Source organism: Mesoplodon bidens (assembly GCF_964165515.1).
Source record: "Mesoplodon bidens genome assembly, chromosome: 2".
Classification (NCBI taxonomy): domain Eukaryota; kingdom Metazoa; phylum Chordata; class Mammalia; order Artiodactyla; family Ziphiidae; genus Mesoplodon; species Mesoplodon bidens.
This window is the reverse complement of record NC_138177.1, coordinates 82,671,497-82,815,675: the sequence shown is the minus strand read 5'-3', so window position 1 is coordinate 82,815,675 and position 144,179 is coordinate 82,671,497. Positions and strand designations below refer to the sequence as shown.

The window sequence follows — 144,179 nt, the reverse complement described above, 5'->3', positions numbered from 1 at the left end:
ATTTTAAATATTATTAAAGCCAATAAACATCTGTCAAGCACCTATGAAGAAGTACAGCAAACAGTCCTTTTTCTATAATGCATGAATTGTGTAATTTCAGGAAAGTGTCATATTCAAACCTTTGCAGGCACCATCTCTTCACCTGTACTTCTCTGTAAGAATCATTGGGTGGATGTCTTCACAGTCATCCAAGTATCAGATCAGGGGAAAAGTTGAGACTCTATTCAGCTGGCTAGGAGTTGTCATTATTCTCCAGTTGTATTGTCTGAGTGATACAATTTTAAATAGTTTTTAAAGTGAAAATGCCAATGGTTTGGAAGGATGTGAACTGAAAAGTAAAGTCCATCTCCATACAACATCCCCAGTCTCGCTTCCCAGAGTTTACCCTGATAACAGATTTTTGCATACACTTCTAGAGAATTTTTACACATATGCAAGTACATATGTGACCCAGATGTTGGCTGTCTACCTCATCTGTATGGCTTGACTCTCTTTTGGTCCCATGTCATGCTTGACACAAAACTCAGCCCCTGGTCAAGGGGTATTTACAAGAAACCCAATTATACCAAATATATTTGATGTATAAAGTATTATTAAAGATTGATGGGGGGTTTCCCTGGTGGTGCAGTGGTTGAGAATCTGCCTGCCATTGCAGGGGACATGGGTTTGATCCCTGGTCCAGATGATCCCACATGCCATGGAGCAACTAAGCCTGTGAGCCACAACTACTGAGCCCGCACGCCTAGAGCCCGTGCTCCACAACAAGAGAAGCCACTGCAACGAGAAGCCACGTTGCGCACCGCAACGAAGAGCAACCCCTGCTCGCCGCAACTAGAGGAAGATCTCGCGCAGCAAGACCCAACGCAGTCAAAAATAAATAAGTAAACTTAAAAAAAAAAAAAGATTGATGGGGTTGGGGAGAAGGGTCACATTGCCTGGGATCAGCCTCTGCCTCTTGAACAAAACAAAACTATGTTCAGCATGCCTCTCCTCCATGGTATTGCCAGCCCATACTGGGCATTCTCCTCTTTGGTCCATTCACTGTATCCTGCCAACACACACACACATACACACACAGACACACACACACAGTCTCAGTAATTCCAGTCATGCCTGTTCCAAGGCCTCTGCACCCTATCCCAACCCTTACCTTCTCCCAGCCACCCCAGCTGAGTTGTAAGGATGACTACATTTTATTTAACCAGTCCCTTTTTGATGGACATTTAGGTTGCTTCTAGTTTTCTTTTGCTGTGTTCAACAACGTGATAGTTAATATCCTTAAAGATACATCTTTGGATACTTATGAGTTTGTTGTAAACTCTTAGAAGTACAGTGTCTGGGTCAAGAACACGTGCCTTCACAATTTGGATATATTTTGACAAACTGCTCTTTAAAATATGACATGAATGTACATTCCCATAATGCCTGGAGCACCTGTTTCCCACACCTTGGCCAACACTGGATGTTACTAAACTTTATCATCTTTACCAATCTAATAGCAAAAAATAGTACCTTATTATCTTTTTAATCTGTACTTCTATAATGATGAGTGGGATTAAGCATCTTTTCATATATTTATTTGCCATTGTATTTTTTTTTTCCTGTAGATGTCCTCTAGGTATTGACACCAACAAATCCATCTCTTCTTGAAATGATCTTTTTCCTTTGCTTCCAGGACACTTCTGTCTTTTGATTCCCTGGCACCTCTTTCTTGTTCCTTTGCTGGCTTCTGCTTGTTTACCTACCTCTGGAATGTTGCTGTCCTCCAGGGTTCCAGCCTCATCCTGCTTCCTTTTCATTGTACATGCTCTCCGCTTGTGATTTCATCTACTCATCCAGTAATAGTTACCTTTTATTGACCATTTATTATGTTCTAGACATGCTACTAGGTATTCTAAATGCTTATTATAACTCTATGAGGTCGGCATTATCATCCCCAAGTTTACAGATGAGGAAACTGAGGTCACAGATTAACTTGCTTAAGATCACACGTACCACCAGTAAATAATGGAGTTGGGATTTAATTCCAGAGCTGTTCCTTTCTAGTGCACAAGCTCTTTCTATCACTCACTTGCCGTGTCATTTATCATCTATAGGTAGAGCATTCCAAATCTATATTCCCACTCCAAGCCTCTCTCCTGGTCTCCAAATCCAATTCCTCAGTGGAAATCTCTACCTCGACATCTGCAGGAACCTTAGAGACAATATGCTTCCCCATGAACCTGCCCCTCCAGTGATTCCTTTCATGGTTAGTGGGGCCTTCCAGCCTCCCAGACTCAGCTGATCAATCACCACGTCCCATAGAAAGAGCTCAGACATCTGAACTTTTCTCTCCTTCCCTCTGCTGCCCCTTAGCTCAGGGCCTTGCCATTTCTTGCCTGGAATGTTGCATACTTCCTAAAATATTCTCCCTGCTACCAGGCTCTATGCATTCTAGTTTAGCCCCTACTCTGCTACTAGAGGTAGCTTTTTTCAATAAGCACAACAATCCATAAATGTTGATAATATTCTTTATCTCATAAGCCTCTTATAAGGAATAAGTGAAGCAATCTATGTAAGATATGTAGCTCATGCTAATTCCTCAATAAATATTATCAGAATTTACTTTTTCCTCCCAAAAAGTAAACTCTGGTAACACAAATTCTTTTGGCCTGCATTATAAGGTCTAAAGGCCCATTGGATTCCAAGGGCCTGACCTACCACCCTCTCCTCTGGCCTCACACTTCTGCTCTAGTCAACAAAATTTCTCACATTTCATGTCTCTGTGCCTTTGCATAGACTGTTCCCTCTGCATGGAATTCTCTTCACTGCACTTACTCCATTAGTGAGCTTCTTTGATTCTTTAAGATCTAGCTCAAAGGGCACTTTCCTCATGATGCCAGCCCTGAATTCCTTTGATCAGTTTCCTGGGCCCCCCCTTTTTTAAAAAAATATTTATTTATTTATTTGGCTGTGTCGGGTCTTCATTGTGGCACATGGGATCTTTTGCTGCAGCGCCCGGGCTTCTCTCTAGTTGTGGCATGCGGGTTTTCTCTTCTCCAGCTGTGGCGCGGGTTCCAGAGCTCGTGGGCTCTGTAGTGTGCGGCACACGGGCTCTCTAGTTGAGGTATGTGAGCTCAGTAGTTGTGGTGTGCAGCCTTAGTGGCCCCGTGGCATGTGGGATCTTAGTTCCCCGACCAGGGATCGAACCCATGTCTCCTGCATTGGAAGGCGAATTCTTTACTACTAAGCCACCAGGGAAGTCCCCCTGGGCCCCTTCTTTGCACCCCTTTATTTACTTTCAACATTGCATTGCAGGTATGGCCTGTCTCCATGACAAGGCTGAAAACAAGGGCCGTTTCTTATCCATCATCATGTCCTCAGCATGTGGGACACAGGAAGTGCTTTCAAACTGTGTGTGGAATTAACATGCTTCTTTTTTTTTTTTTTTTTTGGGGGGGTTGGTACGCGAGCCTCTCACTGTTGTGGCCTCTCCCGTTGCGGAGCATAGGCTCCGGATGCTCAGGCTCCGGACACGCAGGCTCAGCGGCCATGGCTCACGGGCCCAGCCGCTCCGCGGCATGTGGGATCTTCCCAGACCGGGGCACGAACCTGTGTCCCCTGCATCAGCAGCCGGACTCCCAACCACTGCGCCACCAGGGAAGCCCTAACATGCTTCTTAACATGTGTTACGAAGCACCAGTCATACCCTCCCATCTGGTAGAGCTAGTGCTCTGCAGGCAAGAGGTCCAGGCCCAGCCTCTTCAGTCCGGACCCTGGGCGTGAGGCTAGATGAGTCACTTAAAGCCTCTGAAACCTCATGTTTGGACTTGTATAGCCAACCTCAGCAGTCCCTCAGACAAGAAGGTCAAAGGTCATACATGAGAAAAGCCAGAATGCAGTCAAGATGCAAGATGTTAGAACTGTCAGCCAAAGCCAGGGGAGGAATGATTGTTTTAGGAAATGGAACGATACCTGGAAAGAATGCAGGCATTGGAGGCAGATAAATGTAAAGCATTATGTTATCCTGTGCTCACACATTAGCCCTGAAATATCACTAGCTTCATACAACAAAGGGCTAGTCCCATTCAGTACAAGTCCACGATGGGGACAGGCATCTGCTCTGTTCAGTCCTGGACCCATACTGATGACGTGTGGCAGGTTGGGGTCCCCGAAAAGCAGGCTCGGGAAGGAAATTAACGTGCAGGAGGTTGTTAGGGACTGCCCCTGGGATCAACGCCTACGTAAAAGTGCAGAAGGAGGGCTTCCCTGGTGGCACAGTGGTTGAGAGTCCGCCTGCCGATGCAGGGGACACGGGTTCATACCCCGGTCCGGGAAGATCCCACATGCCGCGGAGCAGCTGGGCCCGTGAGCCATGGCCGCTGAGCCTGCGCATCCGGAGCCTGTGCTCCGCAACGGGAGAGGCCACAACAGTGAGAGGCCCGCGTACCGCAAAAAAAAAAAAAAAAAAAAAGTGCAGAAGGAGACAGGATTGTGCAGAGGGAGGAGGTGAGCTGCAGTGCAGGCCTGGCAACAGCCTTGGCCTAACCACCGGGGTCTCTGCAGCTTGAACAGCCCTGTAGCACTGTCTGGGGTTGGACCAAGATTGCTGGATCCTTATACCTCCGTGTCAGTCCCAGGGTAGACCACAGGCAAGGTGGCTCTCTGCAGCTGAGGCGATCCCTGCAGGGACTGACTGTGGAAAGCTGTCTGCAGACAGCTACTCCAGCCCCTGGGGCGACAAGTCTTTCCTGGAAGGGGACGTGAACAGTGCACGAGAGAGCCATCATGTAGAGGATCCACATCACAGAGTAGCTGCATCCTCGGAACACACACCGAGGTACTCAACTTGGATTTTCTTCCAGAGGCTGATCCTCAGCCCAGGATGTGAGCGCAAGTAGCTTATTTGGGCACATGGAAGTGAGATGGGGAAAGAAAGGAAATCAATGTAGAGTGCTTTGTGGAACAGGATGCTGCTGGATGACCCTGTGAGACAGAATAGAACATGTCTGGAGTTATCCCACTCCGGGGGCAAAGAAGGGGTGGCACTTATCCACCGAATCCTGCGTGTCATTATGCAAAGCCACTTCCGGAGGCAGTCACTTCCTGGCAATTCCCACCTGCCTGGCCCACTTGAGCGGAGTTACGGTGTGAAGCACTGGCAGGAATGGAGCTGTGAGCACCAGGGGGATGTGGGTCGAGCACTAACAGAACCTGCCACGCCGGGCAGGAGAGAGCCTGGGTGATCTCCCAGGAATATTATGTTGCCTCAGCCCAGAGTGACACATTCACAAGCCCAAGGGCAGAGTGAGTGGCCTGGCACATCTGTGATCGGGCCTGGAGGAGTCTGCCTTTCCCCCAGAGAGGGAGGGCGAAGTGGGTATTGCTGTACCCTGATAATGTTTACCTCCACCACTCCTACCTATCAGCTGTGTGTGATTGAGAAGTTGCTTTATCTTTCTGAGCCTCAATTTACTAATCTGTAAAGTGGAGAGAATGACACCTATGTCGTAAAAGTGTGATAGATGGAACTAATGCACATAGAGAATCTACCACAATGTAGCAGTACTGGTGATGTTCTGGGTCCCCATCTTGAGTCACATGGTAGGTTCATTTTTATTCATTTTATCGTTATACGTAATAACACACATATACTACCTATACTCTTTTTATTTATCAAATGTAACATTAAAATAATAAAGGACACTCTCTTGACATTATGTATTGTTGAAATTCTCAGATGAATTTCAAATATGTAAATATTTGACTATATAAATATTTTAAATATGCATTTATATATTTCTAAATAGTCTACCACAGTTTCTAGTAGATAAGGCGCACTTAGTCAATGGTATCTATTATTACTTGGGAAGTCCTGACAATCAATCTCATTAATCACAGGCAGACAATGGATCTGGAATGTGAGTCACCCAGATAAAGAATCAGCTCAAGGGTCTGCTTAGAGAGAAGAGCTGACCTAGGCCTGTTGACTCACCATGTAAACACAAGTCATGGTAATTTACTAACAGCAAGACCTATTTCCTGCTGAGAATTCCAGCCCAGGCTCCAGAACTAGACCCAGAGGTCAAATATACTTGCATGGAACCTGTTTCCCTTTCCACTAACTTCTGAGTGATGAGACGCTTGCTTGTTGCAAAGTCATCAAAAACGAGACATGGAAATTTCTCACCTGCCATAAGCTAGACAGAGCTTTTGAGATGCAAACCATATCCATTCTCAGAGGAGAGCAGTGGAATGGAAGAAAGTCACTTTCAAAGAACCATCCCCCTGCCTTCCCCCTCTATACACATGCTAAGCACACAGCTTTTGCAATCTGCCACGAAAACAGAATTTTAAAATAAACCCTTGTCTGTCTGCTCTCTCAAATCAGAATTTAGAGGAAAATGGATTTTTGTAGGGCGAATTTGTTCTCCCAAATTAGTTTCATTCACACACACACACATACACACACACACATACACACACACACACACACACGTCCACAAAATGAGGCATTCATTAATAGGCCAAATAATGGAATGAGTGAGTTCATCCTCAGCAAGACATTCGATGATTATGAGGACAGGCTTGAAGCTGCATAAAAAGTAAAACTCACAGAAGCCAGCAGATGGCACTTAATCATAATTTTTCCTGTGATTTCTATTAATTGTTCAATATTCTTCATTCTGTCTTCCCAGTAAGACGAATGATATGCTAATATGGCATAGTAAGTAATGTTTTCCCTTTAAGATATTCAATAGGCTTGTTACATAAAATTCCCCCACCCACATAACTAGCCCAAGACCCATTTTTCTCATGCATATATTTATCATATCACAGTATGCATATGCATGCCCACGTATCTGTGTGCTTCCAAGTATGCAGCTCATTTGATAAATGTCTGAGGTAAAAGCTAACACCTTCACTTATCTCCAGAAGCAAATCCAAATCAAGGAACTGTTGTTCCTGAAACAGTCACACAAAATCATCTAAACTACACTGTCTGCCAGAAATAGAAATGTAGAAATACCTCCGGGAGGCTGCTTGGCAATTTCCTTCAAGTCTCCGATTACAGGCATTAGCAAGGTGAATGACCCCTTCTAGGCTGTTCCGCCTCACCTGCCAATTCCTTTACTTTCTCTACCCCCCATTTTCCCCTCCTCTGTGACTTTCCTCCCCTTCCTTCTCCCGACATTCATTTGCACAATGGCCTCAGCCTTTTCTGCTGCCTAACTCCCTTTCTTTATTCTGATTCTCCTGCTTTCTTTGATCTCTCCTTTTCCCCCTTCAGTGCTGGCATCAGTCTCCTAAGTCTTGAAGGGGGACAGATGCTGTACCAGTCAGTGTTCTTGGTTTCTGACACCAGAAATTGACTCCGTTAAGCAGAAGAAAAAAAAAAAATTATTGGAAAGCCATCAGGTAGTTAACAGAATCGACAGGAAGCCTGGAGAATCTGGCTGGCCAACAAGCAAGAACCGAAGGAAACTAGCACCAGAGAGGACAGCCAAGGTCACACCACTGAAAACCACTCAGCTGGGACAGTGCCATCAGCACCACGGCCTCCAGCCACTAACGGTCACTACTGCCACTTGACTCTGCTGAAAAAGCGTGCACTCACTCCAAGAGCTCGTTTTCATTTCCTCCAGATTCCCAGTCTAGCCTGGAAGACCCAGTGCCAAGGCTGTGAGGACAGGTCTCATGAGCTGCTTTCCAAGGGCAGAGCTGTAGTTCTGGCTCAAGTTAGAGTGAGGTGGGGTGGTGCAGAGTCCAGGTGCTGCTAGCCTATTGAGAAAGCAGATCTCAAGAAACACTTGAGATTAGGAGATACCAGCTGTGACATCACTCATTTAAAATCCTCCCTGCTCCTGGTTTGCAGAAGGGAAGGTCTGTACTTGCAAGCTGAGTGGCAATAAGTGGGGGAAAAGGAAAGCTATTGAGCTGTTTAGAAATCAATTACACCAATTCTGGAAAAACAAAGTGAAGTTCATCTGATGCTGTAGCCCTGCACAGTCAACTCAATTATTTCACACATGCTTTATCCTAGACAAATCGAGGAGCTGTAGTTGCTAGTCTGAGCACCCTTTGCTTTCAGGGTCTATTTAGACAACTAAAGTCCCAGCTCCTAAGCACTATTCTTTTGACCTCCCACATCTTAACCCTTAATGGAACAAGACGAGCTCCTTTCTAGGGATGAAATTTGTAACATGATTCCTGGCTTGGTTCAGGGGCCTCATCTCTCATCCTGCCAGCTGGTCCCAATTATGAGCTGGTTTGGGTAATTTGAGAGTTTGGAGGGTGTCTGTGCAGTAGCAGGAGGGTTTCCTAAGCACTTAGTTTCCCTTAGGATATTGAGCCCAGCTAGAAATAATGGATCCTTAATATTCTGAATTATGAGGTGATTTTTGCTGGTTTTCCAAAAAAGGGAAATAAAATATATAAATAAAACCACCTGGTGGCGTGTCTGATAACCACTGCCAATGCAGAGTAAAAAATGAAGGCAGCTGTCTATATCATTCAGGCAAAGCTCCAACTTCGCCTACAGATCTTGGGTGATTGCCTCAATTTTTCCTCAGTGTTTTAACAAAGTGGGCCTGTGTTGCCTCAAGTTTCTTTTGTGATAGGTGACACCCAGGCAAGTCTTTGGGGGACTCCAGCCCAGTTTTAAAGGGCCACACAAATATCTAAGTTTAAGGTGACTTTTTTTTTTTAGTGTAATATTTATTGAGCATCTATTCTACTGAGGCGCCACAAATTCTGGGAAATCAAAACTGGATAAAGATTACTATCGAGTAAGATGCATCTCATCCAGCCAGTGGCATTCCAAGGTGGTGGAGGGTAAAAGAGTCAGCCCTTGGCTGGGAGGAGCATTTTGTCAGTGACATTATTTAGAACTGCCATGGTGCATGGTGATAATACAAACCAGATGGTTTTTACTTGGTCTTATTATTACTTTTAAACTCTCTACCGACTAATACACGCCTTATTGCCTGCACCTGGACTAACTTTTCCTGCTGGGCCCCTCACCATAATCTTCTGCTTTTAACCACTCCCTCAATTTAGACCATCATAGGCACTCTAAGTATGGGCAGGAGAAAAAACTCACATTTGAAGATGTGAATGTGGCTGGAAAACTAGCTCCCATAGCTGCATGGTCATGAGCTTTACTGGCAGGTCAATGCTAATGTTAGTTGCTTAAACTTGATCTTTGTGGGGTCTTTTGGGCACGTCCCTCACCCCCACTCCTTGAGTCACATTATCAGCATTTGTAAGCCAGCTCTTTTTTCTCACTAAGTTATTATTACATGTGTTGGGGCCCAAGTGTCCTCATGTGGAGAGTATGGATGAAAATAGTCTTTCCTGGAAGGATTGTTGTCAGGATTAAATGGGAGAACACATGTGAAACAAATGTTAGCTGTTATTTTATCATTATTCTATTAGAAGGTATTACAACACGGTCCTTAATTCCAAGGAACAATTTTTAAAATCTTTCCATAAAATTTAGTTCAAGCTTATGAATTAGAAAGGTCATAAGCGATAAGGAAAGAAACAAAGCCCAGGAGATAGAGAGGTGTGCAACCGGGCCAGTTATGCAGGTGCAATTCTGAGGGACCCTTGCCTGAGCACTGCCACCCACACTGATCTAGGAATGCCCAGGAGATGCGGGGTGCACCCTGGGCCCTTTCCTCACCCCAATGTTACCAATATTCACCACCACGCATCGACGTTTCTTGCCTAAATTATTACACTGATGATTGCCAAATGGTGACTTTCTAATATGATTATTTCTTCTGCATTTATTGGTTGACTTTCTACTGTAAGATATAATTTCTTCACATTTATTTGTTCATTTCTATGACTATCTATAGGGACTCATAGGCTTCTATTTTATTCAATGAGTTATCATTATTCATTTTGATCCTCAAATTATCCCAGATTTGGTCAATAGAAGCCCCTTCAAGATTTTTTCTGTGTCCTTTTGACATGTGCTCATCATTCTTGGAGAAACTCCTTACATTCTGGTACAAGATGTTTCAGGGCCATCTTGTTCTTTCCCAGCCCCAGCCCTGGAATCAGCCATTTGTCTAAGGAAACCAAGGTTCCTTGTGTGGGGAGTGGTGTTGAGAACCAAGATCTGAGCACTAAGTATACTTGTTGCTACTTGGGGTGTCAGTCATCTTAGGTTCTTTCACTGGACAGAGCTAGAAAATATATATGTGTATGTATATACACATACATTTACATCTCTTTTCATCTATCTATCGATCTATGTATCTAAACCATAATTTACACTGATAGCTCCAGTTTCAATCCAACAGCATGAGGTTTAATTTTGCTTCCCCCTTGCCATATTTGTGCCTTCCTCTCCAACAGCGGTAACCCTGTTCCCACCATCTCAATATACCTCTATGTAGCCAATTTCTTACCCCACTGGATCATGCCCCCTGCCTCATCTCTTCTCCATCTTGCATCCTCCAAACTGGCTACCTACCTCGTTCAGACTTTTTGATAAAGAAAGAAAGGAAGGAAGCCAATAAATATTTTCCAAAGACAGGAAGAGAAAAGAAGAGAAGGGAATACAAATGAGAAGGAAAAGAGCTGGGTTACCTTTTGATTTGCTTTTTTTTTTTTTTTTTGCGGTACGCGGACCTCTCCCGTTGCGGAGCACAGGCTCCGGACGCGCAGGCTCAGCGGCCATGGCGCACGGGCCCAGCTGCTCCGCGGCATGTGGAAACTTCCCCGGTGATCTTCCCGGACCGGGCGGGGCACGAACCGCGGACTCTCAACCACTGCGCCACCAGGGAGGCCCTTGATTTGCATTTTTAAAAGAGCAATTGGGCAGATTTGTAGAGAAAGAATTGAAAGGGGAACAAGAATGGATTCTCCTCTTACTCCTCTTGGCATTCCTAGTATCTGGTAGCATGCGTTGAGAAAGGCATTAAGTAAATGTTTAGAGAAGGAAGGAAGTTGTGGAGGGGAGAAGACAAAAAGAGGGAGGGAGGGAGGGAGAGGCTTCCCCAGAGGGATACACCATAGATTAAACTTGTGCTTTTCTTTTTCTGCAGTAGGAGCTGCTTCTCTCTATAGTCAAGGACAGAAAATTGCACTGGTGTGTGTCTTCCCTGTTCTGTGAAGAACCTCTAAGTGGCTTCCTGCATTTGCTTCCATAAATGTAGGAGTGTTGGACCCATTGTCTTCTAGAAGAATTGTCCTGAAGCAGATACTCCTTGCTCAGTGACAAGTCACTCACAATCTCCCTTAGTTGTATAAATGTAGGACAAACTTTGTCCTGGGAGAAGTTTTAGTAGGTTGTTTTCTTCCCCCCTCCCTTCTCTTACCTCCTTCCTGGTAAAAACCTTCCCCATTCTTTCATATGCAGATTTGGACCTTCTGGAAGTAGAGGACCTGTTTACCTGAGAGTTCAATGCCTCCTGGGAGGGGAAGGATTAAAGTTTAAGTCCCTTATCCCTGAGTTTCAAAGTCAGGAGTGTATCACATGGTGGCATGACTCAGAGGCTGGGCAATAAAGTTCCCAGGAGGCAAGAGAGCAATTGGCATTCCTAGCACTTGGTAGAAAGCTTTACCAGATGTCCAGATCCTCATGAAGTCAGATGGGTCCACCAGGTGACAAAGGCTGGCACCAGTCCTAAATATACCTGGTGCCAGCTTGACACCAGGGAAGTGGCTCTGTGTGTGTGTGTGTGTGTATACAAAAGAGTTGGCTGGCAAGAGCTGGAAACCAGTGGTGTTCTGGAACTGACAGAATTGATGGTTAATTTTTCAGGAATTTTCCAACTAGTTGTTAAATACAGCCATTATTAAATACTAAATTATGTAAACTTTTAATTAAATAATTATATTAAAAACAAAGATAATAAATTCTCAAAACTCATCACTTACTAATTATTTTCTCACATTTTACTATTATCTATTCTCTGGAGGTTAGTTACATCCATTGTAGCTGTATGGAGGGAATTTTGTACATAACGGTGAGCTACTGTGCATTCCCAGCTCTGCGTTCAGTGATGTCACACTGGTAGCTTGAAATCAGTCATGGTGAGAGTATTTATACCATGCGAATTGGCAAACTCTATTAATCAGTGCTTCTTCCCACACCCCACCCCCTGAGGGAGCCATTGTTAAACATTTAGCAGCACACCCCTGACTGTAACCCTTGAGACTTATTCATTCATTCTGTCTTTACTGGCTGAAGCACATGAGGTCCTCATGACTGAGCACACTCAGAGAGCACACACTGGAGGATCCAGAGCAGCAGGCTCAGGCACTACAACTATTCTCCAGGCTTGAATGATTCTGGAATTGCTTCAAATTTCTGAAATTCTTACCTTCCATTAAAGAGACTCAACCACTGATCCAACTTTTCTTCTACCAAGTTGCTAAGTCACCATGTGGAAAAATCGCTCCTTAGCCCAAATCTCTGCTGTTGTGCATCCATGAGATGCCTACTACCTCTTGGGGAAGCAACAGAATGAGGGACCCCAGGATCTCTCTTCTGATGCAGTCCTGGCAGTTTGGTTGAAAGTATCCATCACTGAGCATAACTTTGGTGAGTGGGTTAGCCCTTGGAAATATGATTTTGCAAGACAAGCCAGGCCATCCTAGAACCAGTGGCTGATACGAGAGGAAAGGACTTTGCACACCTTCCATGTTTTGAATATGACTCATGTTGGCCAAGCTCTACTCAGCTGCCAGCATCTCTCTGCCCAGAGAGCATACTAAGAGAGGCCCAGACTGGACTGGACACTTGTTTGCACTCTGAGATCCCTAGACATAAAGTGGTGGCTACAGATTTGTAGGGGGAAAGACTGGTTTCTCCCATTGGACTTCCTGCTATTGCCAGTATATGGAGTGAGGTGCTCTGGGAACTGACTGGGCACATTATTTGCATCTCAAACTAGGTAGAGAGACATCCCACTTCAACAGGAAGGAATAAAGGAAGGAGGGAAGGAAGGGGGAAAGGAAGGGAGGGAGGGAGGGCAAAAATTAGGACATTAATAAAGGCACCAAATATTCTCCCTCAGACAGCTCCTTCCATAGTATCCTCCATCTCAATTCATAGTATCTTCATTTTCCAGTGGCTCAGACCTTGGTATCGTGCTTGATTCCTCTCTTTCTCTCCCAACTCAAATTCAGTCCATCATCACATATACTTTCAAAATAACCCAGAATTCAACCTCTTCCTCACCATTTACCGTAGCCACCACCCAGAGCCAAGCCGCCATCATGTTTCTCCTGCATGGTTGTGTACCACCCACCCTCTTTAACCTCATCACCAGCCACTTTTCCCTGGTTCACTCTGTCCCAGCTACTCTTGCCTCTATGGTTCTTGACTTTCCCAGACATGCTCCCACTTCAGGGCCTTTGCAGTGATGTTGGCTCCAGGGACACTCTTCCCCAGGAAGCCACATAGATACTCCCCCCTGCTCTTACTTCATGACTCAGAAATCATTTTCTCAGTGAGCCTTCCCTGGCAACCCAAATCAAACCTTCCTATCCCCCCATACTTCATACTCTCCTTTACTACATTATTTTCTCTTATTGGATTTTATTATTATTTGTATATTGATCATTTTCATTGCCTATCTCTCCCAGTAGCCTGTGGGTTCATGAGGGAACAGATTTTTATTTGTTTTGTTCGCCTCCATATTCTAGAACAGTACCTGGCTTATGGTAAATCTCATTTCAATGATCTATTGATGCATCATAAACCATCCTAAAATGTAGTGACTTAAAACAACAGTTCATTATAATCTCACTATCCCATGGGCTGACTGGGCTCAGCTGGGTGGTTCTTCAGTGGGAATCTTTCACGTTTGCAGTCAAATGACATCTGGGGCTGGTGTCATCTGAAAGACATGACTGACACGTGATGCTGGCTGCTGGTTAGGAGTTCAGCTGTGTCTGTGGTCCTGAATGCCTACACATGAGCTCTCCGAGTACATCAACAGCTCTGAAGATTAGCTGCCACAGGATTCAATAAGTATTTGTGGGAGGAAGGAAGGCATGAAGGGATGGGAGATGGTGGGAGGGAAGAAATTAGAAGCTTTAGAAAGAAGGAAATGAGGAAGGGAAGGAGGGGGAAGGAAAGGAGAGAGAGGGGGAAAAATGGAACTCAGCTTCTATTTCTGCACAATAGAATAAAACCCGTCCTTCTCCTGCCTAACTCTCCTTTCCCCTCTCTCTCAAGTTGCACAGTAACCTGGCTTGGAAGCAGAAATTCATCTAACACTGCATATCAGAACTGGAGTACTCTTGGCAGAATCTTTTACAATTTATACCCCAAGTTCAAATTTGAGCCCAGGCATATTTCCAAGGGAAGAACAACACAGCACTTTATCTTGATGTAGCTCTTTCCCCTTAGCAATTTCAAAGCAGTTTTATAAAGAAGCACTATTTTTGTATGAGAGGAAATGGAAGGGAACTAGTAGTATTTAGGTAACCAGTAGCAAAATCATTGAATCAATGTTATACTGAAGTGATTAAATAATGATGTGACATCAGAGGAGTTTGCAACTGCATCAAATTAATAAAATATAATTTGGAAGAAATCAAATATTAAAATTTCCACGCAAAAACTGAAGTCAATGGAGATATTAGGAGTTAAGAAGTAAAAATAGATTTATACCAAACTAGATGGAACAAAATTTAAACAGTTGGGATATTAAGAATGGATTTACTTTTTAAACAGTTTGGAATCGTTGAGTCATTTTCCATAGCCACAGATATTCTTTGCCATTTCGGCAATTTTTCCTAAACCAACCTGGCAGACAGTTGTCTAAAAAGGGGGTTTTGCAGACAAGCTCTCTGGCTAAAACCCAGAGAAGTAAATGAATCTGGTTTCCAAAGCTCCAGTGTCTCAATACAGAGAGATAGGTACAGTTCTCCCCTACTATCTGAAAATAGAGAGTTTCTAGAAGTCTTCCTAAGTCAAAATGGTGTGAAGCAAAAATTATTTTACGACACATCTTGCTAATGGATGCACAAAATGAGTTGAGATACAGCACAGATGCTCACACAGTTCACATCCATGGTGGCTTGATGCTGAGATGCTGAGCATAATTCCCAGGGAAGGAGCTTGGTGGCACCACTCTTGCTGCTATAGGTGCACACTGCCTCTAAAATAGCTCACCACAAAATAACTTTTCATAAAAGCAAAAAGCCTCTTCAGATTTCTTTTGGTTAGTGAAAACAGATACTAATGTAGGTCTTTCTTAAAAGTAAAGTGGTGTAAAGAGAATTTTTGAGACCAAGGGATACCTGTATTACTGTCTCCTGGAGATACTGATGATGTTGTAAATTGTGGTATAACAGAATATGAACACCCTGAGCATGGGATCCTCCTCTAACTTATGTATCATAGTACAAGGTGGCATTATATTTACTTCAATTCATGGCCTCTCTGAACCATTTTTGGTCTTCAGCCTCCAAAATATGCTCATTTCAGGGAAATTGGGATAACCAAGAAAGCAACTTCTCATGTATTAGTTAAGTTTCAGAGCAGCAGATTGAACTACTCTTACCCTTCTCCCCTGCCCCCAAACAAACAAACATCAAAAAAAAAAAAAAAAAAACCAAAAACAAAACCAGTGGCTTAGACAACATAGAAGTTTATTTCTCTTTCATATAAAGTTGGGTAGGTAGTTCACAGATTGTAAAGTGCTCCACAGTATCAGGGACTCAGATTTTTCTTCCTTATCTTCTGCCTTACATAATCTCCAGTTCTCAAATCATCTCATGATCCAAAGTGGCTGCTTTAGCTCCAGCCCTCACATCCCCATTCCAGCCAGGAGAAAGAAGACAAAGACAAAGAAAAGAGAACATCTCCTCCCCTGGCTAAATAAGGGTTCTAATGCTATAAAGTTGAAGAAAACTAATGCTTTGGGACAATTAAGCAGTCTCTACCATAGTTTACCCCTTTGACCTCCTAAAAGTATATGTGCACCCTTCTTTCCCCTCATAGGACACACTTTGTCCCCAAAAGAAGGAACACCCAAATCTTATCTTGGGACTGTCTCCAGCTCAAAATCAAGATCTTTGGGTGATATGTAATCACCCTGTTTGAGTCCAGATGTGATGTTATAGGATCTTGCAAACCACAAACTAAAAGACGACTTATCTGCCCCCTACCACACTACATATAAAGCGTTGGAGAGTAGGAGAACCGAAATTTAAACCACCATTCAGAAAATGGGAAACCCTCAGAAATCACAGTCTAAAACAATGATCAAATCCTGCTGAGCAAGAATAGAGGAGACTGTCTTCTGAAACAGAAGAGGTCAGCCAACTGTCCTCTGGGAGGTTCTTTTGTGTCCATTACCCTCCATGGCCACAGCTGGGGCAGGAAGCAGTGAGTGTGCCCTTTGAGGGCTGCATGGCTTTCAGAGCCTATTTCCTGCTGATGAAGATTTGGAAGCACAAGAGCTGCTTTAAATATTGAATAGTCACAGGCTTTTGCAGGTTAGGCTGATGGTGTCTTTGGCAATGCAATTCCCTTAAAAACTCAGTCGGCATCTCGTCCATGTGCCTTTTATTAGTTCCATGTACAAGTAACAACAGCCAAAGATCTTGTCTAAAAATAGTTTTCAAACCTGAAGACTAAGGTCTTTGAATTGTAGACCTTTGTCCTCTGCCCACTCCTCCCTGAGTTTAATGGCAGTTAGTTGAGGCTATCTGAAACCGTAAATTTTGGACGAAAGCAACACTTTTCATTGGATATTAACAGCTAAGCTATCACCAGTGTCTGGCAGAGAACTTTTACCGGCACTTACCTGAATGGAACTTACTGCAGCTTTAGAACCACTGCCTATAAATGTGTCTTTGGGAGGCATCAGATGAGTTGCCTTTTTCGCTTTTAAGTTCCCAAACCACTGGACTGCTAGTCAATTTAGATGGCAGGCCAAAGGCAGAAAACACGCTGGGAGCTACTATGAGCTTTGCACAAACCTGGGTTCAAATATCCCCTACTCCCGTTATTTACTACCTCTATGACTTTGGGAAAATCACTTCACATTTCTGAACCCCAGTTTTCTTAACTGTAGAATACAAATTAAAAAACAAAACTACCTGTTGTACAGATATGACTATATACACAAACATACATATATGTATATAAATATATATGTATATAATGTGCATAATAATTTTATAATGTGTATATATATATATATATATATATATATATATATATATATATATATATACACACACCCATAAAATGTTTGGCATTTAATAAGTGTTTACTAAATGGTAGCTGTACTTATTTAGGAGCATGCGCTTAGGATGTTAAAACTTAGGTCTTAATTTGGACAGATCTGGGTTTGGATCCTCACTTGGCGCCTTGCAAGTTGTGTCACCAGGGGCAAACTCTCTCCTTGTCAGTTTCCTCTTCAGTTAAATGAGGATCATAATACCTATCTCAGAGTGTGGTGTGCGAATTATACACAAAAGAACAATTAGCACATAGCATAGTAATTAGCATATGTCATTTAATAGGAGGTTATCATTTAAAAAATATTTTTCTTTATTTTTATCAAAGTTATACATGCAGATACACTAAAGAGTCTCATGGTTTTACAAAGGATGTTGTGAAAACCAGCAGTTTCTTATCATCCCCTCCCACCCCGCAAAGAAACCAGTTTAGTCTATTACATTGGCACTACCTTCCTGTCTCTAAATAATATTCATTATATTACATTTTGTAATAATACTGTTACATCGTTTTCCCCCAGGGGCACAACATAGTGATTTGATGTTTCTATACATCACAAAATGATCACCATAATAAGTCTAGTTATTATCTGTCCCCATACAAAGTTATTATAATATTATTGACTATATTCCCCATGCTGTACAATTCATTCCCATAACATTTATTTTGTAACTGGAAGTTGGTACTTCTAAATCTTGCTCACTGATTTCACTCATCCCTCCAACCCTCTCCCCTCTGGCAGCCACCTGTTTGTTCTCTGTATCTATGAGTCTGTTTCTGTTTTGTTATGGTATGTTTGTTCATTAGTTTTGTTTTTTTTAGATTCCACATATAAGTGAAACCTTATGGTACTTGTCTTTTTCTGACTTATTTCACTTAGCATAATACCCTCTAGGTCCACCCACATTGTTACAAATGGCAAGATTTCATTCCTTTTTATGGCTGAGTAATATTTCATTGTATTTATATATACCACATCTTCTTTACCCATTCATCTATCAATGGACACATATGTTGCTTTTATATTGGCTATAGTAAATAATGCTGCAATGAACATAGGGGTGCATATATCTTTTCAAATTAGTGGGTGTCTTCCCTTTGGAAAAATACCCAGAATTGGGATTGCTGGATCATGTGGTAGTTCTATTTTTAATTTTTTGAGGAACTTCCCTATTGTTCTCCATTGTGGCTGTACCAATTTACATTCCCACCAGCAATGCATGTGCACGAGGGTTTCCTTTTCTCCATATCCTCGCCAACACTTGCTATTTGTTGTCCTTTTGATGATAGCTATTATGACAGGTGTGAGGTGATATCTCACTGTGGGTTTGATTTGCATTTCCCTGATGATTAATGATGTTGAGTATCTTATATGCCTGTCGGCTATCTGTATATCTTCTTTGGAAAAATGACTTTTCTGTTGCTCTGCTCATTTTTAATCAAGTTCTTTTTCTTTCTTTCTTTCTTTTTTTGATGTTGAGTTTTATGAGTTTTTGTACATTTTGGATATAAAACCTTTAATAGATATACCATTGACAAATGTCTTTTCCTTTTAGGAGGCTGCCTTTTTGTTTTGTTGATAATTTCCCATGCTGCTCAAAAGCTTTTTAGTTTGATGTACTTTCATTTGCTTATTTTTGCTTTTGTTGCCCTTGCCTAAGGAGACAGATTCAAAAAAAATATTGCTAAGACTAATGTCAAAGAGTGTACTGCCTATGTTTCTTTCTGAGTTTTGTGGTTTCAGGCCTCATATTTAAGTCTGTAATCCATTTTGAGTTAATTTTTTATGTGGGGTGAGAAGGTAGTTCAGCCTGATTCTTTTGCATGTAGCTGTCCAGTTTTCCCAACACCATCTATTGAAGAGGTTGTCTTTTCCCCATTGTCTATTCTTGACTTCTTTGTTGTAGACTAATTAGTCCACATGTAAGTGTGGGTTCATTTCTGGGCTCTCCATTCTCTTCCACTGAACTATGTATCTCTGTGCCAGTACCATACTTTTTTTTTTTTTTTTTTGGCGGTACACGGGCCTCTCACTGTTGTGGCCTCTCCTGTTGTGGAGCACAGGCTCCGGATGCGCAGGCTCAGCGGCCATGGCTCAGGGGCCCAGCCGCTCCGCGGCATGTGGGATCTTCCCGCACCGGGGCATGAGCCCGTGTCCCCTGCATCGGCAGGCGGACTCTCAACCACTGTGCCACCAGGGAAGCCCCCATACACTTTTGATTATTGTAGCTCTGTGGTATTGTTTGAAATCAGGGAGTGTGATACCTCCTGCCTTGTTCTTTCTCAAGTTTGTTTTGGCTAGTCAGGATCTTTTCTGTTTCCATAAAAATTTTAGAGTTATTTGTTCTAGTTCTGTGTTAGGATGCCATCGATATTTTGATAGGGATTGCACTGAATCTATAGATTGCCTTGGGTAGTACGGTCATTTTAACAATATTAATTCTTCCAAACCATTAGCATGGTTTATCTTTCCATTTGTTTGTGTCATCTTTAATTTCTTTCATCAATGTCTTATAGCTTTCCGAGTTCAGGGCTTTTACCTCCTTAATTAGATATATTCCTAGGTATTTTATTATTTTTGATGCAACTGTAAACGGGATTGTTTTCTTAATTTCTTTTCTGATAGTTCATTGTTAGTGTATAAAACATAACAGATTTCTGTATATTGATTTTGTATCCAGAAATTTTACTGAATTCATTTATTAGTTCTAATAGTTTTTTAGTAGCGTCTTTAGTTTTTTATATATGATATAATGTCATCTGCAAACAGTGACACTTTTACAACTTCTTTTCCAATTTGGATTCCTTTTATTTCATTTTCTTGTCTGAGTGCTGTGGCTAGGGCTTTCGACACTATGTTGAATAAAAATTGTGAGAGTGGGCATCCTTGTCTTGTTCCTGATCTTTGAGGGAATGCTTTCAGCTTTTCATTGTTGAATATGATGTTAGCTACAGGCTTGTCATATATGGTCTTTATTATGTTGAGGTATGTTCCCTGTATATCTACTTTGTTGAGAGTTTTTATCATAAGTGGATACTGACTTTTGTCAAAACGTTTTCCTGCATTTGTTGAGATAATCATGATTTTTATTCTTCAATTTGTTAATGTGGTGCACCACAGTGATTAATTTGCAAATATTAAACTATCCTTGCATCCCTGGGACAAATCCCACTTGGTCATGGCATAGGATCCTTTTAATGTGTTGTTGAATTCAGTTTACCAATATTTTGTTGAGGAATTTTGCATATATGTTCATCAGTAATATTGGCCTGTAATTTTCTTTTTTTGTGGTATCTTTGTCTGGTTTTGGTATCAGGGTGATGCTGGCCTCATAGGATAAGTGTGGAAGTGTTCCTTCCTCTTCAACTTTTTGGAACAGTTTGAGAAGGATAGGTGTTAACTCTTCTTTAAATGTTTGGTGGAATTCATATAGGTATTCATATATTCATATGATCTAATGTGTCATCAAAGGAGAGTGTTTCCTTATTGATATTCTCGATGATGTGTTCATTGATGTAAGTGGAGTGTTAAAGTCCCCTACTATTATTGCATTACTGTCAAATTATCTCTTTAATGTCTGTTAATATTTGCTTTATGTCTTTAGGTACTCCTATGCTGTGCACATATATATTCTCAATTGTTATATCTTCTTGCTGGATTGATCCTCTTATTATGTAAGTGCTTCTTTGTCTCTTTTTTTCTTTTTCTTAGATTTGAATTTCATTTTATTTATTTTTTTATACACCAGGTTCTTATTAGTCATCAATTTTATACACATCAGTGTATACATGTCAATCCCAATAACCCAATTCATCATACCACCACCCCCACCACCCCACTGCTTTCCCCACTTGGTGTCCATACGTTTGTTCTCTATATCTGTGTCTCAATTTCTGCTCTGCAAACCGGTTCATCTGAACAATTTTTCTAGGTTCCACATATATGCGTTAATATACAATATTTGTTTTTCTCTTTCTGACTTACTTCACTCTGTATGACAGACTCTACATCCATCCATGTCTCAATGAAAGACCCAATTCCATCCCTTTTTATGGCTGAGTAATATTCCATTGTATATATGTACCACATCTTCTTTATCCATTCCTCTGTTGATGGGCATTTAGGCTGCTTCCATGACCTGGCTATTGTAAATAGTGCTGCAATGAACATTGGGGTGCATGTGTCTTTTTGAATTATGGGTTTCTCTGGGTATATATCCAGTAGTCGGATTGCTGGATCATATGGTAATTTGTTTTAGTTTTTTAAGGAACCTCCATACTGTTCTCCATAGTGGCTGTATCAATTTACATTCCCACCAACAGGGCAAGAGGGTTCCCTTTTCTCCACACCCTCTCCAGCATTTGTTGTTTGCAGATTTTCTGATGATGCCCATTGTAACTGGTGTGAGGTGATACCTCATTGTAGTTTTAATTTGCATTTCTCTAATAGTTAGTGATGAGAAGCTTTTCATGTGCTTCTTGGCCATCTGTATGTCTTTGGAGAAATGTCTATTTAGGTCTTCTGCCCATTTTTGGATTGGGTTGTTTTTTTTTTTTTAATATTGAGCTGCATGAGCTGTTTATATATTTTGGAGATTAACCCTTTGTCCGTTGATTCATTTAAAAATATTTTCTCCCATTCTAAGTGTTGTCTTTTCGTCTTGTTTATGGTTTCCTTTGCTGTGCAAAAGCTTTGAAATTTCCTTAGGTACCATTTGTTTATTTTTTTTCTATTTCCATTACTCTAGGACGTGGATCAAAAAAGATCTTACTGTGATTTATGTCAAAGAGTGTTCTTTCTATGTTTTCCTCTAAGAGTTTTATAGTGTCCGGTCTTAGATTTAGGTCTCGAATCCACTTTGAGTTTATTTTTGTGTATGGTGTTAGCGAGTGTTCTAATTTCATTCTTTTACATGTAGCTGTCCAGTTTTCCCAGCACCACTTACTGAAGAGACTGTCTTTTCTCCATTGTATATCCTTGCCCCCTTTGTCATAGATTAGTTGACCATAGGTGTGTGGGTTTATCTCTCGGCTTTCTATCTTCTCCCTTTGACCTATGTTTCTGTTTTTGTGCCAGTACCATATTGTCTTGATTACTGTAGATTTATAGTATAGTCTGAAGTCAGGGAGTCTGATTCCTCCAGCTCCGTTTTTTTCCCTCAAGACTGCTTTGGCTATTCGGGGTCTTTTTTGTCTCCATACAAATTTTAAGATTTTTTGTTCTAGTTCCGTAAAAAATGCCATTGGTAATTTGATAGGGATTGCATTGAATCTGTAGATTGCTTTGGGTAGTATAGTCATTTTCACAATATTGATTCTTCCAATCCAAGAACATGGTATATCTCTCCATTTGTTGGTATCACCTTTAATTTCTTCCATCAGTGTCTTATAGTTTTCTGCATACAGGTCTTTTGTCTCCCTAGGTAGGTTTATTCCTAGGTATTTTATTCTTTTTGTTGCAATGGTAAATGGGAGTGTTTCCTTAATTTCTCTTACAGATTTTTCATCATTAGTGTATAGAAATGCAAGAGATTTCTGTGCATTAATTTTGTATCCTGAAACTTTACCACATTCATTGATTAGCTCTAGTAGTTTTCTGGTGGCATCTTTAGGATTCTCTATGTATAGTATCATGTCATCTGCAAACAGTGACAGTTTTACTTCTTCTTTTCCAATTTGTATTCCTTTTATTTCTTTTTCTTCTCTGATTGCCGTGGCTAGGACTTCCAAATCTATGCTGAATAATAGTGGTGAGAGTGGACATCCTTTTCTTGTTCCTGATCTTAGAGGAAATGCTTTCAGTTTTTCACCATTGAGAATGATGTTGGCTGTGGATTTGTCATAAATGGTCTTTATTATGTTGAGGTAGGTTCCCTGTATGCCCACTTTCTGGAGAGTTTTTTTTTATCATAAATCAGTGTTGAATTTTTTCAAAAGCTTTTTCTGCATCTATTGAGATGATCATATGGTTTTTATTCTTCAATTTGTTAGTATGGTGTATCACATTGGTTGATTTGCATATATTGAAGAATCCTTGCATCCCTTGGATAAACCTCACTTGATCATGGTGTATGATCCTTTTAATGTGTTGTTGGATTCTGTTTGCTAGTATTTTGTTGAGGATTTTTGCACCTGTATTCATCAGTGATATTGGTCTGTAATTTTCTTTTTTTGTAGTATCTTTGTCTGGTTTTGGTATCAGCCTGATGGTGGCCTCATAGAATGAGTTTGGGAGTATTCCTTCCTCTGCAATTTTTTGGAAGAGTTTGAGAAGGGTGGTTGTTAGCTCTTCTCTAAATGTTTGATAGAATGTGTCTGTGAAGCCATCTGGCCCTGGACTTTTGTTTGTTGGAAGATTTTTAATCACAGTTTCAATTTCATTACTTGTGTTTTGTCTGTTCATGTTTTCTATTTCTTCCTGGTTCAGTGTTGGAAGGTTATACCTTTCTATGAATTTGTCCATTTCTTCCAGGTTGTCCATTTTATTGGCATAGTGTTGCTTGTAGTAGTCTCTTAGGATGCTTTGTATATCTGTGGTGTCTGTTGTAACTTCTCCTTTTTCATTTCTAATTTTATTGATTTGAGTCTTCTCCCTCTTTTTCTTGATGAGTCTGGCTAATGGTTTATCAATTTTGTTTATCTTCTCGAAGAACTAGCTTTTAGTTTTATTGATCTTTCTATTGTTTTCCTTGTTTCTATTTCATTTATTTCTCCTCTGATCTTTGCTATTTCTTTCCTTCTGCTAACTTTGGGTTTTGTTTATTCTTCTTTCTCTAGTTCCTTTAGGTGTAAGTTTAGATTGTTTATTTGAGATATTTCTTATTTCTTGAGGTAGGCTTGTATAGCTATAAACTTCCCTCTTAGAATTGCTTTTGCTGCATCCCATAGGTTTTGGATCATCGTGTTTTCATTGTCATTTTTCTCCAAGTATTTTTTGATTTCCTCTTTGATTTCTTCAATGATCTCTTACTTATTGAGTAAAGTATTGTTTAGCCTCCATGTGTTTGTGTTTTTTACGTTTTTTTTCCTGTAATTAATTTCTAATCTCATAGTGTTGTGGTCTGAAAAGATGCTTAATATGATTTCAATTTTCTTAAATTTACTGAGGATTGATTTGTGACCCAAGATGTGATCTATCCTGGAGAATGTTCCATGCACACTGGAGAACAAAGTGTAATCTGCAGTTTTTGGATGGAATGTCCTATAAATATCAATTAAATCTATCTGGTCTATTGTGTCATTTAAAGCTTCTGTTTCCTTATTTATTTTCATTTTGGATGATCTGTCCATTGGTGTAAGTGAGGTGTTAAAGTCCCCCGCTATTATTGTGTTACTGTTGATTTCCTCATTTATAGCTGTTTGCAGTTGCCTTATGTATTTAGGTGCTCCTATGTTGGGAGCGTATATATTTATAATTGTTATATCTTCTTCTTTGATTGATCCCTTGATCATTATGTAGTGTCCTTCCTTGTATCTTGTAACATTCTTTATTTTAAAGTCTATTTTATCTGATATCAGTATTGCTACTCCAGCTTTCTTTTGATTTCCATTTGCATGAAATATCTTTTTCCATCCCCTCACTTTCAGTCTGAATGTTTACCTAGGTCTGGAGTAGGTTTCTTGTAGACAGCATTTATATGGGTCTTGTTTCTGTATCCATTCAGCAAACCTGTGTCTTTTGGTTGGAACATTTAATCCATTTAAGTTTAAGGTAATTATCGATATGTATGTTCCTATTACCATTTTCTTAATTGTTATGGGCTTGTTTTTGTAGGTCTTTTTCTTCTCTTGTGTTTCCCACTTAGAGAAGTTCCTTTAGCATTTGTTGTAGAGCTGGTTTGGTGGTACTGAATTCCCTTAGCTTTTGCTTCTCTGTAAAGCTTTTGATTTCTCCATCGAATCTGAATGAGATGCTTGCTGGGTAGAGTAATCTGGTTGTAGGTTCTTCCCTTTCACCACTTTAAGTATATCATGCCCCTCCCTTCTGACTTGTAGAGTTTCTGCTGAGAAATCAGCTGTTAACCTTATGGGAGTTCCCTTGTATATTATTTGTCATTTTTCCCTTGTTGCTTTCAATAGTTTTTCTTTGTCTTTAGTTTTTGCTAATTTGATTACTATGTGCCTCGGCCTATTTCTCCTTGGGTTTATCCTGTATGGGACTCTCTGTGATTCCTGGACTTGGGTGGCTATTTCCTTTCCCATGTTAGGGAAGTTTTTGACTATAATCTCTTCAAATATTTTCTCGGGTCCTTTCTCTCCATCTTCTCCTTCTGGGACCCCTATAATGTGAATGTTGTTGCATTTAATGTTGTCCCAGAGGTCTGTTAGGCTGTCTTCATTTCTTTTCATTCTTTTTTCTTTATTCTGTTCCACAGCAGTGAATTCCACCATTCTGTCTTCCAGTTCACTTATCTGTTCTTCTGCCTCAGTTATTCTGCTATTGATTCCTTCTAGTATAGTTTTCATTTCAGTTTTTGTATTGTTCATCTCTGTTTGTTTGTTCTTTAATTCTTCTAGGTCTTTGTTAAACATTTCTTGCATCTTCTCGATCTTTGCCTCCATTCTTTTCCCGCGGTCCTGGATCATCGTCACTATCATTATTCTGAATTCTTTTTCTGGAAAGTTGCCTGTCTCCACTTCATTTAGTTGTTTTTCTGGGGTTTTATCTTTTTCCTTCATCTGGAACATAGCCCTCTGTCTTTTCCTCTTGTCTCTGTTTCTCTGAATGTGGTTTTTGTTCCACAGGCTGCAGGATTGTAGTTCTTCTTGCTTCTGCTCCCGTCTTTGTCCTTTGTTACAGTCTTTGTTTTAAAATCCAAAGCTTGGGTGATTTCCAGTACTCTGTCTTCCAGTTTGCTGATCCTTTCCTGTGTCTCATCTAATCTATTGTTTATTCCTTCTAGTGTATTTTTTATTTCAGTTTTTATATTCTTCAGCTTTATTTGGGTCTTCTTTATATTTTCTCTTTGCTAAACTTCTCACTGTTTTCATCCATTCTTCTCCCCAGCTTATTTAGCATCTTTATGATCATTGCCTTGAACTCTTTATCAGGTGGATTGCTTATTTCCACTTCACTTAGTTCTGTTTCTGCAATTTTATCTTGTTCCTTCATTTGGAACATATTCCCTCATCACCTCATTTTGCCTAATGCTCTGTGTTTATTTGTGTGTATTATGTAGGTTGGTTACATTTTTTGATCTTGGAGAAATGGTCTTATGTTGATGTTCTGTGGGATCCAGCAGAACACTACCCTCTTGTCACCAGAGCTATATGCTCTAGGGGTCCCCCCTATGTGTGGTGTGTGCGCCCTTCTGTTGTGGAAGGTCTGACTACTGTGTGTATGCTGGTAAGTGGGGCTGGCCCTGGCCCTGTTGGCTGCCAGGCCTTGCCTGGTACAAGAGCTGTTGGCCCACTGGTGGCAGGACTGGGTCTTGGCATAGCTGGCTGCACAGCCTGGGGTTTCTGGGGCCAGTGTCTGCCTGCGTTTATCATTTTTGTTTTTATTTTTTTATTACTTTCTGATTAATAAGGCAATGTATGCTCAACTACGTTTAGAAAATACAAAAAGTTAGGAAGGAGAAAATTAGTCAGCTGAACTCCCACTACTTAGGATAACACTGTCAGTATTCTATCTTGATGATTTCATTTCTTTTTCTATCAGACTATTATTTTTAAGGCTGTGGACCACAGGTTACCTTTGATTCTACACACAGGCCTTTTCCCACTCCATGCTATGAAAGGGAAGTCAGAAGTCTCTACCAGTGTAAAAATAACTCCCCCATTAGATACAAAGGACTCACTTAATATATAACGTGTTTCAAGGGAGGAGAGGGTAATCCTTCCTAAATTACTCTGGATTTGTTGCCACCTCAGAAAGAACCAAACCTAGGGAGCAGGAGGTCCTGGGATGATCCATGGGAGTGGGTGAGTCTAGGGCTTCTGGAAATTATGGGCCAATTCACAATCTTGCCTCAGGCTAATTCTGCTGGGGAAGGTCCAGTGCTCATTCTAGTCAATAGGATATTTCAGTCACAGAGGGGTTGTAAAATTTGGAGACGAGCACAAAGCAAGAAATGTAGACAGAAACACTTAAAAATTACAATTTGGCATGGGGTAGAAATAAAACCCCAAACTCTGTATTCACATATTCTGACATACCCGGTCAAACTGGAACAAAGATCCTAGGTTTAAACTGGACAGCTACCAGTCAGGACTTATTTCTTCCCCAATGGGCTATGTAGAATTCCCACTAGAGGACTACTTTTTATGCTAATCAGTGATAATCTGATAACAGAATAACAGACCAGTTTGTCATTTTTAATTTCTATACCTCCCCTTACCATTATCACTGCCCAGACATTTTGCATTAGCCTTTAAAATGTAAATTTACCTACAGCTATTCATTCTGCCTATTCTAATGCCTGTCAAACAGAGATGAAAGAAAACTGTACCAAGGCAAGTCTGAGATCTTCGTCTCAATCAGTAAAATCTTCTGTGGAACCTTGCACTACTCAAGCAAGACAGATCTGAGCTCTTGATATGTTTAGAAAATGTGACCTACTTTAAAACCCAGCAGTGTGTGTGTGATGAAACGAAAGTGAATTGTTTTCCTGAAATCTGACACTAAAAATAGGGCACCGGATCCTTTCCCTGCTGGAAAAAAAAAAAAAAAAAAAGACATTTAAATGAGTGTGTGTCTGTATGTCTGGGAATATGTCTCCATAGCAACCATTGTCCCACCTCCCTATCAACAGCATTACCCCTCTCTACAGAAAGAGGTCATATGAATGCCTTTCCCAGCACCCCTCCCAATCCCTTACTCCATGAAATCTAATTAAAGAGTGAAATGAATTTTAGTGATGGTTCTAGAGGCTGGGAGAAGTCCAAGGTTGGGGGGCGGGGTGGTGAGGTAGGATCGCTGAGGGGAGGGACAGCGAGACCGGCCCTTCCACACTGAAGCAGCAGCTCGCAACTCTGTTCTCATTTTTAAAAAAAGCCACAGCTCCTATGCTGAGGAGCTGCAAGGGAGTGATAAACCTGCCATGCAATGATGTTATTACTTTAATGGATACAGGACTGGCTGAGCACTTTATTTCCACCAGGGCTTTTTACGTTGTCTCTTTTTCCCTTTTCACAACATCCAGGTTTCCTCAGACACACCCCCTCTCCTTTATTAAGGAAACTTGTCCCCGTTTCTAATCCCACTCTGGTGAAAGGGAAAGGAAGCATTACTTAAGATAATAGGTCTGTCTCCAGAGCAAGATATGTTAGACAATCACACGTGTGAACAGCCCCTCCCGCCAACCTCCAACACTCTTTTTTGTAAAGATTAGAAGCCAGAAAAGAATAGGGGGTGTGGAGTGGTAAGGGTTGAGGGAGATCCTCTGGGGAGATTGAAGCTGATTTTTGCAAATGAGCTTGAGGGTTTTCTTAGCATCTGCTAGGGACCTCCCTTCTTCCTTTCCAGCAGCTGCCTTCCCTGTCCTTCCTTCTCCCTCCAGCCTCGGTGTCCAGTCAGCAGCAGCCTCAGGCACCTGCCCACCACACTCCAGCCATCCCTGCCCTTGGCTGTCTGGGCATCTATTCCTCATTCCTGAAACCAAATGTTTTCTCCAGGTTGGATGTCTGTCTGGCTTTGCGTTGCATGGGGTCCCAGCTGGAGCAGAATCATCCTCACGTGAGGATACAGTCAAATCTGGGCTTATCCCGCTGGCAAGTGGGAGGCGGGTGGCAAGAAGGCAGCTGGGGCCTCCTGGGAAAGAGGGGCGAGTCAGCCAGCCACACACAGTCTTCAGCTCGGGCCCTGACTCAGTGGTGGAAGGAGGGGCTGTGTGAAGAGCAGCACAGTGTTGTCACTCAGACTTGTTCCTGTCCCCATGGACTGAGGGTGAGTGGTCTGTATACATGTGAAAAGGGAGAGCCATGCTCTCCCCAGGACAGGTGGCAGGGCACAGAGGAGATTGACATGGGGCAGCTGGCGTGTGACTCTGGGCATCCACAGGAATCGGCACCAGCTGCAGCATCTGCAGTAGTTGCCACCTTGACCGCCAGCCCTGCACCTTCAGCAGCGGGTGCCCCTCCGTCTTTGGGAGGGATAACCAACCCCTCCATGGAGGCAGTGGGCCTCCAGCTAGCGCGGTTGCCTTTTTGCCAGCCAGCTGAGGCAGCGAGGACCCCTCACTTGCCAGATACCCTTGAAGCACCCAGGAAAAAATCAGAGAAGACCTATGAGTGTGGGTCATGGTCAAGCCAGAGGAATTCCTCTGACTTCAGCTTTCTGCCCAGGTTGATGTGGCTTAGATCCACAATATAATCATGAGAGCTAATATTTACTGAGTGCTCGTTCTGGGCCAGGAATTTTTTTTCTAAGCACTATACATACACTAACTCATGGAGACTTGCAATCGCCTGTGAAATAGACGCAATTCTTAATTCCACTTGACAGGTGAGATAAGAATATGCTCAAGGTCACATAGCTAGAAAGTGGCAAAGTCGGGTCTCAACCCAGACAGTTAGAAGCCAGAGCCCACACTCCAGCCTGTCAGAAGGGGGTCTACACATTCACTGAATGACACAAATCTCCAACCTTCATCAGATCATCTTCATTTTTTTTCAAAGTGTTTAGGAATTTTTTGAATGTCAATATCATTATATAAACAACATCATAAAAAGCATGTTTAAATGAGAAAAAAAGTCACCCATAAACTCACCACCCCCGTGCAACCAGTTTTACGTCTGCATGTTTCTTCTGTCCATTCCATGCACTCACATATTTCACATAGTGAACATACAATTTTGTATTCTGCTTTTTTAAAGTGTAACACTATATTACAAAGATACTTCCAAGGGTTATTTTCTTATTTTAATTGCTGTATAGCATTCCTTCAGGTTGCTGTACCGTAACTGACTTAGCCAGTCCCTTGTTTGGGATATTTAGATTGTTTCCAGCTTGTCACCATTTCAAAAGGAAGAAACAAAACAAAACAATCTTTGCTTCCAGTTTTTCCCTTTATTGAATACTTCAGCTGCGTTCAGACAGACAGAGAGCTGCTTAATCTGTGCATTTGGAGCCATTTTGATACCCTTTGACCTACCCTCAAGGTTGACTCAAAGGTTAGAAGTGTGTGAGCTGGAAGAATTTCATGAGGTGCTATTCTTTACTGAAGGACCTGGAAGGAATGAAAGAGCGAATGGAATTACACTCAAACTGTTGCTGCCAACGGGCTAGAAGCTGAGCAGGCAGGCAGAGCAGCCAATTTGTAGGAGGAACATTTTTAACTCGGTAACAGATGGCCCACTGGTCAGAGGTCAAAAGACTAAGGCTCCTTAAACCAACAGGATGCAGGCATATGACTCAAATGCTCCCACAAGCAGAGGAACTGCCACTGTCCACTTACCAAGGGCCATGATGATGTGTGCAAATGCAAGAGACATGAATTATTTCTCCTCCCCCAGTCTCTGCTATTTCATTTTCCTAGCCTAGAGACTTTCAAAACTCTGAATCACCATGGGCTACATTCCCAACTCCATCTGGGCTCAGCCCTTCTGGACTAATGGGAAAACCTCAGAATCTGGTATACACTTAGACCAGATGGGATTCAGCTTAATCCCTGGTAAAAGTGATCCATCTCCCTATATCTCAAAAGCTCAATCCTGGGCACTAAGTCAGTCTAGAGAGGAAAGGGGGCCCCTAGAGCAAGGCAAAATTTGAGGAGACATCCCTCTCAGGTGCTGGCCCTGCACGTGGGTGATGCTGAGACTGATACCTCCTCAAGCTTTGTGCCCTGGGTATCTCACTTGTCTCACCCTAGTCTGGCCCTAGAGTCACAGCAAGGCTCTGGCTTGATCATTGCCACCCATCTCAAGCCCACTTCCCCATTAGACTGAAAAGCTAGTTAAACCTGGGTTCCCAACCTCAGCCAGTAAAAATAAATAAATAAAAAGGCCACATCCACTGAAAGGTAGCAGTAATGGAAGGGGATATGTTGACAGACTTTCCATGACCAGTTGGAAAGTGCAAGCCCATGGACTCCAACCAACTGCCAGCCCAGGGTTACTGACAAACAAGAGGACCAGACAGCCCAAAGCATGACCTCAGGGTGGACTGGTACTTTTTTTTATTTTTTAAGATTTAATTTAATTTATTTTTGGCTGCATTCAGTCTTCATTGCTGCGAGGGCTTTCTCTAGTTGTGAAAAGTGGGGGCTACCCTTCGCGGCGGTGCGCGGGCTTCTCATTGTGTGGCTTCTCCTGTTGCGGAGCACCATCTCTAGACATGCGGGCTTCAGTAGTTGCAGCTCGCGGGCTCTAGAGCTCAGGCTCTGTAGTTGTGGCACATGGGCTAGGTTGCTCTGCAGCATGCAGGATCTTCTCAAGCCAGGGATTGAACCCATGTACCCTGCATTGGCAGGCAGATTCTTATCCACTGCGCCACCAGGGAAGTCCCTGGTACTTGTTTTAAAGCCTGCCAAGAGAATTAACATTCGATAGCTGTGCGTATTCACACTGCTGAATGTGTATTACACAATATTATCCGATATTCTCCTACGCAGAGCAGCAGTATTGGCCCACCGGGTGATTCACAAAGTTCCAACACAAACCGCCAAAGAAAGGGAGCTATCAAGATTTTGGTGATGAGAGAAATTGTATCACATGGTAACAGAGCAAGGCAGACCGGATATCTTTTCAGGCTGGGTCAAGAAAAAGCTTTGACAGAATGAGACATGATTTTCCTCTATTTGAAATGTTGCAGGTCTACAGATCTCTGTGCAATTTGTTCAGTGGCTGGAACAATGCAATGAGTATTCCAACCCTGAACAGCTGGGAAAGGAGAGAGATGGGAAAAGTGAGGAGGGAACCTGGTGAGTCCCCTCATGAATAATAAATAGATTCTCTTGGTAACAAAACCACGGAGAGGGTTAGGGCCTGCCCAGGTCTAGAGATAACAAGCACCTCTTGCTTGAGTCTCCACCAGCTTAGACTTCCTCCTGTGCTACCTTGACCATGCCTCTGCCGGGGGCAAGAAGACCCTTCAAAGCTTTCTCGTTGTCTGAGCCAGTGGCCTCCAACATGAGATGTGTGTGCTGATCTGTCAGGGTACAGAAAAAAATATTAGAGGTATCTTTAATAATTATCTGGCTTCTGCCTTAATTCTATCCTTGAAAAGGTTGTATAATGTACATCATATATTAGTGCAGACATGATGAGTATTCATTGCAAGGAGTGTTCAAAAAAAAAAAGTCCTACTAATGTATTGCATGATTAAAAATGTTCGAAAAAAAAATGTTCGGAAGCGACTAGTCTAAATAAGAAGATGAAACCCCTTAGCCTGATGTTCAAGGTCCTCTGCAATTTACCTATCTGAGCTCTCGTCCCACTATTTCACTTCTCTGGCCATCTGCTGCAATAAAATGGATTTGGTCATCCAGAGAGTCCTAGGATTATTTTGGTGTTTTTTTGTTTGTTTGGTTTTGCTTTTTAACACTTTCTGGCTTCTTTGTCTCAGCTGGTAGAAAACCAGCAAATGATGTCATGTATACCTGGATACACTGAGCCTCCAACCACTTTACTAAGAGAAATTCCAGTCCTTTCCAGGATACTCCTTCCTAAACAGGCTCTCCAAGGGTAACTATTTCCTATGTTCGTAGTTCTCAATGAAACACGGCCTACTGGGGAGAGGTAGCGACTCCAGTGGAATCAAGTCTCATGGACAAACACTATAACTACTGCCCCCCTCATAGCTTTCCCCACGTGCAGCTTCCCACAATGCTTGGTCGACTGGAGACCATCACATCGCTGGAATTATTACTAACTGTGCACCCAGCTGTGCACACAGGCCTTGGTGATAAGACCTTAGCAATGCAAGGTAAAAATTATTCCAGGTGGTTCAGTATGGAGATCCAGAAAACACTCCTTCCCTTTGTAACTCACTCAGTCAGGGGCCCCCCAAAGCAAAACTGATGGGGCCGAGGTTGCTGCAGGTGTTTCTGCAGTTGGTGCACTGCACGATGGGCCCAGCCATGCAGTGGGTAAAGCCTTCAATCTGTGGACCTTTTCCCAAGGTACCCCCAGGCAGATGGCCTTTTCCAAACATGGCAGCCACAATACCTCCCACCCCTCATGCTCTTCTGACATTATACTCTCCTCCCATCCACTGGTGAGGTCAAGTTCCCCTCCCTTTACTTGGAGATCTTTGGGACTGCTTTGATCTATAGAGTAGGGCAGAAATGATGGTAGAGGTCATTTTAAAATGCCATGCACTTCTGCAAAAATCTCCCTAGATATTTCTTCGTGATCTGTGGAACCTGCCATGGTATGGGCCAGATGAACTGTGTGGTTGTGGACAAGCTGACTAAGTTCTTGGAACCTCAATTTCCTCGTCCATAGAATGAGAGTAATATTAATGCCTATTTCATGAGGATTAAAAAAGGCAACCTCTAAAGTGCTTACTGATATGCCTGGTATATAGTAAGCACTCATGGTTAGCCATTATTATTATCAACACCTGGCATTTAGTAGGTGGCCGATTAACATTTGCCCACCAATTAATCAAATTGCGTTGTGCACAGACTGAAAAGATGAAGATGCGATTCCTATCCAAAGGCATAGAAAGCTCCTGGTGCGTGTCCTGGTTCTGTTAATGTCTCTAGACTCAAGGCTTCTTTGCATCAGGTGCCCTGTGGGCTTCAGCACCACGTCACATCCCCTCCCCTACTATTCCCTCCCACAACCCACCCCCACCTTCTCTGCATTTTGCCTCAAGCCTCCATAGCATGTCTTGACATATGCTTTTGCAATTCTCTCTTCTTTAAAGATGGCTTTCAATTTCTCATTCCTGTTTCAACTAATTTTTGCTGGTAATTCTGTTCTCAACTACAAGAGCGCCCCTTTGGAAGCCTTTCCTGACCTCAAGATTAGATAAAGTCCTCCTCTCCCCCTACCCTATCATGGTGGTAGCTCACTGTAAAACACCTGCCTGCTAGTTTCTCTGTCTCCCCATCACCTGGAAGCACTTGGAGGACAGGATTTATGTACTGCTCACTGTTATATTCCCAGGGGTTAGGAGTGTCTAACCAATACTAGTTACATACAAAACACTTGTTGAACAAATGGCTGCAAATGAATAGTAACTTAAAGAAAGGCTACATAATGTTCAGTACCATCATTTTAAGAAAACAGCTGTATAATACATTTTGAAAAGGTTTCCATCAAAACAGATTCAAATAAATCCTTGGCACTTATGGAGTAAGTAAGCTTCAATTATCTGGAAAAATAATTTGCTTGCAATGCTTTAACAGAAGATGTTAAATAAATGTGAACAGTTTTATTCACCTGTTTTTTAAATAGATAAGCTCTTGGGAGGATGGGGGATGGGAAGAAGAGACCATGTAACGTCCACAGTGCCAGGAATAGAGCCTTGAATACTTACTTGCGCAATGGGTATTTGATTACAGACTCATAGAAATTTAGAGCAGAAAGGGATCTTGATGACCGACTGAAAGTTGTTTGATTGACAGCTGAACCATTTAGACCTTGAGGAGTGGACCGCAAGACAGCTATCACTGCCCAGGAGAAGAAGGGAATACCTCTTTTGCTCCAAGGATCTGGCCCCAGGTGTCTGCACCGAATGGCTTTCCAGGAACCCCAGCAGTCCCTGCCAAGATTGCATTTTCTGGTTTCACTGCTGAGGCTTTCTGTGTGGAACACGGAAATATCTGCAAGGTTTTTTGTCCAAATGTGATTAGCACAGCACTCTGTAGGATTCCTTCCCAAGGAAAGCACACCCTACCTAACCTGGAAAACCACCCAAATTTTCCACTGTGATAGGATCCACCCGGGTGAGGCTAACGGTGATTTCTAACATAATCGAGGCCACTTTAATTTCTTACGGAAGGCTTTCTACCATTCAAGTCACCAGCTTGGTTTGTGTGGCCAGAACCTGTTGGAGCACTGCATGCTATAACCTGTGCTTCTCTGTATGTTGCCTGTCTATTATCAACGAACCCAAGACCATGACATAATGGCAATAACTACAGAATGCTGAGTGAGCCTCCTCCCTGCCTGGGAAAGCCCTCTTTTAGACAGGATATGACATGCTGGTCTGGGAAATCTTGTGTTGATTTTTTTTCTGCCACCACCCAGGATAATATGGAGATAGGCATGTCCGCTCAGAGACTATGCCCGTTGCTTCTAACTCTTACTTAGTTTCTTTCCCCCCAGAAGATACCAGCACTGACAGTCCTGTCCAATCAAGTCTAGTACAGGTGATTCAAACACACAGTCAAGTTTTAGTACAACACGAAGAGACATGGTGGGGGGGGCCCAAAGAACCTGAGCTCTCTGTCACACAATTCCAAGGAGCACCATTCACACTCAGCTTCTCCGCCAACAAGCTGGAGTTGGCTATCTCATAGCATTTCTTTGTTCTCTTGGCACAAATGTAAAATCTCTCACTTTGGGTTCCTAGGTGCCTCTCTCATCCTAGTCTACAGCCCTTTCTCTTAGGCTGTGACCTTGGGGGTTGACTCTCTTCTGGTTAATACCTTACTTCGTTTATAGCTAACAAAACATTTTCAAGTACTTTATATCACACGAAACTCAATACTCTTGGGAAGGGGTTAGGCAGTTATTATAGTCCTGTTTTACAAATGAGGAAACTGAGGATCAGAGAGGTCACTGAATGCCAGTGGTCACCTGAGTAGGAAAAAGCAAAGGTCCTGACTCCTAGTTTATTGTTTATTTCATCAGAACAAATGAGCATAGGATATAAATAGACTTACCCTAATAGTGTTATTGCTGGCTCTCTGATCTTATTTTGGGGACCCCAGGAAGGCTCACTTGTGCTCATGGACAAGCCCTTCCAACTGCCATGTGACATCCTCCATCCTCCTCTCTCCTTCTCTGGTCCCCATTGGTCCCCTGATGCTCTGCTGCTGGTGCCTGCAGTGAGGAACACTGAGCTTGCTACTCCTCAGTGCCAGAGCCACATTCTGGATCAGGTCCACCCTTACATAGTGAGAAGAGGAAGGGGGAGAAACCAGGAAACATTCCAAAGGCCCCTGCTGTTGTCCTAGGGCAAATGGAGCTGCCACGAGAGAATGGGAAGTGCTGAGACAAGTTTGTGGGGCTGAGGCTTTAGGATGCCTCTTTTCCCCAATAGTCCCTTCTTCCCTGACACTCCTTGACCCTTCATGCAAATAGTCTCCTGGCAGCTTGTCCCTTTAATCCTCAAGATATGCCTAGATGTATGTAGGTTTCAGTCAGAGCTGGATTAATAAGATACAGCCAAGCAACTGCCCAGGGTAAGAGAACACCACTATTATAAATGGGAACAATTGTCACTTAACTTAGATTTCCCCTAAAGTCATGAGCATAGGACATGCTTTGGTCTGTCTCCACAAAACACACAGCACCCTTGAGTAGTAAATTTAAAAACACTGTCAAAATAAATATACAACAAGGTCCTACTGTATAGCACAGAGAACTATATTCACTATCCTGTAATAAACTGTAGTGGAAAATAATATGAAAAAGAATATACGTATATAAATATATATAACTGAATCACTTTGCTGTACACCGGAAACTAATACAACATTGTAAATCAACTATACTTCAATTAAAAAACCAAAACAAAACACTCTGCCAAATTGACCTATCTCTGTGGATTGTATGCAGAAGTGCCACATACAGGTGCTTGATGCAACCATACCTGAAGCTAGAAGTCACAATTAGATGAATTCTGAACCTAAATAAGGGCAACATAGTGCTTAATTAAATTGTAAACCCTTTCATATTCCCATCATGAAGTTGTCTTGTTTAGAAAATTGTAAAAGAAAATGGAAGTGAGAATAAGAACAACAGAAAAAGGAAAATATTTTTCCAGGTTTTCTTGGTACCCAGACTCTGTTTTGGCCAGTAGGAATAAATTAACAATAGGATCTGTTTCTATATGCAATTTTTATTAACAGAAGACCAGTTAATTCTTGGAATCCTATATAAGTGTTGAACAAATATTTAAAAAAATAACAATTTGAAGGGTTACCAACTCATTAATCTGCCAGGTGCTCACAGTTTCTGTCTAGCCTTGATCCTAGGGGCCAAATCAGCTCAAACTTCTCCAATCTCACTCGGCATTTGGTTTACTCTCCTGTGAGATGAAGGAATTAATGCAGAAGCTTAACAAACGTTCGTTAACTGAATACCTTTAAAATCATAGTGCGAGAGTAGCATTGACATATATACACTACCAAATGTAAAACAGATAGCTAGTGGGAAGCAGCTGCATAGCACAGGGAGATCAGCTTGGTGCTTTGTGACCACCTAGAGGAGTGGGATAGGGAGGGTGGGAGGGAGACACAAGAGGGAGAGGATAAGGGGATATATGTATACATATAGCTGATTCACTTTGTTATACAGCAGAAACTAACACAACACTGTAAAGCAACTATACTCCAATAAAGATGTTAAAAAAAAATACTATGAATCTTTGAAGTTCTTCCTTGAAAGAAGTAGAGAATCAGCTGGAAAGCAGAAATCTTTACTATGCAAGGGATTTTACCATGTCAGTTTTGCTGTGGTAATAAGATTTGACATGAAGAAGTAGTAACTGTTCCATTGTGCTGAATGGAACCTTAACCAGGCTGGCTGGAATCCTCTCTATTACAGCTCATTTTCTTCTACTTCTTATTTAAATCCAGTTCAGCCACCGTTTAGGAGGAAAGTTGTGGGTGAGACTAGAGACAGATTGAATAATCAGAGGGGACGCTTCCAGAGGCTACCAATTAGGGTCTCCTTAGGGGGTGGTCAGACCCCATAAAAAGTGTGTGTGAACACACACACCCAAATACATGCTCACCTTCCACATATATTAACCTCTAACCCCAGGTTTCTCAAATTGGAATGTGCACCCAGATCAACTGGGGGTCCTATAAAAATGCAGATTCTGATTAAATAAGTCTGGGATGGGGTCTGAGAGTCTACATTGCTAATAAGCTTCCAAGTGATGCTGACGCAGCTGGTCCTCAGACCACACTTTGAGTAGCAAGGCTCTTATCCCACATTCTCTGTCTGACACATGAATACAGCATTTCTGATGCTAGGGTCTAGGTACAGGGTGAATCAGGGAGATCAGTCTAGAAGATGAGACAGATATACAGGCCAGTGATTACATTATGATGTTATAAGGTATGTATAAGTACAGGGGAGAAAGGGACTGAGTAGAGGGGGCTAAGACTTGAAAAAAGAAAAGTTCTGGCAGAAATAGATGGATTTCTATCTATGGATTCCCTTAACAGTGTCTAGGAAGGAAATGAGTCAAGTTTGGCAAGACTGTATTTGGCACTTTGGATGGTGACCTCCCTGGGAGCAGTAATATTTTTTACTCTCTTTTTGTATTCTGTCTAGTACAACACTGGCATATAAGTTCCTCATAAATGCTCGTTGACTAAACGAATTACTAAATTACTTAATACATTTAATTTAATTTTTTTTTTAAATTTTTGGCTGTGTTGGGTACGAGGGCTTTCTCTAGTTGTGGCAAGCAGGGGCCACTCTTAATCGCGGTGCGCGGGCCTCTCACAATCGTGGCCTCTCTTGTTGCGGAGCACAGGCTCCAGACGCGCAGGCTCAGTAGTTGTGGCTCATGGGCTTAGTCGCTCCGCGGCATGTGGGATCCTCCCAGACCAGGGCTCGAACCCATGTCCCCCGCATTAGCAGGCAGACTCTCAACCACTGTGCCACCAGGGAAGCCCCATTTAATTTCTGTTGTAGTAAAATAGACATAAGTTTACCATCTCAACCATTTTAGATGGACAATTCAGTGGCATTAAGCACATTCACATTGTTGTGCAATCAGCACCAATATCCATCTCCAGAACATTTTCATCTTCGCAGCTGACACTGTGTATTTATTAACTCTCCATTCCCCACTTCCCCTGGCAACCACCATTCTTCTCTCTGTCTCTATCACTTTGACTACTCTAGGTACCTCATATAAGTAGGATCATAAGATACTGGGTGGGCCAAAAAGTACCTTCAGTTTTTTAAGTAAAAATAAAAGATACATTTTTCATTTTCACCAAGAACTTTATTGAACAACGTATTCACCCTTTTGTTCTACTACCTTCTGCCACTTTTCAGGCAACTTCATAATTCCATCTTCCCAAAACTTTTTATCTTTTTGAGCAAAGAACTGTTCCAGGTGCCTTTTACAGTCTTCCAGGGAATTGAAATTTTTTCCATTAAAAGAGTTTTGTAAAGACCGAAATAAATGGGAATCTAAAGTTGCAATGTCTGGTGAATACGGCGGATGAATCAGGACTTCCCAGCCAAGTTGTAACAGTTTTTGCCTGGTCATCAAAGAAACATGCGGTCTTGGGTTATCATGATGGAAGATTATGCGTTTTCTTTTTCTTTCTTTTTTTTTTTCTTGCAGTACGCCAGCCTCTCACTACTGTGGCCTCTCCCATTGTGGAGCCCAGGCTCCGGACGCGCAGGTTCAGCGGCCATGGCTCATGGGCCCAGCCGCTCTGCGACATGTGGGATCTTCCCGGACCGGGGCACGAACCCATGTCCCCTGCATCGGCAGGCGGACTCTCAACCACTGCACCACAAGGGAAGCCCCAATTATGCGTTTTCTGTTGACTAATTCCGGATGCCTTTCATCAAGTGCTGCTTTCAGTTGGTCTAACTGGGAGCAGTACTTGTTGGAATTAATCATTTGGTTTTCCGGAAGGAGCTCATAATAGAGGACTCTCTTCCAATCCCACCATATACACAACATCACCTTCTTTGGATGAAGACTGACCTTTGGTGTGGTTGGTGGTGGTTCATTTCACTTGCCCCACAATCTCTTCCATTCCACATTGTTGTATAGTATCCACTTTTCATCACCCATCACAATTTGTTTTAAAAACGAAATGTTTTCATTACGTATCAGTAGAGAATCACATGTGGAAATATGGTCAAGAAGGTTTCTTTCGCGTAACTTATGTGGAACCCAAACATCAAAGTGATGAACATAACCAAGCTGGTGCAAATGATTTTCAGCGCTTGATTTGTATATTTTGAGTATGTTGACTATCTCCCACGTGGTATAGCGTTGATTGTTCTCAATTGTTGTTTTGATTTGATCGCTATCAACTTCAATTCGTCCACCCAACCGTGGAACATCGTCCACTGAGAAATCTCCAGCACGAAACTTCGCAAACCACTTTTGACACGTTCGATCAGTCTCAGCACCTTCTCCACACACTGCACAAATCTTTTTGTGCGTTTCAGTTGCGTTTTTACCTTTCTTGAAATAATAAAGCATAATATGCCGAAAACGTTGCTTTTTTCTTCCATCTTCAGTATTAAGAGGGCTACACAAAAATTCACCAATTTTGATGTCTTTTTTTAAATGCAGGCTGATAAGAAAGCTGTCACATACAATCTAACAAAATTGTTTCAAATGAAGTTAAAGACAACTAAGTGCTACTAGGGCCATCTTACAGAAAAAAACCGAATGAACACTTTGGCCCACCCAATATTTGTCCTTTTGAGTTGTCTTCTTTCACTGAGCATGATATCGTCAAGGTCCATCCATGTTGAAGCATATGTCAGGATTTCTTTCCTTTTTAAGGCTAAATAATATTCCATTGTTTGTATATATCACATTTTTTTATCCATCCGTCAATGGACGTGTGGGTTGTTTCCACCATTTGGCTATTGTGAATAATGTTGCTGTGAATGCAGGTACACAAACATCTGTAAGAGTACTTGCTTTCAATTTTGGGGGGTAAATACCCAGAAGTGGAATTGCTGGGTGGTATGGTAATTTTTTGAGAAAACTCCAAGTCATTTCATTTAATTTAAAAGTTAAAAAATTTAATTAATACAGGAGATAAGCAATTTAAACATCTAAATTGCTGGGAGAAAGGGGGTGGGACCTTCAAATCTGGTGATTTGTAAAATGTGTTAGCTTGCTGAACCTCCCCTATGAGATGCCGTGAAGGTGGAGCTGGACCACAGGCTACATGCCACATCGTTTTACCTGGGCTGGATGGACCACTTGGCATGGGGACTGTCAGGCCTTTGTACTCCTTGATCGACCAGCCCAGGCCTTCCAGCAAGTCTCCCTGCCCACCCTGCAGCTGCAGAGAAGAGAGGCCCACTACCTCCCTGTGGGAGAGCCCGGGAAGGTGAAGCCAGCAAGGGTCCTCATGCCAAAGGCAAGATGTCGGCTGCAACTGGTGACACTGGCAGTAACATTTTCCAGGGAGCCGATCTAACTCCGTCAGAGACAGCCAAACTTCAGGGAGCACAGACTGCCCAAAAGCAGAGCGTTCTGAGGGTGTGGCCAAGGCTAAGGCCTGGGTGGGGCTGGTCTGGCAGCTGGAGGCCATTAAAAATGTGGCAAAGGCTCCCTTCTTTGTTCTCAGGATCAATTTAAAGTGCTACCAGCCCCTCCGGCAGGGAGTCAATTCCAAGACAGGGACTCCAGACCAAATCCTGACTCAAACAGAGGATTGCCATTTTTAAAAAGTTATTTATTGAAATAACAGACTTTAAAAAAAATCATCCATAATCCTACCCTCTCCCACCAGCAAATTCACTGCTTTCATTTTTCCATGTTCTCCTGCATAGCTAATGCAATCTTTTTTTTTTTTTTGGCCGTACGCGGACCTCTCACTGTTGTGGCCTCTCCCACTGCGGAACACAGGCTCCGGACGTGCAGGCTCAGCGGCCATGGCTCACGGGCCCAGCTGCTCCACGGCATGTGGGATCCTCCCGGACCAGGGCACGAACCCGTGTCCCCTGCACCAGCAGGCAGACTCTCAACCACTGAGCCACCAGGGAAGCCCAACTAATGCAATTTTTATTGCTCTTTTTACTCAGTCTGTCATGCCTAGATGTCTCTTGTTTCCTCCCCACTTCTGAAGGCAGTTCTACCCAAATTATTGTCACTTTCAGGTTTCTTGGGACTGGGGAGAAGGGTGAGTCTCCGTCCTTCTCTCTGTCTTGTGGCTCACTCCCCTCAACACACACACTCACACACTCCCTCCAACCCTCCAAGTGCCCTCTTTTCTATTGGTGACTCCATGACTCACTCCAGTTTATTGCCCAACTCTTTTGGAAAAGGCACTAGTTAAGAAGAGAAATGTGCTTTTTCAGCCTCATGCCCGTTCTTTTTTTTTAATATTTATTTATGTATTTACGTATTTTGGCTGTGCCGAGTCTTAGTTGCGACACATGGGATCTTCACTGCATCATGTTTAGCTGTGGCATGCACATCGCGGGCTTCTTAGTTGCGGCATGTGGGATCTAGTTCCCCGACCAGCGCTCGAACCTGGGCCCACTGCATTGGGAGTGCGAGCCTTACCCACTGCACCATCAGGGAAGTTCTTGTCTTTTTTTTTTTTTTTAGTTTATTCATTTATTTTTGGCTGTGTGGGTCTTTGTTGTCGCATGCAGGCTTTCTCTGGTTGCGGCGAGCGGGGGCTACTCTTCGTTGCGGTGCTTAGGCTTCTCCTTGCAGTGGCTTCTCTTGTCGTGGAGCACAGGTTCTAGGCACGCAGACTTCAGTAGTTGTGGCACGTGGGCTCTAGAACGCAGGCTCAGTAGTTGTGGTGCAGGGGCTTAGTTGCTCCACGGTATGTGGAATCTTCCCGAACCAGGGATCAAACCTGTGTCCCCTGCATTGGCAGGAGGATGCTTAAGCACTGCACCACCAGGGAAGTCCCCCACCCCCTGTTCTTGTCTTGAGTCTGCCTAGAGTCGATCACTGCAGAAGGATCGACTGGATCCAGTGCAGTTGACCCACTGGAGACCAGCTCTAGGCTTGCTTCCCTGCTTCAGTATTGTCCATCTTCTTGCCCTCCTCTTGAGTTTTTCTCTCTCTGTCTCTCTCTTTCTTCCTCTCTGCTGATAGCAGCTCTCAGAAACTTGATTTACACTAAGTGACTTAGGAAAGAGTTTCCTAAAGGATTTACTCTATTTGTATACCACCAGAATGCAGTCCATTTTTTTACATCCCTCAAAGTTTTAAAACTATGACTTTGGCATTCCTAGCACAGACAGAGTAAGCTTTAAGGATTGTGGCTCTTTCCAGCATCTCTAAATTAGCACCATTCAGGTTCCTGATAGCAGGGCCATGACATGGGACTTGGCTTTTCCCAGTAACTTCTGTTTCCTACCTGCTGTGTCCCTGCCTCTGACTTGAAAACTTCCCTCAACTCAGGTGGCCCTGATGATACTCCCTGGCTGCTGTTTCAGCCTTGCTGTACATCTGGATCTCTAGCTGCTGGGGACCGAACTCTAATTCCCAGGTGCTCGCTTGCTTCAGGTGGTCTTTATTTTGATTAAGCCAGCTGTGCTGACTTAGCAGAAAGCAGCCAAAACTTTATCCTCAGAAATGGGCAGGCAGGGGAAGTTAGGACCCAGGACTAGATTAGAACTTTCTCTCCCCCAGCTGAGCTAACATTTGGGTGTCCTGGATTCCCCTCTTGAAAGGTACTTTTATCATTGATTGGTTTTCTCCTTTTTAATGAAAAGAACTATGGTCTAGATTAAGTTCAGGGACTTGAAAACCAATATTAGAAAGACTAACAGTGTAACTTTGAAGTCAGAGAGGCCTGTGATTAGATCCTGGCAGTGCCACAGATTAAATCTGTAAGCTTGAAAAATGTGCTTTTCTCTCAGCCTCAAGTTCTGCATCTGTAAAATGGGGTTTGTACTAACTACCTGCTAGGTTGACCATGATATTAAGTGAGATAATATACATAAATCTCTCAGCACGTGAGCTAGGTAGCACACAGTGCTTTACAACTGTATTTTTAAAATTACTTACTAACAATTACTGAACATTAGCTATTTTATTAGTACATTAATTTGTATTAATTAGGATACTTTTGACATCAAATAACAAAAATTTCAAACCGACTGGCTTAAAAATTAAGAAAAAAAGTTTTTTTCACATAGCAATGTGTCTCCAAGGGGGCGGGGAGGTGTTTCCAGGGTTGATTAGTTCAGTGGATCAACGATGTCACCAAGGACCCAGGTAATTTCCCTCTTTGTCCCTACCATTCTCATCATATTGGCTTTGTCTGCAAGCCAGCTTTTCTCACACCTATAACTTGGCTAACACAACCATCATCACAACCAAGCACAACAGCATCCAAGAAAGAAGACACCACGTGTGTATGTGTTTTGCTTTGTTTTTTTAATAAGAAAAAAGAGACTTTTCCATTTCTGGCCATCAAGCTGTAGCCGATACTGGAATTGCCTTCTGTCATAAACAGCTATCAAACTGGATAAAATATATGAAAAAACTGTTTTCCATCATTGTTCACAAGCAGTGCAGGGTGAGCCCCAAGATAAGGGAAAAAAATTAGATGAGCCCCACCATTGCTTTGCCTTTCTTCCTGCAGACATTTCTGGATTACAGAGCAGGAAGGGGACCCATACAGAGCAGGCAGCCACTCTGAGCTCGGGAGACACAATCAGAATTTGGGGATGTGGAGTTTGGAATGGGGGGGCAGAGTGCTAGAGAGACTAAAGCTACAGAGAGAAAGAACCCCTCGTGATCTTTTTAAGCGGAAAGTTTGGTCTTTGGTCAAATACTAAGCTGTATAAACTCAAGAGTAAAACTGTACAAGGCCGGACAATAAAACAACTCATGAAGCTGCACAACTCCCAGTGTTCACACAGGAATGACAGCTGTTTGTATTCAAGCCAGCTAGAATGGAGGGTCTTCTCTGTATACCTGAGTAGAGATTCCAGAAGGGTCATGCCTTAGTAGTAAGGCCAGTAGTAAGGCTAAACTAACCCTAAAGGCTACCTGCCTTAGCAAAGGTTAAAATATCCTCAAAAGAATCAATCTGTTTTGTAAAAATATATATGTGTGTGTGTGTATATATATATATATATACACTCATGCCTCATGCAATATTTAGGACATACTTGTTCTAAAAAATTGCTCACTGTTTGTCTGAGATTCAAGATTAACTAGGTGTTCTGTGTTTTTATTTGCTAAATCGGGCTGGCAACTCAAGATAAAATGTACATGCATACATCAGAGATATTTCAGGTTAAGTTGCAGACCACTGAAATAAGGCGACTATCACAATAAAGCAAGTCACATGAAATTTTTGTTTCTCAGCCCATATAAAAGTTATGTTTATGCTATTCTGTAGTCTGTTAAGTGTGCAATAATGTCATGTCTAAAAAATATATATATACATAACTTAATTTAAAATGCTTTATTGCTAAAAAATGCTAACTATTATCTGAGTCTTTTGCAAGTTGCAATCTTTTTGCAGTAGTAACATCAAAGACTCCTGACCACAGATCACTGTAACAAATATAATAATAATGAAAACATTTGAAATGTTGTGAGAATTACCAGAATGTGACACAGAGACACGAAGTGAGACAATGCTGTTGGAAAAATGGCACCAATACACTTGCTCAATGCGGGGTTGCCACAAACCCTCAGTATGTAAAAAAATGCAATATCTGTGAAGTGCAGTAAATTGAAGTGCAATAAAGTGAGGTATGCCTGTATTGTGGTTATGGAAGGTGTTAATATCAAGGGAAGCTGGAAGAAGGAGACACAGGAACTCTGTGCTACCTTTGCAACTCTTCTGGAAATCTGAAATTATTTCAAAATAAAAGGCTAAAAAAGTTTATAAAAGACTTTTAATAACATGAGAAAATGTAATGTAAAAAATGCAGGAAACAGAGCTGTGTATTCATTATAATATTGTTTATGTACTTTTTTTAATGAAATTTATCCTTAAGGGGTAAAAAACATTGAAAGAAAATATATAAATATTAACAGTGGTTATTACTGGATAATTATATTCTGTGTTGTTTTATTTCCTTTTTTTATACTTTTTAGACTTCCAACTTTTGTATAATAAGCATATATTACTTCTAAGAATAAAAAAAAGTTTTTAATAGTTAAAAAAGAAAAGAACCAAGCTTATCTGAAGGTAACTTAACTGCCTGCCCATATAAAGCCTATCAGTCCTTAAAGGAAGATGACAAAATCCAGATACTCAACAATATAATGCTCACAATGTGTAGCGTCCAAGTGCTACTGAACATTCAAAGAAGCAGAGAAATGTGCCTCTTAAACAGAAGAAAAAACAGTCTGTAGAAACAGATTAAGAATGACATCAAGGTGGAATTTTCAAAAAAGGAATTTCGGGGAATTCCCTGGCAGTCCAGTGGTTAGGACTCCATACTTTCACTGCTGGGGACCGGGTTCAGTCCCTGGTCAAGGAACTAAGATCCTGCAAGCCATGTGGTGTGGCCAAAAGGGAAAACAAACAAACAAAAATTTAAACAGCTATTATAAATATGTCGAAGAATTCAAGGTAGAACATGAAGATAATGAAGCAATAAATGGAAACTGCAAAAATAATGAAAAGAAACCTCTAGAGCTGAAAATACAATATCTGAAATGAAAAATTTGCTGGATGGGCTTACCAGCATAATCAATGCTGCAAAAGAAATGATCAATGAACTTGAAGACATAGCAATAAAAGCTATCCGAATTGAAGCACAGACAGAACAATGTTTTTCAAACCATGGGCAGAGCCAGTGACCTATGGGGTAACATCATGACTAACATACATATAATTGGAGTTCAGAAAGACAAAAAGGGTAGCAGGGGCAAAAAATACATTTGAAAAAATAGTGGCCAAATTTTTTTCAAAATCTGATGAAAACTATAAGCCATGGATCTTAAAAATTTTAATAAACCCAAGAGAGGATAAATACAAAGAAAATCTCAGCAAAACACATCTTAATAAGATTTTTGAAAACCAGTGATAATAAGGAAATCTTTAAAGTAGCCACAGAAAGAGATACATAGTATACAGGAAAACAAAAATAAGGCTGACAAGGCTGACTTCTTGTCAAGGAAGCCAGGAAACAATGAGTGACACCTTTAAAGTGCTGAAAGAAAATGAAAACTTACAATCTAGAATTCTACATCCAGGGGAAATTGTTCCTTCAAAAAATGAAGACAAAATAAAGACATTTTCAAGCAAACAAAAGCTAGAGAATTTATCACCTGCAGTAGTACACTTACAAAAGATATTAAGGAAGTTTCTCAAGTGGAAGGAAAACAATACCAGATAGAAATTGGAAACCACACAAGGAAATGAAGAGCTCTGGAAATGTAAGCATGTGGATTAATTTAAGATATTTTTAAATTACTTTAAAAGGTAATTGATTGTGTAACCCAAAAATAACAATAATATAGTCTGAGATTTATAACAAATGTAGAAGAAAATTAATGAAAACAATAGCACAAGGGAGGAGAAAGGGAAATGGAAGTAGTGTTGTAACCTCTTCTATTTATATGAGGTAGGCTGTGACAAGTTAAAGATGCAGACTGTAAACAGAGAAACCACTTTTAAAAAGAATAGCAAAGAGGTATACCTAAAAGCCAAAAGAAGAGATAAAATGGAATACTTAAAAACAAAATAAAACTCAATCCAAATAAAGACAGGAAAAGAAAAGATCAGTTGAGATGAATAGAAAACATAGAAAACATAGGATCATAGAATTAAACTCAACCATATTGAAGTTGCATTAAATGTAAATGTTTCAAACAATCCAATTACAAGGCAGAGATTGTCAGGACAGATTAAAAAGCACAACCCAACTAGATACAATCTACTAAACTTGCACTTTAAGTAAAAAGTCACAGATAGGTAAAGGTAAGAGGTGAAAAAGATATACCATGTAAACATGAATCTGAAAAAAATATCTGCAAAACATGTATCTGGTAAAGGACTTGTTTTCAAAATATATATTGAACTTCTATAAGCTATTCATAAGAAGAGAAACAACCCAATTAAAAATGGGCAAACCACTTGAATAGACACTTCACCAAAGAAGATATTCAGATGGCAAATAAACACGTGAAAAGACACTCCACATGATTAGTCACTAGAGATATGCAGATTAAAACCCCATTAAAATTATACTACAGACCCACTAGGATAGCTTAAGTTAAAAATGTCTGACAATACCAAGTGTTGACAAGGGTGTAGAAGAAGAAACTCTCATATGTTTCTGGTAAGAATGCCAAATAATATATTCCAAAATGTTATCTGGAAAACAGTTTGGCAGTGCTTTATAAATTTAAACATAAACCTAACATATGATCCAATAATACCACTCCTAGGCATTTTCCCAAGAGAAAAAAATGTATGTCCACATAAATACTTGCTTGCCAATGTTCATAGTACCTATATTCATAGTAGAAAAAAACTGAAAAGAACACAAGTATGCATCAACTGATGGATAACAAATTGTGTTATATCTATAATGGAATACTGCTCAGCAATAAAAATGGATGAACTGCTGATACATATAATAACATGGACGAATCTCAAAAGCATTATGCTATGTGAAAGAATCCAGACATACAAGACTATATCTGTATGATTCAATTTATATGACATTTTAGAGAAGGCAAAACTATAGTGATAGAAACCAGATCAGTGGTTGCCAGGGACAGGGTATAGAGGGAGGAGATTGACCTCAAAGGAGCATGGGAAACTTTTGGGGAGATAGAAATATTTTTTATTATGATTGTGGTGGTTGTGATTATGTGACTGTCTAGATTAGTAAAAACTCATCAAACTGTATATTTAAATTGGTGAATTTTATTATATGTAAATAACACCTCAATAAAGCTTAAAAATAATAATAAAAAGAAAATCAAAACAAAACAAAAACCCAGTAATGGTAAGAAAGCTAGAGTAGCTATATTTATACAAGAAAAAGACCTTTCCAAGAACCCCTCCCAGAAGACCTCCTTTAACCTCTCATTGGCCAGTATTTGCTCACGTGTTCATGCTTAAACTAATCACTGACAAGGGAATAGAATTTATGAAGCTTAGCCTTGGAGCTTTAGAGAGCTCATGTTGTAGAGCGATCTGGAATTACCCGCTGGGCCAGGGGATGGAGGCAGTCTCCCTTGAGCTATATGGTTCAATAGAAGTGGGTGGGCTTCTCAGCAACAATGAAGTTCTGTTAGAAAAGAGGAAGGGAGGTATATTAATTAGAGTAACTGTAGCAGCTGTAACAAGTAAGCCCTCACATTTCAGTGACTGAACACCTTCCTAGCTAATTTCTCCCTAGCATGACAGGACAAGGCAGGTGTTCCTGGTTGCGGGCAGCTTTCCTTCATGTAGAGATTTGGGGACTCATGTTTCTTCCCTATCTCGTGGCTCTGTCACCTTAGGTGTCCGCTTCCACCTAGCAGATGGGGGAAAGAGACTATAAAGAAGCCACAGAACTACTTCTTAACCTGCTTCCCTCAAAGTTACACATGGAATTTCTGCTCATACTCACTCACATCTAGATGGAAAGGGAGTGGAAATACAGTCCCCAGCAGGAGAGTTGATTCTCAGTGATAACTTCACACTGTGGAATGGGACACACATTCTGGTGGCAGCTAGGTGTCTGTCATGGTGGAGGTAGAGGTGGGGGCACTCACCGTTGAGTGACAAACCAACAGCTTCTACCACAGAAATGTGTAATTTACCATTGCTCAGTTATCCCGCAAACAATAGTATTTTTGTCCCCACTTTACAGATGTGGAAAAAGACCCAGAGAGTTTAAATAACTTGGGTCAGGCCAGAGAGCTTTTGTCAGTGGCAGAGCCTGAATGTTTACCTATGTTGTGTGACTCCAGTTCAGGTCTCTTAACTTTTATCGTACATCGCCTGAAGAAAAACAGCACCATTGCTTTCTTCATCATTTGATTTTTGGTGCTTCTGGCTTAGATGAGTGTCTAAAGGAAAGCTTTTAAGAATGGGCCACACAGATGAGGAGCAGGTGTCTGCCTTACACTCACCAAGTTCTTTTTTGTTTCTGTCACAGTGTCCTGGACCATGGAAATGCTACACCAGCCCCTCTTTTCTAGAGTAATGTTGACCCATGTCTGGGCAAATAAAAGTTTAGTACGAGTAGGTCTGTTCACATAAATCCTAACTCTCTTATTTGGCAGGAATGACTAGTTCTCACGACTCACATGACAACCCCGCTCCCCACAAAATAATGGGTTTCAGGTTTTTTTCTTTTGTTTTGTTTTGTTTTTAATACTAGCATGCAGTGAGAAGTGGTCAAATCTTATTTTTCTTGTTTTCATCATAATCTTTGACCACCCCTGGCATTCTGTATATCAAACATGTGCCCAAGACAGCAATAGAAGGATGGTCTAGAGGTAGGAAGGGAGCATGGGCAAAGGCAAGGGCTAGCAGAAGGCTTTTCCAATTTACTAACATAGTAGCACCATTCACACCTCATTTTTTATTAAAAACAAACACAACATTCTTCCTATAGCTGCCACTGTCAGATGAACAGCCTGGTGGAAGGAAATGCTAAATGAGTTCCTTCTGATTCAAAGTCCTTGGTATGTTACCTGAAAATGTGTTTCCAGAGGATGAATTTCTTCTCCTAGAAGAGAGAGCCTCACTCGAGCCATTCACCTCTTTAATCAGATCCCAAGAACGTTTCAAGCAATTTTATTTTAAGCAATTTCCTCCTGGAAACCCAGAACAGAGGTGGTCATACCCTCCATTTGAAGTGCTAATAATTCACACTGTAACTCCAGTTGGCTCCCTTGTCTGCATTTGGCATACTTGGTGAAATCATTTTAATACTCCGTAATCACTTTAATATACTGTGATATCGTGGACAAGTTACTTGGGCTCTCTGGGCCTCAGATGCCTCATCTGTAAAATGAGGGGGTTAGAGTAGATAGTGGTTTGGGATTATTTTTTCCTCAAATAAAATTTTATGTGGCACTGCAATAGATAAGGGAAAAAATTACACTAACATTAGTTGGAGCGGAAGCATTTACTAAGCAGGTCTGCTATGTGTCGAACACTGTGCTGGGTGCTGGGTGAGTGGAACACAGCTTCTACTCTCATTCTGGTGGGGGAGACAGATGTAAATACAGGACAGTTGTGCAACTATAAGACACATGCATTAAATACAGAGCTAGAGATATGCACAAGGCATGGTGGGGACAGCAGCCTGGGGAAACAGGGAGGGCTGTAGCCATAGTAGATGCCCCGAGGCACAGCCCTGGTTCCCTCCCATGGTTTCCACGCAGCCAAAGGGGACAGTTCAGTGCATGCTGCCAGTGGCCCAGCCCAAGCACACCCATGTCTCTCCACCTGCCTGCATCAGGACTCTGGGCCCAGAAGCTGTGGACAGAGGCGTGGAGGAGTTAATGTCACTGGGGGCCAACCTCAGCTGTTGAGACATGACAATCAGAGGGCCAATGCCTGAGCCTTCTGTTCCTGGGGGACAGTTCTGAGGCACATGGGACACAGATGGCCCCCTGGAGAACACACTCTTTATTCTCTCTCTTTCCTTCCCCGACTTGCCCCCCTGCTCCCTCAGGACTGCTTTCTGAGATCACTTGCCAAATCAGCCACTCACACCCAAGTCAGGGTCTCAGGTTTTGCTTTCAAGGGAACCTAACCTAAGGGGTGGCTACATGTAACAGTGTGAGGGGCACTGCAGAGGGAGGACAGGATGGCAGCAGACGCTAAGAAGTGAGAAGCAGCAGAGCAGTTCAGGGCTGGCAGGACCGTCACACTGAGCTTGAGCTGTTGCCTGCATAGACTCTGGGGTCAGTTACCATCCATCTGCTCGGGACACTCTCAGACCACTCCAACCCTCCAACCCCTGTGTGCTTGGAGAGAGCGAGCTCTTTCTCATATTTGCTAATCAGTGAAGACGAAGGAACAGCACACTTTTCAAGAGTTAGCGGAGGAGAGGCCGCTGCCTGCTGCTCTTGGAAACGATGTGCTTTCTCAGAAGCTCCGAAGACTCTGATGGGTTTCAGTGCCCGCTTCATCCCACCAGTACTCGAGGTCAAGGGTGGCTGACACAGGCGAATCACCTTCCAGCCTTTCCCTGGAAGCAGAGTTCGTTTCTTGTGATTATGAGCTCATTGTATTTAATCTGCAAATGAGGAGTTAGAATTTAAATGTCTCTTGAAGGGCTGGAGGTATAGAATAGAATTTTATAGTAGGGAGGATAGGAAACTGCTTCCTACGTGGTGTCACTGCCTGAACATAATAAAAGAAATGCTAATGAAAAAAGATAAAATGAGGGAAAGGGAAAATTATAGTGGCAAGGGAAGGAGGAGCTGGAAGTGAGGTAATTCAAAATTATGCTGGGGCTTCCCTGGTGGCACAGTGGTTGAGAGTTCGCCTGCCGATGCAGGGAACACGGGTTCGTGCCCTGGTCTGGGAAGATCCCACATGCCGCGGAGTGGCTAGGCCTGTGAGCCATGGCCGCTGAGCCGGCGCGTCCGGAGCCTGTGCTCTGCAACAGGAGAGGTCACAGCAGTGAGAGGCCCGTGTACTGCAAAAAAAAAAATAATAATAATAAAAAAAAAAAATTTATGCTGGAAGTCCTATTCCTTTCTGCTAGAGGAAGGCCACAGATTTGACCATAAGCTTTCTAACCACTACCATGAAAAGAAAAACTGCCAGTTATAATATTTACAAACTCCATAAGGTAAAAAGAAACCAGTCGCTAAGGAAAAGCACAACTCTTTGTAGTACTGAGACCAGAGTAAAATTTCTCCCTGGGTCCTAAGTAGAGAGGCTGTTGCCTAATGTGATGAAGAGGGTCTGTAAACCTGTCCTTAGGACTGTTCCTTAGGACATCCCTCAGTTCAGACTGATGGCACATCATGACAAAATGCAATTCCATGAAAGCAACTTTATGGGGGTGCCGATAGGATATAGCCAGATATCAAGCTCACTGATGGTCTACTTAATTCATAATTCAGGGGTAGATCTCAGGGTACCTAAAGAAATGTACCGACTGCACTGAAGCCCGTAATCTTCCATAAATACTGCTCTAGCCATCAATCAGCCCACCTGGAGCAGCTCTGACATCCTCCTGTGAGAGGCTGGGGCCACAGGAGCACACCCACCATGGCTGGGAAGCAGACCGCCAGGGTTTTCGTGGGCAGGCCGCCAAGATTCTCCTCAGAAAGTAACTTTGCATTCTGTCTAACTTAGAGGCAAATGGGTGATCCAGGCCAGCCGCAGAGGCTTTATGTCATAAAGCATGGATACAACAATTTTAGGCCAGAAAGAATTACTGAAGCAGGGGCTACAAACCGGCCTTTGCCCCAGGGAAAGGAAAGCCATTCAGCAAAGTATCCCTGAAGTGGCTGGCTTGCAAAATGCCACGCGCCAGGTACCTTCCAGGAGAGACAAAGTTGCAAAAATGTATCGTACCTTCCAGGAGAGACAAAGTTGCAAAAATGTATCTCTCTGCTCAGTGACTTGCTGAGGGCTATTATGAGCTACAAAATGGATAAAAACGGGGAGATATCTACCAAAAATGGTAGCTTGGTTTTGCAATCATTAATCTGAGTCCCCAGCGGTAGAGTAGGTAGGTAGCAGGGGTATTATCCTAGTTTTCCATACAGCTATGACATCTGACCGTGCCCTGTTCTCTAATGCTGCAAGGGCACTCACCAGCCCAGCCCGAAGGGGTGGAAGTTCAAGAAAAGGAAACAGCAGGGACAAAGACTTAACTTTGGAAGAGGAACTAGAAATGAGAGTTGCCTGGATTTAGATAAATCACAGTCTTTTTTTCTTTTTGCCGTACGCGGGCCTCTCACTGCTGAGACCTCTCCCGTTGCGGAGCACAGCCTCCGGATGCGCAGGCTCAGCGGCCATGGCTCACGGGCCCAGCCGCTGCGCGGTATGTGGGATCCTCCCGGACCGGGGCACAAACCCGTGTCCCCTGCATCGGCAGGCGGACTCTCAACCACTGCGCCACCAGGGAAGCCCAATCACACAGTCTTGAGGTTGGAAAGGACTTTCTTTGAAGGCAGCTAGTCTAGCGCCCCACTCAATACAGTAATTCCCCCATGGCCCCCCTTACAGGTAGGCATGTAACCTTTCACTGAATGCTTTTTAGAGAGGAGAGGATAACACCAAATAACATAGCTCCTGTCATCACTGATGACTAACTGGTAATGACAAATGAGGCCAATTCAGTCTCTTAGCAACTTTTACCCAGTGACTCAACATAACACCCAAGCAAGTCTATTCCTCCTTTTAAACGCAAAACTTCACCATAATCTGAAGATAACTATTCAGAGCTCCCTGTTGTCTTCTCCAAGTCTTCCAGAAGAACCTATTTCCATATAAGGTAACTCCTCTCTGGATGAGGGTTGCCAGACTTAGCAAATAAAAATGTAGAATGTCCAGCTGAATTTGTGTTTCAGATAAACAAGGAATACTTTTTCAGTTTAAGTATGTTTCATGTGATATTTGGGACATATTTATACTGAAAAAGTATCCTTTGTTTATCTGAAACTCAGATTCAACTGGGCATCTTGTATTTTAGCTATAGCAGCTCTACTCTGGATGCATTTTAGTTTGCAAGTGTTTTTAAAATGTAGTGCCTAGAACTTAAGGCATTGTTCCATTTGAACCCTCAAGTAGAGCTCAAGGTGGGTGAGAAGGGCTGGTGGAGGAATGGTCAGGGGAAGGAAGGGGGACACTCCCACCCCCACCCATGCTTCTGTGTGAAGACCAGGGTAAAGTATCTTCCAGGGAAGGCAGAAAGCCCCCTCTCTGGCACACCAGCTCGGGGCCAGGGCGCAAGTTCAGGCCAGGTGGGCACCTTTGGGTACATCCCATTCGGCAGCCCTAGCTTTTGGTAAATCATCTCCCCCAACATCCCGAGCTCCCTCTATTTGCAGCTTCTGTGATGTGGCTGAACTTCCTTCTTGTAATGGACTCTGCTGTCTCTATTCATTGTCGGAGGTATTTTCAGCCCGGATGATAGTATGTTGGCACAATACTGCACACAATAACCGGTGCCTCTCTAATCTACTTACCTCCCTTTCAATTTCCTTTGCTCTTCTGGCATCAATCTTCTCCCCTTCCTTTACAGCATTCCAGGTCTTTTGATACATTAAACTAGATTATAAACTCCTCTAGGGCAAGGGCTATGCATACGCTTAATGTAGCCATAATGCCTCACTTATGTAGAACGCTTTTATTGCAAAAGACTTGTCTCATTCCATTTTCTTAGTTTTCTTCTCACATTTTCACCCCAGTGTCCCTGCAGGAGTAAATGCTTGGAAGTCACTTCTGGCCAGGAATCAGGGGCAGTTCCAGGCATCTCAGGACACTTTCCTCACTATCTCCCATTTTGGTCTTTGAGGCCAGAGGTCACAGAGCACAGCCCTCGCAGGACCATGCTTAACCCATTTCAAACAGATAAGGCCCCTTACTGTTTTTGAAGCTTGTCAGATGGGCATTCCACAACTTCCCTCACAGCCTCACCAGCACCAAATGACTCTCACTCATCAGGAAATGAAGGCTTCCTCTCACCACCCCTCCCTTTTTAACTCTTAATTCCATTCTCTAATTCCATGATTAAATCTTAAATTTCTTTTTGAAATTTAGTAATTACTTAGTAATTACTTTTAGTAATCCCCTGTTTAACTTCAATAAGGGAAATAGACACCTGGAAACAATTCAAGGACAATTTAATGAAATTGATTAGTGTCATGAAATGTCACCATTGAACACACGCCTTTGCTGGCCATTCTGCTAAAGTAGCATCCAGGTCATCTGGAGAGACAGAGAGAGAGACAGAAAGAGAGAGAGAGAGAGAGGGATTATGGGCCGGTGGAGGTGGCAAAGCTAACACACAAGGTCTGGGTGAATCTTAGGACAATCGGCAAAATCGGCAAATTCATTCCATGGGACCTTTTAACATTTCCATGTTCAACTTTAAACAATGTGATTTTACTGATCTCAGCAGGAAAACCTGTTAGGAGTGAGTCTGTGGGACCCTCATGGAGTTTTCAGGGGTAATGTCTGCAGACAGATCCGTGTAATCAAGAGACAGTAAGGCTGGCTGCTGTGACCAGAGCCTCTGAGGGTCTCTGTGATCTGGCAGGAAACTCATGGAGGCGGGACTCACCTCCTTGGGGATGGGTGTGGGTCAGAGTTGCTGGAGAGTGAGCCTTCCTGCCCCAGGCAAGCTTACAGACTAAGCAAACTGAGAATAGTTCATTGGGGCAGAAGCCTTACCTGTATAGGGGGTTACTTACTCTGGCAAATAAATATCTTTCATAATAAAGGCATCATCAGATTCCAGAGTCATGACTTAACAAACTGTGCTGGTCTGCTTCAGGTGCTATGTTCCTTTAGTTCGAAACATATTTTATCCTTTGGTAGTCAGGGCTATGCAAAGGGTGTGGTGTTATGACCAAGCATCTGGAGTTATTAATTTAGCCTCATTTTCTGCTACAACACACAGCTGTCTTGGGCTGACTTTCATGACACAGTTAACTGCCCACCACCAACAGGCCACCCATTTTTAGTCCTCAGTCTACTGGCCCTGCCTGGACAGTCTTATTTCTTCTTTCCATTTCAACTAACCACTGTTGTTTCCATGATTGTAAGATGCACCATTAATTTAACAATATCTAGGTGTGGGGAAGGGAGGGGAGAAGAATCACTATCATATTAAATATACAACACCTATTGTAAGATCACCCCTCCACCTCACAGCTAAAGACCTGCTGATCATTCAAGACTTGGTTCACAGTCATCCCCTCTGAGCTTTTTTGGACAAGCTTCCCCAGGACTGACCACTCCCTTGTGTCACAGCTGCAAATGCTGTCACACCTACTAAGTCAGGATGCACAGACTGTAAGCACCTCAAGGGCAGGAACTGTTATATTTACCCCTGTATTCCCAGGCTCTAGCCCAGTGCCTAGCATTAATTCATTCTACAAATATTTACTAAAGACCTACCATATGCCAGGCACACGCCCAGACTTGCACTTTGTTAAACAAAAGAGTTTTTAGCAAACATCAACTCTGCAGTGATGTGAGAGACATAAAATGAGCATGTGACAGTCTCTTCAGCCCTTCCATTATTAGACAGAGATGGGAGCAATATGTATGTTGTTAGCTTGGGCTGATATAACAAATATCATAAACTGGGTGGCTTAAAACAACAGACATTTATGTCTCACAGTTCTGGAGGCTGTGAAGGCCAAGATCAAGGTGCTGGTCCATTTAGTACCTGGTGAGGGCCTCTCTTCCTAGTTTGCAGACAGATGCCCTCTTGCTATATCATCACATGGCATAGATATAATCTCTCTTGTGTCTCTTCTTATAAGGGCACTAATCCCATGCATGAGGGCTCCATCCTCAGGACCTAATTACTCCCCAAAGTCCCCACTTCCAAACACCATTGGGGATTAGGGCTTCAATATATGAATTTGGGGGGGGGCACAGACATTCGGTCCATAGCATGTGCTAAACCAATCGCGACCAAGTGCCAGAATGTGTGCTTCAGACATTAAGTACTGTGTGTAGTTAAGAAAGGGAAAGATATGAGCTTCTGGAGAAGCCAGGCCTTACTCTTCTCTGTAGTTCCAGCATCTCCCAAGGCCTAATATTAGGCTTGCATTTAAGGTTGATTGAATTAAATTGAAAAATTTGCCCGAGAAATTCTATGAGATGGGAAATGGAAAGGAATTGTAAATGGAATGAAGAAAGGCTTGGTGACAAAAATGAATTGAAAAGAATTTTTTTTGGTTTTCCCTGGTGGCGCAGCGGTTAAGAATCCGCCTGCCAATGCAGGGGACATGGGTTCGATCCCTGGTCTGGGACGATCCCACATGCCACGGAGCAACTAAGGCCGTGTGCCACAACTACTGAGCCTGCACTCTAGAGCCCGAGAGCCACAACTACTGAGCCTGCACGCCACAACTACTGAAGCCTGCGTGCCTAGAGCCGGTGCTCTGCAAAAGAAGCCACCGCAATGAGAAGCCCGCGCACCGCAACGAAGAGTAGGCCCTGCTCACTGCAACTAGAGAAAGCCTGCGCGCATCAGTGAAGACCCAATGCAGCCTCCCCAACAAAAATAAAATAAAATAATAAATTTTTTTTATCGTGTTAAAATACATATAACATAGAATCTACCATTCTGACTGTTTTAAAAGTGTACAGTTCAATGGCGTTAAGTACATTCACATTATTGTCCCACCAGGTATGAATTTTTAAGTCTCTTGCAGAAGGGTTCATACCTGGCTAAATTTAGGCACTTTTGTTAGTGGAAATAAGAAACACTTGTTAGTGGAAATAATGATTATCAGAGTAAAAGCAATGTTCCTCTCCCCATTTGGGGCAGTTTTCTATTAACATCTGTGATTTGTTTTGGATATATTAATGAAAGGCTGTGGTATTGGGGGGGGGCGCACCAGTTCTGCTCCCTGTATGTTTGAATTATCCTTGTGAAGTTTTAAACAATGAACACTAATTTTTTTCCCCCAATACTGGGTCTTTTGTATTCAAATCAAAGGCACAAAGCCCCATTATGGGGGGAAGAAAGAATCTTTATTGGCAAACAGTTGTGTCCACTTAAAGCAATAAATAAAAAGTCTAAAGAGTACATTCCATATGAAGTACTGTAGCTATTAATAATACACTTCGGTTCCCAGGGTCTGCCCCCCTCCCCCCATGGGTCTATTTTTGGGGAGTGTTGATCAGTATCATAGGCACCCCTGAGAAGGAAGGAGGTGGGTGAGGAGAGGCGAGGCAGGCCCACCCAGCCTCAGGGCAGTGATTAGAGCCTGTGAGATCTGGGTTCTGGTCTTGACACTTCGATGTGAATCCCAGGGCAAGGCACCAAACACTTAATAAGGCCTCTGCACCTTGGAGGCTAGAATCCCCAGCCTTTAAAGTCCTTTCCTCTCAGGGCTTGCCTGGTGGCACAGGGGTTAAGACTCCGCACTCCTGATGCAGGGGACCCAGGTTCAGTCCCTGGTGAGGGAACTAGATCCCACATGCATGCCTCAACTAAGGAGCCTGCCTGCAGCAACTAAGACCTGGTGCAACCAAATAAATAACTGAAAGAAATATTTAAAAACAAAGAAAGTCCTTACATCTCTTTCAGTCATATCTGAATAATATTTAGCCAGGTCCAAGCGGCTGGTGGGGTGCTCAGTTCAGGACAAGTGGGTGAAGGTGCGGGGAGTTAGCTGAGGGAATTGGAGCCCCGCGTGGGTGACTCCAGAGTGGTGGAACGCGGGGTGGCTCGGAATGGAGCTCAAGCGATGGGATTTCCAGACGCGTCTTTGCAAGGCCAACTTTTAAAGGTCGGAGGAAAGTTCGTCGCGGGGCGGGGGCCCCGAGGGGGGAGCTGGGTGGGCTTCGACGCCTCCTCCCCTTTAAGCGGGTGGCCCCGGCCCTGCCTCTGTTACCTGGAGCGGGGCGGGGCTTGGGAAAGTTTGTGTTTGTTGCTGGCAAAGAGCCGGATGGGAGGCGCGGGCGGGCGAGCGCTGCGGTTCCTCCCTCCTGCTTTCGGGAAGCGGTCGGGGCTACACACTCGGTTCAGCGGGGCGGCCCTGGCGCCCGGCTCCCGGTGCCCGGCCGGCTGGAGGAGGAGGGCGGAGGCGGGCGGGCGGGCGGGAGCGGAGCGAGGGGCGCACGTCCGCCCCAGCACTGGGATTTCTCGGCTTGCGAGGAGAGCGGAGCAGGCGCGCGGCCCAGGCGGAGGAGCGCTGACTCTGGAGCAGCCGGAGCTGGAGGAGGAGGAGGAGGAGAGGCGGCGGGAAAGGAGGAGGAGGGGGAGAGTCGCTCCCGCCCGGCGAGCATGGGGCGCCTGGCGCCGAGGCCTCTGCTGCTGGCGCTCCTGTCGCTGGGTGAGTGCGCGCGGGGCCCGGCGGGGCGCGGGGCGACCGGTGGGGCGCGGCTTCCGCGCGCGGCCTGGGGCGCCGACGGTGCCGGGGCCACTCCCGGGAGACAGGGCCGGGGTCCGCGGGCGGCGGGGCCCGGCGGGGAGCGGGCGCGAATCGCGCGGGGTGCGAGTCGCCGTGCTCCAGGCCGAGCCTCGCCCGCACATGTGCGGGGGGGAGTGGCCCCAGGCCGGCTTCCCCGGGCCCTCCCTACCTGTTAGCCGCCTGCGGCCGGCTCACCTTGAACTCCCGGCCCGGAAGGTGCCTGCGGTCCCGGCCCGCGTCCCCGGCTCGGGAGCGGAAATCCGTGGCTTTGATCTGCCCCGCCATGGCCGAGACCGGCCGAACCGCGCTCCACACACATTCCCCCGCGCCGGGCTGCCTTTCCAGGGAAACGAGAGGATCCGCCAACTTCCTTCTGCGAAGGTCACCCGGGTGGCCCCGAGCGCTACAGTAAAAATCGGTGTGCGGGTCCCTCTGTCATGTTAGTTGTGGCTAGCTCTTCTGCCTCAGTCTTCTCCTTCAGCTCCTCTGAAGCTGCCTCGCTGCATATTTGCACACAAAGACCTGGGAGCCTTGGCTTCTTCAACTTTTCTTACCTGTTACTTTTTCTCCCTTACTGTCCCCTGTTTTCCACCCTCTCTCAACCTTGGTGCCTCTTGCTTATTTGGCCCAGCGCCCTCCCCCAACCCAAGGACTCTTTGGTGTGATTTTTTTTTCCCCCTTTCCATCTTCCATTCACCCATACACACAGACACCATCTTCACATCGTATAATATGGTTATATTAATATAACCAAGTAGTTATCAGCCACAGAAATAATCTGCTGATTAAGTGCCCACCATGGATCAGGAAGGCTGACTCTTAAAAGCTTTGCTATTCCTGAAACCCTTGAGTCAGTGTCAACCAGAACAGAAGGATTCTGTGACCTGACCAGGGGTTCTCTTCCACACCCCTAGAGAAGGCAGAGCTGAATCTTTTATAAAGCACATGGTGTGTGGTGTCTGTCCCAGCTGCATCCAGGGAAAATGACTACTCTGCACTTACGGTCAGAGGGTCCCAGTGGAGACCTTCCACAGCCACTCCCGTCCAGCTGGCACCAGGCTCCACACTGTCCCAACTCCCATGACTCCTGCTGCTGCGGGGCGGGGGGGGCAGGCTTTCTAGCTGCTACTGTGTTTTTTTCCTTCATGTCTGAGGGGTTTTCTGGAACTCCCTCCGTAAAAGAGCTCACCCAGCGACATTGCTTTAGCTGCAACCAGGTGCAGAAAGCTTCCAGATCTTTCACCTAATTTTGTAGCATCTCTTCTGTGGTCTGGGGTCCTAGTGCTTTTACTCTCTTCCTTTCACTCTGGGACCCTTGTAAGTTTTCCGTTTGTTGTACACTGCTGGTGATAGTCCACACCCATTACATAATTGGCTGATGTGTCTCGGTCAAGCAGGGCCACGGCCACTGGTTGCACAGATCGTGCACTGCATGCACAACTCTAGGAGCTGCTGTTCACCTCGTCCTCTGTGTGAATGACCCTCCCAAAAGTTGTGCAATTCACAACCCCTGTACTAGTTAAGAGGGTGAGGCCAGGTAGAAATTTGAAAAGAATGTCCGTGAGTAACTATGGTGAGGGAGAAAAAGGGAGAGGGGGCAAAGAGAGACCAGCAAAAGCAAAAATAGAAGTGGGGAAAGTACAGCTTGGGGAAGTCTTGGAGGTATTCCAGTATATCCTGCCCTGGCTGGACATCTCATGTCAACTACACACAGGCAGTGTGTGTGGTGTCACCAGCCAATGCCTCGTCCCCTAACAGCCCCTGAACTTCATGTTCATCTGATAACTTGCTGTACCGAATCTCACTTGGCGTGGCTTCCGTGTGACCTCCGGGAGGCCCTCCCTGTGGTACTACTACTCTAGCACTGTACTGATTCCTGAAACCCAATATGTGGATATGCTAGATCATCTTTGCTCTTGTATTGCAACCTGGGCATAATCTTGCTGTCACTCTCTTTGACCTCTACGTTCACACTGTCGCCCAACTCTGTTCCTGTCGCCCAACTCTGTTCCTTTTCCCATAGTGTAGACTCGAGCGTCTTCCTTGTCCTTCCTGTATCTAAAGTTACTGTCCTAGCTCGGGTTCTGACAGCTCCTCACACAGATCTGACATCTACCTGTTTGACTTTTTCCTCCAGCCTCCCTTCTAAGTTCATCATTTTCCTGAAGGATCGTTTCTGGAGGTCCCACCTTAGCTCATTAATCCCTTATGATTTTCTTCTGAGGATGTTCTGCCCCTTGTATTCTCTCCCATCCAATCTTCTGTCTGATTCAGATGCTTCATTCTAAGGAACCTGTTTGCTATCCTTTATATAGAATGTATGTGAACCTTCTGGCCTTTCCATTTCCCATGACCTGGGAATGCCTCTCCTGCTTCTCTTCTCTTACCTGTGTGTATTTCCTTTTCCCCCTAAAACTACTTCCTCCATAAAGCTTCCCTAAATGAGTGTACCTATCACAATCACAACAGAACTCACTCAGCTTCATAAAGCAGGTTTTCACTTCCATTGCCTATGTCTGACTCGTCTCACCCATCCATTTAATATAGCATTTCTTGAATGCCCAGTGTGTCCATAAGAGTGTCCCAGACAAATGATCAAGACACAGTGTCTCACTGAGTGGTCAGTGGGGGTGGGCAGACAGTTAATAAAACAGCCAGCTACAAGCCAGAATGAAATACCTGACATAGAAACCAAGTGCTGGTAGGAAGCAAGGAAGAGCATGATTAATTTTGACTTGGGGTCAGGGTTGACTTTGCTGAAGAGATGACATTTGAGCTGAGCCTTGAGGATAATTAGTATTTTGAAAGAAAGGATGGAAGAGCCTTCCAGGCCCTGGGGAAAGGCATCCAGTGTGGATGAGTGAAAATGCATGATTCATTCAGAAAGGGCATGTAAGTTCCATGTAACTGAAGGTGGAAGGAGGAATACTAGGAAGGGTAAACTGGAAAAGTGGGTCTGGGATGGATTCTGAAGGCTATTCTTGCAGTGCTGAAGTCTTCACTATGTGGGTGGGCTTGTTGGCCTTGTGGGTGCTGCCACACAGCCTGTGCTTTTCCCATCAGAGCACTTATTTATCTCACTGTATATGATTATCTGTTCCTGGTCTAAATCCTCACCCTGATTATATCCCATGGGGCAGGGACCGGGTTGGTATTGTTCACTATAGTATTCCTCTTACTAATCGAGTGTCTGGAACAGAGTAGGTGTTTGATAAATGTTGGCTGACTGAATGAATGCATGTGTATATCATTTTTCTATGGGTCATGGGTTGCCATTGAAAATTTGCAGTGTGAGATTGATACAACATGGTGATGTGTTTGAGGAGGCCAATCCTAGCATGCAGCATGAATTAGAGAGGAAGGTATGAAGATTGTGGAGGGGGATTAAGATACTCTCTCTCTCTTTTTAAAAAAAAAAAATTATTTATTTATTTGGCTGTGCCAGGTCTTAGTTGCAGCATGTGGGATCTTTGTTGCAGCATGCAGGATCTTTAGTTGCGGCACGTGGGATCTAGTTCCCTGACCAGGGATCGAACCCAGGCCCCCTGCATTGGGAGCATGGAGTCTTAACCACTGGACCACCAAGGAGGTCACTAAGATACTCTCTTAATGTGTGTCTTTTAAAAAAATACTTGCAAATCCATCGAAGTAGTTTTTAAACAAGAAAAACATCACATCTATATTTTAAAATCCAAACAACATAGAAGGGTAATGTATTATTGTATTGGGTAGGCTAAATTGCTCTAACAAATGCAATCAAAGCACAGTGGTTCAAACAATGGAAGTGTCTTTCCTAACTCTTCTTGGGGATGTTTCGGATGAAATGGTTGGGTCTGATCGCCGTTCCACGCAGGCATTCTGGCTCCCAGGCTGATGGGCAGTTCTGCTGTCTTCAGCCCCTAGTTTCTAAGATCACTTGGGTTGTCACCATCGCCCTTCCAGCCCTGTAAAGGGGAAAGAGCATGTAGTCTTCCTGGGCTAAGCCTGGCAGTGGCCCCCATCACTTCTGCATACATTCCATGGCAGAGGATTTAGTCCAGGCCACACTAACTGTAAGGGAAGCCGGGAAATGCAGAGGAATGTGGGAGCCATGTGCTGGCTACTGTGGAAGAAGAGAAGAACAGATTTGGGGGACAGCTTGCAGTCTCGGTGTCACTTATAAAGGATATAAGGTAAAAGGATGAATGTGTCCACCCTCCCACTGCCCAGGCATAGCCACTCATATATAAGGTACATGTGTCCGTATACTGAATATTTTGTTTGGTCTTTTCTCATAGCTTCTACACAGGGCTCTGCACCTAACAGGCACAGAGTAATAATAGCTGCTATTTATAGCGTGCATACCAAGCGTCAGGCTCTTACGGACATTTTCTTATTGAATTCTCATGGCAACATTTTGAGAAAGGTGCTGCTGTTTTCTCCATATTACAGGTGAGGAAACCGACACCCAGAAAAGTTAAGTAACTTGTCCAGATCACACAGCTACTCCATGGCTGAGCCGGAATTTGATCACAGGACCCAAATTTGGTCTCAACTAAGGAAAGATTGACCGATGTTCACCATGATCTTATTTTGTGTCTCACTCAAGATGAATTTAGATGAAAAAGTATAATACTGGTTTGAAAGCAAAAGTGTGGTTAAAAAGAGGAAGGTCTGGGGTGAGTGCAGCCCAGGCATGATTCTGGAAGGGGGAGGCAGTGCCAGGATGCACCTCATAGACGGGACAGCTCCGCAACCCCTAAGGCGTCACCACCCCTGCTCTGAGGAAAGGGACCAAATTGCAGCTTCCTCCAGAAAGCGCTGGAGGAGAAAGGCTGGCAGGAGGAACCCTAGTCAGTCCATCCAGCTCAGCGGTCTTTGAAGTGCTGTGGACTTCAGAGAGTGCTCGGCTCTCATTTTAGCCTTGTTAACAGAATTCCTGTATCTGCCAAGCTGATTAATGCCTGCCCCGGCTATAATTATTCTTATTAGCCTGCTGAATAGGAACTCTAGTTGTCAGTGATCATTCCTTACAAGGTAGTCGTGCTAGTCGGCATTTATATGTCTATTTTGTTTCTGTGCCGAGCTGCTGATCTGATTTCTACCCCGTAGATTGAATGTACATTTTCATACTAGTGCTGTGTCTGGCAGCTAAATAAGGTGTGTGCCTATCTGTCAGTGTGTCTGCGTCTCACTTTATCTAATGAAGTTGGGGGGAGCTGTCAGGGCAGTTCATAGCTATTCTGTTTAATTGCCTTGGTTTCTTAAAGGCAGGGTAGCAAGGCCCTTGGACTCTTCGCTTTGGGAAAATAACTTGAACCGGCAAAAATTCTTCGTAATTTATCTTCTGGAAAAGGCAAAGTGCTGCTGTTGGCACAGTCAGTGCTTTTGAGATCTTGGAATATTTTCCTCCACACCAACTGTAGTCTTTGCGAAGCAACAGAATTAGACCGGGTAGTTAACACTGTCGTGGACCAGCAATGCTATTTCCAGGAGACTAGAGATTCTGGCGCTGTGGGCACATTTGTGTTCTTCAAAGACTGATTTCTCCACAACACTCCCTATGTGTTTGTGCAGGATTATGCAGTCACTAAGCAGCCTGATTCAAGTTTAAGTATGATGTTTGGGGACCTTAATTGCATCCTGCTTTGCACCTTTACAAGTGGCCTAATGTGAAAGCATTTGCATCCCTCAGGATATTTCAGGGGAATGGGGAAACAGTGTTTGGCTAGTGTTGCTCTGTCTAGGATAAATTTGGCTTAGAACCGTGGAGAATAGAATTGAGTGTAAGGGTTCAAGGCACATTTCAGAATGGGTGCTACCTTGGAATCCTACTGAAATAGAGGCAGTAATGCAGACAGATGGGTCACTTCTCAGACCTTAAAAGTGACACCAAGCCAAGAACGTACTAATAATCTTGTTACTTCCTTGTTCTTACTTAGGGCTAGACTGGGCTAGAACCTCCCAGCTTGTGGGCCATGGTAAGGGACCCACATGGGGTTCAGGTTGGTTGTAGGTGTGTCAGAGTTAATTACTGGGTCTAATTCTGTTGCTTCACAAAGACTACAGTTGGTGTGGAGGAAAATATTCCAAGATCTAAAAAGCACTGACTGTGACAACTGACACCCTCAGCCCCTGGAGCCCACAGATCAGAGCGGCCTTGAAACCTGAAGCCCTGTCTATCCTGAGAGCCATACAGCTAGTCCCATTTCCTATGTGTGCTGTGATTGGATGGAAATCGACAGTTCTGTCTCTTACTTGGGGAACCACAGCCCCTGAGCCCCAGCCTGGCCTTAGGATGGGCAGTTTGAAGGTGGAAGATGAGAAGCTCAGTGACATGGCGAGTAGCTCATCTATTTATTCAGCAAATATTGAGAGAGTGCCTACAGCTCCAGGCCAAGCATTGTTCTGAGTGCTGGGGATTCTGCATCGAACAGAGCCAACTCAGATCTGCCCTCCAACGGTGGGACAGGATGCACTAGATGTGTGGTGGATGGTATCCCCGGAAGGTGCAGCACCACCTGGATGATGGAGACGAGGGTCAAGAGCAAGTTCATGGGAATGCCTGTAGTTGGGGGACAGGGAATGGGAGAGTTCTAGAAGCAGTAGTCACAGGGATGGCAGAAGAACCAGGAGATCACTCTATCAGAAGCCAAGCAGAGATGGATGTAGGTAGATTTGTTAAAGAGGGAATAGTCAAATGCTGTGCGAAAACCAGAGAGAGAAAGAGAAGCCTTGGATTTGCAGGCTGTGGAGAGGACGGAAGGGAGAGGTGGAGGGGGATAGGGCAGGAGCTGTGTGGTGTAGGACACATGGTTTCTGCAGTGCTCTCAGCCTTTTTAGCCCTGAGAGTGGCCACAGAATCCCCAGACATATCAGCTAGAGGTCATCTATATGTTCCCTTTCATTCTCCGTATACATTTTTGAAAGTTTCCCCCATGTTCCTCTGGGTGTCCTCGTCCACGTTGATTGGTGGAATTAACCTTCTTTCTGACAGCTGCATTGAGACCTTCAGCTGTCAGTTGGAATCTCCAGCACGGGGACTCCGGGGTAGTTTTATAACCCATCTTTCTCCCATCTTCATCAGCTAAGATTTCAGTAGTTTATATTACAAATAAACCATTACATGCATGTTTCTAAACTGTTTCTGCTCTTCAAGATCACATAGGGAGAGAAAAAATAGGGCTCAGGCTTTGGAATCAGCCCTCCATTTGAATCCTACCCTTCAGCACTGTGAAACTGGACAGGTTTCTTAACCTCTTGGTTAAGAGGTTTTCTACAAATGTAAAAAGGGACTATTACCTCTGTTGCAGGTTTGTCATGAAGATTAAAAATAATGTGTCTAGGAAAATGCACACAGTAAACTTCATGTACGTAAATCCCTCGAACTTTGCTACTCAAAGTGGGGTCTGGGGACTAACAGCATCTGTAGCACCTGGGAAAAATCTCAGGGTCCAGTCCAGTCTGCTGAATCAGAGCCTGTGGTTTAACCGTATCCCCAGGGGATTCGCATGCTAAATTTTGAGAAACCCTCGTCTGGAAGAGTGCTTCACACATGGGTTATTTGGTGGCCTGGGCTTCCTTGGTGAATTCTGAGGCAAAGGCCGTGTTCAGAGTGTCAGAGCTAGAGGAGAGTGGGACGGGCTGGGCTCTGGGAATGCGGTAGGCGGTCAGTTAGCCATGAAGGGTGGGGCTAGCTTAGGTCTGTAGTGGAGGCACTCAGCCTGGTTTCATGACTTTCTTCCACCAGGTTCAGCATCCGGGGAGCAAGGCAGGGACATGGTGTGATCTTGCCGTGAGAGGAGGGGTCCAGGAATCTGTAAAAAACTCTGACAGCATCATGGAGACAGTTGGCCAAGGAGTCCAGGTGGGACAGGCAGCTGAGAGGCTGGAAGGCCTGGTGAGTCGCAGAAGGTTTGAGGGCCTGGAGGACAGGATGAGGGTAAAAAAGCAGATTCAGAGGCACAAGGGAGTGGGTGGGCCAGAGAGGTAGGAGGTGAGGGTCAAAAGAGGTAACTTCTGAGTCCAGGGTCTTGGAAGTGCCTATCCGAGGGGTTGGGTGAGTAGTAGCCAAAGTTTTCACCTCTCACGTCATTTTGGCCAATTTACCTCTAACATCTGACTGGGTCTGGCCGAAGGGATTAGGAGACAAAGCTGTGACGTTTTAGAAGCATTAGTCCCAGGTGTCGTAGGGAAAAGGTCTTAACCTGTGACTAGGATGAATGGGGGTTGGGAGCAGGTAGGCCGGGGAGGAACCAACATGAGGATTATTTCCTCCTTAAGAAATTCCTTCCTGGGACTTTCTGGTGGCACAGTGGTTAAGAACCCGCCTGCCAATGCAGGGGACACAGATTTGATCCCTGGTCCGGGAAGATCCCATGTGCCGCGGAGCAACTAAGCCCGTGCACCACAACTGCTGAGCCTGAGCTCTAGAGCCCACGAGCCACAACTACTCAGCCCGCGTGCCACAACTGCTGAAGCCCTCTCACCTAGAGCCCGTGCTTCGCAACAAGAGAAGCCACGGCAATGAGAAGCCTGGGCACCACAATGAAGGGTAGACCCCACTCGCTGCAGCTAGAGAGAGCCTGCACACAGCAATGAAGACCCAACGACGAAGACCCAACGCAGCCAAAAATAAATAGATCAATAAATTAAAAGAAAAATTCCTTCCTATCTTTTATATAACACGTATTTTATGCCAGGCCCTGCATTTTCTATATATTAACTCATTTAGTAGGCTTCATAACCCCATGAGGTAGGTACTGTTAGGACCTCCATTTGATAGAAGAGAAGACTGAGTCACAGAGAGGTGAAGTAACTTGTTCAAAGTCACACAAGTGGTCCAGCTGCTTGGGTTCAAGCCCAGATGGCCTGGTTGCAGATTCTGGGCTCATAACCACAACACACTGTACTGCTCTCTGTCTTAGTACAGATATTCAAACACATGTTGGAAAACATAGAAAGGGATTGGTACAGTTAAGATGTGATAACATTTGTGTCCTTGTCATTTAAAACAGGAGGCTGGGATTCTGGCCCTTGATCTTCCACTCACTAGTTTTGTGACCTTGAACAAGTTGCTGAATAGCTCTTAACCTCTGTAAAGTAAGGGGCTGGGCTAGCTGATCCCAAGGCCCCCTTCCATCTCCAGAATTCTTTGAGTTCATGCTGATCCCTGCTGTGGTCCAGATGGGCTGCTTGGTCCAGCCCTGGCTCCTTGCCCATCTTCCCCAGCACTCCTGTGTGCAGCCTGTGCCTTTTATCTCTCATCTGCCTGGCATCTCTCTGCAGCGGGGCTTTGGTGCCTCTGAGGGCTCTGGGAACTGTTTGCTGTTCTGTCACTGCAGCAGCAACTACTTCCTCCTAGCCCATCCCGTGTGATGAAACTGGCATCTTTCCTCATGGTGCTCTAGGTTACCGAGGTATCCCCACCACTAACTGCATTTTTTACTTTTTTTCTTTTTTTTTTTTTTTTTTTGCGGTACGCGGGCCTCTCACTGTTGTGGTCTCTCCCGCTGCAGAGCACAGGCTCCGGACGCGCAGGCTCAGCGGCCATGGCTCACGGGCCCAGCCGCTCCGTGGCATGTGGGATCTTCCCGGACCGGGACACGAACCTGTGTCCCCTGCATCGGCAGGTGGACTCTCAACCACTGCACCACCAGGGAAGCCCACTAACTGCATTTTTTGATGGACCTCTGAGAAAAATCACAAAAACAGTAAAACCAATAAAGCGTTTCTAGATGGCAGACTGTTCCTTAGTACTGATTTTTTTCTTTTAAGTAAGTTTCGTTGAGGATATCAGCCACAAGTAAGTTGCGGTTGAGTAATCAAGTTTCAGCCCTCAGCAATGTCATTTGTATTTTCTTCCCCATTTAGCTCTCACATCGAACCAGTAGATGGTTATGCACCACGGTTCTCCTTTTCCTGACACCCCAAACCACAGCAAGAAGAGACACGGACACCTTTAGCTGGGTCCAAACATTGACACCACTTTAGATTTTCCACCTTCCTATAGAGTAGGAGAGTTGAAATTCCGACATTGCCAATCAGTAGCCTTAATTGGCTAAGCAATGTCTTCTAGCATTTGGGGACTTTCTTCCTTTTCATTCTCTTACCCTGAAAGGGGAGGGTGCAAGTGATGTTGGATACATTAACAGTGAAAAGGAAACATTCTGGAAAACCTCCATGCTGTTGGTTATGTGTTATGACCTCAGTCCTTACTGCATGCCGGCTGCTGCCCAGCCCTCCTGGCTACTTTGAGGTGCACCTGTGGATGCTGGTCTTGACCCACGTCTTGGACTTGGGTCTTTTGGGGGCTCATCAAGAACACTCTGGGAGTGAACTCACTGCATTTGAAGTGGCTTGCTGTCATATGCTATTCTGGAGGCAAAGGGGTGGATAGTGCTTTATAAATGTACTGCCCCTCTAGGATGTCCTCAGAACAGAACGTTAGCTGATTTGGTGTCTGTCCAGTGTGCTGCTACTTGGCTTATGCTGCAGTGAGGAGTTTAAAAAAAAAGCAAAACCAAACCACTTTTGGCGCAGCTGTTCATTTTTTCCATTTTCTGAAGGCTGGCACATCCAAATATTTTCTTATTTATTAGAAGGCATTATAGTCCATCATCTTTGATTGGGAAATCCATACAGTATGTTCCAAGTTAAGACCATAGTACCGTGGCAGGCACTTGGTCACGTTGGTCGAAGTGAACACAGTTGCTAATAAATACATTGTGCCCAACCATTGATACATGACATTCCTGCTTTTCCTTGTGGCCTTATTTTTTAGTACTTCAGCAGCATTCAGAGACTCTTTACCATGTTTCTGACACTGTGAAAGATGACAAAGGAATTAGGAAATGGAGTCCAAAATGGAAACCGAACCAGTTACAACTGAACAGCAGGATGGATTGTTGGTGCTTTTTAAACATCTAAGTGGATGCATTATGGGATAGCTGTGCGTGTGGAGCTGTCAGAATTATAAGGATAAAACAGGTCGGGAGCTGTTTCATCGTAAGGCTCCTTGGAGCACATGGGTCTGGAAGGCGGTTTGAGCCAAGAGCAGGAAAAGCGTTTCAGGTAGGAAAATGACCGGCACCGCTTCTCAGAGGCGGGCGTAAATCAGCGTGTGCAGGATGGTGTTCCATTTGGGGATTAGCTGACTTAAGCTGGAATAGTAAGAGAGACTTCAGGGAGTGTGGATATTAAACTCTGGGTCAGGGAGGTTGGAAGAACGGGATCAGAGTCACCCTGAAAGTTGTCAGCAGCATTGTCGGCGCCCACAGAGAAGCTAAGAACCCACATGCGTGAGGCTGGTGAGGTCTGCTGGGGCCCACAGGAAGCTAGCCTGCTAAATTAAGGTGATAAGTCAGGCCATAATCCTATTCTTGGTTGTGTCTTAAGAGGAAAATGGCTCACAAAACCATTGCTGATGTTCCCCTTAGGTAGTTTATCAGAGCATCTCTTCAAAAGACTGTCACCAAATAAGAGATGCATAATGGGGATGGGGAATTTCTTCCATGGAAACAAGGTTTATGCAATCATGTGGTCTATTCATCAGAGTCCCACCTTAATAACAGTTTATCCCGCAAACAAGTTTTTTCCGAACATCAATATGAATCCCAGAAAGCTTAGTGTTGAACCCGGCTTGTAAGTAAAAGTAACTGGGGACAGTGCTTCTGTTACCACAGCTCTGGGGTGTCACAGAGGCAGCGAGGTGGTATATACTGCCCAGTTGTACCCCCCTGTGCAGGCCTAACAGGAGTTATCCCACAGCAAGGTGTGTTTGGTCCTAAGAAAATGGCAATGGTAAAGCAAGCTCTGTGTTCTCTCCAGTGTGTTCATTGACAGCATTAGGACCTCAGAGTAAAGAAGCCCATAATTAAGTTTTTTTTTTTTTTCGGTACGCAGGCCTCTCACTGTTGTGGCCTCTCCTGTTGCGGAGCACAGGCTCCGGATGCGCAGGCTCACGGGCCCAGCCGCTCCGTGGCATGTGGGATCCTCCCGGACCGGGGCACGAACCCGTGTCCCCTGCATCGGCAGGCGGACTCTCAACCACTGCGCCACCAGGGAAGCCCCCATAATTAAGTTTTGATGACTCCTCTTGAAGTCTTTCCAAGCATCCCTCACTCCATGCCCTTAGAAACAACTATGTAATCTGCATATACATTGCCCCTCTTGTGTTTATATATTGTCTTGGAGTTACTTCTATTTGTTTGATTCTTTGGAGCCCAGTTCAAGCCTCACTTCCTGGGAGAGGTGAGCACGCCTGCTGACCCAGGGGGAGGGTGCCTGTAAAGTAAGCACACAGCTGTGTCCGTTCCTTTGTCCTGGGCTCTCGCTGGGCCTATTCTTTCAGAGCATGGCCATCGATTTATAATGCTCTGTTTACTAGATTGAGTGTCTGTCTCACCCCAGACCGTAATCACCATGAAAGCAGAGCCAGGTCTGTTTTTGTTTACCCCAGTGTCTTAGGACTTTGAGTTATTGAATGATTAAATGATGTGTTTAGGGCTTCCCTGGTGGTGCGGTGGTTGGGAGTCCGCCTGCCGATGCAGGAGACATGGGTTCGTGCCCCGGTCCGGGAAGATCCCGCATGCGCGGAGCGGCTGGGCCCGTGAGCCATGGCCGCTGAGCCTGCGCGTCCGGACCCTGTGCTCTGCAACAGGAGAGGCTACAACAGTGAGAGGCCCGCATACCGCAAAAAAAAAAAAAAAAATTGATGTGTTTAGAAAACACCTATATATCTCATGTGTACATGTATAATGTATATGACATACAACGCATGTATGAAAGACATATATAAAGTCTGTATTGTGGGCCTTAAGTCATAAAGGGGACAGAGGCTATCTGTGTGTCCTCACTATCTTTCGTTTGTGTGCTTACTGTCTTTTTCTGTTAGTACCATAGTATTTCCGAAGTAACTGCAGGTGCCTTCATTTCTAAGACAGGTTGGTGGGATGGGGTGGGGGAGGAGAAGATGGAGTCCACACATGAAAAGGCAGGGATGAGAAAGTCCTCATCCTTCCTCATGTGATTTTCTCCGTTTTCTCCTTGGCAGCTCGTGTGGAAGACAAGCGACTCATGGCTCTCACTGTTCTCTCCCTACCCCCTCCACCCCTTCCTCCCTTTGTGGGGTTGTCACAGCCTCTCCCGTCCCCGACTGGCCTCTGCTCCTTCCTGGGCTCCGTGTCAGTTGCCCACAGCATGGGTAAGCATACTTCTTCGGTTCCAGTGCAGGCTTCGCGTGCCTGGTGGCTGGGTTGGTCCAAACCGCAGACTGCCTTCTTGCCATCGCTGTTCTCATAAGTGGCCAGCTCTGGCCACGCCTGCGGGGAGGGGCAGGGGGCTGCTGCCTGCAGCATGTGCCTTGTCTCGCTGTTGGCCTGGGTCGTAACTACTCCTTATTATCTACCCTGTGCCAGGCTTTAGTCTCGAGCTCCGGGCATATGAGGACATAGTCACAGACCCGACTCCTGTAGCTGCCAGTCTCTATGTGGAGGCATGACATATACCCAGGAAAAGAGGTGGCCTCGAAGAAGTGTCTAAGGGGAATCCCCTGGCGGTCCAGCTTCCACTGCACGGGGCACAGGTGCGATCGCTGGTGGGGGAGCTAAGATACTGCAAGCTGCGCAGCACAGCCAAAAAAACAAACAAACCCAGAAGTGTCTAAGGATTGTTAGAAAAAAAAAATGCTGAAAGTTTAATGAAAAGGGAGAGCATTCTGGGCTACTTTAGACAGAGGTGCTCTTGCAGAAAAGGTGGGACAGCTAACACAATTCTCCATACCTGTTTGTATCACTACTTGTATCCTCTCTACCTGTATATGCATTTTTTTTAGGCTTTAGTGCTATGTCTGGATTGGGAACCTTTTGTAAGGATCCAAAGCACCCAAGTTGTTGGCTTCTCTAGCCCCAAAGAGTAATAATAAAACGGATGTGGCAAAATTTGGGGTTTGGAATATTGAGATGATATCACTTCCTGGGGTGCTGAGAACTGGTCTCTTGGTTGATGATGCTGTGCGTTATGGTTGCTCAAACCGTATGCTTTTCACTTTCTGTGATGAGCTTATCGAAGAGCTTTTTTGAAAATTCATCGATGAGGGGCAATTTCTGATACAAATGAGATTAAGTAACTCCTGTTAACCCACTTAGATGATGGTCCAAAGATTAGTTCTGGTTCTAAAATTCCAGTTTGCAGAAGTTCATTGAGGTAGGCGTGATCCCAGCCATTGCATCAGCAAGCATGTTGCTGGGCTAGGAATGTGGTGACGAGCAGCGAGCCCTCTTCCCTGCCATGGAGCTCACAGTCCAGCGAGGGCGGCGGACAAGCAAATGAGCCTGGGATGATCATGGTGTCCATGCCGAGTCGACCCTCAGTAGGCACATTCTGAACTCTGCTTGGGGCTGGGGGCTGGGGCTGGGGGCTGGGGCTGTGGGCGGATCAGGAAAGGTTTCCACAGGATGGCCTTCATTAAGTCTGAGCTATCAGTAGGCTTTGTCTGGCAGAGAAAGCACGGGTTATTTGTTTCAGGCAGAGGGAAGAGCATGAGTAAAGAAATACACCTGTTTACAAAAGCTTGCTGGTCTTGTGTAAAGAAAACTTTTTGGTGGCTGGAATGGAGGGTTAAGTCGTAGGGGCTTCAGAGGGAAAAAGGGTTGAGGCTGGAGAGAGAGTCGTAAGATTGTGAAGAGCCTGGAATGTCACCTAAAGGAGTTTAAGCCTGATGTCCTGAGTGAATGTCTATTTTTTCTGGTTCTGCCTTCCCTAAGTCCCTCATGTCCTTTATTAACTTAATATTTTAAAAGATTCTCATTGTTGGAGGACTCATCTCCCAGCTTTTTTTTTTTTTTTTTTTTTTTTTTTTTTTTGCGGCACGCGGGCCTCTCACTGTTGTGGCCTCTCCTGTTGCGGAGCACAGGCTCCGGACGCGCAGGCTCAGCGGCCATGGCTCACGGGCCCAGCCGCTCCGCGGCATGTGGGATCTTCCTGGACCGGGATACGAACCTGCGTCCCCTGCATCGGCAGGCGGACTCTCAACCACTGCGCCACCAGGGAAGCCCTCTTTTTTCTTTTTTTATTGGAGTAGAGTTAATTTACAATGTTGCGTTAGTTTCTGGTGTACAGAAAAGTGATTCAGTTATACATATATAACTTTTTCACATTCTTTATTATAAGTTATTACAAGATATTGACTATAGTTCCCTGTGCTATACAGTAGGACTCGGTTGTTTATCTGTTTTATATATAGTAGTTTGTATCTGCTAAGCCCAGACTCCTAATTTATCCCTCCCCCCACTTTTCTGTGAGGCTGCCACTCTGTTCCATCATCCTTGACTTTGACACTTGGCTAGGTGTTGGCTCATCGACTCACCTGATGATGTGGTTCTGCACCCAGTAGGTGTGCTGTAAAGAGCCGCTGAGTGAAGGAATGAAATATTGGATCAATGGAGTCAAGGTCTGTTCCTTAAAGGGCATGTGAACTCAGAGTCTTTTTTTGTTCAAGGCAAACTACCAAACTGTACTCTTCACTGGGCCTCACTGGGGAAGCTGGCATAGACCTCTGTACCACCCATGGCATCTGGCAGTGTGTCTGTAAATATCAAAGGCCGACTTAAGCCCTTGATGGGGAGAAGGGATGGACAAGGCAAAGGAAGAGCAGAAAATGGACATAGGAAACAGTAAAATTGGGGGAAAGAGGGCAAAGCTCCTCAAGGGAAGGAGTCGGGGAGAATTTTACTAACAGCTCAGGTGAGTTCATGCCCAGATGCAAGTTTAAACTCATGTGAATCTCCCATTCTCCTTAAACGAGACTGAAAGGAGGACCAGGTGTTCACACAGAACTTGGCAGACTCTGCTGGCCTGTTCAAACATGGGGAGGATTGAAAATGGCTGAGTAGTGAGGGGTGCTAGGCAGTGCTGGGGCCTCTAGCAGCTGTTAATTTTATAGAACACTCTAAACTAATCCTTGTGGCTAGATCTTGCCTCAGCTTTTTCTGTCTCTGATCTTTGAACAGATAATTGTTTGAATCATTTCATGTTTTGTTGAGTTATTTTGGTTACCCACCAGTACAGATTGCCTCGAAGTGGCTTTTGCGTCTTTGTGTTGTTCTTTGGTCACCTAACTTCTCGGAACCTCAGTTTCCTTATTTAATCCTCTCAAGGTTGAGTATTAAACCATGTGAACAGGATTTGAAAACTCTAAAGCCATGCTATCAATGTAAGGTGGTTTTTGTCAGTTACTGAGTCCTTGAGGGCGAAGCTTTCTGCTCAGTACTTGGCTTATGTATCAGTCTTCCATCAGAGGAGCAAGCGACTGTGAATATTATGGAGTAAGCCATTTAGTAGAGGAATTAGACTACACAATTTTGGGAGGAGCTGGGGAAATGAAGGTCTGAAAAGGGATCAAGGAAAAGCCACTAGTCATCCCCCCGAAGCACTAGGGGGGGTGGACAGGCTGTTGCTGGCAGAGGAATCGAGAAGCCAGGCAGAGTGGGACTGCGAGTGGCGCACACGGGGCTGGGGGGGGGGCGTCTGGCATAAGAGTCTGTGTAAGGGTAGTTGCCTATGTATAGCTACCACCTATGAGTTTGCAGCCAAGCATCTGATGGTCTTGGAGCCGAGTTGGTCAGTAAAGATAGCATTTGGGAAGAAACCCAGAGCAGAAAGAAGAGCTAGAACAAACTGGAGCCCACCAACACCTGTGCATCTGTCTCTTGCTGCCTTGAACCCTGACGACCACCAGAGCATAATGGCTGTTGCTTCCTTTCCACCTCCCAAATCTCACACACACTTACGTCTCTTTTGTCCAACTCTAACCCAGAACTGCGCAGGGAGAAGGTTTCCAGGAAGTGTAGTTCCAACTTAGCCATGTTGACTCAATACAGACCTGCACAGTTTCATAATGTGGAATTAAGGATTTGGCATGACTGGCCTCCTGGGATCTCTCAAAGGCCATGGAGCTGGAGCGACATCATGGTTAGGTGATCTAGTGCTTCGGTGGTAAGAAGAAGTTCACTTAATCATCCAGTCTTTAAGAAGTGACTTGCAGCTGTGTTCCTCAGTTGCATCTCCTGTCTTCCTTGCCTTTCCTGTCTATAGTGCCAGAGGGAATGGTTATCTCAGCAGCAAAAGCTAAGGAAAGTTGCATTGACTGAAGAGCCTGTCAGTTCCCATGGAGTGCGACGTCTTCTATCACCAAGGTCCTGTTTGACCTGGGGAAACAGATGCTTACTCTCCCTCCTCTCCTGGTATGAAAGCTAAAAGAAGATTTGCAGATATGAATGACTGCAGACCAGAGCCCGAAACTGTCGTGTAAATGTTAAGTGAAAGCAAGGTTTAGATCTCTGTACCTCCCTTCTTCACCTCTATGGTCTGTTAGTCATATTGTCCCTTCCTTGTGTTTCTGCAGCCAGCTCAGGTCAGCAAGGACTCAGGAAGTGCCTTCTACGGTCATCTTAGCTCCTGAGAAAATAACACACTTCATGAGATTTAATGGCCACACCTGGACCTTGTCATCACTGAATTCTTTCACCTTTTTTTTTTTTTTTTTTTTTTTTTTTTTTTTGCGGTGCGCGGGCCTCTCACTGCTGTGGCCTCTCCCGTTGCGGAGCACAGCCTCCGGACACGCAGGCCCAGCAGCCATGGCTCACGGGCCCAGCCGCCCCGCGGCATGTGGGATCTTCCCGGACCAGGGCACGAACCCGTGTCCCCTGCATTGGCAGGCTGACTCTCAACCACTGCGCCACCTGGGAAGCCCTCTTTCACCTTTTGATTGTCAACTCTGATATTTCCCTGTGTGACCACAAGTGCTTTGCCTTCCTCCTTTCAGATTCCCTCGTATGTGTTGAACCTATTCTTCATCCTCACCGTGATCCCCCTGATCTTGAAAGTTCCTTTTTTCCCAAGCCACTTTCACTTCCTGGGCTCTCATCCTGGTGGTCGGCATGCCAGCAGTGAGCTTGTTAACATCCTAAGGACCCTCTGCCACATTTCTTTGCCAGTCCTCATATTGTAGTTGAGTAACCCACACCAACCGTAGTCTCTAAGTTTGAGCTTTATCATCTTGCTGGGGAAAATCCTACAACCTGCCCACCTGAGTTTCCTACCAGTTAGGGTGTCTTTACTGCCTCAGTGAACCTTGTGTTAGTTTTGTGATGCTTTTCCACTATATTCCTTCTAATTCTTATTCTAAACCTTGTCCACAATCTCCAGGATCTAAACCCGTCTCTGCTACTTCACTGAGACACTGGAGACCAACCTAAGGTTCCTCAAGCTTTTTGCCTCAAAACCTTGCTATATTTTTACCCATCCTTTTCTCCTAAATTCTAAAAAAGTAAGGGCTCCACCTTTGGCTCCTTTTTCCTTTGTATGTATACACTCTGTCCCTATGTGATCCCATGCCACTTGTGGCTTTGAATACCATTTATGTGCTGATGACTCTCCAATGAATGTCTCTGCTTGGACCTCCCCCCTGAGCTCCAGACACATAAATTCACTGCCTACTCCACTGTACCCCCCACTCACATGTCCAGCAGGCATCTCAGACTTCAAAGGGCTGGAAGAAAACTCTAGCCTTTCCTGATAAAAATTTCTTCCTGTCAGTTACGTTCCCCTCTCAGTTAGTGGCTTCACTATGCACCCAGGTGCTCAAGCCAGAGCCTGTGTCATACCAGTTCCTGTCTTCCTCACTTTCCACATTCAAAATGGCAGTGTGTCTTTTCATTTTATATCCAAAATATATCCTGGATCTGACTACTCCTGAGAATCACCGCCACCACAAGCTGAGGCCAAATGTCCATCGTTTTTTGCTTGGTTGACCGTAACTTCTTCCATTCTGGTGTCCTTGCTTCCAGATTGGTCCCACAGTAATCCGTCTTTCACACAGCAACCAGTGGGCTTTCTACAATAAAGCAAGCTCTATCATTCCCTAGTTTTATGTGCTTCCCTTTTCAACCAGAGTCCAAGGCCCCTGCCCCCTCGTTCATTATAATCCAGCCACACTGATCTTTTTTTCTATCCCTTGAACACCAGGCTTGCTCCATCTTAGTGCTTTTATATTTGCGGGTCTCTGCCTGGAGCAGTCTTTCTTACCCCAGAGTCCTACCCCTGCCTCCTTCTCATTCTGGTCTGAACTCATAGGTGACCTGCTCAGAGGGGCCTTTCCTGACCACACTGGCTAAAAGCAGCCCTCCCCCATGCCCAGTCACCAGCACGTTGGCCTATTTTATCTTGATAGCATTTATCAGCACTCTGGGCTTGTTTCCCCACTCTCCCCTTAACTGGAACACAAGGTTCTTTTGAGCAGGGACTCTTGGCCGAATGTCCGCAGTGCCTAGAAGGTGCTGAGAGGACCAACTGGCTGACTTTCCAGGATAAACTGCCCACTTGTGCCCTTCATCTCCTCTTGCCTGCTTTGGGGTCTTTTCATGGTTGTACGCTCTCTTACTTAGATCTTGATTATTCCTTTCTCCTGGCTGTTACCCTCCAAGTCCCATACCACATTACTGCAAATGCACTTCTGTGGAGGTTACCAGTGGTTATGTGGTCATCAGTGCAGAAGTCTTTTCACAGCACCTATCTACCTTGACTTTCCTGCAGGTTTGACATTGTTGCTCATTTTTTCCAAACTGAAGCATAATAGGATTCTACTCTAGATATTGTGCAGGATGCAGATAGTATAGGAACCAGGTCTTACCTTAGGAACTCGCAGCCTCCCAGGAGCAAGTAGATGGGTATGTCCTTAAGTAAAACAGTAGGTATCACTCCAGCCTTTCCTTCTTGGAATTCTTGCATCCCTTGGCTGCTAGGATGTAAGCCTTTTCTGGTTTTCTTCCTAACTGGCTACTATTCCTTTTTGCCTTTTTTCTTTTGGCTCCTTTTCTTCTGCTTGTGTCTTAAATAATAGGAGCTCACTATGATTTTGTCCCTTTCCCTCTTCTCTGTACTCTGTCCCCCGGTGACCCCATGGACCTCCACATGTCCCATATCGTCACCAGATCTCCTCTCCAAGCATGTGACTCCACATTCATCTGGGGCTCAGATATCTTTGGACTAGGGGGTTTCCATGCCGAGTGGACCTTTCAACTTGTCTGAATCTCAATGACTACTTTTTTCCTCTGTGTTTCCTTAGCAGCTCTCAGCTTCCCTAGGGCATGTCTCTCATCTCGGGTCTATCAATGGATTCTTCTTCCAGCATGGCTCTTAGAGCTGCTGCCTTTCCGCTCCTGCCCTTGCTCTTCTTTTTTTTTTTTTTTTTTGCGGTATGCAGGCCTCTCACTGTTGTGGCCTCTCCCGTTGCGGAGCACAGGCTCTGGATGCTCAGGCTCAGCGGCCATGGCTCACGGGCCCAGCCACTCCGCGGCATGTGGGATCTTCCCGGACTGGGGCACGAACCCGCGTCCCCTGCATCGTCAGGCGGACTCTCAACCACTGCGCCATCAGGGGAGCCCCAAGGTATCATTTATTAATTAAATGAGTCCTTATTAAATAGCTTTTTGTGTGCCCAATGTGGACCATGTGCTTGAGAAATATACAATTCATTTATTCATACACAAAGTTTAAGATGACTATTCTTTTTTTTTTTTTTTTTTTGGCGGTCCACGGGCCTCTCACTGTTGTGGCCTCTCCCATTGCGGAGCACAGGCTCTGGACACGCAGGCTTAGTGGCCATGGCTCACGGGCCCAGCCGCTCCGCGGCATGTGGGATCCTCCCGGACCAGGGTACGAACCCGTGTCCCCTGCATTGGCACGCGGATTCTCAACCACTGCGCCACCAGGGAAGCCCTGCCCTTGCTCTTCTTTTGATTCTTGTACCAACCTTTCCCCCACCCCCCACCCCCACCCCCAGCCCCATCATCTTATAGAGGGCTCCTGACTGACCACCTGCGTGTGTGTCCACTCCAGCCTGCTCTTACTGCACTGCTCCGCTCGCCCTACTCTTCACCACTCCCACATGTCCCTGCCTAGGCCTTTGCTTATGCTCCTCCCTTTAACTCTGATCATCTTCCTCCTCAGTGTCCCCTGCCCAACCCCTACTTCCCAGCCATTTTTCAAAGGCCCAATTTAAATGTTGACACTGCATGAAGCTTTTCACTAATCCCTTTGGAGGGACGCACCCTCACTTTCTGAGGAACCCCACAGCACTTGCTAGTACCTCTCTTTGGCTACTATCTCTTTCCTCATGTTAGAGTTTTCACATGCCCCTTATGACTCAACATACCATAAGTCCCTTAAAAGAAGGTCCAAGGCTGATTTACCTTCCTCTCTCACATATCATCCAGCACTGAGGGCTTCTTACTCAGTAGTTGTTTGTTAAATGAGTCATACTGCATTTGTCTAGTTTACCTCTCTGAGGTCTTAGCTGAACCTTTTTTAAAAAAATCATTCTAAGTCCTGCTCTAGTAGAACCTTATTTGTGTTTGGATGGGATTTTGAAGTACTGCCATATGTGACTTCATTACACATTCTCTGCTGGCTGTAACTTGTTTAATGTGTACATTGCTGCATTTTCACCACTTAGGGACTGTCTAGATGAAAGCCGGCATGATCCCTTCTTGCCAGACCTCTCAGTGGCAGTCCTGCAGAGACAAAGGTTTTGCATTCGTTAAGTCAGATACTGCAATAAAGGCTCTGTGAGAGTTTACAGGTTTAACCTTCTGTGTATTCACTTCTAAATCACATGTGGACTGGGAACTTCGTATAGAAATCCATAGGCCCCTGGTCTCTCATAAAGGCCTTGTAAGGACTGGAGAAGGGGGACTTAGCTGTCATTTTACAAGGCAAAGTGAAATACCACAAGCTCTTCGGTTTGGGTATTTCCCTTCTACTGGATTCAGTAAATTATAATACTTATCTTACAAATGGCTCCGATTGTAAAATCAGATTGTTTGCTTCTAGGCAGCTCAGTGAGGTGATAAAATTTGAGCAATAATAGGAACAATTGCAAAAATCCTTTGCAGATCTGCTGTACTCTATAGGCCTTGATTTAGAATAATATTGATGATAACCCAGGAAATAAAATCTATTTCCCATGGATATCGTAAGGGGGTGTAAGAGGGTGGATAAATACAGTTTCATCTTCATTAGCTTGTCTCTCTTAATGATTCCTCATGGTTGCCAATAGTGCTTATTGAAATAAACATTGCAGGAGTAATTGCACTGAAAAACTTGCCCGACTTTTCTTGCCGATCTCCATCCATTCTACATGATGGAAGAAGGTTGAAGGCATTTAATTATTTTCTTGAGTACTTCAGAGGTAGGCAAATAGCAATCTGGAAACAATTACCTCTTGCATGTTAATTATCTGCACTGCTGAAAAGTCAGAGAGGTGGGCTTCCAAAAGTCCTTCCCATATGTTTTTAGAATGAAGTTCTCTTCACCTTTTTTGAACATGAAAGTGTGAGATGTAGAGTTAGTATCACTTAAAATAATGAAAGCAGTCTATCAGAAAAAATTTTTTGAAGAAACTGGAAGTTATTTTTAATAATCCCATTTAGAGAAACGGGATTCCTCTCCTCTATTTCATGTCAAGAATATATATTTCTTCCCTTAGTAACTCATTTTGGTTACTTTGTTACCTATCTGGTTCACATTGCCCGTGGAGAATTTGAAATATTTTATAGGGAATTTCAAGCCGTTTCTTCTTCCTACTTAGAGCAAAGACAAAATCAACAGAATATGGTAGTATCAACAACGCAGTTGAAGACAAAACCAACCCAGCCCATCTGTGCCTTGACAGTGCAGTGCATGGGCCAGATAAACCTGGGTTGAGTCCCTCACTTCATAGCTTTTATGACCTTCAGCAAGTTATTTAACTTCTCTGAGTCTGTTTCCTTGGTTCTGTGATAGGGGTGGTCTGGCATATAAGAGAGATGCAGTATGTTATTATTCCTCCTCTTACTCTATCCTAGCGTTGTGGAGAGAAATTTGATGATGAATCAAAGTGAACACATTACAAAGTAAATACTTGAGAAAAGCTTATATGATTTTTGCTGAAATTATAGATTATTTGATTAATCAAGTATTTTTTATTATCCCCCTCTCATTAGTTTTTTATCCACTCTTTCATTTTTATGGTTATTCTAGAGCTTAGAACATACACTGTTGACTTATTAGTGTCTACTGATGATCCTTTTATCAAATGCAAGACCTTAGAAAACATTTAGGCTCCATGTATTTCACTTTTTCCCTTGCTTTTTGTGCTGTTGTTGTCATATGTTTTAATTATGCATATATTTTAAATTCCAGAAGACATTACTAAGATTGTATTACATAGTCACCATTCAGTAGATTGACCCACATAGTTACCCTTTCTGTTGCTCTTTATGCCTTCCTACATTTCCATGATTCCATCTGGGGTCATCTTCCTCCTATTTGAAGAACTCCCTTTAGTATATCTTTTTGGTATTTTGTTAGCATTTCTTTTTATTAATTCTCTTTCCCTGGTTGAGAGTTGATTGAAAGCATATTGATTTTGCCTTCCTTTGTTAACGATATCTTTTCTGTGTAGAATTCTCTGTTGGTAGTTACTTTCTTTCATCACTTTAAAGATGTCATTCCAGGGGCTTCCCTGGTGGTGCAGTGGTTAAGACTCCCCGCTCCCAGTGCAGGGGGCCCGGGTTTGATCCCTGGTCAGGGAACTAGATCCCACGTGCATGCCGCAACTAAGAGTTTGCATGCCACAACTAAGGAGCCCGCATGCCTCAACTGAGGAGCCCACCTGCTGCAACTAAGACCCGGCACAACTAAGTAAATAAATAAATAAAATAAATATTTTTTTAAAAAGATGTCATTCCATTGTCTTATGAGCATTGTTTCTATTGAAAGTCAGGTATCATTGAATTGTTGCTCCCTTCTGTGCCTTTCAGCAGTTTTACAATGATGCACCTAGGTGTGGTTTTCTTTGTATTTGTGCTGCTTTAGATATATAGTACTTCTTGAATCTGTGTCATGATGTCTTTCGTCGGTTTAAGAAATACCTTAACCATTATTCTTCAGAAATTAATTCTAATTCTATCACATTCTTTCTCATCCTGGGGACTCTGTTACACGTGTTTGACCTTTTTACTGTCTCTCATGTGTCTCTTAGACTCTTTTCTGCATTTTTCATCTTTTTTACACCCTGTGCTTCAGTTTGGATATCTTATACTGACTTCTGTTGCATCTAATCTGATATCAAACCCATTTATTGAGTTCTTAATTTTAGTTTTTTTTTTTTAGTTCTAGGATTTTAATCTGATTATTTTAATAAAGTTAAGTGAAATCCTGTTGTCTATTTCTTAAATAAATTAATCGTAGTTATTTTAAAGTCCATGTCTGATAACACCAATATCTAGATCTCTGTGCATCTGTTTCTATTGTCTGGTTTGTTGTCTTTTGTTTTCAGTCATTTGGTGCTGTTGTACGGAATGTCTGTTAGGTTTTGATTGAATATTGAAAAATTGTAGAGGCTCTGTATGATGTTACCTTCTTCATAAGAAGATTTACTTTTTTTTTTTTTTTTTTCTTTCTAGCAGGCTAATACAGTAAGAGAAGCTCACTATAATCCAGTTAGGAATTGAGATGTTTTGAGACAAGATTTCAGTATTCTTGAGAGCTGGTTGTTTCTTCAGCTTTGCTCTTACTCCAAAGGCATAGCCCTTTCCAGGGCTATAATTCAGTTTGGGGTGTTTACTATAGTCCACCTTCCTTTGTGAACTCGGAATTCCAATTTTTGTTTCCCCAGTACTGTGAGATGGTCGAAAAATTTGCTTAACCTTTTAGCCTCTTAATATTTATTTTCTGTTTAACTTCTCGGACACTTACCAATCTTCCCCCACCAACTCCCCCCACCTCAGACTATGACTTTCATTTTGTGTTTGTTTGCTTGTTTTAGACTATGACTTTCTTAATGGCCCTGAACTTCAGTTGCTGTCTTCTTGGCCCCATGAGGCATTGGCAGTTCTGAACTACTACCTTTTACTACACAACTTAAAATTGGCAAATATTTCAAGAGAAAAAGCAGTGCATGTTGTCAGGCTCACCTTGGAGTGTTTCTGTGATCTTGGTCCCTTAGTCCCAGATACCTGGATTGATCACCAGTGCATTCAATGATCTGTTTCTTGTGTTTTGTCCATCTTTTGTAGTTGTTCTGGGGTGGGGGCAGGGGGTGGGGAGTTGATCTGATACAAGCTAGTCCATCATAGCAGAACGTATCTCATCTCCATTATTAGTCTTTTGAAATTTATACCTCACTTATCTCCCCTCCTCCCAAAAAACATATTTGAGGCAATTTACAGTGAAATACACACATACATGCAATTAACCTTAAAATAAGGGTAAAGAAATCAAAAGTACAAGGGTGGCAGAGAAGGCACAGGAAGGTGTAGAGTAGAGGAAAGAGATAATTATTAGAAATTTAGATTGTGAGTGGTTTCCATATTTCACTGTCATATTTCGTACTAGACTTCCTTGAAGCTAAGGTACAAAAGGACACATGAATTTTATATATGTTGGGGAAAACAGGACTTGGAAGTTGGAATACAGGTAAAAGAGATGATGAAGCAGTAACAGTTGTCTTCAGGGTTGTTTGTGTGTTGTTTGTTTTGTTTTATTTTGTTTGAGTAGGTTTAGGCAGAAATTTTAAAAACAGGAATTAGGAAGCAGTGCAGGGTTCTGAGACCTATCTGAGAGGGTCTGGGCATCACCACGGAATGGTGATGTGGTGCTGGGCCACTTAGTAATTGGGATTATGAGAGAGAGGTTTAGCATCAGAGCCTTAATATACTGCACAAAATGTGCTATTAAGGTACCCTAATTTGTGTTGAGTATCAAAGGTACTTGGGTTGTGGTTACTGACCTGAGTGGTGAGAGACGCCTATATAGTTCTTGTTTTCTGGGGAAAGAGCACACAGTGGTCCATCAACTGGTATTTTTTTTCTGGTACTAAATTTTAAGAGACTTTTATCATATGGATTCTTGCATCATTGAACAACACAATAGTGGCCTCAATAGTCCTTTTAAAACTAATAAAGAAATGCTTTTCATATAAAGGTTTCTTATATTGACCCCTGAAAACAAATTTAAATTGTTTCTTAGTAAAGACATTTTTATAGAAATCTAACCTAATACAGTTCAGGTGCCAAAGTGTTTGGGACTCTTCATTTGAAATACTGGTAGAATTTGGAAAACCAGAGGAAAATTTTGGTTTTTTCCCCTTAGTCAACTGTTACAAGAGGTTTCAACTAAAATTGGTAATGTGTGGCTTTGCAGATATTCTTTTTGATTTGGAAAGAGCCATATGCTCTATGTTTTACAAGTTGTGTTTATTTTTTAAATATTATTAGCTGTTATTTAACAATATTAAAGGAAATATGTGCTAAATAGCAGACTGCTGGTAGCAAATTGAAATTCTGTTAACTAAACTTCAAAATCTTGCTTTCCACAGATGAGGGCATATCCCAGTTGTGCATGTACGACACTGCTCGGGTTTATATCTTTTTTAGATTAGAATTTGATCTTTCAAGCATCTGTTCCTATCTGCTTGGCTTTTTCCAGCGGCACTGTAACATAGCCAGGGTCAAAGGTACTTCTGCAGGTTGAGTTGAGGCAGGAGTGCCTAAGGGACCCCAGGGGAGATGGGGAAGGCTTCCCACAGGAGGTGGTGCTGGAGCTGCTTCTTGCAAGAGGCTGAGAGATTGCTGGGAGGGCATTCCAGGTGAAGGAAGCACAGAAGCAGAGGCTGTGAGGCCCAAGGGAGCATGGCATTTCCAGAGACTGAAGGGCCATTTGTTTTGTTGAAGTCTAAGGACTAAGGGGTGGGAGAATGGTAGCTGATGAAGCTGGAATGGTAGCCATGGGCCAGACTATGAAGGATCTTGTGTGTCTTCTATTTGTTCATTTATTTAGCAAATATTTATTGAACAACTACTATGTACCAGGCCCAGTTCTAGGCACTGGCATTCAGCAGTGAACAAAACAGATAAAAATCACTGCTCATTTAGACCTTGCATCCTGGTGGGAGAAGGCAGATAATAAATAATAGTAAAAGTATATGGATACACATAAAGAATATTAGTGATAAGTGATAAGAAGAAAATTTGACAAGAATGAGGGTGGGTGTGTACAATTTTAAGGTGGTCAAGAAAGGCCTCACTAATAAGGCGACACTAGAATGAAATGTGAAACTGGTGATGGAGTGGGGTTTATGTCTGAGAGTGCTCCAGTCCGAGAAAATGTGCAGAAGCCCTAGGTTGGAATAGGTCTCTCTGCTCAAGAGTCTTAGGAGGAAAGCATGGCTGGAGTGCAGTGGCGGGAGGAGCTTGGAGAAGAAAAGAGGGCCAGGTCCTGGGAGGTCTTGGTGGCCTCTGGGAGGACTTGGCTTTTATCTGAGTGACATGGGGAGTGATTGGAAAGCTTTGAGCAGAGTAAGGACATAATACACTTAAGTTTTTAAAAGATGGCTTGGCTGTATTGAGAGTGGAGGGCAAGAGCAGAGGGAAGGCAGGCAGCCAGTTGGGAGAGGCTGTTGCTATAATTCAGGTGAGAGGGAAGGTGGCATGAACCAGGGGCATCACAGTGGGGGGGTCTGGAAGATAAGAGTGTATCCTGTAGGTGATGAGGAGCCATGAGATACTTCTGACCAGTGAAGAGACATACGATTTGTGCATTAAAAAGATGATTTGGGTGACTCTGTGGAAGCAGGACTGGAGAGCTGACTCAAGCAGCTGGCTCAGTTTGCTGAGCTCCACTCGCTAAGAATAAAGACAGACACCTTACAAGGAATGTAGCCTCATGCCGAAGGGCCCCGTTGAGCCCATTGTTGACGCTGGTGAAGTTCTTGACAAGGGCCAGAAATTGCAAAGGTTTACATGTTAGGAAATTCCTTTGTAAACCTGTCAAGTAAGCAAAGTGAATGATTGTGATCAGGTTTATTCTAGAGGCGGCCTGCAAAGCAGGTGACCGCAGACCCTTACTGCGTGCAGGGCACTGTTGTGAGTGCTCTGTGGCTCAGTTAATCCTTACACAGCCCTAAGGGTGTGTCTCCATTTCACAGATGGAAACTGGGCTCAAGGAGGATAAGCGTTAGGCTGTATTCCCTCTTACGGGTCTCCACCATGAAGCTTCCTTCTTCTTCTTTTTCTTTTTTTTTTTTTTTAATTATTTATTTATTTATTAGGTTGCACCAGGTCTTAGTTGCAGCACATGGGCTCCTTAGTTGTGTCATGTGAACTCTTAGTTGCAGCATGCATGTGGGATCTAGTTCCCTGGCCAGGGATCGAACCCTGGCCCCCTGCATTGGGAGCGCGGAGTCTTATCCACTGCACCACCAGGGAAGTCTTGAAGCTTACTTCTGAAGGGTCTCTCTGGGAGAGTCAGAATTATCCAGTCATCTGTGAAATTAAATGTAAAAACGATGGCCTGTTTCCTCTGTGAAATGTGGTGATGATGACCTCACTGCTTGCTGGGTATTATTTCAGTGCCCTGAGTTTCCAGTGACAGAAATTAGCCTAAGGAATATAAGTGGGTGTGAGTGGAATTGCAAGGAATTGAAATGTCCAGGGGAAGACGTGTGCGTGTGTGTGTGTGTGTGTGTGCACGTGTGCACATGTGCATATGTGTTTGTATGTGTGTGTGCATGTGGCATGATTTAGAAGGTATGGCAGATCTAGTGGCTCGGATGATGCCATCTAGTCATGAGGGCACATTCTCTGCGCCTCTTTGGTCCCAGTGTTGACCTGGGTCTCTTCTGCTGTAGATGGCTTCCTCACCTGGTCAGGAGGGCTGCCCACATGCAGCTTCAGAGCAAAGCAGCTCTGTAGTACCCTGATTCCAAAGGAGGTGAAAGTGTCTTCCTGAGCAGCTTCAGCAAAAATGAGCAAGGAGGACTCTGACCTTGTTTCAGCCCCAGTGTGCATTCCTGGGACCGGGGGTGCAGGGCATTCCTTAGATCATAGACATATCATCCCAATCTCTACCTTGATCTTCACATGGCACTCTCCCTGAGTGCTTGTCTCTGTCCAAATTTCCCCCCTTTTACGGATACTGGTCGTTGGATTAGGGCCCACCCTACCCCAGTATGACCTCATTACGGTTTAGCTAATTACATCTGCAACAACCCTATTCCCAAATAAGATCACATTCTGAGGTGCTGGGGGCTAGGACTTCAGCATATGAATGTGGGTGGTGGTGGTAGGGAGACACAAATCAGCCCGTAACAAATGACAGAAACACAGAACTGAAAATAAATAATAGAAGTTCCATTTTATTGAGCTCTTACTACATGGCAGTCTCAGCTAGCCATTTTATTTCATCAACTAAGTGAATCCTTCTTTCCTCATTTTATAGTGGAGGAAGCCAAAGCTAAAAGAGGTCTCTCAGTTTAAACTTGTCTCCTTGATTTCAGAGCCCATGCTTTCTCCTGTATATCTTAATGCTATACCTATTCATAGAACATCAGGAAAGAGCCATGCAAGTTCATTTGGTCTGAATTGAAATGCTAACACAGGTAATAAACGCACTGCAAAAAAATGTGCTGAAGTTGGTTGCAAAGAAGCGCGATCTTAAAGGACACACAGGTGACGGTCCCTAAGGGCCCTCCCCGACGCCTGTGCACCTGGGGCAGGGAATGCCAGGGAACTCTTGGCTTTGTCCACCAGGCCTCTCATCCCCAGTAAGCCGCTGCATTCCTACCAACGCCCAGCAACCAGCCAGAGCAGGCACTGTCTCCCTTTGTGCTTCCCTATCCTCATTCTGAATTTAGATCAGGGTGAAGAGTAGAGAGAAGGAAATGAGCCAGAAAATAGAAAATTAATACTTGGTAGAGTTGTCATATTTTAAAATTAATTTATAGGCAATGTCAGATAACCAGAGTTAAATCATTTTATCAGCAGGCTGCTCTAGGATTTAAAAATTGGCAGCCATCATTGTAAATCAGGTCTCAGGAGCCCCCAGGGAATCATCTCTAGGGAAGAATGTTGACATAGGGTGGGCAGAAATGTAAATACTTGATTAGCTGTGTCCTTTTCTTTCACACAAAACCTAAAGTATTTCTACCTCATGTTGAGTGATCACAGTAGGTTAAATAGTAACAGGAGGGAGAAAGCTATTCAAGTTCATGGTTAGCCTACTTTTAGTGCTTCTCTTCCTCCCTGGCAATCCTAGGAGACTGTTGCATGAGAGGTACTCACCACAGCGGGGTATTCCTGGCTTGGGGTCCTTGGGGTGGGCTCAGCCTTCTTCTGCACAGACACTGGCAGCATGCTGGTCAGTGTCACATTTCCCCAGCTGGTCGATGTCACGTTTCCACCATGTGCCTGGGAGCCGGAGCGCCCACAGTTTTACCACATTTATACTGGGAAGACCTTATTGGATTCAAGCCCTGCCTTTCACCTCTTGTTGTTGCAGCTCTTTGTCGAGGGCGTGTGGTGAGGGTCCCCGCGGGGAGTCTGGTGCGGGTGGTGGGCACTGAACTGGTCATCCCCTGCAACGTCAGCGACTACGACGGCCCCAGCGAGCAGAACTTTGACTGGAGCTTCTTGGCCTCGGGCAGCAGCTACGTGGAGCTCGCCAGCACTTGGGAGGTGGGCTTCCCTGCCCAGCTGTACCGTGAGCGCCTGCAGAGGGGTGACATCGTGCTGCGGCGGACGGCCAACGACGCCGTGGAGCTGCACATAAAGAACGTCCAGCCCTCAGACCAAGGCCACTACAAGTGTTCCACCCCCAGCACGGATGCCACCGTCCAGGGCAACTATGAGGATACAGTGCAAGTTAAAGGTACATCCTCACGGGGGGTTGCTCCGCTGGGGCACTGGACTTTCCTCTGCCACTCAGCTGTGCGGGACTGTGCCAGAAACTTAAGTCCTCTGGGTCTCTGTTCCCTCCTCTGTCCAATGGACGAATAATGTCTTACCTGATTAAAGGCAGAGGATGGGCCAGGTGGCCTCTGAGCGTCCTTTCTCTTCACTCCATTATGATCGTGAGCCCTCCCGTGGCTGGTGAGTTGAGGCAGAGTGGTGTGTGATGGCGACTCCAGCTGTGAGCCAGGTTGCCTGCACGCAGTAGGTCCCATGGCTCGCCCTCCCACTTGTCAGCTCTGTGGCCGTGGGCACGTCCCATGCCTCAGCTTCGTCCTCTGGAAAACAGTGCCTTCCGTAAAGGTCAAGGTGAGTTAGGACATGTAAAGCCTCAGAGCAATGCCATAGTAAGCACTCAGGTTAGGGACGAGAAGGTGATGGTCATGATGACACTGATGTTCAGGTTTATGGGACTAACAGTACTTCAAAGCTCATGTCTCTCTTTGTGCCCTTCATGACTTAAGTACCTGTTTGTTCTAGAAGTTGTAGGGGTCATATGTGGAGAAAGAATGATGTGGTCACTGCAACCTTATTGGCCTGGCTGTGCAAGTCATCACACCTTATGTATCTGGAATGTTTGGGTTTGTTTGTTTTTCCATTTTCCAAGTTCTGTTTGATTAACTCACACATTCAATCCTCAACCCAATGAAGAAGAGAGGGCAGGGTATTTCCCTGATTAACACATGAGGAAATGGAAGAGCATAGGTTAATTACTTGCCTAAAATCACACAGCTAATTAGTAAATGAGCAAGAGCAAACAATTTTAATTTGGGGCTAGCAAAATAGAAACATTATTAGTGTTGTTATTATTATTACTTAAGTATGCATTTATTTGTATCCTGCCTTGTTCCAAAAAGAATTATGTCAGAGTAGTAGTGTAATTAACGATCAGGAAAGCAGAAGATGTACATGATGATATAAAAAGAAGGGGTTGATTCAGGCATTCATTCCTTCTGTAATGATTTATGGGCTACTACCATATTGTCCAGATACTGTTCCCCCATTAGACTCATGAGGGAATAAAACAGCCATGTCCATTATGCAGGTATTAAAATGTCCAATCTACCTCTTCCATTACCTCTTCTCATTCCTCTACAAAATCCAAATATGTTTTTGAGAAAAAAGTCCCATAAGACATTCTTGCATTGGAGTTAAATAATGCATTGCTTTTGTAGTCATCACACACATGGGCCACCTCCACTAGGTCAGATGCACCCTCGTCTCCATGTGTAATTCTCATCTTGAGGAGTTGGAGGCAGCAGGGGGAACCTACACCCCCCCACACCCACCCCCCACACACACTGCCCAGTATCTTTCTGTTTGTTCTCCAGTCTTTGAAAGGCAGGAGTAAGGAGAGGCTCTCCTGGGGTCAGGAAAGCAGATGGATGGCCATGAAAGAGACTGGCTGGCTGCCCAAGTGGAGCCTCTCGTGGCTGCCATGCATGGTCTAGTGTCTCTCTGGCCTTCAGCTTCATGGGTGTTCAAACTATATATCCATGGCCTTAGGGATAACTGGTCTTGGGAACTGAGTCATGTTAGCTGGACTCACAGACTAATGTGTATAGTAGAAGGTCATTATATTCATTTGCAATAGAGATAGGTCTTTGTGATGTGTCCTTCTAAACATGTAGCAGTTTTTTTTTCTGTTATTTAGAGTAGTCCCTTCTCAAGGACACTGAATTCGTTTCTGAGTGTGGGATGGCAGGAAAACCCAAGGAGATGATGGACAGTGGTTTTGGGGATTCTCTCAGCCAGCCCATAGGCAAGCCTGAGAGGTTGTCCCTGCCCTTTGGTAGGGGCCTCCTCGCTGGTTACTTCACGTGTGGCTTCCCTTCCTCAAGAGCAGTCACCGACACTTCCCTGATCTCCAGCCCCCTTTTTCTAGACTATGCAAGAGCCCAGCTTTTCCCCAGTGGGTCCTAATAGTTAAATAGTTGAGGCGTCAGTTTTCCTCGATGGGTTCCTACCCTGCAGATACCCTCTGCTCACCCTAGTCATTCTTAGACGTTCCCCAGGCCTCAAGGCACAGGAAGCTCTCCTGTGCTTTTGTGCTTTGCGGATTACACTGCCTTAACTCCTAGAAGATCCCCCAGGTTCTCTACTCCAGCCTGTGTCCTAACAAAGGAATTTTGGACAGTAGTGGCTGGTTATTTGATTGTGATTGCTGAGTGCCAAGCACTGTCCTGGGCACCTTCCCTTATAGCTGGTTTAATTCTCAGTCAACTTCCGGAGATAGGTCTCGTTGTCATCCCTTTTTAGGGTTGAGGAAAACGAGGCACGGAGGGGAAAAGTGACTTGCCTAAGGTCGGCAGAAGTAGAACTCCAAGGCACAGCTCCCAAAAGGGAGTTTGCACCACCCAGTTCTAGCCAGGGGTCTTATTAGTGTCTCCTCTTTTTTCAAGTCAGAAAGTTGAGATCATAGATGAAGCCCAATGGGCAGCCGTGCCCATCTGGGCTTTAGAACAGGGGAGGGGAGGAGGAAATCGTGCCGCAAGCCCCGGACGGTGCTGGGCACTTGCGCAGTGGCTGGGGTGGCGGTGTGCTGACGGCTCCGCTTTCTCCTTGCAGTGCTGCCGGATGCTCTGCGCGTGGCCGCCGGCCCGCAGCCCTCCCCGGGCCCCAGCCTGCGCGAGGGCGAGCCCTTCGAGCTGCGCTGCTCAGCCTCCACCGCGTCGCCGCTGCACACGCACCTGGCGCTGCTTTGGGAGGTGTGGCGCGGCCCCGCCCGCCGGAGCATCCTCTCCCTGACCCACGAGGGCAGGTTGCGGCCCGGCCCCGGCTACGAGCAGCGCTACCGCAGCGGGGATGTGCGCCTGGACACCGTGGGGAGCGACGGGTACCGCCTCTCCGTGTCCCGGGCCCTGGCCTCCGACCAGGGTTCCTACCGGTGCATCGTCAGCGAGTGGATCGGAGAGCAGGGTAACTGGCAAGAAATTCAAGAAAAAGCCGTGGATGTGGCCACCGTGATGATCCAGCCAACAGGTGAGCTTCTGGAAATTGTATGTTTTAGACTATATGTTATTCAGGGCAATGTGCTGTGAAGAACTCGGCCGGGAGCCTTTTTCTTCTCTGACGAGATTTCTGCTGCTCCTGGGAGGCCTCGCATTGATGGGTGAGGGAGTAGTGTGGTGTTAATGGTTTGGGGAGGATGCATTTGTTTTGTGCCAAGTGCCGAGACGCCTGGGAAGCTGCAGGTTGCATAAGATACTACGAGAATTTTGGGACTGAAAGATTAAGTCCTTTTAAGTGCCAGGAGAGGTCCGGCCTGTTGGTCAGAGGGGCTTTGGGGTGGAGCTGTCCCCAGCCCGCTCCCTTGGCTTCATTTTGTTTGGTGTTTCCTAAATCTCTGGATCTGCCCTTCCCCACAGCTGTTGGGTACGTGTCTGGCTCATCCCCAAACCTCTCGTCTGACTTGGGTCCTCTAGGCCTGCCTTTCAGGTCCCCTCAGATGTGTAGGTGAGGGATTCCCTAGGGCTGGGCCTCTTCTTATGTCCTCTAGGCCACATACCCCAGAAGCATTCAGCCCTGGGGTCTATACGCAAGGAGTTGTTGTCATCTGTGAACCAGCCTTTTCAAAAACAACAAACAAAACCCTTCTTACTCCTGCTAGAGAAGTAATTAAGGAAATGCAAAATACATTTTCGAAAACCCATAAAAATAAAAGAAAAACAAATAGGAAAGAAAAACAGGCCATTTTTGACTCAGTTTCCAACAGGCATCAGTAGAGAACCTACTGTACGCTCAGTTCTGTCCTGGGCTCTGGGGTCAGAGATGCTTAAGGATCGTTCCCAGGCCTCATGGAGCTTCTGGCTTGGCAGAGAGAAAGTGTAAAGAGCCCATCTCAGGGTGATGTCCCTGCTGTGCATGGTTGGATAGACTTGGTTTGCTGGGAGTCCGACATCTCCAGATCTCAGAGCACTCTGCTGCTGTTCCTGCTGCCTCCTGGTTTGTCAACTGGGAAGACCTTGGCTGGACTCATTTCCTGACTATAAACAAGAGTGTGTGGTCGCTCTGTTGCTGAGATTGGAAGGAAAGCAGGAAACGATACACACGGGGCGTGTTTTTCCTCTGCAAGCTGCATTGTCCTGAGCACTCTACCCTGCGTTCACACCACAACACAGGAGCTGGATTTGGTAGAAGCAGCACTGACTGGCCACTGAGTGACCGTGGCCGTCGGTGAGGTTGGAGGTGCTCTTGCCGACAAGAGGGGCTGCAGGTCACACTCAGTTCTCCTGGCTGCAGAAATCACTTCCCAGATGGATTCAGGTCACCTGCCTTTTCGGAAGTGATCTGCCAGGAACTGCCAGGAATCTGACCTAAGAAACCACGGATATTCAGCTTGCATCAAACAACTGTTTTAACGGGGCAGGAGGGTTAAGAATTTCAGCTTGGCAGCGGATTATCTTTTCATACAAGAAGTTCAGTTGTAAAGGTATTTTTTTTTTTAATTTCAAACAAGCCACAAAACCCAGAGTATAGTTATAAGACTTGAACACCCTGAGTCTATTAGGCAGGCAGTAGCATCTGGCTCTCACCTGAGCCTGAGGGTTCATAGCTTTTTGTGCCATGGGCGTCTTTGACAGTCCTTTGAAGCTCACAAACCCTTTCTCAGAGTTAATGTGTTTTAATTCATGAAATACATGTGGAGGATGACAAAGGAAAACAATTACATCGAATAGTAATCAAAATATTTTTAAGACAACTTTGTTATATAATAATATAGTGTTTTATTATTGCATTAAATAATAAGATATAGTGGCAGGCCTAACAACTACTGTAATTTCTGATAAGTGATGAATATAAATGATATTTTAAGATATCTGCAACAATTGTAAGGTGATGTGAAAATATCTGTGATTTCTATTGGGAACAAGGTCCCAGGGACAGATAATACTACACTGGTTTGTTGCTTAGTTTCATAATGAGGGGAGCTGCTATATTTCACGTAGAGGTTAGTAAAACAAAGACAATTTGTTTTTCCCATCCATGTCACAGATTCCTTAAATTCTCTTTGTGGACCCCAGGTTAAGAACCACCACACTAGAGTGATGATCTTACTCTCATTTTCAACACCTGCATTCTCCATAGCTAGCTTTTTTTTTTTAATTAAAGTGTAGTTGACTTACAATATTATTTTAGTTTCAAGTGTACAACATAGTGATTCAATAGTTTTATAGATTTTACTCCATTAAAGTTATAAAACATTGGCTATATTTCCTGTGCTGTGTATTACATCCTGTATCTTATTTATTTTATACTTAGTAGCTGTACCTCTTGATCCCCTTCCTCTATCTTTCCCCACCCCCTCCCCCTCTCTCCACTGGTAACCAGTAATTTGTTCTCTGTATCTGTGAGTCTGTTTTTGTTCTGTTATATTAATTCATTTGTTTCATTTTTTAGATTCCACATATAAGTGAAAACATGCACTATTTGTCTTTTTCTGTCTGACTTACTTCACTAAGGATGATACCCTACAGGTTTTGTTGCAAATGGCTAAATTTCATTCTTTTTTGCAGCTGAGTAATAATCCATTGTATATGTACACCACATCTTCTTTAATCATTCGTCTGTTGATGGACACTTAGGTTGCTTCCATATCTTGGCTATTGTAAACAGTGCTGCTATGAATGTTGTCCATAGCTACCTTCTTAAGTATTCTTATTGCATTGTTATGATAAATGGCACAAAACTACTTAAATGGTGGGGCTGTAGGTCATGTAGGTGGCAGTAAACCCCCCTATATTAGGAGTGGTCTGGTTGATGCAGATGTTGGTGTGTAATTTATAGGTTCAGTTATATCCAGTAGGAGAAAGCCTGCATCACTACAGGCTTAGTCTGAGGTCCCCTCTTGCATTACGAGTCCTTAGAACTGATTCTTTTTTTCCCTTCACCGTGCTTCATCCTGTCCCAGCAGTGAACCCTCCAATCCCATAGAACATGTGACAACTATGCTTAGTGATGTGACAAGATATTTAGCCACTTGCTGGGAAAAAATATTAGAAAGTGAACTATACCGCTAAAGAGATGTTTCTGCCAGTAATTCTAAACGCAAGAATCTGTTTTCTCCATGCGTACTGTCCACAGCTGCATATTGCCCACTTCTTTCCTCAGCTGGCTCCCTCCTGAGCCTTCTTTTACCGCCAGTAGTGGTGGCCGGCACAGAGGGACTCTGACAGTATTCTGGTATCTCTGACCACGGTTTGTACGTGGGGAGGTTCAAACCGTAGCACAGGCTCAGGGCAGCAGTTTCCATACTGACTCCTCTCAAAAGATATCTCTTATTACTTTTGGCTCGTTTAAAGGTTGAAGGAGGAGGAGGAATTTGGAAGAAGGTGGGTGGAGGTGAGAAATCAGACTTCAAATTCCTTTTTCTAATACTATGCCCACCTCATTTTCTGTCTTCATCAAGGCAGATGTTGAACTTGGCCTGAAACACTTCTTTGAAATATCATCAGCCTTTGGAAATATTTATATGAAAGTCATTTACTCCAAAGGGCCTGGGCTTTGGGGTTGCATGTTTTCTGAACTGAGTGACAGCGTTTGTCGCTGAGCTGACCCGGGACCGCAGCTGGTGCTGAGTGACTCCTGCTAGAAGACCAGGACCGTGCTGTGCGTCCGCTTGAATCCCCTGGGAGGTGTCGGCTATTTATCATCTAAGCAGTTGTTCCTAGAGCATTACCACGTGTTGAATGTTTTTCTACTCTGATTACAGATGTTCAACTTCTTTGCAAAAAATCCCTTGAATAAACTAAAATGTTTCCATGTAAAAAGCTTTGACAGGGGAATGCTGAAATCACATCTGCCTGGAGACCATGACACCAAATCCTTCAGTGCTTCGTCTAAATATAGTCTACTTTTAATTATCCACACAGAGAGGGCAGTGGCATGGGTAATCCAGAAATCATTGTGGTTTGGTTTTAGAATATATGCTTTATCCTTGACTTTAAGGCGGTGTGTGGAACAGAATAAATGATGCTCTAAGTGCATTGCCTTTGGAAGACTTGACTCGTTAGGCATATTGTCTGGTTTCACTTTCCCAGTCCTTCTGTTTAGGATCCTCCCTACCCCCTTTTACCCAGAAGATGGTTTCACCCTCACTTCCTACCCTCCAGCTCCTGGCCCCCAATATGTACCAGCCAGAGCCGAGCTGTCTTTTCTCTGAAAGTCACCCAAGGCCTGTCATGCATATGGAGAAAGTATAATTTTAGTTTTGTAATGTTCAGCAGACTTGTTTTCAAATGATAGTGTACGTGATAATAGTGTAACACTTAAGAGCAGAGTCCCTAGAGGCAGACAGCTGGGATTTGAATCTTAGCCTGTCACATATTAGCTGTGGCACCTTGGGCAAGTTATTTAACTTCTCTGTGCTTCAACTGCCTTATCAGTAAAATGGAGATGATAATTGTACTACCTCATAGGGTTGTTTTGAAGATGAAATTTATAAAGCACTCAGAAGAGTGTCTGGCATATAGTAAGCATATATATATATAAGTGCTTGCTGCTGTTATTGTTTTAATGAAATAAAAAGAAATATGGTATGTTTCATTCGTTTATTCAGTACATTTCTCAAGCACTTAAAACTGTACAAAGCCTTCTAACTTGAATGGTGCAAATAAGAAGGTAAAAGGAGATGATCTAAGGGGACGGGGGTGGAAGCAGCAAATACGATCGAGATTATCTAGATGTCCTTGTTTTTAATGTTCCAGTTCTTCGAGCCGCTGTGGCCAGGAATGTGTCTGTGGCTGAAGGAAAGGAGCTGGACCTGACCTGCAACATTACAACGGACCGAGCGGACGACGTCCGACCCGCGGTGACATGGTACTTCAGCAGGACGCCTGACAGCACCTTGCCCGGCCGCCATGTGTTGGCTCGACTGGACCATGATTCCCTGGTGCACAGCTCTCCTCGCATGGCCTTGAGTCACGTGGATGCACGTTCCTATCATTTACTGGTTCGAGATGTTAGCAAAGAAAATGCTGGCTACTATTTCTGCCACGTGGCGCTCTGGACACCCGGGCACAACAGGAGCTGGCATAAGGTGGCAGAGGCCATGTCGGCCCCAGCTGCTGTGGCTGTGACCTGGCTAGGTGAGTGGTTTGGAGGGATGGCTCTTCACCTCTCTGGCTTAATCCCTCCTCTGGGATATGGAGAGGAGTAAGGGAGCTGTGTGTTCTGCATTGTTTCGGCCTTCTTGATATAAGGACAAGCATACCCTCTCCTGCATAGATCCCAAGCTGGGGGAGAAAGCAAAACTGGCTGAAATAGAATCTGGCAGGCAAGGGAAATGTTTAGATAATGTGGCCTCCGTTGTCTCAATACCCTCATCTGAGAGGATATATATTCCTTCTGTTGTCGAGATTTGCAGGGTCAGGGGCCCTGCTGAATGGCTCTTTGAAATGGATCTTTGTTGGAGGGAGAACACTGCCATTCTCCCTTTCCTTTTCCTAGACTCCTAGGTGCTCTCTGGCAGGACCTGGGGCTTTTCTAAAGCCCAGGGAAGAAAAAGAATTCCTTTAGTTAATGGAACACGTTTTTTTTCACTGAATGACCTGGAATGCCCAAATGAATTTTTTTTTCCAGATACCAGTTAAATCCAGGAGGCTGCCTGCTTCCCCTGCTCTTCTGGAGGGCTCTCTCCCCACGTCCGATTCCCAAGGGAGGAGCAGAGTGGCCCTCAACTGTTGCCCTCCTTGCCACCCATGTTATTGTTACTTGTCATATATGTGAAGGTCATTGTCGTATCCTCTTCTTTTTTTTTTTACCACGCTCACCTTCCCCATCTCTTATTTTCCTGAATGCTTGCCCTCCAGGGCTGACTTCTCCTAATTTTGTTACTATCTTGTAATTCATTGCAAGTGAACTTAGGCAGGATGGGGCCGGGTGGAGTGTGGAGTGCTTCGCTTCCCAAGTCCATTACTGCAAAGATGGAGACAGGCCTGCCGGTTAGCCTCTTCCCTGTTTTGAGCTTGATCTCTCTCTCTACTGTCCCCTGACTGTTCCGAGCCCGCATGAAGGCCTTTGGCATTGCTCCATTAGGAGGTAAAACCGATCTTTAAAGGCTCGGAAATCATTTCCTCCTTTGTCTAATGCTAAATGGCCTCCCGCCGTGAGCCCCAACTCATTTCTCAGCTCTTCCTTGTCTCTGCAGTGAAATCTTCTCCTGGGCTAGTAGCACATTCACTGTCTGTTTCTTCCTAATAAGCTGTTATTTGGCAAAGATGGGGAGTTGGCAAGTGGGGACAGAGGGGGCAGGGAGAAGACGAGTAATAAGAGAACAAGCAGAGGGTCCATCCAATTCTGAGCGAGACCAGGCGGGGTGTGAGTCATCCCTGGTAGCAAAGTGATTCTTCGATATCTGCAAAGTGAAAGGAGCGGGTGCATCTGGCGAGCTTTTATTCCTGCCGTCTGAACCCCGTGCGAGAAACTCATCATGAAGTACTGAACTGGAACAACGTTAGCCCAGCTAGAACTCTCCTTAGCAACCTTCAAAATAAAACAGATGTTGTCAGCCCCAGAAGAAGAGTTTTCATCCCTGGAGCTGACTGTGTCTCACAGCCCTGATCCTCGGTGCCGTGTGCGGTGCCGTCATACAGCGCCGATGCTCCGCACCCCTCCCCCACCGACTTAGACGGCCTCTTTGAAGGCCTCTTGCGCTGATCCCAGCCTCCCCCGGGGGGAGAGATGCAGAGACTGTCAGGAAACAGGAGGGGAACTCGGGGAGGGAATGGGCTCTTTTAGCTGGAAGGGATTTGTTGGTGGCTGTGTTCTCCAGAGAGTGGGAAGAAATAAAGAGACTAAATTGCGGGAAAAGGTTTGGTTATTATTCTGAGGATCCAACACAGTTGTTGCGAAAGCTGTCAGTGTGCTTTTCCCTGGCTGATCTAAGGCCCCAGGCCCCGCATCTCTCACAGTTTTTTGCACGTAATGGGCACTCAGTAAACACTGGCCTGATGGATAGATAAACCAGCACCAACACATGGATATGTTAAAATATATGCATAGGAAAAGAAGAATTGCAAAGAAAGCAATAACGTGCAGCTCAGAATATTCAGAGATACTGCACATGGGCAAACCTGCCAGGAGTGTAAGTGGTATTCTTCTCCTGTCTTCCCCTTAAATCTCTCCTCCTTCCCTGTGCCTCTGTCTCATACCATTACAGCTCCCTGGATACTTGTCAGGAGGCAAGTTGGGCCTGAGTACAGCAGTAGGCTTTTTCTCCAGGACCTCCCAGTTGGATTCTCCACTCAGCAGTGATCAGGCCTGGCTTGACACTGTGTGATTCTCTCTAGATCTACAACATGTCTGCGTATGCATGTGGATACCATGCCACATGTAAATTGGGGCCTGCTGAGGCTAACTGAGAGGTGGTAATAAGACAGGAAATACTCTATTTAGATAGGTCATCTTGTGTGACTGTGGAATGTTGTCACAAAAGAGCTCTTGAGAAAGCCAGATCCCTATGCAGGTATTACACAAAATGCTCAGTTTTGCTACCTGACAGATTAAAAATAATAACTACCATGTATTGAACACTTACTACGTGCCAGGGACTGGGCCAAGGGCTTTACACGCATTAAATATTGGATCCCCACAAAGAGTGCAAGTGAGGTACTGTCCCAATCCCCACCTGAAAACCACTGATTTTCATTTCACTCACAATTTTGAGGGTCAGGAATTAGGGAAGGACTCAATGGGGTTCATCTCTGATGCACATGGTGACAGCTGGGACAGCTAGGGCTAAGGATCCCCTTCCAGATGGCTTTCTCATGCACTTGTCACCACGTTCCAGGGCATCTCCCTCTGTCCCCATGTGGTGTCTCATCCAGGCCCTGTCCATGTGGCTTGGGTTTCTCATGGCGCCGTCTTCTCAGGACAGTCATTCTTCTTACGTGGCGGCTGGCTGCCAAGACACAGGAAGTAGAAGTGCCTGGCTAGTTGAAAGCTATCCCCGGGACTGGTACAGTGCACCTCCGCTGTTTTCTGTCGGTCAGAGCCATCACAGAGTCAGTCCAAGTTCAAGGGGGTAGAGAAAGAGACCCCATCTCTTAATGGGAGACCAGCAAGGTCACATTTCAAACACGGCATGTGAGATGGGAAACGTTACTGCATCATCTTTGGAAAGTAGAATCTATGCAGTGGTTAATGCTTGTTCCTTTTATTTCAAAAGAAATGTTTAGAATGGCTTGGATAGAATTATGGCCCTAGGTCAAGTCTGTCCCAAGTATTTTCATCTTGAAGGGAGTCTGTCCCAAGTATTGTCATCCTATGTAGAAACAGTTTGGCTTTGGGGATCAGCTTCACTCCTGAAACTCTAAAGCATAGAGTCCTAAAAGCTGGGTGGTTCTTGTCCTCATTAGCTTGGGTGCACTGAGTAGATGAGGGGTTGAAGCTGATGGGGGTCTTCTCACGTTCCATCGTGTTAACCAGAGAGATCAGGGCAATGACGTGAATGGGTCTGTCAAGTCCAAGAGCACTTGTAGCAGCTGGGAGGACTATGATTTTTTCGAGGGTAAGAAAAAATCTCTCTACTTAGGATGGATGCCCTACTTTTGAAGGCAAAAAGATTTAAGTTGGGTTGCAAAACGAAGTCCAATTTAAAGCAGGAGGCACAAAAATAAAATCAAGATCAAAAGGGGTAAAAAAAAAATCAAAGAATAGGTATTGCAAGATGGTTGGGATGGATTAGTTACTGCATTTGAGCCCTGAATTTGCCTCTGAAGTTTTGGAGAGTTGAGGCGAAAGAGATGTGATTATACAATCCTCCTCTGATGAGGGAAAACAAACAAAAGAGAGACAAACTTTTTCTTGGCACTGAATTTATCATGTGCTTGTTTTATTTAAGGGGCATTCGATAGCATAATGGACAGTGCTTTCAACTGTTCTTTTACAAACGCTCTAAGTGATTTTTTAAATGGATGTTTCTTATATCCACTCCCCATAAAAGCTGAAGGCATAAATCTTAACTGTGTGAAGGTGTTTTTGTAAGAAACTGAGTTACTATGGAGGACAAATGTTGCTTTGTGTTGATCCAATTTAGTATATGGCTAAAACTATAGAGAATCTGGAGGAATGGCTGATTAATCTGCATGTTAAGCCATCTCTCTCTGCTATCAGATGTCTTAAATGAGCCCTTGGCAAGAGTTGGATACTAATCAGTTCATGGTTGAGCTCTCTGCCCGAAGTCCCAGACTTCTGTGGTGTTAATTGGAGAGGGTTCCACGGGCTTCAGATACATGAGCAGGAAACGGCAGAGCTGAGTTGTTCTATTCAGGCTTAGGCACCTGATTTGCATTCTTCCCCACTTGCGGACCGTCCCCTCTTCCAGCCATGTGCCAGCGAGGAAGGTAATTATTTTTCTTTAAAAGGAGCTGTTAATCTGCTAAGTACTTGGTAGAGACTTGAGAGTTCTTTGCCATCTACAGAAGGTAAGATTTAGATCTGCAAATTTTTTTTTTTTTTTGCGGTACGCGGGCCTCTCACTGTTGTGGCCTCTCCCATTGCGGAGCACAGGCTCCAGACGCTCAGGCTCAGTGGCCATGGCTCACGGGCCCAGCTGCTCCGCGGCATGTGGGATCCTCCCGGACCGGGGCACGAACCCGTGTCCCCTGCATCGGCAGGCGGACTCTCAACCACTGCGCCACCAGGGAAGCCCCAGATCTGCAGAATTTTATGGGCAGCTACGATCAGCTGTCTGTCCAGGATTATCTCTGAAGGCAGAAGAGCGATGGAGTCCTGCTCCACCACCTTCTAGGCGATGTTATCTTGGGCTTATCCCTTATGGCTTCTAAGCTTTGGTTTTCTTGGCTTCGTGGGATAATGCATATAGAATGCTTCACGCAGTGCCTGGCACTTAAGTGCTCTATACGTTTTCATGGTGGTGGGGTTGTGATTTATTGGTGTTTTGGGGGGAGAGTCAATATAGATAGAACATGCTCTTCCCCACCAAGTTCTTAACCAAATAAGCCACGGGGGTGTCGTAGGGCATGGAGAACGAGGAATGTGTGGGTCCAAAGAAAAGGGGCTGAGCTGACCACACCTAGCTCCTTTCTTGCCTCTGCTCCCAAATCTGGTAATTCTCTCTTCTTTCTCTGGGAGGAGTGAGTGAGGATGAAGAAAGAAAAAAACGGAGTGATTGTCACTTTGGGTGTGGGGCATAGGTATTCCATTGAAATCATGTTGTCTCTATTGCGCTGAAATGACTAATGCTGACCGCAACCTCATAATAATAGTTCTCCTAAGTGGGGTAAAGTAATAACAGCTCCTTATTTATAGCCTTCTCTTTTTAAATGTTAGAGAATATTTAATTGGGCTTTTTGGGGGGTTTTTTGTTGTTTTTTTGGCTGTGCTGCGAGACTTGCAGGATCTTAGTTCCTAACCAGGGATCGAACCCGGGCACCTGGCAGTGGAAGCCCGGAATCCTAACCACCGGGCCACCAGGGAAGTCCCAGAGAATTTTTTTTTTTTTTTTTTCTGTGGTGCGCGGGCCTCTCACCGCTGTGGCCTCTCCCGCCGCGGAGCACAGGCTCCGGACGTGCAGGCTCAGCGGCCATGGCTCACGGGCCCAGCCGCTCCGCGGCATGTGGGATCCTCCCGGACCGGGGCACGAACCCGCGTCCCCTGCATCGGCAGGCAGACTCCCAACCACTGTGCCACCAGGGAAGCCCCCCAGAGAATATTTAATTGTTGTATACCAGTGATGATAGTGGCAACTCTTTGACAATTAGTCAACTCGCTCAGCTGCATCTACAGTACCTGCCCAGTTCAGGGTAATAAAACTGGCATCGGCAGAAAAAAGAGCCCTCTTCCTCCTGTTTCTTCTGACTCGTGCTTGCAGCTTGTTCATCTAATTAGCTCTCCCAAGTTAACTAAGCTTCAAAGGCGGTATTAGAACATGGCCCTGTTGTACACAGTTCAGAATCAGTGCCTCAGCTGTTATCATCCCTCTTGTCTTCTGGGATGGAGCGGGCTTTGAGAAGCATGAATAACTGGGTGTGTAATGAGGTTGTGCAATTCGGCCCTAGTGGGAGCCAGGCCACGGAGCCAAAGCCTCTCCTATGATTCTGCTCCCCCCTCCCGCGCTGTGCAAGATCTTAGTCTTTGAACTTAACCTCCTTTGGGTTTTGATTTCGGTTTTGGTTTGGTTTGGTTTGGTTTAGGAAAAGTACGTGAAAATAGTATCTATCATATAAGGTTGTTCTGAAGATTAAACGAGCATGCAAGGAAAGTGTATGGCCTGGTCCTGGCATACAGGAAGCCCTTCATAAATGCCAGTTATTAGTATCCTTGTACCTTCCTTACAGAATTGTTGTGAGAGTGAATAAATGAGGTAATCTCTGAAATCCCCCGGTTCAGGTCCCTGCATGTGGTAGGCACAAAATATCTGCTTTTACAAATTAGCCAATGATTCAGAACATTTTCATTGTTTTGAAAGTTATAACAAAGGAGTTTAATGACCCATAATCAAAAAACAAAGTCTTTCTTGGTGGGGCTTGCAGTATGGGAGGCCGCAGCTTCAGAAGGTGGTGTGTAAATGAGCAGGTCATCCTGCGACCTAGATTAGGGAGAGATCCTTGTTTCTTGGAAGGTTAGTGATGTCATGCCCTAGACTGGCCCCAGTATTCTGTGAAAGGGCTTACAATGTGGGTGGGTTGTTTGTTTGTGTTAAACTTTTGGAGTAGAAATTTACCCAGAAGTAGAACAAACCACTAGCTTCAACAGTTATCAGTATTTTGCTAATCTTATTTCTTCTCTCTTCCCTCCCCTAGACACACACACACACGCACATACACTCTCTCTCTCTCTTTCTTTCCCCTGCCCCCTCTTTTTTCTTCCTTCTGGAAGAATGTAAAACACATCCCAGACATCATGTCATTTTGCCATTAAATACTTTAGTATGCATCTTTAACTGATAAGCATTTTTTAAACATAACCACTATTGCATTCTTAGATGATTTCTTGATGAGATCAAGCAGAATATAGCAGTAATCAGTAGTGTAATGCTTATGCTGAAAATGAGCATTTTTATGCAAAATATTAAATTTAGTCCAGTTCAGCAAGTGTGTTAATGTCTTTTAGGTACAAGGCACTGCATACATAGCACACACAGATGAATCAAATAGGGGGTCCCAGACCCTGAGAAGAGCCCTATAGAAGGTCCATAAGGCAGACAGACCTGTAACTGAAGTTCAAGGCAATGTTCAAGTAAAGTCCTCAGAGATCAGGGAACCTGGCGGGTGGTAGGGTCTCTGTGAATGTTTACAGAATAAGAAGTAGAGGTGGGACAGGCTGGTGAGTTCACAGGAGGCTTCCTGTTCAGTAGGAGAGGCTACCTGAAGAGGTCTGTGCACGACGGACCTTGAGGAATAGGCCCAGTCTCTGCCAACAAGTTTTAAAATTGTGAAACAACAATAAAGGAAGATTTCCATACATGCACCAAAACATAAAAGAAATAGGCACCCACTCACACGCCTACCATTCTGATGTAGTGGAGTCATATCTTTTCTAGGAGTGTAAGTCTGAAGGCGACCTCCAAGGCTGGGGATAGTTCAGATGACCTTTGCACATCCTTTAAATCAGTGGAACTTATGCCTTGTAAGTCCACAAGAATCCACGTGTTTGTTTGTTTTTGCATTAGTATCCTCCTTTTGTGGGCCTAAGATTTAGTTTTAACAGAGAACAAGGAGACCAACCATTCAATGAAGAGATTTTGCTCTTCTGCCAAGCTGGCATTCCTGTAACTAGATGCACATGCACTGCAACCCCTGTGCTCTCCTTTCTCCACATTTGGAAACATAGATTTAAACAGATCCATCAAGGGGGAGAGGAGGGAGTAGAATGGGGGAATCGGCTCAGTCATTTACTCAGCGCCTTACTGAGCAGGTGTCCCAGGTGCTGAGGCAGAGGCAACAGTGGGAAGAAGCAGAAGGGATGAGGGAGTGGTAACAGGTGCCACCGGCACAGAGTCTAGAGCGTGTACAAGAGGGCAGTGGGTGGTGGAGCTGGACAGAGGGCTTAGACTCATACTCTGCAGGGCCTTGAATGCCAGGCTGGGGAGTGTGTTCTTCACTCAGTAGGTGAGAGAAAAGCCACCTACTGGGAGGCTTCTTGAACAGATGACCTGGTGGTGGTGTGAGCCTAGAGGCAGGTTGGAAGGTTATTATAATAGTCTTGGCTAGTGGCAGAGGGCCAGGACAGGAATGGTGGTCGTGAGGTTTTCACTTCTATGCACAGATATTTATAGAGCACCTACTGTGTGTGAGGCCTGGAATGTGAGAAGTGGAAGAGATGCTGAGGAGGGAGAATGGTGAGACTTAGGCACCGTCTGAAGAGAGTGGGATATGGCACACCTTTCAAGAGGGGGGACTGGGAGAGTGAACGGTGGGGTGTGGTACCAGGAGCAGCAGTTGGAACGTTAGGAGGAGGAGCCAGCTGTATGTGTTTGGAGTGAGGTTTCAGCTGTGTGTGTGTGTGTGTGTCTGTGTGTATGTGTGTCTGTCTGTTCCCCTGCTTTGGCCCCAGCTGTTGCTTAGACTCCAGGTTCAAACACTGGCACGGAGCTGTGTCCTTAGCATCTTGACTTGGTGTCTCCATCGCATATCAAGAATAACACATTCACAACCCAATTCACCTCACTCCACACACACCTCTGCCAGTACACCCCCCACACCCCCGCCACACATACACGGACCAGGCGCCAGTCTAAGCACTTTCACGTATATTATTTTAATTATTAATCCTCATGATAACATTATGAGGTGGTTACTGTTATTCTCCCCATTTTTACAGATGAGGCACCAGAGAGGTTAAGTAATCTGCCCAAGGTTACACAGCAAGTGAAGGCAGAGCCAGGATTCAAATATAGTCTGACTTCCAGACCCCTGGCTCCTCACCATGCTCTTTACTGCTTCACAGTTTGTTGTTCAGGTTAATGTGGTGACACGTGCGAAGGGTCTTCGCGTTGTGCTCGGAATGGAGCAAGCTGCTGCTGCTTCATGAGGACTCTGGATGATCTGGTGTTCCCATTTGGTCCTGACAGGACTGAGGAGGGCAGTCTTGCTGTTGCACACAACCAGTTCAAGTCTGTCCTTTCCGCATTAAATAAACTTGGTTGTCCTTGTCCTCACTCTAGTTGCTGTGCTGAAGTCCCACATGAGGAAAGGGTCTTGAAACCCTGGATGTGGGCTAAGTTGGGAATACCTCGTCTTATGCGTGTGATGGTGTAGATACACTTCAGTGTTTATTCCACAGTCAGCAGTCACTGGAGAGGCAGCGTGTGTGTTAGCACGCTGCCCAGGGCCAGGAAACCCCCAAGCCGTGCATCTTTAGCACATTCACCTGTGAAGCGAGGTGGCAGATGACATTCTAGCATATTTCTCTGTAACATCCACATCACTGAGGCCATTCTCCCATTGGCGGGCAGAGCTGCGCTGGTTCAACTTTTTATGGAACAGGGTCCAGGCTCACTTGCAATTAAATGCCTGTGAAGATGACATTTGAGGGAATTAGGATTTTGAGTTCTTTCCATTTCCTGGCCACTGAGTCATTCTTGGGGAAGTCATGATGTTATACATTTCGTTAGAAGTATAAATCACAAAACAACAGTTCCTTGACCTCAGCAGTTTATAATTTATATGAGTCATAAATAAAAGCAACGTTAAATAAAACTAAACTGTTCGATGGAGGTGATGTGAATACAGTGTTGGCAAATGGAAAGTTCTGTTCAGGTAGAATCATTTGTCTCCTAGCAGGCAAAGCCCTACAGGAGAAAAATGTAGCTTTTTCCAGAAGTCTTAGTATCAAGGCAGCAAACATTTATTGAGTGACTACTCTATACAAGGCCGTATGTTTGAACCTTAGGGACAAGACCTTCAAGCAAGGAGTAATAACTGCTTTACAACAGTACCTACACGGCTTATGGGAACACAGAGAAAGGGTGTCCAGGAAGGGAGCACAGAGGAGGTGACACTGAAGAATGAGAGCAAGTTTGCAGGGCAGTCAAGAGGAGAGGCCACCGCAAACAGGTCACCCAGTGGTGCAAGACTACAGTGACTGGAGAACTTCAGATAATTAGATGTGACATGCAGAGGAGGTTCTGGTAGAGGAAAGGAAGCAATGAAGGGGGTCCTCATACCAGTTCCTGGGAGGCTTTGAAACGTGGAGTTGCAGAAATGGATTAAATGGAAACAGTGAACCTCACAGGAGGAGGGGTTCTATACAAGTGAAAAATAACAGGACTGAGACAGTGGCAGTGGAGACACTAGGAGAGCACTTGCTGGCTTCCCTCCCTCCCTCATCAGAATTTGCGCCTGGCAGGAAGCAGGATGGTCATAGTGAGCGGGCTTTACTAGAGCCAGGATCACAGTGAGCTGCCTTCAAGGTTGGCAGAATTGAATGGGAGAGTTACGTGTGTCAGTGAAAAAAATACCGTTTGGGGAGTTGGAGGATGGCTGTACACGACAGGAATGATGACCTGAGGGCCTTGCCTTTGGGTCAAAGCCAAGGATGGCAGGAACCCGCGACACGGTGGGTTTGAGTGGCCTCAAGAGCTAGAATGTACTCTGAGGTTGGGTTTTCCAGTGCTGTGCCAGTGGGGGCTTTGGAGGTCTCTGGGCACTGCTTGGCATGCCAGAGAACATCTTGGTAGAGCATGGATACCAAACTTCTTAAGAGATTCTTCCCAGAAGACTCCAACTTCCTGGGGAAACTAACAGCTGGCCTCACCCCCTGGAAAGATCAAGACTCTGACTGGGGACATTTGGCTTCTGGCCTTGGGAGGTTTTCTTGAGGGGAGAGTTTGCAATAACAAACTCTCAGAGGATCCTTCCCATACAACATAAAGACTTCCGTTTCTATCACTTTAGCTAATAGAATGGGCATTTCATTGTCAGGACAACAATTGTGCTTGTCTTGTTCCTTTTGCTAATTCTTGGTAAATTGCTCTGTCTGATTTGATTTTTTTTTTTTTTTATCCTGGCCCCTCTCTCTCTTTCAGAACCAGACTATCAGGTGTACCTGAATGCTTCTAAGGTCCCTGAGTTCTCAGACGACCTCACCGAGCTGGAATGCCGGATAGTGGATGTGGAGAGCACCGAGGCGAGCGTCCGTTTCACGGTGTCCTGGTACTACAGGGTGAACCGGCGCAGCGATGACGTGGTGGCCAGCGAGCTCCTCGCAGTCATGAACGGGGACTGGACGCTGAAGTACGGAGAGAGGAGCAAGCAACGGGCCCAGGACGGAGACTTCATTTTTTCTAAGGAGCGTACAGACACGTTCAATTTCCGAATCCAAAGGACTACAGAGGAAGACAGGGGCAGTTATTACTGTGTTGTGTCTGCCTGGACCAAACAGCGTAACAACAGCTGGGTGAAGAGCAAGGACGTCTTCTCCAAACCTGTCAGCATATTTTGGGCATCAGAAGGTAGGCACTTCCTTCTTGTTCATGAACATTTTTGTTTTGTTTTGGCTTAAGTCATCCCACTGTGCATTTCCAGATGCACAGTCACTCTGCAGGTTTCCATTTACACTAGGGATCCAAGAAATTCACACTCCAGTGACTGTGCCTCTTAACCTCAGCACGAACCCCTTTACGATGATGACGTTGAGAAGGGTAAGTCCAACAAGAGGGCTGGGGCTTGGTCGGTGGTAGGAGATCATCTTGTAGGAGCTCACAGGGTGCCTGGTGTACACCATCGACACTGTGGCCCCGCTGGGTGATCTGAAGCCAAACTTTGCACACGCCTTTGGGAGTGTATCCAGGTCCATGAGTTCCCGCTGGATGCAGGCACATTTCAGATGCCCCAGAATGAGCGGGCAGCCCCGGCCCACTGCACCTGCCCCGGAGCGGTCAGTCACCCATTCAGAGAGAGTGTTCCTGGGGAGAGCTGACAAGAACTTAAGGGAAACAGTTTCTCTGATGTGTATCCTCCCGAATGCTCAGAGCCCTGTGTGCCTTGGCATGTCAGACTTGTCAAGTCTTTGATCCCTGGTCTAGTCCGTCACTGCAGGAAGGCCAGGCCTCCCGGGTCCTCCTTCGTGCCCCGGATGTGAAGCACCGTACAGCCCACCGCATGCTTCTGTCGCCTCATTGCCATGCCTCTGAAATCCCCAAACCCCAAACAGGGCCCTCGAGAACTTGGCCAAATCTCCTGCTTCCTGACCTCATCTCTGAATAGTCCTTTCTCTTCCTCACCATAAACATGACCCACCTCACTCTCCCCCAGGACACCATTTCCCCTGGAGCCTTCCTGAGTGGTGGTGTTTTCTTCCCACAGTGTAACCGGGCCTAGATGAGTCAGGTGCACTCCTCGTCCCTCACTGCAGCCTCCAGGCTCTTTTCCCTCCTCCCTAAAAACATCCAACTTAGATCTTCTGTCATCAGATCATTCCACCTCCTCTCATAGCTGTCACCTGTCCACTCCTGGGTCCTCCTCACGCATTCTTTGAAGATGCTCAGTTTTGTCTTGCAGCCACTCTCCAGTTTTCCTCCTGTCTTGCTAGCTTCACTATCCATATGGGCGGTGGGTCACATTTGGCTGCACATTGGAATCACCTGAGGAGCTTTAAAAAAATACTGATGCTTGAGTCCCACAAGAGGTTCTGTCTTAATTGGCCTGAGGTTCCCTGCAGTCTGGGCATTGGAATTGTCAGATGCTCCCAAGGTGGTTCTCAGGTGCATCTGAGGTTGAGAGAAACCTTTCATTCTCAGTCCCCTGTCCTCCTTTCTAGTCATTATGACCTCTGTCCTATTTGGTGATTCACTCCCAAGCTCACACCCTGCACTAGACATCTCACTTCTGATGACTGAGAGCCCTCCATACTCTCAGTTCCAATCAGCCTATCCTGTAAACACACCTATCTTTCTACATCACTCCCATTGTTTCCCACTGGCCTATTTTAGATCTCTTGTTGTGAGTTTTTTTTTTTTAATTAAAGCTAAACTAATCTTGGTCTTGCCTCCCCCTCCCGTCTGTCTGTTCCCCATACCCCTTGCCCGCTCATTTCTGTTCCTTTCCTTTGATAGCCAGAGGATTTGATTTGTTTGTCCTCAGTGTCTCTATTTTCTCTCTTCCTGTTCTCTAATCTGCTCTAATCTGGCTTTTGCCCCAGCTGCTCGTGTTAAGATGACTAGTGATTGACATATTGCAAAGTCCAGTTGTTAGTCATCTTACTTGACATAGCAGGACTTAACACAGTTGGTCATTCCCCCTTCTTGGAAATACTTCGGTTTTTCCTTGGCTTGTGGGATACTACCCTCTGGGCTTTTCTCCAACCTCGTAAGTCTTCTTCTCAGCCTCCTTTGCTGATTTCTGTTCATTTTCCTGATCTTTGGACATTAGATGCCAGAGGGCATAGTCCTTGGACTTTTTTTTGCTTGTTTAACCTTTGGTGATCTCTTCTAATCTCACAAATTTAAACTCCAAGAAAGAATGTGAATGGCTCAGTGGAACCTCAGGAATCAGTGGTTCTGGAGAGACCCCGTAACATACATGTCCTCCTGATAGGTTTGGTGGAACAACTATTCCCAAAATAACCCCAACATAAAAATTTTGTTTGGTACCAGATGGGTTATAGAATTATCTCATTAAAGGATAAAAGAGTTGTGTTTAATTCATTTATCCATCCGTTCAACAAATATTTAAGTACCTTCCAAGTGCCTGACACTGAGCTATTATAATACAGATGAATTCTAATGTGTATATGCTTAGGGATTATTTTTTTTTCACAGAGAGGCAGGGAGTCACACACTTTAAGTTAGTAGCCCTGGACACTGGTTCAAAATGTTAAAATAGCATCTCTGTGGAAATGACTGGATCTACAAGTGTAAGTTCCAGTCACTTTAGTAATCATCTGTTTTATAATGTTACCATCATATGGTGAAACAGAGAGAACCCATTGCTCCCTTGCTCTGTTCTTCCAAGCAGGCTGGTTAAGCTAAGTGTACTTTCCCTGCACCCAGTGGAGCCTCAGAGGGGAGAGGCAAATGGCATTGCCCAGAGCCCTGTCTTCCCCAGTTCACTAGAAGCGAGTTCTCCCTCACATCCTTGGGGGCACCAGCAGCTTCCCAAATCCTCGCTCTGGGTGAAACTTCTCAAGGACTTGAAAATCCTTAAAAACAAATTCTCACCCGTCCATCCCCTGTTCCCTCACACCCATTAGATCGAATCAGACTGCTCTGCCTTTTCCAGCGTGGTGGGTTTCAGCCTGCTTACTGACACACGTGATTTCTGAGTTTCCAGATTTTCTTAAACACTACTGTGCAGCAATTTGCAAATAAACTCCTATTTCCCTGACATTGTGCTTTCAGATGCATATCCATTTACCTAATCCTGTTAGAAATCATGTCTTTCTGGTACTTCATTGCAGATTCCGTGCTTGTGGTGAAGGCAAGGCAGCCCAAGCCTTTCTTTGCTGCCGGAAATACATTTGAGATGACTTGCAAAGTGTCTTCCAAAAATATTAAGTCGCCACGCTACTCGGTTCTCATCATGGCCGAGAAGCCTGTTGGGGACCTCTCCAGTCCTAACGAAACCAAGTACATCATCTCCCTGGACCAGGATTCTGTGGTGAAGCTGGAGAACTGGACAGATGCATCGCGGGTGGATGGAGTTGTGTTAGAGAAAGTTCAGGAAGATGAATTTCGCTATCGAATGTACCAGACTCAGGTCTCGGATGCAGGGCTGTACCGCTGCATGGTGACAGCCTGGTCTCCTGTTAGGGGCAGCCTGTGGCGAGAAGCAGCAACCAGTCTCTCCAATCCTATTGAGATAGACTTCCAAACCTCAGGTGAGCAGGGAACCCTGTTGAATCCTAGATTGAGCTGGGAGGGACCCTAGGGTTTTGATCCAATGGCTTCATATTTTTAAACAATTTTCTTGAAATACAATTCACATGCCAAACAATTTATCCACTTAAATATATAGTTCAGTGGTTTTCAGTATATTCACAGAGTTGTGCAACCATCACTACAGTCAATTGTAGAACATTTTCATTACAACCAATAGAAATCTGCACCCTTAGCTGACACCATTTAGCTCCCCAACCTCCTACCCACTGGCAACCACTAATCTCCTTTCTGTCTCTATAACATGCATATTCTGGACATTTCACATAAATGGAATGTAATATGTAACCTTTGTGTCTGGCTTTATTCATTTTATTTTTTATTTTTTTTAACATCTTTATTGGAGTATAATTGCTTTACAATGATGTGTTACTTTCTGCTTTATAACAAAGTGAATCAGCTGTACATATACATATATCCCCATATCTCCTCCCTCTTGCGCCTCCGTTCCACCCCTATACCACCCCTCTACGTGGCACAAAGCACCGAGCTGATCTCCCTGTGCTATGCGGCTGCTTCCCACTAGCTAGTTTTTTTTTTTTTGCGGTACGCGGGCCTCTCACTGCTGTGGCCTCGCCCGTTGGGGAGCACAGGCTCCAGACACGCAGGCTCAGCGGCCATGGCTCACGGGCCCAGCCGCTCCACGGCATGTGGGATCTTCCCGGACCGGGGCATGAACCCGCGTCCCCTGCATCGGCAGGTGGACTCTCAACCACTGCGCCACCAGGGAAGCCCTGGCTAGCTATTTTACGTTTGGTAGTGTATATATGTCCATGCCACTCTCTCACTTCATCCTAGCTCACCCTTCCCCCTCCCCGCATCCTAGAGTCCATTCTCTATGTCTCCGTCTTTATTCCTGACCTGCCCCTAGTTTCTTTTTTTTTTAGATTCCTTATGTATGTGTTAGCATATGGTATTTCTTTTTCTCTTTCTGACTTACTTCACTCTGTATGACAGTCTCTAGGCCCATCCACCTCACTACAAATAACTCAATTTCGTTTCTTTTCATGGCTGAGTAATATTCCACTGTATATATGTGCCACGTCATCTTTATCCATTCATCTGTCGATGGACACTTAGGTTGCTTCCATGTCCTGGCTATTGTAAATAGAGCTGCAATGAACATTTTGGTACATGACTCTTTTTGAATTATGGTTTTCTCAGGGTATATGCCCAGTAGTGGGATTGCTGGGTCGTATGGTAGTTCTATTTTTAGTTTTCTAAGGAACCTCCATACTGTTCTCCATAGTGGCTGTACCAATTCACATCCCCACCAGCAGTGTAAGAGGGTTCCCTTTTCTCCACACCCTCTCCAGCATTTGTTGTTTGTAGATGTTTTGATGTTGGCCACACTGACCGGTGTGAGGTGATACCTCATTGTAGTTTTGATTTGCATTTCTCTAATGATTAGTGATGTTGAGCATCCTTTCATGTGTTTGTTGGCAATCTGTATATCTTCTTTAGAGAAATGTCTATTTAGGTCTTCTGTCCATTTTTTGATTGGGCTGTTTGTTTTTTAGATGTTGAGCTGCATGAGCTGCTTGTAAATTTTGGAGATTAATCCTTTGTCAGTTGCTTCCTTTGCAAATATTTTCTCCCATTCTGAGAATTGTCTTTTCATCTTGTTTATGTTTTCCTTTGCTGTGCAAACGCTTTTAAGTTTCATTAGGTCCAATTTTTTTTTTTTTAATTTCCATTTCTCTAGCAGGTGGGTCAAAAAGGATCTTGCTGTGCTTTATGTCATCGAGTGTTCTGCCTATGTTTTCCTCTAAGAGTTTTATAGTATCTGGCCTTACATTTAGGTCTTTAATCCATTTTGAGTTTATTTTTGTGTATGGTGTTATGGAGTGTTCTAATTTAATTCTTTAATATGTAGCTGTCCAGTTTTCCCAGCACCACTTATGGAAGAGACTGTCTTTTCTCCATTTTATATTCTTGCCTGCTTTATCAAAAATAAGGTGACCATATGTGCGTGGGTTTATCTCTGGGCTTTCGATCCTGTTCCATTGATCTATATTTCTGGTTTTGTGCCAGTTCCATACTGTCTTGATTACTGTAGCTTTGTAGTATAGTCTGAAGTCAGGGAGCCTGATTCCTCCAGCTCCGTTTTGCTTTCTCAAGATTGCTTTGGCTATTTGGGGTCTTTTGTGTTTCCATACAAATTGTGAAACTTTTTGTTCTAGTTCTGTGAAAAATGCCATTGGTAGTTTGATAAGGATTGCATTGAATCTGTAGATTGCTTTGGGTAGTAGAGTTATTTTCACAATGTTGATTCTTCCAATCCAAGAACATGGTGCATCTCTCCATGTGTTTGTATCATCTTTAATTTCTTTCATCAGTGTCTTATAGTTTTCTGCATGAAGGTCTTTTGTCTCCTTAGGTAAGTTTATTCCTAGGTATTTTATTCTTTTTGTTGCAATGGTAAATGGGAGTGTTTCCTTAATCTCTCTTTCAGATTTTTCGTCATTAATGTATTGGAATATAAGAGATTTCTGTGCATTAATTTTGTATCCTGCTACTTTACCAAATTCATTGATTAGCTCTAGTAGTTTTCTTGTAGGGTTCTCTATGTATTCATGTCATCTGCAAAGAGTGACAGCTTTACTTCTTTTTCGATTTGGATTCCTTTTATTTCTTTTTCTTCTCTGATTGCTGTGGCTAAAACTTCCAAAACTATGCTGAATAATAATGGTGAGAGTGGAGATAGCCTCATCCACCAGAGGGCAGACAGCAGAAGCAAGAAGAACTACAGTCCTGGAGCCTGTGGAACAAAAACCACATTCACAGAAAGATAGACAAGATGAAAAGGCAGACGGCTATGTACCAGATGAAGGAACAAGGTAAAACCCCAGAATAATGATAGTGAAGATGTTGCAGGACCTCGGAAAAAGAATGGAGGCAAAGATCGAGAAGATGCAAGAAATGTTTAACAAAGACCTAGAAGAATTAAAGAACAAACAAACAGAGATGAACAATACAATAACTGAAATGAAGACTACACTAGAAGGAATCAATAGCAGAATAACTGAGGCAGAAGAACGGATAAGCGACCTGGAAGACAGAATGCTCCAACCAAAAGACAGAGGCTCACTGAATGGATACAGAAACAAGACCCATATATATGCTGTCTACAGGCGACCCACTTCAGACCTAGGGACACATGCAGACTGAAAGTGAGAGGATGAAAAAAGATATTTCATGCAAATGGAAATCAAAAGAAAGCTGGAGTAGCAATACTCATATCAGATAAAATAGACTTTAAAAGAAAGAATGTTACAAGAGATAAGGAAAGACACTACATAATGATCAAGGGATCAATCCAAGAAGAAGATATAACATTAGAAATATATACGCTACCAACATAGGAGTACCTCAATACGCAAGGCAACTGCTAACAGCTATAAAAGAGGAAATCGACAATAACACAATAATAGTGGGGGACTTTAACACCTCACTTACACCAATGGACAGATCATCCAAAATGAAAATAAATAAGGAAACAGAAGCTTTAAATGACACAAAAGGCCAGATAGATTTAATTGATATTTATAGGACATTCCATCCAAAAACAGCAGATTACACTTTGTTCTCAAGTGCACACGGAACATTCTCCAGGATAGATCACATCTTGGGTCACAAATCAAGCCTCAGTGAATTTAAGAAAATTGAAATCATATTAAGCGTCTTTTCAGACCACAACGCTATGAGATTAGAAATCAATTACTGGGAAAAAAAATGTAAAAAACACAAACACATGGAAGCTAAACAGTGCGTTACTAAATAAGCAAGAGATCACTGAAGAAGTCAAAGAGGAAATGAAAAAATACCTAGAGACAAATGACAATGAAAACAGGATGATCCAAAACCTATGGGATGCAGCAAAAGCAGTTCTAAGAGAGAAGTTTATAGCAATACAAGCCTACATCAAGAAACAAGAAAAATTTCAAATAGTGGTGAGAGTGGACAACCTTGTCTTGTTCCTGATCTTAGAGGAAATGGTTTCAGTTTTTCACCATTGAGAGCTATATTAGCTGTGGGTTTCTCATATATGGCCTTTATTATGTTGAGGTGAGTTCCCTCTGTGCCAACTTACTGGAGGGTTTTTATCATAAATGGGTGTTGAATTTTGTCAAAAGCTTTTTCTGCATCTATTGAGATGATCATATGGTTTTTCTCCTTCAGTTTGTTAATATGGTTTATCACATTGATTGATTTGCGTATATTGAAGAAACCTTGCATTCCTGGGATAAACCTCACTTGATCATGGTGTATGATCCTTTTAATGTGCTGTTGGATTCTGTTTGCTAGTATTTTGTTGAGGATTTTTGCATCTATGTTCATCAGTGATATTGGCCTGTAGTTTTCTTTCTTTGTGACGTCTTTGTCTGGTTTTGGTATAAGGGTGATGGTGGTCTCGTAGCATAAGTTTGGGAGTGTTCCTCCCTCTTCTATATTTCGGAAGAGTTTGAGAAGGGTAGATGTTAGCTCTTCTCTAAATGTTTGATAGAATTCGCCTGTGAAGCCATCTGGTCCTGGGCTTTTGTTTGTTGGAAGATTTTTTTTTTTTTTGCGGTACGCGGGCTTCTCACCGTTGTGGCCTCTCCTGTTGCGGAGCACAGGCGCCAGATACGCAGGCTCAGCAACCATGGCTCACAGGCCTAGCCGCTCTGTGGCACGCGGGATCTTCCCGGACCGGGGCACGAACCCATGTCCCCTGCATTGGCAGGCGGACTCTCAACCACTGCGCCACCAGGGAAGCCCTTGTTGGAAGATTTTTAATCACAGTTTCAGCTTCAGTGCTTGTAATTGGTCTGTTTATATTTTCTATTTCTTTCTGGTTCAGTCTCGGAAGGTTGTGCTTTTCTAAGAATTTGTCCCTTTCTTCCAGGTTGTCCATTTTATTGGCATAGAGTTGTTTGTAGTAGTCTCTCATGATCCTTTGTATTTCTGCAGTGTCAGTTGTTACTTCTCCTTTTTCATTTCTAATTCTATTGATTTTAGTCTTCTCCCTTTTTTTCTTGATAAGTTTGACTAATGGTTTATCAATTTTGTTTATCTTCTCAAAGAACCAGCTTTTAGTTTTATTGATCTTTGCTATCATTTCCTTCATTTCTTTTTCATTTATTTCTGATCTGATCTTTATGATTTCTTTCCTTCCGCTAACTTTGGGTTTTTTTTTTTTTTTTTTTTTTGCGGTACGCAGGCCTCTCAATGTGCCACCAGGGAAGCCCTAGGTTTTTTTGTTCTTCTTCCTCTAATTGCCTCAGGTGTATTTGAGATGTTTTTTGTTTCTTGAGGTAGGATTGTATTGCTGTAAGCTTCCCTCTTAGAACTGCTTTTGCTGCATCCCATCGTTTTTCACTTTAGCATGATGTTTTCAAGAGTCATCCATGTTGCAACATGTATCAGTACTTCATTCTTTTTTTAATTTATTTTTGTTATATATATGCATATGTATATATATATATATTTTTTAATGTTAGAGAGTTGCAGCCTTTTATTTAGTACCTAGAGAATGCCAGTAATTTAACACAATATCTTGATAAATGTTGCTCACAGCATTTTAAAAAGAACAAAAATAAATGTAGTTTCTGTGTCATCTTTGACATGTTGTAAATTCACAATGCTAGCTGTTTTTTAAGCAGCAGTGTCTTAAAAAAAGCACTGTAAAATGCAGTCCTGGATTTGGTGTTACATGAAAAATGTAGTACAATGAAAACTTTAATGTCAACAGGAACAGTGCTTTAAAGGAAACATAGATAAGATAAATGAGGTATAAACTCCATAATGTAGTCAGAAAAAGAAAATATAATTATCTGAATATTGGGGACCTTTTCTTTCAGTTGCAGCTTTTAAGATTTTAAATACCTGTGAATCAAATTTACATGTAACTTTTACTTAATGCCATTTTTGTCTTGAGAAGTGCAAAAACAATGCCAGTAAATATCATATTTTCTATATCAGAAAATAAGTTTAGGAATCCCAAAGTGCTTGGGACGTGTTGGCAAGACAGTTTTTTCTTCTTCTTTTTTTTTTTTTTTGGTGGCTATAGCAAACTGTGCTCGCTCCGCATAAACCTATGTAACTCACAACTACAAATACTACTTACTGTTTTTTAAGAAAATCAAATACCAAAAAACCACATATCCCCTTCTTTTTGTACTGTAGCATTTAATGCAAAATAAATTTTCATTAGCACATCATTTTTATGACTGAATAATATTCCATTGTGTGGTTATACCACATTTTATTTATCCATTCATCAGCTAATGGACATTTGAGTGTTTCCAGTTCTTAACTATTATGAATAATGCTGCTGTGAACATTTGTGTACAAATTTTTGTGTGAACATACTACCCTCATTTTTAAAAATAGATCAACTGACACACACCTATATCAAATCCTTCAGGGAACATGGTGGATGGAGTAAAAAGATAAGAAGGAACTGAGCCTCCAGAGGGGTTAAATGACTTGCCAAGAGTGGAAGATTCAAAGCTAAGACCCAAGTCTTATCCAGCCCGTGGCTTTCACTCTTTGAGGTCCCTAGGACTGAAGGTGATGGGTACTGTTCTTGGCCCAACTTTTCAGAGCAGTATTACCATACAGCGGATGAGTATCCCAACCTTATGGGATATGCTTCATCTTGCTTTTGGACTAGAAAAAGATTTCCAATTAGTCCAGTCCCCAGAGCTGTGGTGGTATGGGTGAATATATCTGTCAACCTGGTTTGTTAAGAATAACTATTAGTGGTGTTCACCTATGGGAGGGTTAATTAAAATGAGCATTTTGGTGTCCATTCTGAATGATTTTATCTTTGGTAAGTAAAATGTTTTTATGCTATAAGGTGGAAAGTTCCACTTTTTTTTAATAGCATACATACATATCCTGAAATGGAAATGTTTATTTATCTGTGAAATTCATTAAGCTCCTTTGACAAATCCGTGTGTGTATCTGTGTTTCAGCAGGTAGATGATTTAAAAGTTTTTGATTCCCAATCTTATTTAGAATATCAAAGTGAAGGATCATCACTTTTGAGTTTAATACTGAATGTTTTCAGTAAATATGCCTTGGGTTACAGTTAGAAGTTTCTGAATATGTAAATTCATACTCACCTGTAAAGATTCAGATATTAACTGATCAGTACAATGAATGCAAGATATTTGTTGAATTTAATTATTACCGTTTATATTAAAGGTAAGCTATACCTTAGTAAAGTTTGTTTTCTATTAATATTATTTTGTATTATAACTTTTTATAGTGTTTAATGAAATAATCTTCTGACATCTAATAATCTCTTAATGTGTAGATTAATAAAGTGTAAATATTGATTTAAACCCTTAGATTTGGAAAGAGCAGAGGAAACACATGCTTCTTTTGTTGTGTATCTGCTTGTTTGTTTTCTAATAATAGCTTTATTGAGATATGGTTAACATACCATAAAATTCACCCATTTAAAGTGTCAATTCAATGGTTTTTAGTATATTCACAGATATATATGGTACAACCATCAGTAGTATCTATTCTAGAACTTTTTAATCACTCCAGAAAGCAAATTCTGTACCCGTTAGTAGTCACTCCCTCTACTCTCTACCCCTAGCCCCTGGCAACCACTAATCTCCTTTGTATCTTTATAGATTTGCCTTTTTGGACATTTCATATGATTTGAAGCATATACGTGGGCTTTTGTGACTGGATTCTTTTGCTTAGCAAAATGTTTTCAAGATCCATCACATTATATCATGTGTCAATCCTTCATTCCTTTTTATGGCTGAATAATATTCCAGTGTGAGGATACACCACATTTTGTTTAGCTGTTCATCAGTTGATGGACCTTTAGATTGTTTCCACCTTTTGGCGATTATGAATAATAATATGCTGACATAAACATTAGCATACAATTTTTTTTGTGGGCATAAGTTTTCATTTCTCACCTAGGAGTGATGCTGGATCATACGGTAACTCTCTTTAATTCTTTGAGGAACTGCCAAATTGTTTTCCAAAACAGCTGCACCATTTTACATGCCCACCAGCAGTGTGTAAGGGTTCCAATTTCTCCACATTCTCACTAGTGGTTATTTTCCATCATTTTTATTATAGCCAACCTAGTGGATGTGAAGTAGTCTTTCATTGTGGTTTTAATTTGCATTTCCTTAATGACTGTTGATGTTGAGCAGCTTTTCATATAGTTATTGGCCGTATGTGTATCCTCTCTAGAGAAATGTCTATTCAAACCATTTGCCCATTTTTAAATTGATTTGTCTTTTTATTGTTGGCTAGTAGAGCTTTTCATAGTTTGAATACAAAAGTCCCTTAACAACATATGCGATTTGAAAATATCTTCTCCTACTCTGTAGTCTTTTCACTTTCTTAATTGTGTCCTTTGAAGCACCCAAGTTTTTAATTTTGATGAAGTCCAATTTATCTATTTTTTCTTTTTGTTGCTTGTGTTTTTGGTGTCATATCTAAGAAAACATGGCCTAACCCAAGGTTGTGAAGATTTACACCTATGGTTTCCTTTAAGAGTTTTACAGTTTTAGCTCTTACATTTAGGGCTATGATCCATTTTGAGTTAATTTTTGTGTGTGGTATGAAGAAGGAATTCAGCTTTATTCTTTTGCATGGGAATACCTAGTTGTCCTGGCACCATTTGTTGAAAAGTCTGTTTTTTCCCCATTGACTTGTCTTGGTACACTTGTCAAAAATCATTTAACCACGAATATAAGTGTTTATTTCTGGACTCTCAGTTCTATTCTGTTGATCCTTATGTCTTTTCCTATACCAGAACCACATTGTTAACTTGCTATAGCTTTCTAGCAAATTTTGAAATCAGTGTGAGCCTTCCAGCTTTGTTCTTTTTCAAAATTGTTTTGGCTATTCTGGGTCCATTGCATTTCCAGATGAACTTTAGGATCATTCAAATAAATTAATTAATTTCTGCAGAAAAGACAGCTGGGACCTTGATAGGGATTGTGTCGAATCTGTAGATCATTTTGGAGAGTATTACTATTTAACAATATTGTTTTCTAATCCATGAGCATGAGATGTCTTTCCATTTATTCGGATCTTTTAAAATTGCTGTCAGTGGTGTTTGTAGTTTTCAATGTACAGATGTTGAACTTCTTTCATTAAATTTATCCTAGGTATTTTATTCTTTTTGATGCTACCATAAATTAATTGCTTTCCTAATTTCCTTTTCAGTTCATTGCAAGTGTATAGAAACGCAATCGACTTTTATAAATTGGTCTTGTATCCTGCAAACTTGCTGAACTTGTTTATTAGTTCGAATAGTTTTTTTTTGTTGACTACTTAGGCTTTTTTTAATGATATAATTTATATGTGGAATCTAAAAAATAATACAAATGAATCTATATCTAAAACAGAAACAGACTCACAGACATAGAAAACAAACTTATGTTTACCAAAGAGGAAAGGGAGAGGGGGAGGGATAAATTAGGAGTATACGATTAATAGATACAAACTATTGATACTATACATAAAATAGATAGCAACAATGATTTATTATATAGCACAGGGAACTATATTCAATATCTTATAATAACCTTATAATGGAAAATAATCTGAAGAAAACATATATAACTGAATCACTTTGTTGTACACCTGAAACTCACAATATTATGAATCAACTATACTTCGATTTTAAAAAATGCAAAAAAAAAAAATTAACAAGGAGTAAGTACCAGTCTTCTTCCATAATCTAATAGGCTGCTTTGTGTAGAAACTTCTAGGTATAGGAAAATTGTAACTGAAGTCATTCTTTTAAGTCTTAGAAATGGAATGTAAGTGTTTGTCCTTAGCTTTGAAGAGCAGTATAAAACTATGTCCCTGAAAATGGCATAGTAATAAGATTTATTCATTCAGTTATTCATTCATTCATTCACATTTTAAATTCAACAAATAGTTATTTGGGACATTCTGTGTGCATAATACCATAGTAGGGGATGCGGAGGATACAAAGATGTATAAAACAAGATGTCATCCCTCACAGAGTTTACAGTCTAGTTGGGAAAATAAAATTTGTGCACAGTTACCTAGACTGCAATGTAATATATGACCCAAGGAAATTTTTTCACTTTGATACAACCAACTTCACTGAGCATTTGTGTTCCTATGTTTTACTAGGTCCTAAGAATACAAATATGAATACAACACTTGTAATACAGAAAAAGTCTTGGATTCAAGTTGGTCTTCATAAGGAATGACTGTGTAGCACTTAGAGCTTGAGGAGGAAGCAAGTTTCTTATCATCAGAGGTGTGATTCATAGGCTGGTGGTGATATTTGGGGAATATAGAGAGAAGGACTTAAAACACAAGCTGATTGGTCACCATATTTAACCATTACATTCTTTCCAATCTTGAGACTTTAAAATTCTGTGCTTCTTTCAAAGGTAGACAGGTGTTTCAGAAGTTCTCAAGTCATCACGTGTCTGCTCCAGATTTAGATGGAGTCTTCCTCCTATAGTGGAGTTGAAACATTTCTTTAGAAGTACTAGTGCTTGTGTTTTTTTTTAATATAAATTTATTTATTTATTTTTGGCTGCATTGCGTCTTCGTTGCTGCACACAGGCTTTCTCTAGTTGCGGCGAGCAGGGGCTACTCTTTGTTGCGGTGTGAAGATTTCTCATTGTGGTGGCTTCCCTTGTTGCGGAGCACAGGCTCTAGGCGCGTGGGCTTCAGGAGTTGTGGCTTGTGGGCTCTAGAGCACAGGGTCAGTAGTTGTGGCACACAGGCTTAGTTGCTCCATGGCATATGGGATCTTCCGGACTAGGGCTCAAACCCGTGTGCCTGCACTGGCAGGCGGATTCTTAACCACTGTGCCACCAGGGAAGTCCCCTAATCAGTGTTTTTAAACATAGTGAGTCCCATCAGCCCAGAGGACACTGTTTGTGGTCATTTTCTTTTCTTTTTTTAATTAAAAGTAATTGTATTCTTTTTTTTTTTTACAATGGTGTGTTAGTTTCTGCTTTATAACAAAGTGAATCAGTTATACATATACATATGTTCCCATATCTCTTCCCTCTTGCGTCTCCCTCCCTCCCACCCTCCCTCCCTATCCCACCCCTCTAGGTGGTCACAAAGCACCGAGCTCATCTCCCTGTGCTATGTGGCTGCTTCCCACTAGCTATCTATTTTACGTTTGGTAGTGTATATATGTCCATGCCACTCTCTCACTTTGTCACAGCTTACCCTTCCCCCTCCCCATATCCTCAAGTCCATTCTCTAGTAGGTCTGTGTCTATTCTCATCTTACCCTTAGGTTCTTCATGACATTTTTTTCCTAAATTCCATATATATGTGTTAGCATATGGTATTTGTCTTTCTATTTCTGACTTATTCACTCTGTATGACAGACTCTAGATCCATCCACCTCATTACAAATAGCTCAATTTTGTTTCTTTTTATGGCTGAGTAATATTCCATTGTATATATTGCCACATTTTCTTTATCCATTCATCCGATGATGGACACTTAGGTTGTTTCCATCTCCTGGCTATTGTAAATAGAGCTGCAATGAACATTTTGGTACATGACTCTTTTTGAATTATGGTTTTCTCAGGGTATATGCCCAGTAGTGGGATTGCTGGGTCATATGATAGTTCTATTTGTAGTTTTTTAAGGAACCTCCATACTGTTCTCCATAGTGGCTGTACCAATTCACATCCCCACCAGCAGTGCAAGTGTGTTCCCTTTTCTCCACACCCTCTCCAGCATTTATTGTTTCTAGATTTTTTGATGATGGCCATTCTGACTGGTGTGAGATGATACCTCACTGTAGTTTTGATTTGCATTTCTCTAATGATTAATGATGTTGAGCATTCTTTCATGTGTTTGTTGGCACTCTGTGTATCTTCTTTGGAGAAATTTCTATTTAGGTCCTCTGCCCATTTTTGGATTGGGTTGTTTTTTTCTTTTTGTTAGTGAGCTGCATGAGCTGCTTGTAAATTTTGGAGATTAATCCTTTGTCAGTCGCTTCATTTGCAAATATTTTCTCCCATTCTGAGGGTTGTCTTTTGGTCTTGTTTATGGTTTCCTTTGCTGTGCAAACGCTTTGAAGTTTCATTAGGTCCCATTTGTTTATTTTTGTTTTTATTTCCCTTCCTGTAGGAGGTGGGTCAAAAAGGATCTTGCTGTGATTTATGTCATAGACTGTCCTGCCTGTGTTTTCCTCTAAGAGTTTGATAGTTTCTGGCCTTACATTTAGGTCTTTAATCCATTTCGAGCTTATTTTTGTGTATGGTGTTAGGGAGTGTTCTAATTTCATTCTTTAATATGTAGCTGTCCAGTTTTCCCAGCACCACTTATGGAAGAGACTGTCTTTTCTCCATTTTATATTCTTGCCTGCTTTATCAAAAATAAGGTGACCATATGTGCGTGGGTTTATCTCTGAGCTTTCTATCCTGTTCCATTGATCTATATGTCTGGTTTTGTGCCAGTTCCATACTGTCTTGATTACTGTAGCTTTGTAGTATAGTCTGAAGTCAGGGAGCCTGATTCCTCCAGCTCCGTTTTGCTTTCTCAAGATTGCTTTGGCTATTTGGGGTCTTTTGTGTTTCCATACAAATTGTGAAACTTTTTGTTCTAGTTCTGTGAAAAATGCCAGTGGTAGTTTGATAGGGATTGCATTGAATCTGTAGATTGCTTTGGGTAGTAGAGTTATTTTCACAATGTTGATTCTTCCAGTCCAAGAACATGGTATATCTCTCCAGGTATTTGTATCATCTTTAATTTCTTTCATCAGTGTCTTATAATTTTCTGCATACAGGTCTTTTGTCTCCTTAGGTAGGTTTATTCCTAGATATTTTATTCTTTTTGTTGCAATGGTAAATGGGAGTGTTTTCTTGATTTCACTTTCAGATTTTTCATCCTTAGTGTATAGGAATATAAGAGATTTCTGTGCATTAATTTTGTATCTGGTACTTTACCAAATTCATTGATTAGCTCTAGTAGTTTTCTGGTAGCATCTTTAGGATTCTCTATGTATAGTATCATGTCATCTGCAAACAGTGACAGCTTTACTTCTTTTCCAATTTGGATTCCTTTTATTTCCTTTTCTTCTCTGATTGTTGTGGCTAAAACTTGCAAAACTATGTTGAATAAGAGTGGTGAGAGTGGGCAACCTTGTCTTCTTCCTGATCTTAGTGGAAATGCTTTCAGTTTTTCACCATTGAAGACAATGTTGGCTGTGGGTTTGTCATATATGGCCTTTATTATGTTGAGGAAAGTTCCCTCTGTGCCTACCTTCTGGAGGGTTTTTATCATAAATGGGTGTTGAATTTTGTCGAAAGCTTTCTCTGTATCTATTGAGATGACCATATGGTTTTTCTCCTTCAATTTGTTAATATGGTGTATCACATTGATTGATTTGCATATATTGAAGAATCCTTGCATTCCTGGAATAAACCCCACTTGATCATGTTGTATGATCCTCTTAATGTGCTGTTGGATTCTGTTTGCTAGCATTTTGTTGAGGATTTTTGCATCTATGTTCATCAGTGATGTTGGCCTGTAGTTTTCTTTCTTTGTGACATCCTTGTCTGGTTTTGGTATCAGGGTGATGGTGGCCTCGTAGAATGAGTTTGGGAGTGTTCCTCCCTCTGCTATATTTCAGAAGAGTTTGAGAAGGATAGATGTTAGCTCTTCTCTAAATGTTTGATAGAATTCGCCTGTGAAGCCATCTAGTCCTGGGCTTTTGTTTGTTGGAAGATTTTTTATCACAGTTTCAGTTTCAGTGCTTGTGATTGGTCTGTTCATATTTTCTATTTCTTCCTGATTCAGTCTTGGCAGGTTGTGCGTTTCTAAGAATTTGTCCATTTCTTCCAGGTTGTCCATTTTATTGGCATAGAGTTGCTTGTAGTAATCTCTCATGATCTTTTGTATTTCTGCAGTGTCAGTTGTTACCTCTCCTTTTTCATTTCTAATTCTATTGATTTGAGTCTTCTCCCTTTTTTGCTTGATGAGTCTGGCTAATGGTTTATCAATTTTGTTTATCTTCTCAAAGAACCAGCTTTTAGTTTTATTGATCTTTGCTATCGTTTCCTTCATTTCTTTTTAATTTATTTCTTATCTGATCTTTATGATTTCTTTCCTTCTGCTAACTTTGGGGTCTTTTTGTTCGTCTTTCTCTAATGCTTTAGGTGCAAGGTTAGATTGTTTTTTCGAGATGTTTCCTGTTTCTTAAGGTAGGATTGTATTGCCATAAACTTCCCTCTTATAACTGCTTTTGCTGCATCCCATAGGTTTTGGGTCGTCGTGTCTCCATTGTCATTTGTTTCTAGGTATTTTTTTATTTCCTCTTTGATTTCTTCAGTGATCACTTCGTAATTAAGTAGTGTATTGTTTAGCCTCCATTTGTTTGTATTTTTTTACAGATCTTTTCCTGTAATCGATATCTAGTCTCATAGTGTTGTGGTCGGAAAAGATACTTGATACAATTTCAATTTTTTTAAATTTACCAAGGCTTGATTTGTGACCCAAGATATGATCTATCCTAGAGAATGTTCCATGAGCACTTGAGAAAAATGTGTATTCTGTTGTTTTTGGATGGAATGTCCTATAAATATCAATTAAGTAAATCTTGTTTAATGTATCATTTCAAGCTTGTGTTTCCTTATTTATTTTCATTTTGGATGATCTGTCCATTGGTGAAAGTGGGGTGTTAAAGTCCCCTGCTATGAATGTGTTACTGTCGATTTCCCCTTTTATGGCTGTTAGTATTTGCCTTATGTATTGAGGTGCTCCTATGTTGGGTGCCTAAATATTTACAATTTTTATATCTTCTTGGATCAATCCCTTGATCATTATGTAGTGTCCCTCTTTGTCTCTTCTAATAGTTTTTATTTTAAAGTCTATTTTGTCTGATATGAGAATTCCTACTCCAGCTTTATTCTGCTATCAATTTGTATGGAATATGTTTTTCCATCCCCTCACTTTCAGTCTGTATGTGTCCCTAGGTCTGAAGTGGGTCTCTTGTAGATAGCAGATATACGGGTCTTGTTTTTGTATCCATTCAGCCAGTCTGTGTCTTTTGGTGGGAGCATTTAATCCATTTACATTTAAGGTAATTATCGATATGTGTGTTCCTATTCCCATTTTCTTAATTGTTTTGGGTTTGTTATTGTAGGTCTTTTCCTTCTCTTGTGTTTCTTGCCTAGAGAAGATCTTTTAGCATTTGTTGTAAAGCTGGTTTGGTGGTGCTGAACTCTCTCAGCTTTTGCTTGTCTGTAAAGGTTTTAATTTCTCCATCAAATCTGAATGAGATCCTTGCTGGGTAGAGTAATCTTGGCTGTAGGTTTTTCTCCTTCATCACTTTAAATATGTCCTGCCAGTCCCTTCTGGCTTGCAGAGTTTCTCCTGAAAGATCAGCTGTTAACCTTATGGTGATTCCCTTGTGTGTTATTTGTTGTTTTTCCCTTGCTGCTTTTAATATGTTTTCTTTGTATTTAATTTTTGATAGTTTGATTATTATGTGTCTTGGCGTGTTTCTCCTTGGATTTATCCTGTATGGGACTCTCTGTGCTTCCTGGACTTGATTAACTATTTCCTTTCCCATATTAGGGAAGTTTTCAACTATAATCTCTTCAAATATTTTCTCAGTCCCTTTCTATTTCCTCTTCTTCTTCTGGAACCCCTATAATTCGAATGTTGGTGCGTGTAATGTCCCAGAGATCTCTGAGACTGTCCTCAGTTCTTTTCATTCTTTTTTCTTTATTCTGCTCTGCAGTAGTTATTTCCACTATTTTATCTTCCAGGTCACTTATCTGTTCTTCTGCCTCAGTTATTCTGCTATTGATCCCTTGTAGAGTATTTTTAATTTCACTTATTGTGTTGTTCATCATTGCTTGTTTCATCTTTAGTTCTTCTAGGTCCTTGTTAAATGTTTCTTGCATTTTCTCTATTCTATTTCCAAGATTTTGGATCATGTTTACTATCATTATTCTGAATTCTTTTTCAGGTAGACTTTTATTTCCTCTTCATTAGTTAGGTCTGGTGGGTTTTTATCTTGCTCCTTCACCTGTTGTGTGTTTTTCTGTCTTCTCATTTTGCTTATCTTACTGTGTTTGGGGTCTCTTTTTTGCAGGCTGCAGGTTTGTAGTTCCCATTGTTTCTGGTGTCTGTTCCCAGTGGGTAAGGTTGGTTCAGTGGGTTGTGTAGGCTTCCTGGTGGAGGGGACTAGTGCCTGTGTTCTGGTGGATGAGGCTGGATCTTGTCTTTGTGGTGAGCAGGTCCACGTCTGGTGGTGTCTTTTGGGGTGTCTGTGGACTTGTTATGATTTTAGGCAGCGTCTCTGCTAATGGGTGGGGTTGTGTTCCTGTCTTGCTAGTTGTTTGGCATAGGGTGTCTAGCACTGTAGCTTGCTGGTCGTTGAGTGAAGCTGGGTGTTGGTGTTGAGATGGAGATCTCTGGGAGACTTTCTCCGTTTGATATTATGTGGAGCTGGGAGGTCTCTTGTGGACCAGTGTCCTGAAGTTGGCTCTCCCAAGTCAGAGGCACAGCACTGACTCCTGGCTGCAGCCCCAAGAGCCTTTCATCCACATGGCTCAGAATAAAAGGGAGAAGAAAGAAGGAAAGAAGGGGAGAGAGAGAGAGAGAGAGTGGGAGGGAGGGAGGGAGGGAGAGAGAGAGAGAGAGAGAGTGGGAGGGAGGGAGGGAGAGAGAGAGAGAAAGCAAGAAAGAAAGAAAGAAAAAGAAAGGAGAAGAAAATAAAATAAAGTAAGATAAAATAAAGTTTTTAAAATAAAAAATTATTAAGAAAAAAATGTTTAAGTAAAAAAAAATGGACGGATAGAACCCTAGGACAAATGGTGAAAGCAAAGCTATACAGACAAAATCTCACACAGAAGCATACACATACAGACTCACAAAAAGAGGAAAAGGGGAAAAAATAATAAATCTTGCTCTCAAAGTCTACCTCCTCAATTTGGGATGATTCGTTGTCTATTCAGGTATTCCACAGATGCAGGGTACACAAGTTGACTGTAGAGATTTAATCCGCTGCTCCTGAGGCTGCTGGGAGAGATTTCCCTTTCTCTTCTTTGTTCGCACAGCTCCCGGGCCTCAGCTTTGGATTTGACTCCACCTCTGCGTGTGTAGGTCTCCGGAGGGCGTCTGTTCTTCGCTCAGACAGGACGGGGTTAAAGGAGCCGCTGATTCGGGGGCTCTGGCTCACTCAGGCCGGGGGGGAGGGAGGGGCACGATGCAGGGCGAACCTGCGGCGGCAGAGGCCAGCGTGACGTTGCACCAGCCTGAGGCGTGCCGTGCGTTCTCCCGCGCAAGTTGCCCCTGGATCACGGGACCCTGGCAGTGGCGGGCTGCACAGGCTCCCAGGAGGGGAGGTGTGGATAGTGACCTGTGTGTGCTCGCACACAGGCTTTTTGGTGGCGGCAGCAGCAGCCTTAGGGTCTCATGCCCGTCTCTGGGGTCCGCGCTATTAGCCGCAGCTCACTCCCGTCTCTGGAGCTCCTTTAAGCAGCGCTCTTAATCCCCTCTCCTCGCGCACCAGGAAACAAAGAGGGAAGAAAAAGTCTCTTACCTCTTCGGCAGGTCCAGACTTTTCCCCGGACTCCCTCCCGGCTAGCCGTGGTGCACTAACCCCTTCAGGCTGTGTTCACGCCGCCAGTCCTCTCCCTGCGCTCCGACTGAAGCCCGAGCCTCAGCTCCCAGCCCTGCCCGCCCCCGGCGGGTGAGCAGACAAGCCTCTCGGGCTGGTGAGTGCCGTTCGGCACCGATCCTCTGTGCGGCTTTGCCCTCTCCGCTTTGCCCTCCGCACCCCTGTTGCTGTGCTCTCCTCCGCGGCTCCGAAGCTTCCCCACTCCGCCACCCGCAGTCTCCGCCCTTGAAGGGGCTTCCTATTGTGTGGAAACCTTTCCTCCTTCACGGCTCCCTCCCACTGGTGCAGGTCCCGTCCCTATTCTTTTGTCTCTGTTTATTCTTTTTTCTTTTGCCCTACCCAGGTACGTGGGGAGTTTCTTGCCTTTTGGGAGGTCTGAGGTCTTCTGCCAGCATTCAGTGGGTGTTCTGTAGGAGTTGTTCCACGTGTAGATGTATTTCTGATGTATCTGTGGGGAGGAATGTGATCTCCGCGTCTTACTCTTCCGCCATCTTCCCCCGGCCTACTTTGGCTTTTTAAATATAGGATCATGTCATCTATTGATACAAATAGAGATGGTTTTATTTCTTCTATTCAGTTTTACTAAATGCCTTCTAATTATTTTTCTTGCCTAATTGCCCTGGCTAGAATCTAGTACCGTGGTGAACAGTAGTGGCACAAGTGGACATCCTTGTCTTGTTCCTGACCTTAGGGGGAACTTTCCCCATTAAATATCTTTTACCCTTAAGTATCATGGTCACTGTGGGTTTTTCATAGACACCAAATATTGAATTGAGGAAGTTTTCTTTCATTCCTAATCTGTTGAGTGTTTTTATCATGATGAAGTGTTGGGTGTTGTCAAATGTTTTTTCTGTGACTCTTGAGATTCAGATGATTATGTGTGGTTTTTGCCTTTTATTTGTGTATCTGTTTTATTGCCTATAGGATTTTATTCCAGTTTGTTTTGCATTTGTTATTTGATGTTTCTTTAAAACTGTTCTGAGAAAGAGAGGAGACATAAAATCTTTTGTATGTATTTCTAGGTGAGGAATGGGCACTGAATGTATTTCTTAGTTCTTTAAATCTCAACATAACAGATGAAATCACTGTAGCTTACAGGTTGAATAGACTGCCTAAGGTTTTTGCTTTGTTTAATCCACGGAGTTGTCATGGCCAGTTCACAGTTTAATTAAGAGGAGCTGCCATCAAATCCAGCACCCAGCACAATGCCATAGCCCCGAATAGCTCCAAGAAAACATTGACTTGATAGTGAGAGCCTTTACTTCCTAAAAATTAGCAGCACACGGTAAAGCACATGTAACAGAGATCCTTCCTGGTGTCCACCTTTCTGTCCTCTGCTTTCAGGACACTTGCCTCTTGGTATGCAGACTGTGTTCCCCAAGGGGTCCTACTGAGTTGTAACTTCTACTGATTCAAAGTATGAGGAGGAATAATATGGTTTAAATGTGATGATGTTAAGGACTTTGGCCTTTTAAAAGAATAATAATAAAGTTTTTCTCCTTAACAGAGAAGTTTGAAAATACAGTAAAATACAAGGAAGAATCACCCATAATCTTACCAGAGACTGTTAATTGGTGGTATTCGTCTTCCTAGAATTTTTCCCTTGCATGTTTTCTTCATAACTTTGAAATCAGGCTGTATATGCAATTTTATGACCTGCTTTCTGCCCTCCCCCACCATTATAAGATAAACATTTTCCATGTTATAAAAAATTCTAGGTAAATACCAACCTTAATGACTACACTTGCTAGAATTTGGTTAACCATTATCCTATTGACGGACATGCAGACAGTCTGTAGTTTTGGCTTTCACAAAAATACTGTCATTTACAGCCTTTTTTTAGGGGCGAGAGTTGGAGCATGGTTTGTGTCAATGTTTGTGTTTAAAAGCTAAGTGGTCCATGTACTCTGCAGACTAGGAATCCAGGGACATGTAGTGACTCTGCTTGTTCACTTAAATTATCTGTGCTGTAGTCTGTCATCTGTGAAGTTAACCAGACACATCCCCTCAAGAAAACAGCATTACCACAGAAATTGACCATAATAAAAATATTTCTAAGCCTGAGATAATGACCCACATTAACAGTGAGTTGTTCATTTCGTTCGAAGGAAATCCACTGCTGTGAATAGCTCACAATGCAGGCCTTTTCCCTGGTCCTTGTCTGCATGGTGAGCATGGCACAAATGCTCTGTTGTTCCCACGGCCATGAGGGGAAATGAGAACAGTAACTTGTGACCTAGAAGGCATTTTGGATTTTTTTTGGAAATATAAAGAAAAGAAAGTGAAATTTGTCCAAATTAGGTAAGGAAATGTGTCCAAATAAGGTAAAGGAAATATGTCCAAATTTCCCTGCTGTTTCAAATTAAGTAAATAAGAACCTAAATCCATTATGAGGATCTCCTTGTGTTTTATTATCTTGTGTTCTCTTAGAAGGGGCCTGGATACTTTAAGAAAGCCCCCATAGTATACTTCTATTTATAACCATGAAATTTCTAGTCAGAGAAAAAAAACGTCAGTCCCTATTGCTCACCATGGTTGCTACTAACCTGTCCTCATGGATGACCATATATGGCATGAAGTCCCCCCAGTCATTACCACTGAGCCATCTCAGAGCAACTGGCTTAATCCTTTCCCACCTCACTGCTATAAACAGAGCATATCCAGGGTGGTAAGGACCTGAGGGAACCATGGCTGAGCCGAGTTAATTGAAGGATGTGATGTCTAGAAGTAGGTAAAGTTTCCTTGTCCTTTTTGCTTTCATCCCTTTCCCCTTGTCCTGGGGCTGCCATTCTGTTACGTTCTCCATGCCCTAGACTGAATCTGAGTACTCAGCAGAACCTGCCCAGGGCTGCCTAATGCCTCAAGGTTTCCATGTTTTACAGCCATCCTTCACCCTTCTCCCAGCAAAACACAGATTACTCATGGACTTGGTGTTAAGAAAGCCATCTGATGAATTCATCTTACTACTCATGTTGAAATGAAAGTATAGTCGTTTCAATTTTTTGCCTCATTGGTTCATATGACCTTTTACTCTCTTTCTCACAGTCATTTCTTTTGGCTGTTAAAACAAAAAGTACCTTTTCCTTTCTGGTAATCTGATTTTAAAGGTAGTTACACCTGTATTCTTAGCTTCTAGTGAGTTTCAGAATCATTGTCCAGGGCCATCTATCTTTGCTTTCCAGAAAACCCAAGGGAAATCCCTTAGCATTGGTGTTCTGGAATCTTCTTCAGGTTTGCCTATTCCTAGACATTAGGAATTGGCATAAGGTAAATATTAAGCTCTTAGGATCAGATTGGCCTAAAGCTATGTAATACTGTCACCTAAAAGTGAACTGTAAAGGGGTTAAAAACAGAATGCAGTACCTAGCCCTTCTCTCTGCCTAAGGAGGGGATCGTAGCTGCAGATTTCTTGCATACAAGGCATACCTTTTTTTTTTTAATTTAGTAAGTCATTTGTGCCTAGTTATGAAATAGCACAATAATAATTATGCCTACAGTCAAATGCATCCAACTTACTCTATGGTAAATATTATTAACTTCTAGCCCTAAATTCTTTTTACTTAATTCTTCACATTTTCTTGCTCATACATATGCTCATTGCCTTACAACTTAGAAACTTGGAACAACTCTGCCTTGCAGTGAGTCGATGATACGATGAGGAGTCAGCATGGTTTGTGTAGAAACATCCTCTGGCCTTTGGAAGAGGAAAGGGGTCTTTTATAAAAGTAAACTGGGTATCAAGGGAGAGTTTCAGAAAGGTATGCAAGACAGATCCTATCTGAGTAGTTTTTATTTTTATTTTTATTTATTTATTTTTGTAAATTTATTTATTTTTTATTTTTATTTTTGGCTGCGTTGGGTCTTTGTTGCTGTGCCCGGGCTTTCTCTGGTTGCAGAGAGCGGGGGCTACTCTTCGTTGCAGTGCGCGGGCTTCTCATTGCAGTGGCTTCTCTTGTTGTGGAGCACAGGCTCTAGGCTCGTGGGCTTCAGTAGTTGTGGCATAGGGGCTCTAGAGCGCAGGCTTATTAGTTGTGGCATGGGCTTAGTTGCTCCGCGGAATGTAGGATCTTCCCGGGCCAAGGCTCGAACCCGTGTCCCCTGCATTGGCAAGTGGATTCTTAACCACTGCGCCACTAGGGAAGCCCCTGGGTAGTTTTTAAAAGGAGTTTCCACGTTTCCTCAGTTTCTCACAGCAGATTGGAATGAATCGCCTTCAGTGCTCCCACCATGCTTTATAGAAATGTCGTCATTGTTGGCATTACTGGATTTCAGCCTCTTAATAGCAGGGCCCATCGCCAGCACCCAACACAATGAGGCTGCTCACTCTTTCGGGACCAAAAGCGTCCCTGATTTAGTCCTGAACCCTCTGGCCTCTGAGCCACTCTGGCCTGGAAGTGAACCATGTGCAGCCAGAAACAGCCCAGGCTGTACCAGGATGGGAGGTGGGTGGCCTTCAAATGAGACCATGGTTGTAATTTTAAGATGAAGCTCATATACTTAATGCACATGTCTCTCTGAATAGAAGGAAAGCAATCTTAGGACACCTATTTTGTGAATTTCTAGCTCAGTTCCAAGGAAGGGGATCCCACATTTAGATGCCCATTTGCACACCAAGAACAGGATTTAAACAGAAGTGTGAAAGAGGATCATGAAGTGGCATTGCTTTCTTCCAGGTCCTATATTTAATGCCTCTGTGCACTCGGACGCGCCATCAGTCATCCGGGGAGATCTCATCAAATTGTTTTGTATCATCACTGTTGAAGGAGCAGCCCTGGATCCAGGTACTTTCCTCCATCCTTCCCCTTCCCCGTATTTCTTTTTGTAAGTGTTTCTCATATCATCCCCACTGTGTTACACAGATGTGGAGGTCATGGATTGGATTGGCCGTTTATTCCCAAACTGCCTAGCTCAGCAGTATTCAGTAGGTGTTTAATAAGGATGTGTTGAATGGATGCAACTATCTGTTTGACGATTTGGAAACACAACCAGACATTTGCATGTGTTCTCAGGGTGACCTAGTGGCCACTTCGGGGGCTGATTCAATCTCGTTTGCAACCCACTGACAGAGTCTGGCTCCCTTGCTTTTTGTCTTTCATTCATTCATTCATTCAGCTATTTATTGAACTCCTATAAACAGGTGCTGTCTAGTTGCTGGAAATAGAGGAGTGATCAAAATGCACCATGTCTGCCCTCATGGAGCTTGCAGCCTAGTTAAGGAGACAAACAGGAAAGAAATCACCATATGATATAATATCAGATAGCGATTAACACTCTGAAGAAATACAGAGCAGAGGAAATGAGTAGCAAGTAACCACGGGGAGCTATTGTAGTTTAAATTCTTAGGAAATCTTTGTAAATCTTTTCTTTGCAGAGAATACTAGCACTGCCAACAGGATACCTAACAGTTGTGGGCCAGCAGCCTTACACTTTTTCTCCTTGGCCCCCTTAGTACCTGGTGCTATTCTTCTCACTCGTAGACCCTCAGGGTTTGAAAGAACATTAAATGCATGTAGGTGTTGCTCTCTGTTGCTGAGCAGGACTGTACCCACCTCTGCCTTCTCCTAAAGAGCCCGTGGAGACCCTGACTCACTGCCTGGGGGATGCCCATGCTCTGACCTTGGGTGTCTTTGTACTGCCCACCCCATCATAAGCAGAGCCATGGCCTCACAGATTTGTGCCTCAAAAAGGCCAAATTGTGCAGGGTTCGCTAAGTTCTGTGCAGAGACCACGGGATATGTGGCCCTGGGGTGGAAACTGGAAGCAGGTTTTCATTCTGTGTTAAGGGCAGGCTGTCAGCGAAGTGACGGGCTGTATTGGATCTGGCGTGACCAACAGGAGAGGGGCTCGGGCTGCCACCCCCTGAGGTCTGGCTACTGCACGGACTCCAGCTGAAGGTTCAGGTGTGGCTAGTTCAGGGTCAGCAAACCTTTTCTGTAAAGGACCCAGGTAGAAAGTATTTTTGGCTTTGTGGGCCAGATGATCTCTACAGCAACTACTCTACTCTGCTGTTGTAGAGGGAAAGCAGCCGAAGAGAGCAATGTAAACAGATGGGCCTGGCTGTGTTCCAGTGAAACTTTATTTACAAAAACAGGTGGTAGGCTGGATTGGACCTGCAGGCTGTAGTTTACTGACCCCTGGACGAGTTGATTGATACCGAAATTGACTCTCATAGGGGACTTGAACGTGGTTGAGCTTTAGAGGTAGGAAAAAGGAGAAGAGTTTGTGGAAGATGTAAAGAAAGGCAAAGAAAAAAACCCATTCAAAACAACAGAGGAGTCAGCTCTGTCCTGGGGCTTAGGAAGGAGGAGCTTATAGGTCTTGATTGAGCCACCATGTCTGTGGAGATTGCCAGGAAGGGGGTGCTGGGCAGGGAGATCCTTTTCAAAAGTTGGAATGATGTAATACCATTTTTACCCTTAAAGCTCATTTATAAAAAATTTAAAAAAAAATTTAAAAAGCTCATTTATAGAGATATACAAAAATAAATCATTTAAATGCTCTTTCTCAGTAAATTGATAGGTCACCAACTGTGCCCTTAATATAAGTCTTTTCCTCCAGTGTAATTGCAAAAGCTATAGGTAGCTGTTATCTTGCAGATCACAATTTTCCAGAACTTTGCACTCTTAGACTGCATGGGTGGAAGATTCTGAATAATTAAACACAGGTCGTAATTTCGTTTTTCCTCTCGCATCCTGTGGGCTGTGAAGGAATTCTCTTCCGGAAAGGACATGTGGCCCAAGTGGGCTGAGTGCCAAGGCAGGGGGAGGGGCAGGGGGAGACCACGGCCCTTTAGAGGTGGTGTCTTAGGTCAGGTTCCCTAGAAGCAAAGCCTGAGACAAGCGTGCGAGTGATTAATTGAAGATGTGCCCTCAGAGGAAACGATGAGTGAGGCAATCAGGATAGAGCAGGGAAAGACGCCAGGCAAAGATCTTCAAAACAAGTCTAACTCCCTGTGGGGAGCTCCAGAACATGGGTTGTACCACAGAGTGTGACCTCCTTGAGCTAAGGGACTAGGCTTTTATATCCCCGCCACCCCAATTTGTCAGTCATTGTCCACAGTGAATGGCTGGGGAGGGGTAGTGTTTCTTCACCTCCGGGGGTGGCTCTCCAGGAGGTGGCTTCTGTCAACTAAGGCCAGTCCTCTGGAGAAGGGTACCGGTGTGAGAGCTTAGCAGGCAGCACCTGCAGCATCTGGGGGCCCAGAGCTCCAGCTGTTTGGGGCGGAGCACCACGAGCATCTGCTGCAGGCGGCAGGACCCTTCCTGTTACAGCATCTCTTAGTACAGACCGTGGATGTTGAACTGTGGCGGTAAGGATGTTCATGGCGGCCAACTATTATTGAGTGCTTACTATATTCCAGGTGCCATTCTAAGCACTTTATAAAGCTAACTAACTATGGATGCTATTGTAATTTCCTTTTCCAGATAAGGAAACTAAGTCACAGTGAACTTAAGTGAGTCACCCAGGTCACTAGGCTAACAAGAGCCAGTGCTGGGATTCTAGCCCGGGTAGCCTGACCCTGCAGCCTGGCCACCGCACTGTACGGCACAGCAGGACTGGGGTTAGAGTCTGGACACAAGTAATGGGGACACAGCTGTGACTCTTTGCCTTCAGTAGCCACCCGGCGCCTGCAGGTGACAGCAACACTGAGCTAGTTTTCACTGAGGACCTGGGAGTGATCTGGGGGCCCACTCTGCCTGGGCACTGTGAGGGCGTGAGGACGTTGACCGCACTCCCTCTGCCCCCAGGGTGTTGGTCTTCTTGCAAGAGATGACCCTCACCCTCGGAACAATCAAATGTCATGTTCAAGGGCCACAGTGGGTCGATGGGGAGGAAAAAATAATGTTTTGGTGCATCAGAGTAGAGGGCTGACATCACATACGTAGAGTTGAGATTTGCCTGTGGCCCTCAACACTTTTAGACTGAGTTGAAAAGGAATTATCATTTGAACAATTTTTTAGAAATTCTCGCTTTTGGGGAATTCCCTGGCTGTCCAGTGGTTAGGACTCCACGTTTCCACTGCAGGGTTCGATCCCTGGTTGGGGAACTAAGATCCCGCAAGCCATGTGGCGTGGCCAAAAAAAAAAAAAAAAATTCTTGCTTCTAGTTTGGCTTATATTCTTTTTTTAATATGTAAGAATCTGAATATAATTTATTTGCCTTATAATGTGCTTTTTGAGGTTATTAGTGTATTTTTACTAAACGGTTGTTTCTTTTTGTTTAACAAAAATTATGTTATTTAACATGTGTACAGAAACCCCCGTCAAGCGAATGTAAGATAAAGCAGTGTTTGTGGCCTCCCAGTCCTTTCTTGCTTGCTGGGTGACTCTCAGACCTGACACAGCTGGTATCACTTGGTAGCAGTCAAAAGAAGAGGTCAGAGGTTTAGGATGTGCACTCTATTTCCACGTTCTATGAGAACTACCACTTGTGCCAAAGCCGTCTTTCTCTTATGCCCATATTAATTTATGTGAGGCTGTTAGAACCTTAATTTTGCAGAGTACTTTACAATTCCGCAGCATTACTCTCTGGGACTGTTAAACTGTGTTCAATTTTCTCAGCTTGACATATTTTTCCTCTTGTTTTGAACTTAAGCACTTCAGGGGGAAAAAAAATCACAGCGAACAATAAAATCTAAACTGTTTACAACTCTCCATTTTGTACGATTCACTTTATGTCCATGTCATTCCTTACGACTTTTGTGTCCTTCCTGTCGTGGGTTCTTCTGCCTGAACTGCCAGAGGACCCTGCTTTCTTTGGGAGACAGAGCGTTCGATGTCACCACATACCAGCCTTTCATCCCGTGTTTCTGGAGGAGACAGTTTGGGGCTGTGCTCCTTCAGCTGGGTAGTGGCAGTGGCGTGGTGAAGAGGGTGCATTCTCGAGCTAGACTCCTGGGTTAAGCCACGCGCTCTGTGACCTCCTTGCTGTGTGACCTCAGTTATTTGGTCCTGCCACAGAGTGGGAAGTGTGATAGTACCTTCATCATGGGGTGTTGTTGAGAGGAATCGGGGAGACCCAAGGCACGTGGAGCCGTGCTGGCCCACAGTCAGGTTACAGGCATGTTAGCCGTACTTGGTACTTCTGCCCGCGGCACTGACCCCAGCGTTTTGGCTTGGTCATCCACAGACGACATGGCCTTTGACGTGGCCTGGTTTGCGGTGCACTCCTTCGGCCTGGACAAGGCTCCCGTCCTCCTGTCGTCCCTGGATCGGAAGGGGATTGTGAACACCGCCCAGAGGGACTGGAAGAGCGGCCTCAGCCTGGAGCGCGTGAGCGTGCTAGAGTTCTTGCTGCAAGTGCATGGCTCTGAGGACCAGGACTTTGGCAACTACTACTGTTCTGTGACTCCGTGGGTGAAGTCACCCACCGGTTCCTGGCAGAAAGAGGCAGAGATCCAGTCCAAGCCCATCTTTATAACTGTGAAGATGGATGGTAAGAATGACACGCAAATAACCCTCTTGGTGTTTGGGGAATGTCTTCTCTCCATTCTCTGCTGCCGCTGACGGGATCCAGGTTCCCACCCTTTGAGGAATGTGCCTGCTTTCTCTCTAGCCTGGCCCGGGCCTGTACCCAGAAAGAGCACACACAGCCCTTGCTGTTTTCCCAGCTTTGGTATCGTGTGTGCTGGAGCTACCACTGGGAAATGATTTTTAAGACTTACTGGAAAGATTTTCCATGCTTTCTCTAAATTCTGTACACACCCACTTTGCTGTGTCCTCGGGTTGGCACGGATACTGCCAGGCAGGGGCAGAGACCAGATCAAGAGAGTGGGTCCAGTTCTCTAGGAGGGGCTGCAAGTGGGTTCCTGCCCCTCTTATCCTCCTACTGGTTCTGCTTCTTGGTAAAGGGGGTTCCTCCTGGATGGGAGGGGGAGCTCCCAGCCTTGTTGGCCCACACTGACCACCACGGTCAGCCTAAAGCACCATGGTCAGCAGGCCCCCTTCCCACCCCTCCGCTCCCTGGCCTCTCAGAGTATGGGCAGTTGTTCCTTGGTTAATGAGAAACATGTCTTCTCTGCAAAAAGTGTCAGAGTAAACGTTAACTGAAAACTCATGGAGAGAATTCAAGTCCAGGTGCCACCCAGGATTAAGTAGGAGCCTTTGAGTGTGTTACCCTGATGATGTGTCAGTTTGGCGGAGACTGGAATTGGAACCCCAGCTCCTCCACAGGTGACTTAGCCTTTCTAATCCTTCGTTTCCTCTCTTGTTAAATGGGATAATAATCTCTCCTGGGGCTGTTGTATTAAATGTCAGGCAAACAACCATAGTGCCAGCCTCCACCCAAGACGTGCTGGTACTTTGGGGGACGGGGACGTGGGATTTGAGGGTGTGGGATCTAAACAGTGTTTGTGCATTCCTGCAACTTAGGCATTTATACCATATTTGCCTCTTAGAAATGTCTTGCTTGCAGTTACTCCATATGAAAACCCAGATTTACTAAACAAGTAGGGAGTGATTATTCACTTTGCTAGGTAATTTACTATAGTGTTACTTAAAATAGCTCCCCTAGTACACTTCAGTTATCTGATGCATAGAATTGATTTATGTATGGTTTTTTTAAGGATGCATCTGCTGCCGAATGTGTGGTGCCCTTATACTGACTTTTAAAAATCAATCTCCTGCCAAAACCCTAAAAAGCAAGTTGACATTCAAAGACACTGAAGGAGAATCTTTTTTTTTTTTCTGGCTTTCTGCTGCCTTCCCGCACAGAACTGGGTAGGGAGACATTTGCTCATTTTTTGGACACGTATGGCCGAGCTGCTCTTGTCTCAAGCACCATGCCAGGTGCTGGGTACAGGATGCATGAGGTCAGATCCCTGGTGGAGACGCCGTGGCAATGGAGAGGGGAGGCGGCGGTCTTCTCCGAGGCCCCCCCCCTCGCATCACTGACCCATTCCCTCTGGTCTTTCCCTCCCAGTGTTGAATGCCTTCAAGTACCCGCTGCTGATCGGCGTCGGCCTGTCCACGGTCATCGGGCTCCTGTCCTGCCTCATCGGGTACTGCAGCTCGCACTGGTGCTGTAAGAAGGAGGTCCAGGAGACCAGGCGGGAGCGCCGCCGGCTCATGTCCATGGAGATGGACTAGCCGGTGCCGGGAAAGGCCGGGACGCAGGGACGTTCGAGGAGCAGTTTGGGCGAGAAGAGGACAGTGATCTTTTAACGTGACGTGTGTTACACTAAAAACCAGTCCTCTCTAATCTCAGGTGGGACTCGGCGCTCTCTCTTTTCTGCATGTCAAGTTCTGAGCGCGGGCATGTTTACCAGCACACGGCTCTTCTTCCCACGGCACTTTCTGATAGAACAATCGAGTGTGTGTTTTCCCGACGGCGGCTTTTTAATGGTTAACCTCTGTCTAATTTTTTTCTCCTACTGGTTTATAGATCTCTGGCTTGTGTGTGTTTCTACCTTTTGTTTCGAGGGGTTGCGGTGAGGAAGGGGTGAAGGCGTTCAGAGTGCTTTGTCTCGAGTGAGAACGGAAGGGCCCGCTTGAGAGCCGGCTTCTGAATCGGAGGCACGTGCTGAGAGAGCGGCTAAAGGCGACCCTGCACCCCTGCCGAGGGACAACACAGACCAGTGCCGAAGGCTAATTTGTGGCTTTTACTACCCTCCCCCACCCCCTATTTTCAGGGGGTTTAGACCACATTTGAAATCTAAACCTGCAGTCCGTAACTTCCTATCGAGCCCAAATGCATTTTTTCTGATTTGGTTTTTTGCTTCTCTGCCCCCTTTCCATTTCTTTCGTATCTGCTTTATGTGCGAGTGCTGAAATGGCCCTGGAATTGAGAATTTGGCTTTCCACCAAGCACCTTATCTTGCCACCTTAGCCTTAAGAATGTGTATGAAGAAAAATGCACAGCCACCTCTGTCCAGGGCAGTAAGAAGACCTGCAAGGAAGAGGAGGTTGGGGACAAGGAAAGGAACAGACAGTCACTTCCGTAGTTCGGAGGCCACCGTGCCTCAGGGGGCCCTGCGGATTGCAGAAGGGGGATCCTGGGAGTTAGGTGTCTGGAGCTCGTGCCCGGAGGGTCAGTGGTGCCAGGGGTGTGTCAGGCGGAAGAAGCCACCTCTGTTCTCTGTCCTGCCCTTTGTGAGAGGCAAAGGCCTTGTGCGTCTGCAGGGGGAGCCATGGATACCCCACATCCTTCGTGGGCTGCAGGGGCTCCTTAATGTGGCGGTGAATTGCTGCTTGCAAGACTGACTTCACGGAACCAGAAATTACCTGGAAGAACCATGCATTTTCTATGACCTTTTCAGTCCTTCAAGTCTTTTTAAAAATCCCCTGCAGGGGGTTAGTGAGAAAGGGTATACTTTGTGGTGTGTTGGCTTTCCTATTAGGAACACAAAGGAAACCCAGCAATTTATATTGCCATGTGAACAGCCTACACAGTAGATCTGAGAGCAGTGCGTTTTGCCTGATCACTCAATACCAGGAGAAGGACAACGGACCCAAAGAGATCTTCCGCCCCCCGAAGTGTCTCCCCCTGCCCAGCGCTGGCTTTTCGGAAGCATCCCAGTGGGGTTTCCTGAGGCTCACTGGTGACTCACGCTCCACATTGCAATCCTCTGTGCTTTTATCCTGGCTCTGAAGGATCTAATACTGCTCTGTCTTCCAAAGGGGAAAAAGATTCGTTTGTTTTGAGCAATAAAGTAATACAAAATGATGGCCATTCATGTGCGGCTCTTTGTCACAATGGGCCAGACCGCCAACTCCTCGGGCTCACCATCTTCCCCTCCACTTCCCTCCCTCTGTCACCCGCGATTCGTTCTGCACTTATCACCAGATCACCCCCAGGAGGCAAGTTTCCACCGAATTTTTTCCTTTTGGTTTTGCCCACAGAGGGGACCGCTCACGTGATAGAAACTAGATTTTGCACTAATGGTAG

General features: G+C 43.9%; 1 protein-coding gene across 1 annotated transcript; it reads left to right on the top strand.

Annotated features, from left to right (window-relative positions):
* The first annotated feature begins 59,602 nt into the window (after positions 1 to 59,602).
* On the top strand, positions 59,603 to 143,957 carry PTGFRN (prostaglandin F2 receptor inhibitor). The gene is made up of 9 exons (XM_081224322.1): positions 59,603 to 59,945; positions 90,381 to 90,749; positions 93,398 to 93,811; positions 98,536 to 98,916; positions 109,821 to 110,246; positions 113,192 to 113,611; positions 135,968 to 136,075; positions 140,424 to 140,729; positions 142,215 to 143,957. The coding sequence occupies exons 1-9, from the start codon at positions 59,897 to 59,899 to the stop codon at positions 142,379 to 142,381; spliced, it is 2,640 nt and encodes an 879-aa protein (XP_081080448.1). The 5' UTR covers positions 59,603 to 59,896; the 3' UTR covers positions 142,382 to 143,957.
* The last annotated feature ends 222 nt before the right edge of the window (positions 143,958 to 144,179 follow it).

Excerpts from the sequence above, each read along its gene's own strand:
- PTGFRN (XM_081224322.1), top strand. The coding sequence starts at position 59,897 with ATGGGGCGCCTGGCGCCGAGGCCTCTGCTGCTGGCGCTCCTGTCGCTG. Across the intron at positions 98,917-109,820 it reads TGTGGCTGTGACCTGGCTAG|AACCAGACTATCAGGTGTAC; the intron begins GTGAGTGGTTTG and ends TCTCTCTTTCAG. Across the intron at positions 140,730-142,214 it reads TATAACTGTGAAGATGGATG|TGTTGAATGCCTTCAAGTAC; the intron begins GTAAGAATGACA and ends TTTCCCTCCCAG.